The following is a 144,179-nucleotide window of genomic DNA, read 5'->3' as shown; positions in this document are numbered from 1 at the left end:
TGATAGATAGACAGACAGATAGATAAAGATATAGATGTAGATATAGATATAGATATAGATATAGATATAGATATAGATATAGATAGATGGATGGATAAATGGATAGAATGAATGATAAGACAACTCTGACAAAATATTAAAATTGATAGTTGTGGGTATCTGAGAGCAAAGGGGTATGTTGGAGTTCTATGAGGTTTGTATTATTTTTATAACTACTCATTAAGTTTGAAAGTATTTCAAAATAATGTTTTTAAGTTAACTTAAAATATCAAACATACCTGTGCAGGTTGGAGTCTGGATTTTCATGAGGGGTGGGCAGGAGGGATGGAAAGAATGGCAAATGTCATGTACCCTCATTGTCCATTGTTGTGGTCTCTGTGGTTGCAGCTGCCTCTCTGGCAAACACTGATTGGCCCAGTTGTCCTCTGCCGTGGGCTCAGGTGAGAGGTTTTCTGAGAATTCCAAGATGGAAGACTTAGCTCTGGCTCAGCGTCCTCTATCCCAAGCGTGCTCTGCTGCTGAGCAACTGGGTCCAGGTGAGGTGCCAATAGGGCATGTCCACTTGACTCATTCCACCATGGGCTTTGGTGTTTGCCTTTGACAATTTCCGCACTCTTTAGACCCCTCCCCAGGCTTTCGGGGGTTGTTTATGGGGGCAGCAGGTTGGGCTCCCTAAGTTAGCACCCTCATTCTAACAGTGCCTATTGTTTTCAGTCATGGGCACTAGTACCTGGATCACAGGAAAAATCCCACTTAGCCTCTTAGAAGCAGTGGTGAGAGGTGGAAAGAGAGCTGGATGGACTCAGAGCTGTAAGAGATGAATTTTAGACCAAGGCCAGGTCTCAAGGGACTGATAATTCAAGCTAAGTAATTTGGACTGAAACAAGAGCCCAGCAGACTTCCCATGGGATGGTAAGCAAGGACACACAGTGCTGAAAAGCCAGAACCTGGAGAGAGAGTCCTGAGAAGGTAAGAGGAGAAATCTAGATTTGCCTTCCAGCCAACAGAGGAATCTCAGACACCTTTCTTCGGAGTCAAGGTATTTTTCTCTAGACACCTTAGTTTGGACAATTTTATGGCCTTGGAACTGTAAACTAGTAACTTAATTAATCGCCTTTATAAAAGCTGACCCATTTCTGGTATATTGCATTCCAGCAGCTTTAGCAAACTAAAATAGTCTGTTTATTAGGGATCAACACTTCTGAAAGGAAGAGGGAGAAAGCAGGTTTTGGCCAACGACCACATTGAACTGTGACCCAGTCCTTACAAAAACTTGGGGAATCTGGTGGAGAGCTCTTGAGTGAGGATTGCTAGCCACTGTCTCATAGTGGACCCTGAAATCCAGGGCTTCATATGCCCACTTCACTCAGTCACTGGATACAGGTTGCCTTGGGAAGGGTGTGAACATAGAAGGGCCACTGTCTGCAGCCAACTCAAAGTCTGGAACAGCTGACCACTGGAGGCTGTCTGCTGTCCCCACCACAGTCCCTGCAGCTGAGCTGTGAGTCTTCCTTGCATTGGTCTCTGAATAAAACGCTTCTCCACAGCTACCATAGCCACCCACCCCTCACTCTAGTCAGGGCTTGGTGGGGATGCCTGATCTTTCCAGCTGGCCTCACCCTTCCAGCTGGCCTCACAGTCCAGGGAGAGTTGCCAGCAGAGCAGCCAGCAGGGTTTTGGGGAAGGAAGCAGGAAGAACTTCAGATTTCTGAAATGCAACTTATCTGTAATTGTAGCCCCAAGCATCCATAATTAAGGTGAATCTACTTCTAAAGAAATTGTTTAACATCTTCCTTGGAAGAGACATTTGGGTACTTTCTGCTCTCCTGGATTGTGTCTGACTTCAACCTCCAATAAAAGGAAATCAAGGCTGCTGCCCATCAAGAATGTGGGGGCTTCCTGGGCCTTAGACATGTTCTAGCTCACCGAAACTGAAAACTAACACTAATCAGCCTACCTTTGCCCAAGAAATTCAGCAATTTCACTTGAATCCAGCTGGAGGCGGAGTTTGAGAAGTCATATGGCTATCTGCACGTCTCCTTGAGGTTCATCTTAGAATCCAGATTCTAGCACATTGTCACCTTCCCAGCGGGAGCTCCATGAAACTTCTGCACAGATCTGATTCCATTATGAAATTTATCTGAGATGATCACAATCTCAGTTATCGTCCCACCCCATTATATTTCTGTAAATAGGGGAAAGCAGATTTTGTTTTCAGATAGGTAGATAGGCAGGAAGTTAGAGACAAGAGACATAAAAATGGAGGGGTAGAGGTACTGCTACCCTCTGCCCTCATTTAATCATAGAAATCCCCATGTAAAGAACCTGAGGCTATCCAGCCTCTCCAAGAACATCAACTAGTTCCATCCCCCATCACATATTATCAACAGCCCTTTCCAACATGAAAATGTTAGAATGTGCATAGCTCAAATACCCCTAAACAGCAGGAGAAAGATCAAAGGAGAAGAAGGAGTTATAACAGAGAAGGTAGGATTTAACAAATGAGTATGACTGCTAAAGTATTATATTGATATTTCTTTTAGTCTACAGTGTCTTAGAGCACCTAGAAGGAAAAACCTAAAATTGTGGAATTGTAACACATACCAAACTCTAAAACCTGTTCTATAACTACTTGTTACAATATATTTTGAAATTTATTGCTTTTTTGTATATATGTTATATTTCATAATAAAAAAAGTTTAAGAAAAAGAGATTATGATAAAAAAACAAAAAAACCTGAAGCTGCTGCTTGATTGTTAATAACCCCAAGCTGGTTATTTGACATTTTTAAAACAAGCACATTTTGAATACCTAAAATCACAAGGTGTTGGAAGGATTAAGGAGATAAATCAGGTGCCCAGCAGGACACCTGGCACTTGGGGTTTGGTCACTACAAATGAACAATAGTTCATTGTCATAAATGGAGGTGTGCGCTCCACTTCTCAGGGGTGAATAGCAGGGGCAATGAAGCCCGGTGCAGACGGCTTATTTCCTTAGGCACACCAGAAAGGTACATAGTCAACAGTCATTCATTTGGTCATTCATTCATTGAACAGATACTCATTGAATGCCTCCTATGTGCCAGGCATGATGCTAGGTGCTTGGGATTCATCTGTGAACACAACAGGCAAAGATTCCTGCCCTTGTGGAGCTTACATTCTAGAGGAGAAGACAGGCAATAAAAATATACAGTATATCAGAAGGTGATGAGTGCCACGGAAAAATAACAAAAAAGTAAGACAGTAAGGGGGATAAAGATTGAGTGAGAGAGGTGGGGTGGGAAAAGGGCAGTGGTGAGAGGTTGCAAACATAAGTATAATGCTTAAAATGGGAGGAAAAAAAGAAAGATTTATTGAGAGACTCAAATGTTTCTTTATTTTCATCTTATTAAAGTTCTAAATAGGCATTACATGCATGGGATATGTTTCAAAAGGTACAAAAGAATGGAAGCTGTGATTACCCTCTTATCAGTTCACTGATCTAGCAGTTCCCTGCCCACAGAAGCATCCACAGTCACCACTGGTTGTATCACCTTCAGGAGATATAAATCACACTAATACAAAATGCTAAAAATAGGGGTAGGCATATGAGAACTCTATTTTCTGCATAATCCTTCTGTAAACCTACAACTTCTCCAATAAGAATAAATAAATAAAAATATACCTCAGATCATAATGTATAGATTTAAAGATGGTAAACACTTTAAGTAAGCATATAGGACACTTTATTGTCTTCAAGCATATAAAGTATCCTTAGTCCCACTTTGCAAATGAGGCAATTAGCACAAGAAAAATAAAGTGGCTTGGAAAGATTTTTTTAAAGACAACTATCAAATGGGTAAATTATATGACATGTGAACTATGTTTCAATAAAGATAGCTGAATTGCAGTACTGTGTTCCAATAAGACCACTAAAGAAGGAAACAGCACCAGACAGAAGAGAATCAACAGACACATTCCAACAAAGCAAGAAAAATCAAGTTAGTGACATTTCTACCACTGATTCTGGCAATGGGTTTCTCCAACCTTTAAGCAATAGGAGGTGGAGATTAAAATTAGTATTTGTGTTTGCTAATGCTGCCAGAATGCAATATACTAGAAATAGATTCACCTTTACAAAAGGGATTTATTAGGTTACAAATTTACAGTTCTAAGGACATGAAAATGTCCAAATTAAGACATCCAGAGAGAGATACTATAACTCTGAACAAAGGCCGATGGCATCTGCTATTCCTCTGTCACATGGGAAGGCACATGGCAATATCTATTGGCCTTTCTCTTCAAAAATGTCTCTGTGGATGTTTTCTTTCTCTCTCAGCTTCTCTCCACTCTGAGTTCTCTCCAGAAATGTCTCTCCCTTAAAGGACTCCAGCAAGCAGATTAAGACCTACCTTGAATGGGTGGGGTCACATCACCATGGAAACAACCCAATCAAAAGTTCCCACGCTCAACAGGTCTGTCCCCACAAGAATGGATTAAAAGAATGTGGCATTTCATTTCCTAATAAAACTTATGTAAATAGTTTGATTGAACACCATAAGTACTTGGAATCTCAGGTAGGACATGAGATTTTGTTGGTTTGTCCAGAGTGATGCCCCGATGAATCCCACAGTAATTCGATCAGTGAGTGGAAAAGTATTTTCAAAGCCCCCTTCAAGGAATGGTGAGAATGGGGAGAAATTCAACTTCCCCAAGTTGAATTCTTGATATTCTCACAAGCAGTGTGGACAACCAAAGCTATAGGCTGAGCCCCCAGTCTTGGGGTTTGTTCATATGAAACTTAACCCCACAAAGGATAGGTCAAGTTTACTTAAAATCTAGGCCTAAGAGTCACCCCCAAGAGAGCCTCTTTTGTTGCTCAGATGTGGCCTCTCTCTCCAGACAACATGATGAGCAGTCTCACCACCCTCCCCTTCTCTGCGTGGGACATGACTCCCAGGGGTGTGGACCTTCCTGGCAATGTGGGACAGAGATCTTAGAATGAGCTGAGACTCGGCATCAAGGGATTGAGAAAAACTCTAGAATGAGCTGAGACTTAACATCAAGGAATTGAGAGAACCTTCTTGACCAAAAGGGGGAACAGGGAAATGAGACAAAGTGTCAATGGCTGAAAGATTCCAAACAGAGTCGAGAGGTTATCCTGGAGGTTATTCTTATGCATCATGTAGATATCACCTTGTTGTTCAAGATGTAGTAGAGAGGTTGGAGGGAACTGCCTAAAAATGGAGAGCTGTGTTCCAGTAGCCATGTTTCTTGATGATGATTGAACAATGTTATAGCTTTCACAATGTGACTCTGTGATTGTGAAAACCTTGTGTCTGATGCTCCTTTTGTCTACCATATCAACAGATGAGTAGAACATATAGAATAAAAATAAATAATAGGGGAACAAATGTTAAAATAAATTTAGTTTGAAATGCTAGTGATCAATGAAAGCGAGGGGTAAGGGGCATGGTATGTATAATCTTTGTTTTTCTGTTATCGTTTTATTTCCTTTTCTGTTGTCTTTTTATTTCTTTTTCTGAATTGATGCAAATGTTCTAAGAAATGATGAATATGCAACTATGTAATGATATTAAGAATCACTGATTATATATTTAGAATGGAATGATATGTTAATGTTTTTGTTTGTTGTTAATTTTTTTAATTAATAAAAAAAAGAATATGGCATTTTCTAGGGAACATAACAGATTCAAACCAGCACAGTGTTTATAGTGTTTGCACACACATTTTGTTTGTACATAATTGCATACGGGTATGCATGCTTAAGCTAACCATTTAAAAAAATTTACACCTGGGAAAGTCATTCTCAGACTTCAGTGTGCATCAAAATCAACTGGAGCATGAATAAAGAAGTATTTGCAAAGTCCCCTTGGGGGACTGGGGAGAAAGGTGGAAATATTCATTTCCCCACTTGCAGAATTTCTGATATTCCTGCAAGTAGTGGGGCCAACCAAATCAATAGGCCGAACCCTCAATCTTGGGGTCCACCCCTATGAAACTTATTCTTGCAAAGAATAGGCTAACCTACTTAAAATTAGGCCTAAAAGCCACCCCCAGAGAACCCTTTTGTTCCTCAGATGTGGCCCCTCTCTTTAAGCCAACTCAGCAGCTGAACTCACTGCCCTTCCCCCTACGTGGGACATGACTCTCAGGGGTGTAAATCTCCCTGGCAACGTGGGACAGAAACCCCGGGATGAGCTGATGCCCAGCATCATGGGGGATTAAGAAAGCCTTCTTGACCAAAAAGGGGAAGAGAGAAATGAGACAATATTAACCTTTCAGTGGGAGACCTGGGTTCATTTCCTGGATCATGCAAAAAAAAAAAAAGCTTTAGTGGCTGAGAGATTTCAGAGTCAAGAGGTTATCCTGAATACTATTATTTTGCATTATATAGAAATCCGTTTCTAGTTTATAGTGTATTGAAGTGGCTGGAGGGAAGTACCTGAAACTATTGAGCTGTGTTCCAGTAGCTTTGATTCTTGAGGATGATTGTATAAAGATATAACTTTTACAATGTGACTGTGATTGTGAAAACCTTGTGTCTGATGCTTCTTTTATCTAAGGTATGGGCAGATGAGTAAAAATACAGATAAAAATAAATAATAGGATGGGGTAACATAAATCAGTTAGGGTAAATACTAGTGGTTAAAAAGAGGGAGGGCTAAAAGTTTTTCTCTTTATTTCTTTTTCTGGAGTGATGCAAATGTTCTAAAAATAAATGATCATAGTGATGAATACACAACTATGTGTTGATATTGTGAACCATTGATTGTACACCATGTATGGAATGAATGTGTATGAAGATTTGTCAATAAAAATGTTTTTAAAGAAATCAACTGGAGAGCTTGTTAAAACATTTATTTCTGGGTTCCATCCCTGGAATTTCTGATTCAATAGGTTAGAATGGGGCCCCAAAACTTTCATTTCTGCAAAGATCCAAGGTGATGCTACAGGCCTGGGAACCACACTTTGAGAACCACTGATCCAGGTTTTTCAGGGTGTGGGGCCTGTAATTCTCAGCTCATATTTTTGTTAAATTACAAAAATCCTTCAAATGTTGGTAAACTCAAGAACTTGCATCAGATCAGCCTTGCTAAAAATAAGCCAAGACTCCGACACTCAAAGAGGACAAACCAGATGCAGTAGGGCCTCTTCTGTTTGATAAACTATGTCTTCTACATCATAACTTTCTCTTACAACCGTGCCCCTTGCAATTTTGCTCATACTGCCTCATATTGCAGTCACTTGCAACTTTGCACATACTGGTTCAGATTTACCTCCTGAGAGTAGGGGGAAATAGTGTAAACTATTACACTAATAGTTCTGAGGTCTCATGGAATTCTTCTCAGCAGGACTTCCTTCAAAAAAAAAACCCAGGGGCTTTATCATCACCTAGAAGTTCACCTCTTCAGTCTTACATAACTCATAATTGCAAATCATTTTGTCTCCCACTGTAGTTATTCTTCCTCTTCAGATTTCCAGGATGTTGATCTTCTATATTCTACCAGTCTGTCTACCCTGTGGCAGCCTCTATGGCTGTGCCCCATGGTTAATTACCTGAGCTACTTTCAAAGCATCCTAGAGTCAAGTACCTTATCTGTCCATCAAAATCTTAATGCTAAATCACTACTATAATCACTACTTTTCCTACATCCAAGAAGTTGAGCACAGATTGGAAAAGAAACGCCAAACTTATGAGCACTATATAGTCATGATTTCTAACCTCCAAGTGGCCCTTAGCAACCCTCTGTTAATTCTTTCATCATTTTTAGTCCATACTTCTACTGCTTTAACAAAGTTACAAGTGTCTATCTTTTCCCACTAGTCTCCTTCTAATCTTCAGAATACTTTTACATCCTGATCTATCGTGAAAATTGAGACTGTTGGTAATAAACGTTATCAATATCCTGCCCCTTCATGTAAACGTATTTTACATTCACACAGATCCTTGCTTCCTTTCTCCAGTAGGAGTGATGAGGTAATACTCTCAGAGCCCAAAACCTACATTGTTCCCTCCCACCTCTTCCGAGGCTTTTAACTTTAACTTCTCTCTATCACTTTTCCACTTTTTCCTATTTGTGGTGTCACCAATTCCTGAACCCTTTGGGTGTTTTTGGAGCGTATGTTGAAATGCTTCCTTGCTTCCCCATTGACAGCTTGAGTTAAATTTTTTAATCTGCTGAAACTATCACTTCTCTATGCTTTCCAGATTTTATTGTTCATGTCTATTCTCCTAGTCTCTTTGTCTTTGTATAAACGAGTATGCCTTCTAAAAATGTTTTACTTTTGTTTACGTGAAATTTGGAGAAAGAACAAAGTTAAATACGTGTGTTCATTCCACTACCTTTAATCAAAAGTCTTGCATGTTTTCTTCTGGAACTTTCTTATTTTATTTATTTATTTCTTCATCTATGTATTTTTTCAATCTACCTACCTATTTATTACTTAATACAGTTATGAGATTCATCAGGCTGATTCTGGTGGTTTTATGTCATTAAATATCACTGTTTTATAGTACTCTATTGTTTGACTATTCAAGACCTTATTTATCCATTCTTTTTGATGATCATTGATTGCTTCCAAGTTTTGCTGTTATAAAACAATATGCTGCAGTGGCTGGGAGAGCTCAAATAGAGTTGAGAGGCTACTCTGGAGGCCACTCTTACACACGCTTCGGTTAGACTTTGCTACCTATCATAACTTGCCAAATTCCAACCAAAGCCATTCCAGCCAATTCTAAAGAACACCTAGGGCAATATATAAGATTCTACAAAGATTCCATGTTCTAGGGTTACTTTCCAGAAACCTACAACCTCCAGATAGGTCCCTGGACCAGATATATCCTAAAACCTGAAGGCCCAGCTTCTCCAGAACATCAGCTAGTTCCATCTCCCTACCCCATATTAGTGACAGCTCCTTCCAACATGAAAAAGTTAGAATGAACATAGCCCAAATACCACTGAAGAGGGGGACAGAAAGATCAAAGGTGATAGTGGAGTTGTACAGAGAAGGTAGGATGTAACAAATGAATATGATTCTGAATCATTAAATTGGTATTTCTTTTATTGTTCAGTATCTTAGAGCTTCTAGGAGTAAAAACCTAAAATTGTGGAATTGTAACCCGTACCAAACTCAGAAATCTGTTCTACAACTAATTGTGCTGTGCTTTGAAATTTATTGCTTTTTTGTATATATCTTATTTTTCACAAAAAAGAAAAAAAAGTCACTTGTGACGATAAAAAATATTTATTCCTTCTCTCCTCCTATATTCTGGAGCAGCTAGTAGGAAAAATCCGAGACGAATGTGTGGTAGTCCATGATGAACTCTGGAATCTGTTCTGTAACTACCTGTTGAAGAGTGCTTCAAAAATGATTACTTTTTTCTTTCTTTACTTTGTATGTATGTTATATTATACAACAAAAAAGTAAAAAACAAACCAATATACTACTACGAGAATTCTTGCAAATGTCTCCTTATACACCTGTGTGAAAGCTGAGAGTGAGAGAGAGAAGAGAATGATTACAATGTATAAACCTTTTCAGCTTTACCAGGTAATGCAAAATTGCTTAACAAAATGGATGAATCAACTTAAACTCTCATCAGCAATGCTTATTTTCATTCCCTTAAACGGCATCTTTTGATGCCAGACATATTTAATTTTGATGAAATCCAATTTATCAAAATCTTTTCTTTATGTTTAGGGCTTTTTTGTCTGGATTTGAAATGCTGTCCATCTCAAGGGTGCAAAACTTTTCTTCTATGTTTTCTTTTAAAAGTTTTATAGTTTTAAATTTTGCATGTCAGTGTCTGATCTACCCTGAAATAACTTTTGCATATGGTATGAGGTATGGGCAATGTTCATTTTTTTTCCATATGCATTTCCAATTGTTCCAGCACTATTTTTTTAAAAGACTTTTCATTCTCCATTGGATAGTCTTGGTGGCTTCGTTAAAAATTAATTGGCCATATGTGTGTAGTTCTTATTCTGGATTTATTATTCTGACCTACATGGCCATCCCTCTGCCAATGCATATCATACTGTTTTGATTTCTACAGCCATATACTAAATCTTGAAATCACATAGCATAAGTCTTCCAGCTTTGTTCTTTCTTTCCAAGATTGTTTTGGCTATTCTAGGTCGTTTGTATTTATAAATAAATTTTAGAGTCAGCTTGTCAAATTCTACAAAAGCCTGCATTGAATCTATAGATCAATTTGAAAAGAACTGCCATCTCAACAATACTGAACCTTTCAATCCAGTCACATACAAATACAGGAACATTTATATGTCACTATACTGAGATTTGGTAACAATTCTTATCAAAATGTTTTGTAGTTTTAAATGTAGAGGTTTAACGTATTTTGCGTTATTTTTTATTTTATTTTTTTAAATGGTATCTCATTGCAGTTTTTATTTCAATTTACTGGATTACTAATGAGAATAACCATCTGTTCTAGTTTGCTAGTTTCCAGAATGCAACACAACCAGAGACAGATTGGCTTTTAATAAAAGGGGATTTATTTCGTTAGTTCTTCAGAGGAAAGGCAGCTAACTTTCATCTGAGGTTCTTTCTTACGTGGGAAGGCTCAGGGTGATCTCTGCTGGCCTTCTCCCTGGGCCTCTGGGTTCCAACAACTTTCCCCAGGGTGATTTCTTTCTGCATCTCCAAAGGCCTGGGCTGAGCTGCGAGTGCTGAGATGAGGTATGCTGAGCTACTTGGGCTGTGCTACATTGAGCTCTCTCATTTAAGCACCAGCCAATTAAATCAAATATCATTCGTTGCAGCAGGCACGCCTCCTTGCTGACTGCAGATGTAATGAGCAACAGATGAGGTTCATGTACCATTGGCTCATGTCCACAGCAATAGAACTAAGCACCTTCACCTGGCCAAATTGACAACTGACTCTACCTACCACATGTCCATCTTTTCATATGTTAACAGATCATCATGTTTCCTTTCATATTCTTTTTTTTCCCTGCAAGGCAACACAGGTTTTTGTTTGGGAATCACAATTTGAGGAGCACAGTTTCAGGTAGCACCCCAAATCATGTCCCTTCTTGGCATTTCCCAGCAAGGATTCTTACAGGAAAAGATTACTGTATTGGTTTGTTAAGATGCCAGAATGTAATATACCAGAAATGGAACAGCTTTTATAAAGGGAATTTATTAAGTTGCAAGTTTGCAGTTCTAAGGCCTTGAAAATGTCCAAATTAAGGCACAAACAAGAGGTTACCTTCACTCAATAAAAGCTGATGCCATCCAGAAAACCTCTATCAACTGCAATTATGGCTGGCATCTGCTGGTCCTTGTTTCTGGTTCATTGCTTCCAGCTTCTGATGCCAGTAGTTTCCTCTATAACCATCTTTGGACCTTCATTTAGCTCCTCCAGGACACAACTCTGGGTTCTGGCTTGCTTAGCATCTCATAGGAAGGCACATAGTGATGTCTGCTGGGCTCTGCCCATGTCTAGCACTCTAAGCATCTCCAAACATCTGTGTCTCTGTCAGCTCTGAACCAACTGTTCTCCATTGGCTCTGAGGTTTCTTCAAAATGTTTTCCCTTTTAAAGAACTCCAGTAAGCTAATAAAGACCCACCCTGAATGAGTAAAGTCACATCTCCATGTGTCACAACTGGGCGTGCCACACCTCCATGGAGATGATCTCATCAAAGGTTTATGCCTGCCCTATTGGATCAAGACTAAAAGTAAATAGGATTGCTATATATACATATATAAAGGCTGCCCCCACAAGACAGATCAAGATTAAAACATGGCTTTTCCGGAGTACATAATAGTCTCAAACTAGCACAATCATATACTTTTTTTTAAAAAAAAACATAACAAATATTCTTACCATATGATCCTTCCATTCTTGGTATATAATCAATAACTCAAATATCATCACATAGTTGTATATTCATCACCATAGTCATTTCCTGGAACATTTGCATCAATTCAGAAAAAGAAATAAAAGGAAAAAAATGCATGCATATCATACCCCTTACCCCTCCCTCTCATTGACTGTTTGTATTTCCATCTACCCAATATATTTTAGCCTTTGTTTCCCCTATTTTTTCTATATCCTGTACCACTCCCTTTCATTGATCACTAGCATTTCAATCTATTAAGTTTATTTTAACATTTGTTCCCCCTAATATTTATTTATTTTTAATCCATATGTTTTACTTATCTGTCCATAAGGTAGATAAAAGAAGCATCAGACACAAGGTTTTCACAATCACACAGTCACATTGCAAAAGCCATATCATTATACCATATCTTCAAGAAACATGACTACCGGAACACAGCTTTACATTTTCAGGCACTTCCCTCTAGGGAATATACCTATATACCTTAACTAAAAAGATGCTATCTATATAATGCATAAGAATAACTTCCAGGATAACTTCTTGACTCTGTTTAGAACCTCTCAGCCATTGACACTCTATTTTGTCTCATTTCTCTCTCCCACTTTTTGGTCAAGAAGGTTTTCACAATCCTTCCCATGATTTCACAATCCTTCAATACTGAGTCCCAGTTCATTCTAGGATTTCTGTCTCACATTGCCGGGAAGGTTTACACCCTTGGAAGTCATGTCCCATGTAGAGAAGGGGAGGGCAGTGAGTTTGCTTGTCATGTTGGCTGAGAGAAAGAGGTCACATCTGAGCAACCAAAGAGGTTCTGAGGGGGTGACTCTTAGGCCTAATTTTAAGTAGGCTTAGCTTATCCTTTGCTGGGATAAGTTTCTTATGAACAAACTCCAAGATTGAGGGCTTGGCCTATTGCTTTGGTTGTCCCCACTGCTTGTGAGAATATCAGGAATTCTCCACATGGGGAAGTTGAATTTTCCCCCTTTCTTGCCCTTCTCCCAAGGGGACTTTGCAAATACTTTTTAATTCACTGTTCAAATTACTCTGGGATTTATTGGGGCATCGCTCTGGACAAACCTACAAAATCTCACGCCCTACTCAAGGTTTCATGTACTTATGGTGTTCAATTAAACTGTCCACATAAGTTTTTTAGGAAATACACTAGTCAAAATATAAATTCTGTACCAAATAAGCATTTTTTGCTTTAGTCTCACACAAAAGTTAAAGTTTTAAAATATGAATTACCATCTATTTTCAACACCCTCCAATATTGACATTCCTTTGTTCTTCCTCATGCAAAAACATTTTTTAATTTGTGCATTTAGTCACTATCATTGTACACTCTAGGCATTCCTAGATTATACCATCTCAGTCTTTATCATTTATCTTTCCTTCTGTCCTTTCATACTCTTGCTCAAGTTTTATTAGATTATATTTTTGGTGTTCCTTATATTTTTTGCATATTACTTTTTTATCAAAGAGATGTGGTGCAAATAATGTCTTCAAATTTGCAGCTTGTTCTGTGGAATATTTTAACAGCTGTTCTTAATGTCAGTGTAATAAAATCTATAATCTTTGTTGTTCATGTCTCTTGTGTCTTGCTTAAAAACCCTTTCTCATCTTCATATTTTCTTCTAACATTTTAAACTTTTCCCTTTCATGTTTAAAATTTAAATTTCTTAAAATTAAGAATTATTTTATGTGTACAGTATAAGGAAAGGATCCAATTTCAAGGAAAAGATTTTATAAATCTATATAACCAATTATCTCAGCATCATTTATTGAATTTTCCATTCTTTTCCTATTGATCAATACTTCCACCTTCATTATGAATAAAAGTCTCATACATGCATGGGTTCATATCTGATTCTGTTGAGTTATTTGTCTGTCCCTGTATTAAACCACATTGTCTTCGTTACTATTGCTTTCTAGAGTCAAATTCTCCAAATGTGTTCTTCTTTCAAAGGATGTTGGCTTTTCTGAGCCCTTTGCTCTTCCATATAAATGTTAGAATCCGGCTGCCACATTCCATAAAATCTTACTGGGATTTGTTTGGAATAGCATTCACTCTATAAATCAATTTGGGAAAAACTGTCTTCTTTATAATATTGAGTCTTGCTATCCATGAATCATGCTTTATCTTCTATCTAGGTTTTTATCAGGCAGCCCAGTGTCTGGACCAGAGGAGAAACTCAGCATATTTCATAGAATGAATTAATTTATGTGTCCAGATAAATCTATCTAAGTTGTCTAGAAATTCTTTGCCATTGCATTACAACCAGACAATCTTGTCTCCAGAAGATATTTCCAGATTTACTAAAAAGGATATAGTTGCTCAGAAAACATTGAAGAAAGGAAGAAAGGCAAAAGGGCTAAGGGTTTCCAGATAATATTCGTAGAAGGTTTTTGCGACACAGATTTATGTTGCCTACCTCAAGCCAGGCTTTTGTGTATTCCTGAATGGCATTGCCCATCCCTGCAAGTATAATCAGTTCAACTACTGTGCATTGAATGTGATGGAGGGGCAGATGATTGGGCGTCTTTCAAAACCAACTTAAACAAAGCAAAGGTTTTCTACTGTGTTAATTATTCAGGAAAAGCACCAGAATCAATCTTATGTCTATTGCTATAAAAAGGTGAACAAGGGAAGTGTTCATGTTAACCCCACGACAGCTTGAGATTTTAAAGATTTTGAAAACTTTAAGAAAAGTTTCATAGGTTTAGTGCTTAATTTTGTACATCAGCTAATACAGTTTGAATAATATAATGCATTATCAGTTTTCCCACTGAACACTGATCTATAGCATGTAACAATTTGAATAGTGTAGCAAAAATGTTCAAAAAAAAACTACCTTTTTTTTTTTTTTTTTTTTTTTGTCTCCAACCTTGTTGCAGTGGAAGAGTTGTGCAGCCTCAGGCAAAACTACCTTTTTATCATCATAATCAACCGTTTTTTTCTCTTCTGTGGAAAAATAACATATATACAAAAAAGCAGTACATTTCAAAGCAAAAGCATCAAAATTAGTTGTAGAACATATTTCAGAGTTTGACATGAGTAACCATTCCAAAATTTTAGGTTTTTACTTCCAGCTGCTCTAAGATACTGAAGACTAAAAGAGATATCAATTTAATAATTCAGCAATCATATTAATTTTTTAAATCCCATCTTCTCTGTATAACTCCACCATGACTTTTGATCTTTTTCCCACTCCTTAGGGGTATTTGGGCTATGCTCATTCTAACTATTTCATGTTGGAAGGGGTAGTCAATACATGAGATGGGGGATAGAACTAATTGATGCTGTGGATAGGCTGGCCCCTCTGCATTTCAGGATCTATCTGGTCTGGCGACTGATCGGGAGGTTGTAGGTTTCTGGAAAGTTACCCTAGTGTATGGAATTTGTAGAATCTTATATAATGCCCTAGGTGTTCTTTAGGATTGGCAGGGGTGGTTTTCTTGTGGTTTGGTAAGTTATGATAGGTAGCAAGGTCTAACTAAGGGATGCATAAGAGTGACTCCAGAGTAGCCTCTTGACTCTATTTGAACTCTCAGCCACTAATGCTTTATTAGTTACACTACTATTCCGCCTTTTAGTCAGCATGGAATTGTTGATCTCACGGTGCCAGGGCCGGATTCATACCTGGGAGTCATCTCCTACATCTCCAGGGAAATTTTCATCCCTGGATGCAAAAGACTACCTTTTAAATCAGAAAAAATAAGCTATCAAATTTATGATCAGTAGAAAAAGACTTTTTCCTAATAAAATTGTCAGTGGCTCAGGAGAAGTTACCACAAAATAAAGGAGGTCACAGAAATGTCACGGAAGCATATATTCTTCCAGCTTGGAGAGAAGCACTATATTAATTAGAAGCCGCCTGACATTCTTAAATGAAAAACATTTATTTCTAATCTTAATCCTTTTTCCATTTGAGAAGAGGGGCTTAAAATGTCATTTTCCCACAGGGCAGTAAGAAGAACTTTTAAAGAAAGCTTTTTGCCCCTCAGTGTCTCCTGGGGAGGCAATGGCGAGGAGACTAAAAGGGCCAGGGCCGGGAGGGCATTCCACCCTCTTCTAATTCTTCGACTTCTCACATTCCCGACAAATTCTAGGATTTCCAATTCCCTTGCCATGAGCTAGCCTTTCCAATTTCTCCTACCTGGTTTCATGTTGATCACAGGGAGATTTTTCTCAGAAACAGGAAAGCATTTAGGAAAGTGCTGACTTCAAAAAACAAACCGCCTAAGAAAAGGATGTTTACCCAAAGTTTGAGGAGGAAGCCAGGCTCAGCGATAAACTGACAAAGGGGAGCCGTGACGGATTAATCTGGCCACTAACTCTGTTATCAAAACTTCCTGCCTCTTTTGAGAAATAATAATTGACCTGCAAATTTACTTGGACAGACTTAAAAGTGAATCAAAGTGCCGCAACACCCGCTCCCGCCGCCGGCGGGGTGGGAGGGGCTCGCGGGGGCCTGTGGGGACCCTCTTCCCCAACTCTCCAGGTGGTGAGATGCGGTGAACGCTCGTCTGCCACCAGCCCCCAGAATGGACCGCACTGGCCTCCTGCCCTCCCCTCTATGGTGCTCCCGACCCTTTGGCACCCACTCTCAGGGCCTGCCACATCCACTTTCCACAGCTCTCGAGCTGTCAGCCCGCCCTGAGTTGGGCGCCGGACTAGCTGAGCCGTGGGCCTGCCCACTGGGAGAACTCACCCCCCACACCCAGTTTGGCCCTGTGGCCCCGCCTCCCAGCTGGCCAGCTCCTCTCCACAGCCGCTGCTGGGGACCAGGGCCGAGTCCTGCTGGATATGTGGACACGGGAACACAAAGGAGAAGGTGGCCTTCTTTGTGATCCATAGGCATAGTGGGGCAGCCAGGACAGCTCCTTGAAGGTCAAGGGGCACTGGGACAGCGAGAGCTGCAAGGCCACTTGGCAGAGGCACTGCCTTGAGACCACCAAGGCTCTGCTGGACCCAGCGAGCCCCAGTCTCAGCCACCGAGGATGTGGACCTGCCTTCTGTGGCCGAGATCGTGGCCCTGGGAGAGCAGCGGGCGCCCTGGTCCTACAGAACTACCACACCCCTGCGCCCCTGCACCTATGGTCCCCGCGTTGCCCGGCCAAGGGGCTGCGACCTGAACCGCCGGTGGGCAGCGGGGATTGCAGTGGCTGAGGCGGTGGCGCACTTCGAGGCCAGGCAGGACAAAGTTCTGGCCAAGGGCTTTCGCAAGGAGAAGTGGCCTGGGCCGGGCCCGGAGAGGTAAGCACCGCCTTCCGCACCTCCTTCGGCGAGGAGCTCCGGGCGCCGGGCGCCAGGTGCCGGGTGGCAGCCTGCTGGGTTGGGGCGGGGGCCGGCCCGGCTGGGCCTCTTCTGACAGCCCAGGCCCCGGGGCCCAAGGCAAGGACAACATCAACTGCGAACTGCACCAGCTCACAGCTCCACGCCGGACGCCCTCCCCAGCAACGTGGAGTTCTTGCTGGAGAGGGTGAGACCCCAGCCCCCCCCCCCCAGACCTGAGGTCACTCCCCTAGGACCCTCATCGGTACCCACTCATCCGCACCCCTCGCACTCCAGGGACTACGGAGCCTCTGGCTTTCAAGTGGACCGGGCGGTGGCAGGCGTGCTGGGCTGGGGGACGGGTGCATCTTCCTTAGGCTAGAGCGGCACCAAGAACGCGAAGGATCCTCAAGCTACCTGAGCCACTCCCAGTCGCTACTCCGGCCGCCACGCCAGGGCCCGGAGGGTGTGGCGGGCCACTTCCAGTGCTGCCCTTATCAGTACGTACTGAATGACTTCCTGGAGATCCGCTTCAAGATTCAGTGTCTGCTGGAGCCTCGGTAGCATAAGCTCTGGTTGCCCGAGCACGTGCTGGTCAAAATCCTCAGCTCCCTGCCGTGCGGGCCCTGGCGGCCCTCAGATGCATGTGCCACCACTTCCAGGGCACCACGGAGACGTTCGGCGTGCAGGCCACCGACTCACGCTGGAGCTGAGACCCACTCTACCGCGAGGACCCCAGCAAGCAGTACCCCAAAAGGTACGAGAAGGCTGACGTGTCGCTCTGCCACTGGCATCCCAAGCCCTATCACCATGACTTGCCTTAACGACGCTCTTACTGGATGTGCTGCCACCGAGATGACCGCGAGACACCTGGCTGCCTCCTGGGCCTGTGCGATAACAACTGGGCGCTGCACTGCGATAGGCCGGGAAGAGAGAGGGAGATGAAGCTGGCGAAGGGGCGGCGGCCCGTGGTGCTCACCCCTTCACCCCGGGGGCCAAGCTCACCAGCTCATATGCCCCGTCCAGGGAGCTCTGATTCCCCTACCAGCTGAGACGGGGTTCAGGGGATGACCCAAGACATCAGGCACTCTGATTGACTGACCCCTACTGTTTTTCTACTCTTCAGAGCCGGGACCAGGGACCCTCCAGTAGGGTGCTTGTTTTGCTTTTTGGTCCTTTTTTTTAAAGAAATCAGAAGCTCAATTTCTTCTCCATTGAGTCACAACACCTTCCCTGCTGCTATCTACACCCCAGGGACCCACCCGCAAGGAACAGATGGCAGCTAATTTTGGTTGCACTTAAGTTTCCTCCATTCTGGTCCTTTCTGCTCCCTCCATCCAAGTCTTTGTCTCTGGGGCTGTAATCTACCAACAGGATGCAGCAGTCAAAATTAGGACCTCTCCTTACTTCCCACCCCAGGGCTCGCTTCATCTGTGGGCCATCAGATCATAGGTCAGATTTGGCACTTTTCATGGCAACCTGCCATTTCTAGATGTTTTCCCCATTAAAAAAAATAGAAAACACTGTTTCCCTATTAATCTCAAGCTACCAGTCTCTCCCTTTCTAGAGAAGAAGGAAGGAGGGAGGAAAAAAAGTTGATATATAAAAACTTCTTCCTCCTTTCACTATTTAAGCTATTGCTATCATATACCCTTCCCCATATTAAAAAAAAAAAAAAAGTGAATCAGAAATGTCACCATAATTGGAGCACCAGGAATTTATTGGTTGGCATTAACTGATAAAAGCTCTTCACCCATAAGCACCTACCAGCCTCAGAGGAAACTTTTTTAAGGCTCATACTTCTATTAAATTCTAAATATCTCACCCCCTGGTACTATAACATCATCCCTCAACATATAGATAGCCCAGAATTGGGATAACTCAGATTACAATATGGAAATCTAAGAGACAAAGTAAGTGCATTAAAAGGCAAGAAATCTCAGTACAGAACTAATATCCAAAGATTTTCTTTAATGAAATGGACTTCTTGGAGGAAATGGCCTTCCTGTAACTTTAAGTGTCCAAATGTTAGGCAGGTCACAGAGGATTTTCCTGAATGAACCGATAAACACATCACTTTTCCAAGAGCTCAGCCTTAGCTGATAGGATCCAAATGTGTACCAACCCCCCTGTGTGTTTATTCTATGAGTCAGACCCCCACCTAATACACACTCATACTTCTCCCTTCACCTGGCTCATGCCACAACTCTAATTTGAATCAAACAGTAAAATTTTGTCTATAATTGTATTTTAACTCTGTTATGCTAACATAGAAATATCTCTCTAGAACTGTGTATTTCCTATTCAACTGAATTACCATTGCTTTTGTCTTAGCTCACTGGAGCCAAAAACAAATAGCCTCTAAATATGGTCTTTCAATATCAGTAATTCCAAGTGACTTTAATACAATTGTTGGTCTCTGTTAACTTCCTGCTTAAAAAAACTTGGCTGTCTCTCTCCAGCCAACATAACAAGTAAACTCACCTTCCTACCCCTCTCTACATGGGACATGACTCCCAGGGTGTGGACCTTCCTGGCAACATGGGACAGAAATCCTAGAATGAGCTGGGACTCAGCATCAAGGGATTGAGAGAATCTTCTCGACCAAAAGGGGGAAGAGTGAAATGAGACAAAATAAAGTGTCAATGGCTGAGAGATTCCAAACAGAGTCAAGAGGTTATCCTGTAGGTTATTCTTACGCATTAAATAGATATCACCTTGTTAGTCAAGAGGCAATGGAGAGGCTGGAGGGAACAGCCTGAAAATGTAGAACTGTGTTCCAGTAGCCATGTTTCTTGAGGATGATTGTATAATGATATAGCCTTCACAATGTGACTGTGCGATTGTGAAAACCTTGTGTCTGATGCTCCTTTTATCTACCTTATCAACAGATGAATAAAATATATGGAATAAAAATAAGTAATGGGGGAACAAATGTTAAAATAAATTTAGTAAATTGAAATGCTAGTGATCAGTGAAAGGGAGCGGTAAGGGGTATGGTATGTATGAATTTTTTTCTGTTGTCTTTTTATTTTCTTTTTCTGAAGTGATGCAAATGTTCTAAGACATGATCATGATGATGAATATGCAACTATGTGGTGATATTGTGAATTACTGATTATATATGTAGGCCGGAAAAAAAGAAAAAACTTGGGTGGCTCCCATCTACCAAAGGGTGGAGTGCCAGCCCTTATGTCCTATAAGTCCCTTTTTCGTCTGGCTCTTGCCTTACCCAACCTAATCTCTGGCCTTTTTCTCTCTCTGGCTACACTGAACTTCTCACTTTGCCTTATGCCTTTTTGACTTTGCTTCTGCTCTTCACCAGAATGCCCTTTCTTGCTCCTTCTCAGTTTAGCAAATTCCTTCTCATCTATTAAAGACCTATTTTAAATGTCATTCTCAATGCAATGACTTCTTGAATTCTCTCTCATCCTCTAACATACCCTCCCCTCTTAACTCCTGTGCCATATTTTATAAATATTTGTGGACTCATTTGTTATGTTAAAGGGAAGTTATGAGATTATATGTCTCTCTTCCTTCTAGACAAGTACTGACCAGTAGAAATATCTGGATGATGGAAATGTTCTGCACTGTCCAATAAGGTAGGCACTAGCCATATGTGGCTAGAGTGCTTGAAATGTGGTTAGTGTGACTGAGGAAATGAATTTATAATTTAACTTAATTTATGTTAATTAAATTTAAACATTTACTTGTTGCTAGTGGCTAGTACATTGGCTAGTACAATTGTACTCCATATCAACTAGTACCTGGCTAATAGTAGGCATACAGTACTGTTTTTGTTGAATGAATAAATGAAAGAATAAAAGCAATATAGCTATTTTACATTTCAAGTGTATCTAGTTTTTAAGCTTGTCCTCTATTCCTGGGAACAATGTGTATCTAGGAGGCCCCTGTAAGTCATAGTACTATTTTCAGAGCACAATGAAATAGACATATTTAATTTCATTATATAAATCAAGAATCAGAAAATGTGATCATATTATTTACAATAAATCCAGTATGTTGAACACCACTTTTAAGCAGAATAAATCCACTTACCAAATTTATAAGAAAGTTAAAACTGACAGTTTGAATAAAAGAACTTGATATTAGATATATTCTTTGACAATTGAATGCTTATTTCCACAATTCCAATCAAGATTTTGCTGTGCCTTGTCTTGAGGAAACGCAGATGGAATATTGAGTTCCCCCAAGAGTGTCATTGGCAGTAAGAAGTTAGGTTCCAAAGGATCTGTAATGTTATCAGCTTTAATAAACAACCCCAAAATGTCACAATACATTAAAACATAAGAAAATAAAGGTTATTGCTTGCTCTTGTTATAATCTGATGTAGTTTGGGGAGGTCTCCAGGGAGACCCTCCACCAATTAATCCATCATCAGCAGTTGACCTCCACTCCCACTATGGAAGAAGACAATATATTGGAAGGCACATGGACACTTAATTACTTCAGCTTGGAAGTGGCTCCCATCATTCTGCTCACATCCCCTTGGCCAGATCTGGTCATACGGCCAAACTGACTGCAAGGAAGGCTGGGACCCATAGAGAAGCATGTAAATATCAGTGAGCTCTGCTTGTCTCTGTCACGACACTTAAGGCAGCAGTCAAGTCAGTTAAAATTATCCTTGACAATCCTTTTAAGAGTTTTGAGTATATACAAAGTAGTTGGCTTGCACAGGGAGCTATAACGAATGAAAAGTATTATCTTTATTTAATGTTTAAAACTCAGCCTTATGAGTAGCTCATATCCAAGAGAGATAAATAGAGAACAACAAAGGAAACAGCAGATTCACATCCCAGTTTTCATGTTCACTGCAAGGGTTGTTATTACCTACACCTTTAAACAGATCTCTCAATAAATGTCCAAATTAAGGCACTAACAAGAGGATACCTTCTCTCAAGAAAGGCTGATCGTGTCTGGGGTTTCTCTGTCACATGGGAAGGCATATGGCAACATCTGGTGTCCTGCTTTCCTGGCTTTGGGGTTCAAATGGCTCTCTCAGCTCCTTCTGCATCTCCAGACATCTGTCCCTTGGTTTCAGCTTTCTCCTGTCTGTGTCAGCTTTCCAAGCATCTGTCTGCTCTCTTCAAAATTTCTCCCTCTTAAAGGACTCTAGTAAGTAGATTAAGACCCACTTTGAATGGGCAGAGCCACATCTCCATCTAATCAAAAGATTTTACCAATAGTGGGATAGGTCACATCTCCATGGAAACAACATAATCAAAAGGCCCCATCCAACAACAGCTCTGCCCCCACAAGATTGGATTAGAAGAACATGGCTTTTCTGGGGTACATAACAGTTTCAAACCAGTCCAGTGCCACTCAGTACTCCTCTATTACTGAAGACAGAGGATGTGCTATTGCCTAGACTGTGTCACAATTTCCAGTTTCCAGAAAAAAACACATGGAAATTAGTCTGTCATGTATACATTTGCAGCATTATACTGTTCCTCACAGAATCATCAATCATGAAATTATTCTGAGGGAAAGTTTTCCAGGGTGGGAAAGCAACTCAAATGAACTTTTTCTTCATTTGAATAACAGAACTCTTTTTTCTTTTCTTTTCTTTTTTTTTTTTTTTTGTGGCTGTGATTTTGTCGTAAATAAGGAAGATAGAAAGATCTTTGTCTTTAAGGCTCAGATTTAATGAATTCATATTTACTAGAATAACCATGTCTTTCAAGTAAGGGAGACAATAAATTGCTGCCAATAAGTCAAAAGGAATGTGTGAATCTGAGAAAGAGCTACTACAACTCTTAACAAAATACTGACTAGCCTTTTGCCAGACCTCAGCAAATCAACAGCTGTGTGTGTGCAGAGCAGTATATTAAAAAAGTTTATTAGAAAAAAGCTTACTACATGTTCAAATTGTAGGAAGCAGTTAAGCTTTTATAGACTTCTGTTATAGTCTATGAATAATATAATTCAAACACAGCTGAGGATCTGTTTCATCTCCATTTTCCAGTTATGATTAAGACTGAGTCAGCAGGAGATTTCTATTTTAGTTAAGCTCTGACAGCAATTTCAAAAATAGATAGACTTTTGCACCATCTATACACACATCTGTCAATGAGTTTCATTTTTTGGTGTAAACATTATCCAAATAAATCACTGTGACATCTGTATGACGGAATATTATGCATCCATATAAAAATCACATTTGTAGGGTGCACGGGTGGTTCAGTGGTAGAATTCTCATCTTCCATGCGGGAGACATGGGTTCGATTCCCAGACCATGCATCTCCCTCCCCCCAAAAAAATCACATTTGTAAGTTATGTATTATGACACAGAGAAACTTTCAAATTATTTGAAAGGACAGGGCAAATACTGTTCAGTATGATCTCAATTTTTTTAAACATTTTTATTGTATAATGTATCCAAAGCAAAGAAATAAAAAAGCAATAGTTTTCAAAGCACTCTTCAAAAAGTGGTTACAGGACAGATCCCAGAGATTGTCATGGGCTACCATATGATCCTCTCATATTTTTCCTTCTAGCTGCTCTAGAATATAGGAGGCTAGAGGGCTTAAATACTTTTTTATCATCACAATAAACTTTTTTTGTTCTTTTTCTGTGAACAATAGCATATATACAAAAAAGCTATAAATTTCAAAGCACAGTAACGCAATCAGTTGTAGAACATATTTCAGACTTTGACATGGGTTACAATTTCACAATTTTAGGTTTTTACTTCTGACTGCTCTAAAATACTGGAGACTAAAAGAGATATCAATTTAATGATTCAGCATTCATGTTCATTTGTTAAGTCCTATCTTCTATGTAATAATTTCACCATCACCATTGTTCTTTCTATACCTCTCTTTGGGGTTGTTTGGGCTATGGAAATTCAAAATTTTTTATATTGGAAGGGCCTGTCACTAATATGGGGTAGGGAGATGGAACAATCTGATGTTCTGGAGAAGCTGGGCTACGTTTCAGGACTTATTTGGACCAGGGACTCATCTGGAGGTTGTAGCTTTCTGAAAGTTACTCTAGTGCCTGGAACCTTGTGGAATCTTTTTTTTTTTTTTAATTTTTTTTATTAATCAAAAAAAAGAAAAGAAATTAACACAACATTTAGAAATCATTCCATTCTACACATGCACTCAGTAATTCTTAGTATCATCACATAGATGTATGATCATCATTTCTTAGTACATTTGCATCGATTTAGGAAAAGAACTAGCAAAACAGCAGAAAAAGATATAGAATATTAATATAGAGAAGAGAATTAAAATAATAATACTAATAAAAAATATATATATAAAAAGGAAAAAGAAAAAAACAAAAACAAAAGACACAAACAAACAAACAAAAAACCATATTTCAGGTGCAGCTTCATTCAGTGTTCCAACCTAGTTACATTACACTTAGGTATTATTGTGCTGTTCATTTTTGAGTTTTTGTATCTAGTCCTGTTGCACAGTCTGTATCCCTTCAGCTCCAATTACCCATTATCTTACCCTGTTTCTAACTCCTGCTGGTCTCTGTTACCAATGATATATTCCAAGCTGATTCTCGAATGTCGGTTCACATCAGTGGGACCATACAGTATTTGTCCTTTAGTTTTTGGCTAGACTCACTCAGCATAATGTTCTCTAGGTCCATCCATGTTATTACATGCTTCATAAGTTTAGTCTGTCTTAAAGCTGCATAATATTCCATTGTAGGTATACGCCACAGTTTGTTTAGCCACTCGTCTGTTGATGGACATTTTGGCTGTTTCCATCTCTTTGCAATTGCAGATAATGCTGCTATAAACACTGGTGTGCAAATGTCCGTTTGTGTCTTTGCCCTTAAGTCCTTTGAGTAGATACCTAGCAGTGGTATTGCTGGGTCGTAATTCATTCTGCCATTCTATGTCTTTTGATTGGGAAATTCAGTCCATTAACTTTTAGTGTTATTACTGTTTGGATAATATTTTCCTCTACCATTTTGGCTTTTGTATTATATATATCATATCTGATTTTCCTTCTTTCTACACTTTACTCCATACCTCTCTCTTCTGTCTTTTCGTATCTGACTCTAGTGCTCCCTTTAGTATTTCTTGCAGAGCTGGTCTCTTGGTCACAAATTCTCTCAGTGACTTTTTGTCTATAAATGTTTTAATTTCTCCTTCATTTTTGAAGGACAATTTTGCTGGATATAGGAGTCTTGGTTGGCAGTTTTTCTCTTTTAGCAATTTAAATATATCATCCCACTGTCTTCTAGCTTCCATGGTTTCTGCTGAGAAATCTACACGTAGTCTTATTGGGTTTCCTTTGTATGTGACAGCTTGTTTTTCTTTTGCTGCTTTCAAGATCCTCTCTTTCTCTTTGACCTCTGACATTCTAACTAGTAAGTGTCTTGGAGAACGCCTATTTGGGTCTATTCTCTTTGGGGTGCACTGCACTTCTTGGATCTGTAAATTTAAGTCTTTCATAAGAGTTGGGAAATTTTCAGTGATAATTTCTTCCATTAGTTTTTCTCCTCCTTTTCCCTTCTCTTCTCCTTCTGGGACACCCACAACACGTATATTTGTGTGCTTCATATTGTCATTCAGTTCCCTGATCCCCTGCTCAAGTTTTTCCATTCTTTTCCCTATAGTTTCTGTTTCTTTTTGGAATTCAGATGTTCCATCCTCCAGTTCACTAATTGTAGCTTCTGTCTCTTTAGATCTACCATTGTAGGTATCCATTGTTTTTTCCATTTTTTCTTCTTTGTCCTTCACTCCCACAAGTTCTGTGATTTGTTTTTTCAGATTTTCTATTTCTTCTTTTTGTTCAGCCCATGTCTTCTTCATGTCCTCCCTCAATTTATTGATTTGGTTTTTGAAGAGTTTTTCCATTTCTGTTCATATATTCAGCATTAGTTGTCTCAGCTCCTGTATCTCATTTGAACTATTGGTTTGTTCCTTTGACTGGGCCATATCTTCTATTTTCCGAGCGTGATCCGTTATTTTCTGCTGGTGTCTGGGCATTTGATCAGATTTCCCTGGGTGTGAGACCCAGCTGGTTGAAAGGTTTTTCTGTGAAATCTCTGGGCTCTCTTTTTCTTTTCCTGCCCAGTAGGTGGCGCTCATGGCGCTCGTCTGTCTGCGGGGCAGTCGGCCCGGGAAACCGCGCGTGGAGGCGGGGGTCGCTGGCCGCTGCGGCTTGGGGGAGTGCCGGTCCAAATTGCCCAGCTGGCCCAAGACGCCAAGCGTGACAGGAGGGCCCCGCTATCCAACGTTCCCAGTCAGACCGGGGAGCCACGTGCGTGGAGGGGACCCCAGTCACCAGCCGCCCCGGCCAGGAAAACACGCACCCCTTGGGTATCTCACCGCAGCGGATTCTCCCTGCCCATTCAGCCGTTCCAGAATGGGGTACGCTGTCTTTTTGGTCTCTGTCGTGACTCCGGGAGCTGTTTCGTATTGTTTCTGTTTCTTTAGTTGCTTTTCTGGAGGAGGAACTAAGACCTGTGGTCTTGCTAAGCCGCCATCTTCTCCGGAAGTCCCCTTGTGGAATCTTATATATTGCCCTAGGTGTTCTTTAGGATTGGCTGGAGTGGTCCTGGTTGGGGGTTGGCAGGTTATGATAAGTAGCAAGGTCTACCTGAAACTTGCATAAGAGCAACCTCCAGAACAGCCTTTCGACTCTATTTTAACTCTTTCTGCCACTGATACTTTATTAATTACACTTCTTTCCCCCCTTTTGGTCAGGATGGAATTGTTGTTCCCTCAATGCCAGTTCTGGATTCATCCCTGGGAGTCCTCTCCCACATGACCAGGGAGACTTTCACCCCTGGATATCATGTCCCACTTAGGGAGGAGGGCAATGATTTCACTTGCAGAGTTGGGCTTAGAGAGACTGAGGCCACATCTGAGTAACAACAGAGGTCCTCCAGAAGTAACTTTTAGGCATGCCTATAGGTAGTTCAATCTTCTATGCTACCTACATAAGCTTCACAAGAGTAAGCCTCATGATTGAGGGCATGGCCTATTGATTTGGGTATCCCCAAGATTTGACACAGTATCAGGGGATTCCCTGATGGTAAGGTTTAATAGTTCCATAGCCTGTCCCCCCTCCCTCAAGGGACTTTGCCAATACTATTTGATTATCTGGGTTAATACACTCTAAGATATTTCCAGGCATTATAATAATCTATACAGGATTAAAGGACCTCTTTCTTATTCTGTGCTTCCTGTGTTTCAGTTGTTCAAATCAGCTATATAGATAGGTTGAATTAGATTATGTACTACAGAAAATTTCAGTTCCAGATCAAATAAACTTTTCTTCCATTGGTCTCAAAGAGTATGTGTGGTTCTAAAATTTAGACCCTGTCTTCCTTACCCCTATGTTCTGAATTACCTTAACTCCAACCTGTTCAGCTTCATTTTTATCTCTAAATAGCAGGTTATATATATAAAACAGCCTCTCAAAATCCAGAAATAATAATCACCACTCTGGACTTGATGTGTCTGCTCTAAAAGCTTACAATCTAGGCCTCTGTTTTCTTATAAGCACTTTCTAAGGGTGACCCTACCATTGTTGTTCTTTTTGTTTCTGGCTTATTTTGTCTCGCCAAATGTCCCCAACATTCATTCACATTGTTGCATGCTTCACGATATTGTTCCTTTCTGTAGCAGCACAACCTTTGTTCATAAGTATACACCATCGTATGCCAATCTACTTCTCCATCAGTGCATCCTTCAGCTGCCTGCATTCATCGGGCATCATGTAGAAGGCCCAAAGTCCACAGTCCATCAACATTCTCCATTTTAGATAATTTCATTGTTCCCAAAAGACAGAAAACTAATAAACACACCCTCACCAAATAGGAAATCTAAACCTCCTTTTACTTTTGTCCCTCTCTCCATTATTTTCTCTGCTGTGGCTGTGGTAGTGCTCATGGTTTCCCTTTAAACATAGCTCATAGCGTGCAATAGCAGTTTTCCTCTTGTACCCTGGACTTAAATATTCTTAGTATGATCTCAATTTTTAAACAAATATATTGTGTAACCCAAGTTTCCTGTCCCTCCCATCCTCTTTAAGTGGTTTGTTTTATGTAGGGAAAATAACTGGCAAGCAGGGCATCTGTTTTAGGTTACTCCAGGTGGCTCTCCTGGGAGTGGAGCGGATCTGCAGCCTCTTCCAGCTCTGCCATGGGGTCCTATTTCTCTGCCAGTCGCTCCTGAACCCAGGCTCCACGATCTACTGCTTCTTCTTCATGAGCACTAAAGACTGATGCAGGTTTGCTCTCTACACTTGGCTTTCCTGGTAACTTTCTTATTCAAGACACAAAAGACTGTACGAAAGACTTTGTTTTGTCTTCATATTTGAAAGCTATTCTCTTTTGGTATATAATTCTAAATTGATAGTTATTTTCTCTCAACATGTTACAAGTATCATTCTGTCGTCTTCTGCAACTTCTAATGAGAAGTATGATGTTATTCTTAGTTTTTATTTTCTGTATAAAATATTCCATCTTCTGGATGCTCTTAAGGTTTTGCTTTTATCAAGGGATTTCAGCAATTTGATTATGATAATGGGTCTTGCAATGATTTTATTAAGATCTGCTCTGCTTGGCATTTATTAGGAGTATTAGATCTGTAGGGATATAGTTTTTATTTCTTCAAATATTCTTTTCTGCCCTCACTATTTCTCACTCTTCCTGGGGCTCCAGAGGTTACAAATTCTGTTAATTGCTTTTTTATTAGAGATATTGTAGGTTTACAGAAAAACCACGCAGAAAGTACAGAGTTCCCATATACCCTCACCCTTATTATTAATACCTTGCATTGGTATGGTACATTTGTTACAGTTGATTAAAGAATATATTATAATTGTACTATTAACTGTAATCGGTGGTTTACATTAGGGCTTACATGTTGTCAATGCCTATTTTTAAAAAAAAGCTTTATTCTAGTAGCATTTATACAGCCTAAAATATTTAATTCAGTGCTGTTAATTGCTTTCACACAATGTTTATTAACATCACCACCAATCATTACCAAAATTTTTCCATTACCCTATATAGAAACTTTGTACCAATTAATAATTAACCTTCCATTCCCTACCCTCAATATGGACCCTGGTAAGCTATGTTCTAATTTTGTGCCTTATGAATTTCCTAATTTATTTATTTCCAAATAGTGAGATAATGCAATATTTGTCCATTTGTGTCTGGCTCATTGCTTTCAACATGATGTCTTCAAGGTTTATCCATATGGTCGCAGGTGTCAGAACTTCATTCATTTTATGGTTGAATACTATTCTATTATATGCAGTTACCACCTTTTGTTTATCCATTCACTGTTTATCCATTCAACACTTAGTTGCCTCTGTCTTTTGGGAATTGTAAATAACTTGCTCTAAACATCGATCTACAAATGTCTGTTTGAGTCCCTGCTTCAGTTCTTTAGGGTATCTACCTAGAAGTGGAATTGCCAGGTCATATGGTAATTCTATACTTAACTTTCTAAGGAACTGCCAGACCATCTTCCACAGTGACAGCAACATTTCACATTCCCACCAAAAATAAATGAGTGTTTCTATTTCTTCACATACTCTCCAACACTTGTAATTTTCCACTTTTTAATAGCTACCATTCTTCTGGGGGTGAAATGCATCTCATGGTTTTGATTTGCATTTCCCTAATGGCTAATGATTTTGAGCATCTTTTCATATGCTTTGTGGTCACTGATGTATCTTGAATGTCTATTCAAGTTTTTGCTTATTTATTAATTGGGTTGTTTTTTGTTGTTGAATTCTAGGATTTCTTTATATATTCTGGATACTAAACCCTTATCAGGTATGTAGATTCCAAATATTTTCTCCCTTTCTATAGTTATCATTTTACCATCATGATAAAGACCTTTTATGAACAAAAGTTTTTGACTTTGATGATGTCTTATTTATTTATTTTTCTTTTATTGCTCATGATTTGACTGTAAAATCTAAGAAGCTGTTACCTACCACAACATCTTGAAGATGTTTCCCTGTGTTTTTTTCTAGGATTTCTGTAGTTCTTGTTTTTATAGTTAGATCTTTGATCTGTTCAAAATAATTTTTCAAACTATTTTGTGTGGTAGGGGTCCATTTTCATTATTTTGTTTATGGATATCCAGTTTTCTCAGCAAAATTTTTTTAAGAGACTATTCTTTTCCCATTGAGTGGGCTTCAAACCCTTGTCAAAAATCTGTTGGCCTTAGTTAGGAGAATTTATTTCTGAAGTCTCAATTAGATTCTATTGGTCTAAATATCTGTCCTGTGTTAGGGTCATGCTGTTTTGATTGCTTTAGCTTTGTAATAAGTTTAAAGATCAAGAACTGTGAGTCCTCTAAAATTATTCTTCATTTTCAAAATGACATTTACTATTAGCTTAATCTTCCATATAAATTTCATGATTGGCTTTTTCATTTTTACAAAGAAGGCTGTTGGAATTTTTATTTTTATTAAAGCAGTTGTGGATTTACAGACCAATCATGCATAAAATACAGGATTCCCACACACCACAGCACCACCAACACCCTGAATTGGTATGGATTATTTATTACAATTGATGACAGCACATTTTTACAACTGTACTATTAATTAAAATTCATGGTTTAACTTAAGGCTCATAGTTTGTTTACTGTCATTCCATGGATTTTTTTAAAAAATTTATTCTGGTACCATATATATTTCCCCTTTTAATCATATTCAGATATATATTTCAGTGCTATTAATTGCATTCACAGTATTGTGCTACAATCACTACCATTCATCACAAAAAGATTTCCATCATTCCAAACAGGAACCCTGTATATTCTAAGCTTTAACTTCTCATTCCCTATTGTGCAGTTTGAAAGGATGTATGTACCCTAGAAAAGCCATGTTTTAATCCTAATCCCATTTTGTAAAGGCAGCCACTTCTTCGAATCCCTATTCAGTACTGTATGTCTGAAACTGTAATTAGATCATCTTCCTGGAGATGTGACTCAATCAAGAGTGGTTGTTAAGATGGATTAGGTGGAGCTGTGTCTCCACCCATTTGGGTGGGTCTTGATTAGTTTACTGGATACCTATAAAAGAGGAAATATTTTGGAGAATGGGGGAAAATCTGAGAAAGCAGAGAATGCCACAACACCTTGAAGCAGAGAGTCTACCAGCCAGCCACTTTTGGAAATGAAGAAGGAAAATACCTCCCTGGGAGCTGGAGAGGAAGCTAACAGATGATGCCATGTTTGCCATGTATCCTTCCAGCTGAGAGAGAAACCCTGACTGTGTTCACCATGTGCCTTTCCAGATGAGAAAGAAACTCTGACCATGTTCACCATGTGCCTTTTCACTTGAGAGAGAAATCCTGAACTTCGTCGGCCTTCTTGAACCAAGGTATCTATCCCTGGATGCCTTAGATTGGATTTTTCTGTAGACTTGATTTTTTTTTTTACTAATTAAAGAAAAAAAAAAGAAATTAACCCAACATTTAGAAATCATTCCATTCTACATATGCAATCAATAATTCTTAACATCATCACATAGATGCATGATCATCATTTCTTAGTACATTTGCATTGATTTAGGAAAAGAACTAGCAAAGCAACAGAAAAGATATAGAATGTTAATATAGAGAAAAAATTAAAATAATAATAATAGTAAAAAAAAGAATGGAAAAAGAAAAAAAAAGACAAACCAACAAACAGACAGACAAAAAAACTATAGCTCAGATGCAGCTTCATTCAGTGTTTTAACATGATTACTTTACAATTAGGTATTATTGTGCTGTCCATTTTTGAGTTTTTGTATCTAGTCCTGTTGCACAGTCTGTATCCCTTCAGCTTCTATTACCCATTATCTTACCCTGTTTCTAACTCCTGCTGGACTCTGTTACCAATGACATATTCCAAGTTTATTCTCGAATGTCGGTTCACATCAGTGGGACCATACAGTATTTGTCCTTTAGTTTTTGGCTAGACTCACTCAGCATAATGTTCTCTAGGTCCATCCATGTTATTACATGCTTCATAAGTTTATTCTGTCTTAAAGCTGCATAATATTCCATCGTATGTATATACCACAGTTTGTTTAGCCACTCGTCTGTTGATGGACATTTTGGCTGTTTCCATCTCTTTGCAACTGTAAATAATGCTGCTATAAACATTGGTGTGCAAATGTCCGTTTGTGTCTTTGCCCTTAAGTCCTTTGAGTAGATACCTAGCAATGGTATTGCTGGGTCATATGGCAATTCTATATTCAGCTTTTTGAGGAACCACCAAACTGCCTTCCACAGTGGTTGCACCCTTTGACATTCCAACCAACAGTGGATAAGTGTGCCTCTTTCTCCGCATCCTCTCCAGCACTTGTCATTTTTGTTTTGTTGATAATGGCCATTCTGTTGGGTGTGAGATGATATCTCATTGTGGTTTTGATTTGCATTTCTCTAATGGCCAGGGACATTGAGCATCTCTTCATGTGCCTTTTGGCCATTTGTATTTCCTCTTCTGATAGGTGTCTATTCAAGTCTTTTTCCCATTTTGTAATTGGGTTGGCTGTCTTTTTGTTGTTGAGTTGGACAATCTCTTTATAAATTCTGGATACTAGACCTTTATCTGATATGTCGTTTCCAAATATTGTCTCCCATTGTATAGGCTGTCTTTCTACTTTCTTGATGAAGTTCTTTGATGCACAAAAGTGTTTAATTTTGAGGAGCTCCCATTTATTTATTTCCTTCTTCAGTGCTCTTGCTTTAGGTTTAAGGTCCATAAAACCGCCTCCAATTGTAAGATTCATAAGATATCTCCCTACATTTTCCTCTAACTGTTTTATGGTTTTAGACCTAATGTTTAGATCTTTGATCCATTTTGAGTTAACTTTTGTATAGAGTGTGAGATACAGGTCTTCTTTCATTCTTTTGCATATGGATATCCAGTTCTCTAGGCACCATTTATTGAAGAGACTGTTCTGTCCCAGGTGAGTTGGCTTGACTGTCTTATCAAAGATCAAATGTCCGTAGATGACAGGGTCTAAATCTGAGCACTCTGTTCGATTCAATTGGTCGATATATCTATCTTTATGCCAATACCATGCTGTTTTGACCACTGTGGCTTCATAATATGCCTTGAAGTCAGGCAGCGTGAGACCTCCAGCTTCGTTTTTTTTCCTCAAGATGTTTTTAACAATTTGGGGCACCCTGCCCTTCCAGATAAATTTGCTTATTGGTTTTTCTATTTCTGAAAAATAAGTTGTTGGGATTTTGATTGGTATTGCATTGAATCTGTAAATCAATTTAGGTAGGATTGACATCTTAACTATATTTAGTCTTCCAATCCATGAACACGGTATGCCCTTCCATCTATTTAGGTCTTCTGTGATTTCTTTTAACAGTTTTTTGTAGTTTTCTTTGTATAGGTTTTTTGTCTCTTTAGTTAAATTTATTCCTAGGTATTTTATTCTTTTAGTTGCAATTGTAAATGGGATTCGTTTCTTGATTTCTCCCTCAGCTTGTTCATTACTAGTGTATAGAAATGCTACAGATTTTTGAATGTTGATCTTGTAACCTGCTACTTTGCTGTACTCATTTATTAGCTCTAGTAGTTTTGTTGTGGATTTTTCCAGGTTTTCGACGTATAATATCATATCGTCTGCAAACAGTGATAGTTTTACTTCTTCCTTTCCTATTTTGATGCCTTGTATTTCTTTTTCTTGTCTAATTGCTCTGGCTAGAACCTCCAACACAATGTTGAATAATAGTGGTGATAATGGACATCTTTGTCTTTTTCCTGATCTTAGGGGGAAGGTTTTCAATTTTTCCCCATTGAGGATGATATTAGCTGTGGGTTTTTCATATATTCCCTCTATCATTTTAAGGAAGTTCCCTTGTATTCCTATCTTTTGAAGTGTTTTCAACAGGAAAGGATGTTGAATCTTGTCAAATGACTTCTCTGCATCAATTGAGATGACTTTTTTGCTTTGATTTGTTGATATGGTGTATTACATTAATTTATTTTCTTATGTTGAACCATCCTTGCATACCTGGGATGAATCCTACTTGGTCATGATGTATAATTCTTTTAATGTGTTGTTGGATATGATTTGCTAGAATTTTATTGAGGATTTTTGCATCTATATTCATTAGAGAGATTGATCTGTAGTTTTCTTTTTTTGTAATATCTTTACCTGGTTTTGGTATGAGGGTGATGTTGGTTTCATAGAATGAATTAGGTAGTTTTCCCTCCACTTCGATTTTTTTGAAGAGTTTGAGGAGAGTTGGTACTAATTCTTTCTGGAATGTTTGATAGAATTCACATGTGAAGCCGTCTGGTCCTGGACTTTTCTTTTTAGGAAGCTTTTGAATGACTGATTCAATTTCTTTACTTGTGATTGGTTTGTTGAGGTCATCTATTTCTTCTTGAGTCAAGGTTGGTTGTTCATGTCTTTCCAGGAACCCGTCCATTTCATCTAAATTGTTGTATTTATTAGCGTAAAGTTGCTCATAGTATCCTGTTATTACCTCCTTTATTTCTGTGAGGTCAGTAGTTATGTCACCTCTTCCATTTCTGATCTTATTTATTTGCATCCTCTCTCTTCTTCTTTTTGTCAGTCTTGCTAAGGGCCCATCAATCTTATTGATTTTCTCATAGAACCAACTTCTGGTCTTATTGATTTTCTCTATTGTTTTCATGTTTTCAATTTCATTTATTTCTGCTCTAATCTTTGTTATTTCTTTCCTTTTGCTTGCTTTGGGATTAGTTTGCTGTTCTTTCTCCAGTTCTTCCAAGTGGACAGTTAATTCCTGCATTTTTGCCTTTTCTTCTTTTTTGATATAGGCATTTAGGGCAATAAATTTCCCTCTTAGCACTGCCTTTGCTGCGTCTCATAAGTTTTGATATGTTGTGTTTTCGTTTTCATTCGCCTCGAGGTATTTACTAATTTCTCTTGCAATTTCTTCTTTGGCCCACTCGTTGTTTAAGAGTGTGTTGTTGAGCCTCCACGTATTTGTGAACTTTCTGGCACTCCGCCTATTATTGATTTCCAACTTCATTCCTTTATGATCCGAGAAAATGTTGTGTATGATTTCAATCTTTTTAAATTTGTTAAGACTTGCTTTGTGACTCAGTATATGGTCTATCTTTGAGAATGATCCATGAGCACTTGAGAAAAAGGTGTATCCTGCTGTTGTGGGGTGTAATGTCCTATAAATGTCTGTTAAGTCTAGCTCATTTATTGTAATATTCAGATTTTCTATTTCTTTATTGATCCTCTGTCTAGATGTTCTGTCCATTGATGAGGGTGGTGAATTGAAGTCTCCAACTATTATGGTATATGTGTCTATTTCTCTTTTCAGTGTTTGCAGTGTATTCCTCACATATTTAGGGGCATTTCGGTTCAGTGCATAAATATTTATGATTGTTAAGTCTTCTTGTTTAATTGTTCCTTTTATTAGTAGATAGTGTCCTTCTTTGTCTCTTTTAACTGTTTTACATTTGAAGTCTAATTTGTTGGATATTAGTATAGCTACTCCTGCTCTTTTCTGGTTGTTATTTGCATGAAATATCTTTTCCCAACCTTTCACTTTCAACCTATGTTTATCTTTGGGTCTAAGATGTGTTTCCTGTAGACAGCATATAGAAGGATCCTGTTTTTTAATCCATTCTGCCAGTCTATGTCTTTTGATTGGGGAATTCAGTCCATTAACATTTAGTGTTATTACTGTTTGGATAATATTTTCCTCTACCATTTTGTCTTTTGTATTATGTACATCATATCTGATTTTCCTTCTTTCTACACTCTTCTCCATACCTCTCTCTTCTGTCTTTTCGTATCTGACTCTAGTGCTCCCTTTAGTATTTCTTGCAGAGCTGGTCTCTTGGTCACAAATTCTCTCAGTGACTTTTTGTCTGGGAATGTTTTAATTTCTCCCTCATTTTTGAAGGACAATTTTGCTGTATATAGAAGTCTTGTTTGGCAGTTTTTCTCTTTTAGTAATTTAAATATATCGTTCCACTGTCTTCTCTCCTCCATGGTTTCTGCTGAGAAATCTACACATAGTCTTATTGGATTTCCTTTGTATGTGATGGATTGTTTTTCTCTTGCTGCTTTCAAGATCCTCTCTTTCTCTTTGACCTCTGACATTCTAACTAGTAAGTGTCTTGGAGAATGCCTATTTGGGTCTATTCTCTTTGGGGTGTGCTGCACTTCTTGCATCTGTAATTTTAGGTCTTTCATAAGAGTTGGGAAATTTTCAGTGATAATTTCTTCCATTAGTTTTTCTCCTCCTTTTCCCTTCTCTTCTCCTTCTGGGACACCCACAACATGTATATTTGTGCGCTTCATATTGTCATTGAGTTTCCTGATCCCCTGTTCAAATTTTTCCATTCTTTTCCCTGTAGTTTCTGTTTCCTTTTGGAATTCAGGTGTTCCATCCTCCAAATCACTAATTCTATCTTCTGTCTCTTTAAATCTATCATTGTAGGTATCCATTGTTTTTCCATCTTTTCTGCTTTATCCTTCACTTCCATAAGTTCTGTGATTTGTTTTTTCAGTTTTTCTATTTCTTCTTTTTGTTCATCCCATGTCTTCTTCATGTCCTCCCTCAATTTATCGATTTCATTTTTGAAGAGGTTTTCCATTTCTGTCGTATATTCAGCATTAATTGTCTCAACTCCTGTATCTCATTTGAACTATTGGTTTGTTCCTTTGACTGGGCCATATTTTCAATTTCCTGAGCGTGATCTGTTATCTTCTGCTGGCGTCTGGGCATTTAGTCAGATTTCCCTGGGTGTTGGGCCCAACAGGTTGAAAGATTTTTCTGTGAAATCTCTGGGTTCTGTTTTTCTTATCCTGCCCAGTAGGTGGCGCTCGTGGCACTAGTTTGTCTGCGGGTCCCACCAGTAAAAGGTGCTGTGGGTCCTTTAACTTTGGAAAACTCTCACCCTGGGGGAGGTTCACCAGCCGAAGTGGCTTGGAAGAGTGTCAGCCGGCCCGGGGATCCGAACGCGGGGAGGGTTGCCGGCCGCCACAGCCCAGGAGAGCGCCCGTCTGAATCTCCTAGCCGGCCCGGGGTGCCAAGTGTGGCGGGAGGGCACCAGCCGCTGCGGCCCGGGAGAGTGCACCGTTCCCAGCCGGACCAGGAAGCCACGTGTTTGGAAGGGACCCTGGTCACCGTTCTCTGCAGCCTGGGGATCTCCGATCCAATTCTCCCAGTTGGTCCAGGAGGCCGCAAGTGGGGGGGCGCCAGCCGCCGTGGCTTGAGGGGACCGCCTGTCCAATTCTCCCAGCTGGCCCGGGAAGGAGGAAGGGAGGGACTCCGGCCACTTGCCACCCCGGCCCGGGGAAGCCCGCGCCCCTCGGCAATCTCACCGGAGCGGGTTCTCCCAGCCAGTCAGCCGTTCCAGAATGGGGTACACTGTCTTCTTGATCTCTGTCATGGTTCTGGGAGCTGTTCTGTATCATTTCTACTCCCCTAGTAGCTGTTCTGGAGGAGGAACTAAGACCCGCGCATCTTACTAAGCCGCCATCTTCTCCGGAAGTCCTGGGTCTGTAGACTTGTTTTAATTGGGGCATTTTCTCAGCCTTAGAACTGGAAACTAGCAACTTATTAAATTCCCCTTTTTAAAAGCCATTTCATTTCTGGTATATTGCATTCTGGCAGCTAGCAGACTAGAACACCTAGCCTCATCCCATCCCCTGTTAACCTATATTCTAAATTCTGACTCCATAAGGTTGCTTATTCTGATAATTTCATATCAGTGAGATCATGCAATATTTGTCATTTTGTATCTGGCTTATTTCACTCAACATGCATGTGTTCAAGGTTCATCCATGTTATTGCATGTCTCCGGACTTCATTCCTTTCTAAAGCTGAATGTTATTTCTTTGTATATATGTACCACATTTTGTTTATCCGTTCATCAGTTGTTGGACACTTGGGTTGTTTCCATCTTTTAGTAATAATGAGTAATGCCATTATGAACATCAGTGTGCAAATATCTGTTTGAGTACCTGATTTCAAATCTTTGGGTATATACATAGTAGTGGTATTGCCAAGTCATGGGTAGTTCTATACTTTTTCAGAGGAACCAACAGACTGTCTTCCACAGCGGTTGCACCATTTTATATCACCACCAGCAACAAATGAGTGTTCCTATTTCTCTAATTCTCTCTGAATATATGTTCTTTTCCATTTTTTAAATAGTAGCCATTCTAATGGGTGTGAAATAGTATCTCATTGTGGTTTTGATTTGCACTTCCCTGATGGCTAATGCTCTTTTCATGTTCTTTCTGGCCATTTGTGTATTTTCATTGGAGAGATCTCTGTTCAAGTCTGTGGCACTTTTTTTTTTTGGCATGGCAGGATCCAGGAATCAAATCTGGGTCTCTTGGTAAGGCAGGTGAGAATTCTGCCACTGAGCCACCATAGCCTGCCCTGACACATTTTTCAATTGGGCTGTTATATTTTATTGTTAAGCTGAAGGATTTCTTTATACAATCTAGATAGTAATCCTTTATTGGATAGTGATTTCCAAATGTTTTCTCCCATTATGTAGATTGTCTTTTTACTTTCATAATAAAGACTTTTGAGGAACAAAAGTTTTTAATTTTATCTATTTTTGTTGTTGATGTTTGGGCTTTGGGTATAAAATCTAAGAAACCATTGCCTAACAAGGCTCTTAAAGATAGTTCCATATGTTTTCTTCTAGGAGTTTGATAATTCCAGCTCTTACATTGAAGTTTTGATCCATTTTGAGTTGATTTTTTTTCACTTTGAGTTGATTTTTGTATATGATATGATATACGGGTCCTCCATCTTTTTTTTTTTTTTTCCGCAAATAGAGGTCCAATTTTCCAAGCACCATTTGTAGAAGAGACTGTTTTTTGTTTGTTTGTTTGTTTTTTGTTTTCTTAAATTGATTTTTAAATTTCTTAAATTGTGAAATATATATACAAAAAAACAACAAATTTCCAAGTACATTTTAACAAGTAGATTTTAAAAATTTTAAAGTTTGATATGGGTTACAGTTCCATGATTTTTTGTTTTTTCTTCTAGCTGCTCCAAGATACTGGAGACCTGTTATATTCCTCCTGCTCTTTAAATAACATATATACATAAAAGCAATAAATGTCAAAGTACATCACAAAATAGACTGTAGAACAGATTTCAGAGTCTGACATGGGTTACACTTCCACAGTTTTAGGTTTCAGTTTCTAGCTGCTCTAAGGTACTAGAGGCTAAAAGAAATATCAGTATAATGATTCAGCAATCAGACTCCTTTGTTAAAACCTACTTCTTTGTATAACTCCACCATCACCTTTCATCTTTCTCCCACTCTTTAGGAGTATTTGGGCTTTGCCCATGCTAACTTTTTCCTGTTGGAAGGGGCTATTCATAATATAGGATAGGGGAATAGAACTAGTTGATCTTCTGGAAGGGCTGGCCCCTCTGCATTTCAGGTCATATATGCTTCAGGGACCATCTGGAGGTATAGATATTGAAAAGGTACCCTAGTGCATGGAACCTTTGTAAAATTTTATATAATGCCCTAGGTATTCTTTAGGATTCACAGGAATGGTTTTGGTTGGGGTTTAACAAATTATAATAGGTAGCAATGTCTAACTGAAGCATGCGTAAGAGCGATATCCAATGTAGCCTCTTGACTCTATTTGAACTCTTTCAGCCACTAATACCTTATTTGTTACACTTCTTTTCCCCCTTTTGGTCAGGATGGCATTGTTGATCTCATGGCACCAGGGCCAGGCTCATCCCTGGGAGTCATTTCCCACACTGCAAGAGAGACTTTCATCCCTGGATGTCATGTCCCATGTAGAGGGAAGGGCAATGGTTTCACTTGCAGAGTTGGACTTGGAGAGAGAAAGTCTACATCTGAGCAACAAAAAGGTCCTCTCAAGGTGACTCTTAGGCATGCCCATAGGTAGGCTAAGCTTCTTCCTTACATACATAAGCCTCACATAAGCAAGCCTCAAGATCAAGGGCTTGGCCTATTGATTTAGGTGCCCGTGATGTTTGACAGAGTATCCAGAGTTTCCCTGGTAGTAAAGTTTAATAGTTCCATAATTTTTTTCCCATCCCTCAAGGGACTTTGCCAATACTTTTTGATTATCTGTTTAATATACTCTGGGATGTATCTAGTCATTAAATACGGCTATACAGGATCATAAGATCTCATCTTATTCTGGCATCCCTGTGTTTGGATTGTTTAAATGATCTATCCAGGCAGGTTGAGTTAGATTAGGTGCTACAGAAAATTTAGGTTCTGGAAAAAATAAACCTTTCTTCTTTGGTCTCAAAGAGTAGGTGAAGTCCTAAAATGCAAGCAATGTCTTCTTTGCCCGTGTATTCTGAATTATCTTAATCCCAACCCCATAGGCTTCATTCTTTTTTCTAAATACCAGGTTATACATACATTAAAAAGCCCCTCAAAATCCAGAAGAACAAATTATCACTCAGGACTAAATGTGACTGCTGTAAGAGCTTACAATCTAGACCTCAGTTTTCTTATAAGTATTTTCCAAATGAGATCTTTACAATATTTGCTCTTTTGTTTCTGTCTTATTTTCCCTCACCAAATGCCCCAAAGGTTCATTCACATCATTGCATGCCTCCCAACTTCATTCCTTTTTGTAGCAATACCATGTTCAATTCATATGTCTACACCATCATTCACCAATCTATGAAGAGACTATTTTTTTCTAATTGAGTGGTCATTACCACCTTGTCAAAAATCAGTTCACTATAATTGTGAGGGTTGATTTCTGAGCTCTCAGTTCACTTCCTTTGGTCTATATGACTCTCTTTGTGCCCATACCATGCAGTTTTGATTACAGGGATAAGTTTTAAGATCAGGAAGTGTGAGTCTTCCAACTTCATTCATCTTTTGCAAGATGGCTTTAGCTATTCAGGGTCTCTTGCCTTTCCATATAAATTTCATGGTTGACTTTTCTATTTCTTCAAAGAATATTATTGGAATTTTGGTTGGGAATACATTGAATTTATAAATTACTTTGGGTGGTATTGACATCTTACTGACATTTAGTCTTCCAATTCGTAAACACGGAATGTACTTCCATTTATTTAGGTCTTCCTTGATTTCTTTTAAAAATGTTTTATAGTTTTCTGTATACAGGACCTTTATATTCTTAGTCAGATTTCTTCCTAGATATTTGATTCTTTTAGTTGCTAATGTGAATGTAATTTTTCTTTTTTTTTTTTTGGTTTCTTCTGCCAATTTTTCGTTGCTTGTATAGAGAAAGGCTATTCATTTTTGGGTGTTGATCTTGTATACTGCCACTTTGCTGAATCTATTTATTACCTCTAGGAACTGTGTTATAGCTTTTTCAGAATTTTCTGTATATAAGATCATATCATCTGCAAATAGAGAAAGTTTCACTTTCTTCTTTCCAACTTGGATGACTTTTATTTCTTTTCCTCATCAAATTGTTCTGGCAAGAACTTCCAGTACAATGTTGAAGAACATTGGTGATGGTGAAAATCCTTGTCTGGTTCTTGCTCTTAGAGGGAAAGCTTAAGTCTGTCACCACTAAGTAGGATGTTAGTTATGGGCTTTTCATATATGCCCTTTGTCATGGTAAGGAAGTTTCCTTCTATTCTTTTTTTTAAAATTTATTTATTAATTTAAAAATGAACAAAATAAAGCAACATATATAATCAGTAATTCACAATATCATCACTTAGTTGCATACTCATCATTTCTTAGAACATTTGCATTAATTCAGAAAAAGAAATAAAAAGACAATAGAAAAAGAAATAAACACAGGAAAGAAAAAAAAAAAAGATTATACCTACCATACCCCTTACCCCTCGCTTTCATTGATCACTAGCTGAATTTATTTTAGCATTTGTTCCCCCTATTATTTATTTTTATTCCATATGCTCTACTCCTTTGTTGACAAGGTAGATAAAAAGAGCATCAGACACAAGGTTTTCACAATCACACAGTCACATTGTGACAGCTGTATCATTATTCAATCATCCTCAAGAAACATGGCTACTGGAACACAGCTCTACATTTTCAGGCAGTTCCCTTCAGCCTCTCCATTACATCTTGAATAACAAGATGATATCTACATGATGCATAAGAATAACCTCCAGGATAACCTCTCAACTCTGTTTGGAATCTCTCAGCCATTGACACTTTGTCTCATTTCCCTCTTCCCTCTTTTGGTCGAGAAGGTTTTCTCAATCCCTTGATGTTAAGTCTCAGCTCATTCTAGGGTTTTTCTCAATCCCCTGATGTTGAATCTCAGCTCATTCCAAGATCTCTGTCCCACGTTGCCAGGAAGGTCCCCACCCCTGGGTGTCATGGCCCTTCTAGAGAGGGGGAGGGTGGTGAGACTGCTCATTGTGTTGGCTGGAGAGAGGGGCCACATCTAAGCAACAAAAGAGGCTCTCTTGGGGGTGACTCTTAGGCCTAAATTTTAAGTAGCCTTGACCTATCCTTTGCGGGGTTAAGCTTCATATGAACAAACCCCAAGACTGGGGGCTCAGCCTCTAGCCTTGGCCATCCACACTGTTTGTGAGAATATCAAGAATTCAACTTGGAGAAGTTGAATTTCTCCCCATTCTCACCACTCCCCGAAGGGGGCTTTGCAGATACTTTTCCACTCACTGATCGAATCACTCTGGGATTCATTGGGGCATCACTCTGGATAAACCAGCAAAATCTCATGTCCTACCTGAGATTACAAGTACTTATGGCATTCAATCGAACTATCTACATAAGTTATATTAGGAAATGCACTAGTCAAAATATAAATTTTGTAACAAATAAACATTTTTGCTTTAGTCTCACACAGAAGGTGACATAATAAAATATTAATTACCATCTATTTTCAGTACCCTGCAATAATGACATTCCTTTGTTCTTCCTCATGCAAAAACATTTTTAAAATTAACCTTGTGCATTTCACTATTATTATACACTCTAGGCATTCCTAGATTATACCATCTCAATCTTTATCATCTATCTTTCTTTCTGATTTCATTTTTGTCTCCAGCCCTCCTCCCTCTACCATTCTCACATTCAGCTTCATTCAGTGTTTTAACATAATTGTATTACAGTTTTGTAGTATTGTGCTGTCCATTTCTGAGTTTTTGTATCCAGTCCTGTTGCAACAGTCTGTATCCCTTCAGCTCCAGTTACCCAATATCTTACCCTATTTCTATCTCCTGATGGTCTCTGTTACCAATGAAATATTCCAAGTTTATTCACCAATGTCAGTTCATATCAATGAGACCATACAGTATTTGTCCTTTAGTTTTTGGCTAGCCTCACTCAGCATAATGTTCTCAAAGTCCATCCATGTTGTTACATTCTTCATAAGTTTATTCTGTCTTAAAGCTGCATAATATTCCATCATACGTATATACCACAGTTTGTTTAGCCACTTGTCTGTTGATGGACATTTTGGTTGTTTCTGTCTCCTTGCAATTGTAAATAATGCTGCTATAAACATTGGTGTGCAAATGGCCATTTATGTCTTTGCCCTTATGTCCTCTGAGTAGATACCTAGCAATCCTACTATTCTTAACTTCTAAGTGTTTTTATCAAGAAAGGGTACTGTATTTTGTCAAATGCCCTTTCTGCATCAATTGAGATGATCATGTGGTTTCTACTTAATTCTGTTAATGTGGTGTATTGCATTAATTGCATCCTTTATGTTGAAACAACCTTACATACCAGAGATAAATTCCACTTGATCATGGTATATAATTATTTTAATATACTGTTGGATTCAATTTCTTAGTATTTTATAGAGGATTTTTGCATCTATATTCATGGAGATATTGGTCTGTAGTTTTCTTTTCTTGTGTATCTTTCAATGGCTTTGGCAAAAGGGTGGTGTTGAGCTCAAAGACTGAGTTAGGGAGTATTCCCTGCTCTTTACTTTTTGGGAAGAGGTTAATCTTGGAATGTTGGTTAGAATTCCCCCGTAAAACCATCTGGTCCCAGAATCTTCTTTGTTAGAGTATATTGAGTTACTGAGTCAATCTTATTAATAGTATTGGTTTGCTGAGATCTTCTATTTCTTCTTGAGTCAATGTAGGTGGTTGGTGTGTTTCTAAAAATTTGTCCATTTCATCTAGTGTGCCTACTCTATTGATATACAGTTTTTTGTCCTCTTATAGTCTTTTGTATTTCAGCAGGGTCCTTAATAATGTCCTCCTTTTTTATTTCTGAATTTCATTATTTGTATCTTCTCTCTTTTTCCCTTTGTTAATGTAGATAAAGGTTTGTTGATTTTATTGATCTTTTCAAAGAAACAATTTTTTAGTTTTGTTGATTCTATCCATTTTTTTTTCCTTTTTCATTTATCTCCACTCTGACCTTGTTTCCTTCTTTCTGTTCACTTTGGGTTAGTTTGCTCTACTTTTTCTAGTTCTTCCAGTTTTGAGGATAAGTCTCTGAGTTGAAGTCTTTCTTCTTTTCTAATTTAGACCTATAATTTTTTCTAATTTAGAGCACTGCCTTCACTGCATCAAAACTTTTCATTTTCTTCACCTCAAGATATTTCCTATTTGCTTCTGATTTCCTCTTTAACCTATTGTTTTTTTAAGAGTATAATAACTTTCCACATATTTGTGAATTTTCCAATTCTTCCTGTTGTTGATGTCTGCCTTCATTCCACTGAAGTTGGAGAATATACATTATATGATGTCAATGTTGAGACTTGTTTTGTGACCCAGCATATGGTCTATCCTGGAAAATGATCCAGTACATTTGAGAAGAATATGTATTCTGTTTTCTTTGGATGCAGTGTTCGATATATGTCTTTTAGGTCTAGTTGGTTTAGTGTGTTGTTCAAATCCTGTATTTCCTTATTAATCTTCTGACTAGATGTTCTATCTATTACTGAGAGTGGTGTGTTAAAGTCTCCCACTATTAATGCAGAACTGTCCATTTCTCCCTTCAAATCTTACAGTATTTGCTTCATATATTTGGGAGCTCTGCTGTTATGTGCATATATATTTATAATTGTTATAACTGTTAGTTGAATTGTCATATATATATAACCATGTTTGTCACTTGTAACTGTTCTTTACTTAAAGTCTATTTAACAGAACATTAGTATAGCCACCCCAGGTATCTTTTAGTTACCTATATCTTCTGAATGCTATAGTTTTTCTATCCTTTCACCCTGAATCTACTTGTATCTTTGACTTTAAAGTGAGTCTCTTGCAGACAGCATAGGGTTGGGTTATGCTTTTTAATCTATTCTGTCAATTTCTGCCTTTTTACTGGAGAGTTTAATCCATTTACATTTAAAGTCACTACTGATAATTCAGGAATTTCTTCTTTCATTTTGCTATTTAGTCTTTGTAAGTTTTACACATTTTAGTCCCTTACTTCCATTAAAACCTACTTTCATAACTATTTGCTTTTCTGTGTTACACCATATTAAGTACCTTCTCATTTCTATCTGGATTTTCTTAGAAGTTAAAATTTAACCTCCTTAAAAAAATTAACATCCTTTTGAGGACTTTATGCTGAGTGAAATTAGCCAGAAACAAAAGGACAAATACTGTATGGTCTCACTGATATGAGCTAGCATTAATGAGTGAACTTGGAGAATTAAAAAGAAAATTTGACATCCTACATATATAGCAATCATATTTGGTTTGTTACCAACATAAATTCAATAGCATGCTTTTCCTATACCCCACTGTCTCTGCCATTTTTTGCACTGGTTACCACTTATATTTTTCCATATTGGATGCTCAAAAACCTGGATTCATATTACTTTTTATGCATTTGCATTTTAGCACCTGTAGGAAGTAAGATGTGGAATTACATACCTAACAGTATAATAATAAATAACACTGACATTTATAATTACTCAAATGGTTACCTTTACTGCAGGTCATTATTTCTTTAGGCTGCTTTGAACCACTGCCTAGTGGGTCCTTTCTTTTCAGTCTGAAGAACTTCCTTTACTATTGTTTGTAAGGCAAGTCCAGAGGTATATATTTTGTCAACTTTTATGTATCTAAGAGTGTCTTAAATTTTCTCTCACTTTTGAAAATGAGTTTAGCTGAATATACCATTTTTGGCTGACAGTTGTTTTCCTTTAGCACTTTATGTATTTCAACCCACTGCCTTCTTACCTCTATGGTTTCTGATGAGCAGTTGGCACTCAATCAATTGAGTCCCCCTTGTAAAAACACGCTGCTTCTCTCTCTTTTTTTTTGTACCAAATAAACATTTTTTCTTTAGTCTCACACATGAGTTGAAATTTCAAAATATTAATTACCATCTATTTTCAGCACCCTGCAGTAATGACATTCCTTTGTTCTTTCTCATGCACAAACATTTTTTAAATTTGCACATTTAGTCACTATCATTATACACTCTAGGCATTCCTAGATTATACCATCTCAATCTTTATCATCTATCTTTCTTTCTGATTTCATTTGCCCCCAGCCCTCCTCCCTCTATCATTCTCACATTCAGCTTCATTCAGTGTTTTAACATAATTGTATTACAGTTAGATAGTATTGTGCTGTCCATTTCTGAGTTTTTACGTTCAGTCCTGTTGCACAATCTGTATCCCTTCAGCTCCAATTACCCAATATCTTACCCTATTTCTATCTTCTGATGGTCTCTGTTGCCAACGAAATATTCCAAATGTATTCACTAATGTCACTTCATATCAGTGAGACCGTACAGTATTTGTCCTTTTGTTTCTGGCTAATCTCACTCAGCATAATGTCCTTAAGTTCCATCCATGTTGTTACGTACTTCATAACTTTATTCTGTCTTACAGCTGCATAATATTGCATCGTATGTATATACCACAGTTTGTTTAGCCACCTGTCTGTTGATGGACATTTTGGCTGTTTCCATCTCTTGGTAATTGTAAATAATGCTGCTATAAGCATTGGTGTGCAAATGTCAGTTTCTGTCCTTGCCCTCATGTCCTTTGAGTAGAGACAGCATATAGATGGGTCCTGTTCCCTAATCCATTCTGCCAGTTCATGTCCCCTGATTGGGAAGCTTAATCCATCAACATCAGTGTTATTACTGCCCAGGCAGTACCCTCCTCTACCATTTTGCCTTTTGGCTTTTATATGTCCTTCTAATTTTCCTTCTTTTTACCTTCACTCATGGTCTTCCTTTCTACACTCTTCTCCACACCTCTCTCTTCTGCCTTTGTATTTGTCTCTAGTGCTCTCTTTAGTATTTCTTGAAGAGTTGGTCTCTTGGTCACGAATCCTCTCAGTGATTTTTTGTCTGAAAATGTTTTAATTTCTCCCTCATTTTTGAAGGACAATTTTGCTGGACATAGAATTCTTGGTTGACAGTTTTTCTCTTTTAATAATTTAGATATATCATCCCACTGTCTTCTTGCCTCCATGGTTTCTGCTGAGAAATCTATGCATAGTCTTATTGGGCTTCCCTTGTATGTGATGGATTTCTTTTCTCTTGCTGCTTTCAAAATTTTCTATTTCTCTTTGACCTCTGACATTCTGATTAGTAAATGTCTTAGAGTATGTCTATTTGGATCTATTCTCTTTGGGGTACGCTGCACTTCTTGGATCTGTAATTTTAAGTCTTGCATAAGAGTTGAGAAATTTTCAGTGATTATTTCCTCCATTAGTTTTTCTCCTCCTTTTCCTTCTCTTCTCCTTCTGGGACACCCACAACACGTATATTTGTGTGCTTCATATTGTCCTTCAATTCCCTGAGTCTCTGCTCATATTTTTCCATTTTTTCCCTATATTTCTTTTTCTTGTCAGATTTCAGATGTTCTGTCCTCCAGTTCACTAATCCTACATTCTGCCTCTCAAAATTTACCATTGTAGGTTTCCATTGTTTTTTTCATCTCTTCTACCATGCCTTTCATTCCCACAAGTTCTGTGAGTTGTTTTTTTAGACTTTCCATTTCTTCTTTTTGTTCATTCCTTGCCTTCTTTATATCTTCCCCCAATTCATTGGTTTGGTTTTTGATGAGGTTTTCCATGTCTGTTCGTATATTCTGAATTAATTGTTTCAGCTCCTGTATCTCATTTGGATTGTTGGTTTGTTCCTTTGACTGGGCCATAACTTCAGTTTTCCTGGTGTGATTTGTTATTTTTTGCTGGCATCTAGGCATTTAATTACCTTAATTAGTTTATCCTGGAGATTGCTTTCACTTCTTTTACCTAGGGTTTTCTTGCTGGATGAATTTCTTGTCTCTCTGTTCTTTGACATTCAGTTCAACTTTTTCTGGACCTCTAGCTTAGGTTTTGTTTAACAGAGGAGAATTTTTCAGTTCTTGTTTTCTTGTTTCTTGCCCTGCTTGTATGGTGCCTTTTTCCCCCTACCCTTAGGAGGGTCTACTTAGGTATTAGAGACCCCAGCCAGATTTTCCCAGACCAAACTCGCCTCCTATCAGGAGGAAAGAGTCACCTGTGTCAGTTTTCCCTGAGGGTGAAACCCAGCTGGTTGACAGACTTTCCTGTAAAGTCTCTGGGCTCTGTTTTTCTTATCCAGCCCAGTATGTGGTGCTTGTCTGCCTGTAGGTCCCACCAGCATAAGATGATTCAGTACCTTTAACTTTGGGTAGGGTTGTGGTGGAAACAGAGGAGAGGTTGTAGGCTGGTTTTAATGGCTTCAAATTATGAAGCCCTGGTGTCTGAATTCCTTGAAGGAGGGATTCTACCTGAGTTGGGCTTCACCCCTTCCCTGGGGAAGGCACAGGTTCCAGACAAGCCCTCAAAACGAGTTTGTTTCTGCCTATGCCTGGGGCAGTTACAGTCTGAGGAGCCCTGCTGCTGAATCCAAAGGCACTCAAGCCTTTGTAGAAACACAGCCACAAATACCTCTGTTTCCCTCTTTTTTTTTTCCTTTTTCCATCAGCCCTGCCCCCTTGGCACTGGAACAAAAATGAGTGACCTCTGCTTTGACCAGGTTCACCTGAGCTGGGGGTCTATTTTTAGCAGTCAGAATTTGTTAATTAATGCCACAATTGGTGTTTGGTTGGGCTCAGCCCCTACTGCTGGTAAAGTGTCTTTCCTTTCCCCTCTGGGAAGCAGCCATGGGGGAGGGGTGAAGCCCCGGCCGCTGCGGCTTGGGGAACTCATGGTTCTGGGGGGCTCGCAGCCAGTCCAGCTAGTCCAGACTGTGGAACGCTGTATGTCCGCTCACTGGCATGGCCCCAGGATCTGTTCTGTATTGTTTCTGGTTATTTACTAGTTGTTCTGGAGAAGGAACTAAAACACACACATTGCTAAGCCACCATGTTGGCCCCTTCCCCCTTTTGGATCACTGCTTCTCTCTTGCAGCTTTCAGAACTTGCTCCTTATCATTTCACCTGATAGTGTAAGCAATATATGATGGGATGTGTTTTTATTCAGGTTTTTCCTGTTTTCTTCAGCTTCTTAAATGTGCATATTCACATCTTATGCTAAGTTTGGGAAGTTCTCTGTCATTATTATTATTATATATATATTTTTATTATTCCTTCTGCCCCTTTCTCTATTTCTTCTCCTTCTGGAATTCCCATAATGCCTATGTTGTGTGTGTTTGATTGTGTCTCAATATGGTCTGAGGCTATTTTCACTTTTAGTACTTCTTTTTTCTTTCTACTTCTCAGCCTAACTCATTTTAAGTGTCTTGACTTCAAGATCACTGATTCCCTCATGTGCCAGCTCCATCCTGCTCTTGAAACCTTCCTGGACATTTTTCATTTCATTTATTCTGGTCTTCCACTCCAATAGTTGTATTTGGCTCCTTTTAAAATTTCTGTCTTTATCAAGTTTCTCACATTGCTCTTTCATTGCTTTCCTGATATCCTTTGGTTCTTTCTATATAGTTCCCTTCTTCTCCTTGAGGACTTTTTGTTTGTTTGTTTTTATGTGTGTGTGTATGGTTTTTGTTTTGTTTTGTTTTGTTTTTAAATGGGCAGGCACCTCCCTTGAGCATTTTTAAAGATCATTTTTTAAAAGACTTTTTTTTTTGGTATATCCAAATTCTCATCCTCTTTGTTGCTGTTTTCTGTATCTTTATCCTTTTCCTTTAGATGGACAGCCATTTCCTATTTCTTTATTTCTCTTGTACTCTTTTGTTGCACACTGTACCATTTAATATTTTAAAATGTTAACTGTGGGATTTAGTCCTTGAGATGTCTATTTCTTGGTTTTGTAACCAGCTGGTTTTAGACAGAGATTTTCTTGAGCTTCAGCCCTCCTCTCAGGAAGATGTGCCCAACGCATATGTAGTGTGTAAGGTGTCCATCTTTCTGGGCCTCTGTCTTGTCCTAGGTTTTTGCTCATTAGTTGTCTTAGAGTTCCCCTGTTTACAAGAGTTTGGTAGTCTCTTCTGTGTTGCAGGAGACAGTCTTCCCTCTGAGGTATTTAAAGCTGGCAGGCCTCTGTCCCAGACTGATGCCTCTATAGTATATTACATTCCTCTTGTTGTCTCACTATTGCTTTTGGCTGGAGGGCAAATTCTAGAAGAGTTACCCTGGAGAGGACTTCCCCAAGTTGGTCTTTCCCAGCCAACACAGGGCCAGGCACCCATGAAGAGTGTGTAGACTCGAATATATCCTTGTCTTATTTCTGATCCAAGAGGAAAAACTTTCAGCCTTTCACCTTTGAGTGTGATGTTAGTGACAGGTTTTTCATATTTCCAAAGTTTCCTGGGAATGGGATTATAAGGTTGTCAGAATTTTTTTCCATTTGCTCTCCAAAGCTAAGCTTTCCTGGCCTACACAGCAAATGTAGCCCTTCAACTAATTGCCCCTTGAAACTTTGAGGAAAAGCTATGTCTTTAACTCTCCATAACCTCTGCCTCTGTCTGGAAAGGACTGAAGCAATGGCTGCTGCCATCTTTGTCTGAGGTGTGTTGAAACAATAGTTTCCTTCAGAGCTGGGACACAGCAATCAAATTTGTTAATCAAAAGCTGTGATTAGCGATCAGCTGTGCCCACCCATGTTTTGTGGAAAGAGGACTTTTATGCACCTTTCTGTCACCAGCAACTAGTCAGGTACTGGACTTGGCTGCAGCCTGCTTTCAGGGTGGGGGATGGGCACGGGTAGCCACCACATAGAGAGAGCAACTTACAGTTCTTTCCCGTAATTTATCAATCTCTTCCTCCCACTCTTCCCTGGATGCTGTACAGTGTTTTTCTGGCCACTAGGGTCTCAAAATAATTGTTTCAGATATTTCCTGACTGTTTAACAGTTGTTTTGATGGAGGGATCTGGGTCCTAGAGCTCACTACTCTGCCAACTTCCATGGAAGTCCACAGTGGTTAGAATTTTGATTGAGATTGTGTTGAAGCTATTAATTTGTTTGGATAGAATGCACATCTTAATAATATATAGCCTTCCAGTCCATGAACCTGGAATGTCTTTCCATCTCTTTATGTCATCTATAATTTCTCTTAACAATGTTTTGTAATTTTCTGTGTATAGGTCCTTCACTTCATTGGTTAGATTTATTGTTGGATGTTTAATATTTTAGTAACTATTATAAATGGATTTTTTCCTTGATGTCTTCTTCGGAGTGTTCATTACTTGTGTATAGAAAACTCCTGACTTTGGTTTATTGATCTTGAACCCCTCCATTCTGATTATCTCATTTATTAGTCTTGAAGCTTTATTGTGGATTTTTCAAGACTTTCTGCATGTAGGATCCTGTTATCTGCAAATAGGGAAAGTTTTACATCTTACTTTCTCATTTGAATGCATTTTATTTCTTTCTCTTGACTAATTGCTCTGGACAATGTTGAATAATAGTGGGGATGGTGGACACACTTGTCTTTTTCCTGATCATAGAGGGAAAGCTTTCAGTCCTTCACCATTAAGTGTAAGTTAGTGATGGGTTTTTCATATATGCCCTTTGTCATTTTGAAAACATTTCCTTCTATTTCTACTTTTTAAAGTGTTTTTATCAAGAACATGTGCTGGGTTTTGCAAATGCCTTCTTTCCATCAATTGAGATGATCATGTGTGCTTTTTTCCTTTGTTCTGTTAATGTAGTGTATTACATTAATTAACTTTCTAATGTTGAACAACACTTGCTTATAGGAGTAAATCCCACTTGATCATGGTGTATAATTCTTTTTTTTTTGATTTATGAAACACAACCACATACAAATACAAACATTCTAATCATATGATCATTCCATTCTTGTTATATAATCAATAAGTCACAATATCATCACATAGTTGTATATTTATCATAACGATCATGGTGTATAAATTTTTTCATTTTTGAAGAATTAAATTTATTAAAGAAATCTCAGTCTTTAAAAATGTGAAAGTTATATAATTCAAATTTCTTTTTAAAATTTATTTATTAATTTAAAAAATTAACAAACAAAAACATTAACATATGATCATTCTGTTCTACATATGTAATCAGTAATTCTCAATATCATCACATAGTTGCATATTCATCATTTCTTATAACATTTGCATCTATTCAGAAAAAGAAATAAAAAGACAACAGAAAAAGAAATAAAACAAAAACAGAAAAAAAAGATTATACATACCATACCCCTTACCCCTCGCTTTCATTGATCACTAGCATTTCAAACTAAATTTATTTTAACATTTGTTCCCCCTATTATTTATTTTTATTCCATATGTTCTACTTGTCTGTTGACAAGGTAGATAAAAAGAGCATCAGACACAAGGTTTTCACAATCACACAGTTACGTTGTGAAAGCTATATCATTATTCAATCATCATCAAGAAACATGGCTACTGGAACACAGCTTTACATTTTCAGGCAGTTCCCTCCAGCCTCTCATTACATCTTGAATAACAAGGTGATATCTACTTAATGCATAAGAATAACCTCCAGGATAACCTCTCGACTCTGTTTGGAATCCCTCATCCATTGACACTTTATTTTGTCTCATTTCACTCTTCCCTCTTTTGGTCGAGAAGGTTTTCTCAATCCCTTGATGCTGAGTCTCAGCTCATTCTAGGGTTTTTCTCAATCCTTTGATGCTGAGTCTGAGCTCATTCCAGGATTTCTATCCCACGTTGCCAGGAAGGTCCACACACCAGGGAGTCATGTCCCACATACACAAGGGGAGGGTGGTGAGTCTGCTGTTGTGTTGGCTGGAGAGAGAGGCCACATCTGAGCAACAAAAGAGGCTCTCCTGGGGGTGACTCTTAGGCTAAATTTTAAGTAGACTTGGACCTATCCTTTGTGGGGTTAAGTTTCATCTGAACAAACCCCAAGACTGGGGACTCAGCCTGTAGCCTTGGCTGTCCACACTGCTTGTTAGAATATCAAGAATTCAACTTGGGGAAGTTGAATTTCTCCCTATTCTCACCATTCTCTGAAGGGGACTTTGCAAATACTATTTTATTCACTGTTCAAATCACTCTGGGATTCATTGGGGCATCACTCTGGGATTCATTGGGGCATCACTCTGGAAAAACCAACAAAATCTCATGGCCTACCCAAGATTCCAAGTACTTATGGTGTTCAATCAAGCTATCTACATAAGTTATATTAGGAAATGCACTAGTCAAATATAAATTTTGTACCAAATAAACATTTTTTGCTTTAGTCTCACACATAAGGTGGAATTTTAAAATATTAATTGCCATCTATTTTCAGCATCCTGCAATAATGACATTCCTTTGTTCTTCCTCATGCAAAAACATTTTTAAAATTTGTACATTTAGTCACTATTATTATACACTCAAGGCATTCCTGGATTACACCATCTCAATCTTTATCATCTATCTTTCTTTCTGATTTCATTTGTGCCCCCAACCCTCCTCCCTCTATCATTCTCACATTCAACTTCATTCAGTGTTTTAACATAACTGTATTACAGTTATGTAGTATTGTGCTATCCATTTCTGAGATTTTATATTCAGTCCTGTTGCACAATCTGTACCCCTTCAGCTCCAGTTACCCAGTATCTTACCCTATTTCTATCTCCTGATGGTCTCTGTTGCCAACAAAATATTCCAAGCTTATTCACTAATGTCAGCTCTTATCAGTGAGACCATACAGTATTTGTCCTTTGTTTTTGGCTAATCTCACTCAGCATAATGTTCTTAAGGTCCATCCATGTTGTTACATACTTCACAACTTTATTCTGTCTTACAGCTGCATAATATTCCATCATATGTATATACCATGGTTTGTTTAGCCACCAGTCTGTTGATGGACATTTTGGCTGTTTCTGTCTCTTGGTAATTGTAAATAATGCTGCTATAAGCATTGGTGTGCAAATGTCAGTTTGTGTCTTTGCCCTTAGGTCCTTTGAGTAGATACCTAGCAATGGCATTGCCGGATCATATGGCAATTCTATATTCAGCTTTTTGAGGAACCGCCAAACTGCCTTCCACAGCAGTTGCACCATTTGACATTCCCACCAACAGTGAATAAGTGTGCCTCTTTCTCCACATCCTCTCCAGCACTTGTCATTTTCTGTTTTATTGATAATGGCCATTCTGGTGGGTGTGAGATGATATCTCATTGTGGTTTTGATTTGCATTTCCCTAATACCAGGGAAGTTGCGCATCTCTTCCTGTGCCTTTTGGCCATTTGTATTTCCTCTTCTGAGAGGTGTCTGTTCAAGTCTTTTTCCCATTTTGTAATTGGATTGGCTGTCTTTTTGTTGCTGAGTTGAATAATCTCTTTATAAATTCTGGATACCAGGCCTTTATCTGTTATGTCGTTTCCAAATATTGTCTCCCATTTTGTAGGCTGTCTTTTTACTTTCTTGATGAAGTTCTTTGATATGCAAAAGTGTTTAATTTTGAGGAGTTCCCATTTATTTCTTTCTTCAGTGCTCTCTTGCTTTGGGTGTAAAGTCTATAAAACCACCTCCAAGTATAAGATTTATAAGATATTTCCCTACATTTTCCTCTAACTGTTTTATGCTCTTAGACCTAATGTTTAAATCTTTGATCCATTTTGAGTTAACTTTTGTATAGGGTGTGAGATATGGGTCCTCTTTCATTCTTTTGCATATGGATGTCCAATTCTCTAGGCACCATTTATTGAAGAGACTGCTCTGTTCCAGGTGAGTTGGCTTGAGTGCCTTATCAAAGATCAATTGTCCATAGATGAGAGGGTCTATATCTGAACACTCTATTAGATTCCATTGATCAATATATCTATGTTTATGCCAGTACCATGCTGTTTTGACCACTGTGGCTTCATAATATGCCTTAAAGTCAGGCACCATGAGACCTCTGACTTCATTTTTTTTCCTCAGGATACTTTTAGCTATTCAGGGCACCCTTCCCTTCCAGATAAATTTGATTATTGGTTTTTCTATTTCTGAAAAGTAACTTTTTGGGATTTTAATTGGTATTGTATTGAATCTGTGTATTAGTTAGGGTTCTCTAGAGAAACAGAACCAACAGGGAACACTTTCAAATATAAAATTTATGAAAGTGTCTCACGTGACCATAGGAACGCAGAGTCCAAAATCCACAGGGCAGGCTGCGAAGCCGATGACTCCAATGGATGGCCTGGACGAACTCCACAGGAGAGGCTCACCAGCCAAAGCAGGAATGGAACCTGTCTCCTCTGAGTCCTCCTTAAAAGGCTTCCCATGATTGGATTTAGCATCACTAATTGCAGAAGACACTCCCCTTTGGCTGATTACAAATGAAATCAGCTGTGGATGTAGCTGACGTGATCATGACCTAATCCTATGAAATGTCCTCATTGCAACAGACAGGCCAGCGCTTGCCCAATCAGATGAACAGGTACCACAACTTGGCCAAGTTGACACCTGTCCCTAACCATAACAGTCCACCCCTTGTCAACTTGGCACATATATATATATATATATATCACATTAGACCATACTTAATTTCCAAATGAAAACAAATAAGCACACATTTTTTCTTTTACCTGACAATACTCAACTGTCCTGCATATAACTGGAAACACATTAAATCTCTCCAGAATAGCGTGCAAATCCTTGGGCAACATTCATTCTTAAACTTGATATCTTACAACTTAAATAGTATAACACAAACAGAACAGCATTACAGTCCTCGTTTCTGTAACTGATCACGTGGCCGAAGTTCATATTTATCACTACCTTCTTCCACTACCCATTCCATGTTCCCTTTCCCCTCAGCAAGCACTTCAGCTGGCCGTGGTTCTTTGCCTGGTGGGGTGACCCAAACTTTCATTCCTGAAGTCTCAGAGCCATTAGTGGTCCTGCCTGGATTGTGTTGTTGCAGTTTTCCATTGATTTTAATCACAGGGCATGGTAGTACTAATAGACGCCCCAGGGGATTTCCTATATTCCAAGAAAACTCTTCTTTACTTCCATTATGTAGTTGCAGTCCTACTTCCTTCTGAGAGTCAGGGTCAATTACCCCAGAAAATAATGTAATCCCCTTCTTGGTGTGTTGATCCAGAGGCATAAGTAGCCCAAAGTGGCCAGGTGGCAATCTTAACTTCCAGTTCAGTGGTATCACTGTTGTTTCTCCTGGAGAAAGCACACCCCGTTTTGGAACTAAAACCTGTAGACCAGCAGAACTCAGGGTAGCAGGGACAGGAAGCAAAAATTTTCCTAGTGGATCACTAGGAGTAATAGTGAGTGGCACCACACCCATTTCCACCCCTTGGTTCCTGGACCCATGGATCCTGGCTATGGGAGAAACAGCACCATACAGTGGATGCTGATTCAGAGCATACACAGCTTCCTGGAGAACATTACCCCAGCCTTTCAAGTTTTTGCCACTTAGTTGGCACCGTAATTGAGTTTTCAAAAGGCCATTCCACCGTTCTATCAATCCAGCAGCTTCTGGATGATGGGGAACATGGTAAGACCAGAGAATTCCATGAGCATGTGCCCATTCCCGCACTTCATTTGCTGTGAAGTGTGTTCCTTGATCCGAAGCAATGCTATGTGGAATACCATGACGATGGATAAGGCATTCTATAAGCCCATGAATAGTAGTTTTGGCAGAAGCATTGCGTGCAGGGAAAGCAAACCCATATCCAGAGTATGTGTCTATTCCAGTTAGAACAAATTGCTGCCCCTTCCATGAAGGGAGGGGTCCAATGTAATCAACCTGCCACCATGTAGCTGGCTGGTCACCTCGGGGAATGGTGCCATATCGGGGGCTGAGTGTGGGTCTCTGCTGCTGGCAGATTGGGCACTCAGCAGTGGCTGTAGCCAGGTCAGCCTTGGTGAGTGGAAGTCCATGTTGCTGAGCCCATGCATAACCTCCATCCCTACCACCATGACCACTTTGTTCATGAGCCCATTGGGCAATAACAGGAGTTGCTGGGGAAAGAGGCTGACTGGTATCCATAGAACGGGTCATCTTATCCACTTGATTATTAAAATCTTCCTCTGCTGAAGTCACCCTCTGGTGTGCATTCACATGGGACACAAATATCTTCATGTTTTTTTTTTTTTTTTTTTTTTTTTAAAGGAAAGACAGAGAGAAGGAAGGAAGGATAGAAGGAAGGAAGGAAGGAAGAAAGGGAAACATCTTTTAAACATTTTCTTGTTTTATTGTATTTTGTTTCTCTTTGTTTTTGTTACATGGGCTGGGGCCGGGAATCGAACCGAGGTCCTCCGGCATAGCAGGCAAGCACTTTGCCCGCTGAGCCACCGCGACCCGCCCTATCTTCATGTTTTTAGCCCACTCAGAAAGGTCTATCCACATACTTCTTCCCCAGACCTCTTTGTCACCAATTTTCCAATTATGGTCTTTCCAAGTTCCTGACCATCCAGCCAAACCATTAGCAACAGCCCATGAGTCAGTATACAAACGCACCTCTGGCCAGTTTTCCTTCCAAGCAAAATGAACAACCAGGTGCACTGCTCGAAGTTCTGCCCACTGGGAGTATTTCCCCTCACCACTGTCCTTCAAGGACACCCCAGAAAGTGGTTGTAATGGTGCAGTTGTCCACTTTCGGGTGGTACCTGCATATCGTGCTGAACCGTCTGTAAACCAGGCCCGAGTTTTCTCTTCCTCAGTCAATTCACTGTAAGGAACTCCCCAAGAGGCCATAGCTCTGGTCTGGGAAAAAGAAGGTAATGTGGCAGCGGAGTGGAAACCATGGGCATTTGTGCCACTTCTTCATGTAACTTACTTGTGCCTTCAGGACCTGCTCTGGCTCTATCTCGTATATACCATTTCCACTTTACAATAGAGTGCTGCTGTGCACGCCCAACTTTATGGCTTGGTGGGTCAGACAACACCCAACTCATGATAGGCAACTCAGGTTTCATGGTAACTTGGTGGCCCATGGTTAAGCGTTCAATCTCTACTAAGACCCAGTAGCAGGCCAAAAGCTGTTTCTCAAAAGGAGAGTAGTTATCTGCAGCAGATGGTAAGGCTTTGCTCCAAAATCCTAAGGGTCTGCGTTGTGATTCTCCTATAGGGGCCTGCCAAAGGCTCCAGACAGCATCTCTACTTGCCACTGACACTTCCAGCACCATTGGATCTGCTGGATCATATGGCCCAAGTGGCAGAGCAGCTTGCACAGCAGCCTGGACCTGTCGCAGAGCCTCCTCTTGTTCAGGTCCCCACTCAAAATTAGCAGCTTTTCTGGTCACTCGATAAATGGGCCAGAGTAGCACACCCAAATGAGGAATATGCTGTCGCCAAAATCCAAAAAGACCCACTAGGCGTTGTGCCTCTTTTTTGGTTGTGGGAGGGGCCAGATGCAGCAATTTATCCTTCACCTTAGAAGGGATATCTCGACATGCCCCACACCACTGGACACCTAGAAATTTTACTGAGGTAGAAGGCCCCTGTATTTTTGTTGGATTTATCTCCCATCCTCTGACACGCAAATGCCTTACCAGTAAATCTAGAGTAGTTGCTACTTCTTGCTTACTAGGTCCAATCAACATGATATCATCAATATAATGGACCAGTGTGATGTCTTGTGGGAGGGAGAAACGATCAAGGTCTCTGCAAACAAGATTATGACATAGGGCTGGAGAGTTGATATACCCCTGAGGTAGGACAGTGAAAGTATATTGCTGACCTTGCCAGCTGAAAGCAAACTGTTTCTGGTGGTCCTTACTAATAGCTATTGAGAAAAAAGCATTTGCCAGATCAATAGCTGCATACCAGGTACCAGGGGATATATTGATTTGCTCAAGCAATGATACTACATCTGGAACAGCAGCTGCAATTGGAGTTAACACCTGGTTGAGTTTACGATAATCCACTGTCATTCTCCAAGACCCATCTGTTTTCTGCACAGGCCAAATAGGAGAGTTGAATGGGGATGTGGTGGGAATCACCACCCCTGCATCTTCCAAGTCCTTAAGAGTGGCAGTAATCTCTGCAATCCCTCCAGGAATACGGTATTGCTTTTGATTTACTATTTTGCTTGGTAGGGGCAGTTCTAGTGGCTTCCACTTGGCCTTTCCCACCATAATAGCCCTCACTGCACGAGTTAGAGAACCAACATGGGGATTCTGCCAGTTGCTCAGTATGTCTATGCCAATTATACATTCCGGAACTGGGGAAATAACTACAGGATGGGTCCGGGGGCCCACTGGACCCACTGTGAGACGGACCTGAGCTAAAACTCCATTGATCACCTGGCCTCCATAAGCCCCCACTCTGACTGGTGGTCCAGAGTGACGTTTTGGGTCCCCTGGAATTAATGTTACTTCTGAACCAGTGTCTAATAATCCCCGAAATATTTGATCATTTCCTTTTCCCCAATGCACAGTTACCCTGGTAAAAGGCCGTCGGTCTCCTTGGGGAAGACTTAGAGGAAGGTTAACAGTATAAATTTGTGGCAGTGTAACAGGTTTCTTCCCCATAGGGACCTGGCCTCCCCTTCATTCAAGGGGCTCAGGGTCTGTAAACTGTTTCAAGTCTGGAAATTGGTTAAGGGGCCGTGACTCTGTGTTTTTGTAATTCAGGTTAGACTTCTGTTCCCTTGACCTAGAACTCTTTTGTTTATACAGCTCCAACAAGAATTTAGTAGGCTGCCCTTCTATTGTATTTCTAGGCACGCCATGATTTACTAGCCAATGCCACAAATCTCTGCGTGTCATATAATTTTGATGCCTCCTTTGAGTTTGTTGTCTACTATAATACCCACGTCTACCCTGTCTTTGGTGATTAAGTGCTGCCACCTGGCTTCTGCCAACTCGGGATCCTGTCATCCCCATTGTGTTTAAGGATTCCAGCTCAGTGACAGCAGTTCCTACAGTAATATCTGACCTACAGAGAAGTGCAACCACAGAGCTCTTGAGAGATGATGGTGCTAGTCTCACCATCATCTCTCAAAAATTTATTCTCACTGTTCTGGTAAAAGGTGCATCCTCTGGACATTCCTGGGGTGTAAGAGCAGGCTTTGCATGATAAATCCACTCTAACATCCCAATCTCTCTAAGCCTCTGGATCCCCTCATCTACATTATACCAGGGCAGTTCTGGCATTTCAACCTCAGGTAATGTTGGCCACCTTTTGATCCATGTTTCAACCAACCACTCAAACAAGCTGTTAACACCTTTTATAACTGCTCGAGCTATAACATTGAATGCAGAATCTCTGCTTAGTGGGCCCATATCAATAAATTCAGCCTGATCCAGCCTTATATTCCTCCCACCATTATCCCACACTCTTAAAATCCATTGCCACACATACTCCCCTGATTTCTGTCTATATAAATTGGAAAACTCACACAGTTCTTTTGGAGTATAACGTACCTCCTCATGTGTGATACTTTGTACCTCACCTTTAGGGGCCTGTTGGGACTTTAGTCTAGTTATAGGTCTAGAAGAAATGAGGGGTGGTGGGGGTGGGTCATGAAAAGAATTAGAAATATCTTCCAAGCCATTTGCTTCAGGGCTTTCATTTGCAGTTTCATCTGGTGAAACAGGATTAATAACTCTAGGGCTAATCCCTTCAGGAGGAGGTTGGGTGGCCAATTCCTCAAGGCAGGCTGGAGGTGGGGCGGCTATGTCCTCAGGGCAGACTATTACAGGGTTATCTAAAGAAGGCTCAGCATGGTCTAGGGTTTCAACCTCACCCCCAACATCATTATCAATCCATATGTCACCATCCCATTTTTCAGGGTCCCACTCCTTTCCAATCAATGCCCTCACTTTAACGGCAGACACCATGCAAGACTGAAATTTCAGTTTACGTTGTAAAGTTGCTACTCTAACAATAAGATTCTGAGTCTGATTTCAGAGATCTCAAGTCTACGGCTACAGGAAATAAAATTTTCCTTCAGGATACTCATAGAAACCTCTACATCTTTCAGACGGCACTTAAGCTTCTTGTTTGAAGCCTTAAGCCCATCCCTTTCACCCTTTAATGTAGACAGTGTATCTAACAACAACCAACCAACATCTCTATAACTCTTATTTCTACAAAACTCTGTAAAGGTGTCAAAAACATTATCCCCCAGAGTCTGGCTTCGTACAAGCGAAGCATTAGGAGAATCGAATGATGATATTTTGACTATCTCCTTTGCCAACCCAGTCCATGGATTGGGAGTGTCATTCTGATTACGGGAATCAGAGTCCTTAGTGTCTCTGAGCCCAGTCAGAGTAGAAAACCATTCATAAAAACCCATTTTTAAGATTCTGTTCCTTAAGAACCACTCCCGGTACCAAGATGTATTAGTTAGGGTTCTCTAGAGAAACAGAACCAACAGGGAACACTTGCAAATATAAAATTTATGAAAGTGTCTCACATGACCGTAGGAATGCAGAGTCCAAAATCCACAGGGCAGGCTGTGAAGCCGATGACACCAATGGATGGCCTGGACGAACTCCACAGGAGAGACTCACCAACCAAAGCAGGAATGGAACCTGTCTCCTGAGTCCTCCTTAAAAGGCTTCCCATGATTGGATTTAGCATCACTAATTGCAGAAGACACTCCCCTTTGGCTGATTACAAATGGAATCAGCTGTGGATGTAGCTGACGTGATCATGACCTAATCCTATGAAATGTCCTCATTGCAACAGACAGGCCAGCGCTTGCCCAATCAGATGAACAGGTACCACAACTTGGCCAAGTTGACACCTGTCCCTAACCATGACAATCTGTAAATCAATTTTGGTAGAATTGACATCTTAACTATATTTAATCTTCTAGTCTATGAACATGGTATCCCCTTCCATCTATTTAGGTCTTCTGTGATTTCTTTTAACAATTTCTTGTAGTTTTCTTTCTATAGGTCTTTTGTCTCTTTAGTTACATTTATTTCTAAATATTTTATTCTTTTGGTTGCAATTGTACATGGAATTTGTTTCCTGATTTCCCCCTCAAATTCTTCATTGCTAGTGTATAGAAACACTACAGATTTTTGAGTGTTGATCTTGTAACCTGACACTTTGCTGTAGTCATTTATTAGCTCTAGTAGTTTTGCTGTGGATTTTTCGGGGCTTTCAACATATAGTATCATATCATCTGCAAACAGTGAGAGTTTTACATCTTCCTTTCCAATTCTGATGCCTTGTATTTCTTTTTCTTGTTGAATTTCTCTGGCTAGAACTTCCAACACAATGTTGAATAGCAGTGGTGATAGTGGACATCCTTCTTTTGTTCCTGATCTGAGGAGGAAAGTTTTCAGTTTTTCCCCATTGAGGATGATATTAGCTGTGGGTTTTTCATATATTCCCTTTATCATGCTGAGGAAGTTCCCTTTTATTCCTATCCTTTGAAGTGTTTTCAACAGGAAAGGATGTTGAATTTTGTCAAATACCTTTTCTGCATCAATCGAGATGATCATGTGGTTTTTCTGCTTTGATTTGTTGGAATGGTGTATTACATTAATTAATTTTCTTATGCTGAACCACCCCTGCATACTTGGAATGATTCCTACCTGGTTATGATGTTTAATTCTTTTAATGTGTTGCTGGATTCGATTTGCTAGAATTTTGCTGAGGATTTTTGCATCTATATTCATTACAGAGATTGGTCTGTAGTTTTCTTCTTTTGTAATGTCTTTGTCTGACTTTGGTATGAGGGTGATGTTGGCTTCATAGAATGAATTACGTAGCTTTCCGTCCTCTTAAATTTTTTTGAAGAGTTTGAGCAGGATTGGTACTAATTCTTTCTGGAATGTTTGCTAGAATTCACATGTGAAGCCATCTGGTCCTGGATTTTTCTTTTTGGGGAGCTTCTTAATGACTGATTCAATTTCGTTAATTGTGATTGGTTTGTTGAGGTCGTCTATTTCTTCTCAAGTCAAAGATGGTTGTTTGTGCTTTCTAGGAAGTTGTCCATTTCATCTATATTGTCTAGTATATTAGCATAAAGTTGTTCATAGTATCCTGTCATTACTTCCTTTATTTCTGTGGGATCAGTGGTTATGTCTTCTCTTCCATTTCTGATCTTATTTATTTGCATCCTCTCTCTTCTTCTTTTTGTCAGTCTTGCTAAGGGTCCATCAGTCTTATTGATTTTCTTATAGAACCAGCTTCTGGTTTTATTGATTTTCTCAATTGTTTTCATGTTCTCAATTTCATTTATTTCTGCTCTAATCCTTATTATTTCTTTCCTTTTCCTTGCTTTGGGGTTGTTTGCTGTTCTTTCTCTAGTTCTTCCAAGTGTACAGTTAATTCCTCGATTTTTGCCCTTTCTTCTTTTTTGATATAGGCATTTAGGGCAATAAATTTCCCTCTTAGCACTGCCTTTGCTGCATCCCATAAGTTTTGATATGTTGTGTTTTCATTTTCATTTGCCTTGAGATATTTACTGATTTCTCTTGTAATTTCTTCCTTGACCCACTGGTTGTTTAAGAGTGTGTTGTTGAGCATCCACATATTTGTGAATTTTCTGGCCCTCTGCCTATTATTGATTTCCAACTTCATTCTTTTATGATCTGAGAAAGTGTTTTGTATGATTTCAATCTTTTTAAATGTATTGAGACTTGCTTTGTGACCCAGCATGTGGTCTATCTTTAAGAATGATCCATGAGCACTTGAGAAAAGGTGTATCCTGCTGTTGTGGGGGGTAATGTTCTATAAATGTCTATTAAGTCTGGCTCATTTCTTGAATTATTGGAATTCTCTGTTTCTTTATTGATTGTCTGTCTAGATGTTCTGTCCACTGATGAGAATGGGGAACTGAAGTCTTCAGCTATTATGGTAGATGTGTCTATTTCTCTTTTCAGTGTTTGCCACATGTATTTTGGAGCATTCTGGTTCAGTGCATAAATATTTATGATTGTTATGTCTTCATGCTGAATTGTTCCTTTTATCAGTACATAGTATCCTTCTTTGTCTCTTTTAACTGTTTTACATTTAAAGTCTAATTTGTTAGATATTAGTATAGCCACTCCTGCTCTTTTCTGATTGTTATTTGCATGAAATATCTTTTCCCAACCTTTTGCTTTCAATCTTTGTTTATCTGTTGGTCTAAGATGTGTTTCCTATAGAGAGCATATAGATGGGTCCTGTTTTTTAATCCATTTTGCCAGTCTATGTCTTTTGATTGGGGAGTTCAATCTATTAACATTTAGTGTTATTACTGTTTGGGTAGTACTTTCTTCTACCATTTTGCCTTTTGGATTTTATATGTCATATCTAATTTTCCTTCTTTTTGAAGGAAAGACTACTCATAGTCTTCCTTTCTACACTCTTCTCCACACCTCTCTCTTTTGTCTTTTTGTTTCTGTCTCTAGTGCTCCCTTTAGTATTTATTGCAGAGCTGGTCTCTTGGTCACAAATTCTCTCAGTGAATTTTTGTCTGAAAATGTTTTAATTTCTCCCTGATTTTTGAAGGACAATTTTACTGGACATAGAATTCTTGGTTGGCTGTTTTTCTCTTTTAGTAATTTAAATATATCATCCCACTGTCTTCTCACCTCCATGGTTTCTGCTGAGAAATCTACACATAGTCTTATTGGGTTTCCCTTGTATGTGATGGATTTCTTTTCTCTTGCTGCTTTCAAGATTCTTCTCTTTCTCTTTGACCTCTGACATTCTGATTAGTAAGTGTCTTGGAGTACGTCTATTTGGATCTATTCTCTTTGGTGTATACTGCACTTCTTGGATCTGTAATTTTAAGTCTTGCATAAGAGTTGGGAAATTTTCAGTGATTATTTCCTCCATTAGTTTTTCTCCTCCTTTTCCCTTCTCTTCTCCTTCTGGGACACCCACAACACGTATATTTGTGCACTTCATATTGTCCTTCAATTCCTTGAGTCTCTGCTCATATTTTTCCATTTTTTCCCTATATTTCTTTTTCTTGTCAGATTTCAGATGTTCCATCCTCCAGTTCACTAATCTTACATTCTGCCTCTCAAAATTTACCATTGTAGGTTTCCATTGTTTTTTTCATCTCTTCTACTGTGCCTTTCATTCCCATAAGTTCTGTGAGTTGTTTTTTCAGACTTTCCATTTCTTCTTTTTGTTCATTCCTTGCCTTCTTTATATCCTCCCCCAATTCATTGGTTTGGTTTTTGATGAGGTTTTCCATGTCTGTTCGTATATTCTGAATTAATTGTTTCAGCTCCTGTATCTTATTTGAATTGTTGGTTTGTTCCTTTGGCTGGGCCATATCCTCAGTTTTCCTGGTGTGATTTGTTATTTTTTGCTGGCATCTAGGCATTTAATTACCTTAATTAGTTTATCCTGGAGATTGCTTTCACTTCTTTTACCTAGGGTTTTCTTGCTGGATGAATTTCTTGTCTCTCTGTTCTTTGACATTCAGTTCAGCTTTTTCTGGACCTCTAGCTTTTGTTTAACAGAGGAGAATTTTTCAGTTCTTGTTTTCTTGTTTCTTGCCCTGCTTGTATGGTGCCTTTTTCTCCCCACCCTTAGGAGGGTCTACTTAGGTGTTAGAGACCCCAGCCGCATTTTCCCAGACCAAAATGGCCCCTATCAAGAGGGAAGAGTCACCTGTGTCAGTTTTCCGTGAGGGTGAGACCCAACAGGTTGAAAGACTTTCCTGTGAAATATCTGGACTATGTTTTTTTTATCCTGCCCAGTATGTGGTGCTTGCCTGCCTACCCACCAGCATAAGATGATGCAGTACCTTTAACTTTGGCAGAATCACCCTGCTGGGGGCATGTCAGAGTCAGAGGAGAGGTTGTGGGTTGGTTTTAATGGCTTCAAATTACCAAGCCCTGGTGTCTGAATTCCTTGAGGGAGGGATTCCACCTGAGTTGGGCTTCACCCCTCCCCTGGGGAAGGCACAGGCTCCAGACAAGCCCTTGAATGAGCTTGTTTCTGCCTTTGCCTGGGGCAGTTGCAGCCTAACAAGTCCTGACACTGTATCCAAAAGCAGCATGTGGGGTAGGGCCGCCAGCCACCATGGCTTTGGGAACTCAACGTTCTGGGGAGGCTCACAACCTATCCAGCTGGTCCAGACTGGGATACGCTGTGTGTCTGGTCACTGATGTGGCCCCAGGAGCTATTCTGTACTGTTTCTGTTTATTTAGTAGTTGTTCTGGAGGATGAACTAAAACATGCACATTGCTAAGCCGCCATCTTGGCCGCGTCTCCATGGTGTATAATTTTTAATGTGCTGCTGGATTCAGTTTCCTAGTATTTTGTTGAGGATTTTTAAAAAGTATTTTTATTGAGCTACCTTCACACACCACACAGTCAATCCAAAGAATACAATCAACGGATCAGAGTATCATCACATAGTTATTTATTTATCACTGTGATCATTTTCAGAACATTTGCTCCACTCCAGAAAAATAAAGAAAAAGAAAAAGAAAAAAATCCATATATTACATCCCTCTTACACCTTCCTGTCATTGACCATTAGTATTGCAATCTACCCCAATTTTTTATCCCTTATGCTTCCTATTATTTCTTTTTTGTCCATAACTTCTCTTTTTGACTCTGATATTTGGCTATCTGATTAGTAAGTATCTTGGATTAGCTCTCTTTGGATCTATTCTGTTTGCAGTGTGCTGCACTTCTTGGATCTGTAATTTTATGTCTTTCATAAGAGATGAGAAATTTTCAATGATCGTTTCCTCCATTATTCTTTCTGTCCCTTTTTTTTTCCTATTCTCCTTCTAAGATGCCCATAACATGTATATTTGTGCATTTCATGTTGTCATTCAATTCTCTGGGATTCTGTTCATATCTTTTCATTTTTCCCTATCTGTTTTTTCTGTGTAGGAATCAGATGTCCTGTCCTCTAGTTCACTAATTCTTTCTCTTGCCTCTTCATATATGCTGTTTTAGGTTTCCATTGTTCTCCTAATCTCTTCTATTGTACCTTTCATTTCCATAAGTTCTGTCATTTCTTTTTTCAAACTTTCAAGTTCTTCTTTATGTTTGTCCAATATTTTCTTTATATACTTCATCTCTTTTGCCATATCTTCCCCTAAACCATTTGTTTGATTTTTTTGTGTGTGTATGCTGTACGGCGGGGGTCACATTTCATTCTTTTTCCATGTGCATATCCCCTTATTGCAGCAATATTTGTTGAATTTTTTGTGTGGTAGGTTTTTCATTTGTTTGTTTGCTTGTTTCTTTGGGAAGTGCATGGGCCAGGAATCAAATCCAGGTCTCCTGCATGGTAGACAAGAGTTCTACCACTGAACTACCCTTGCACCCCTCTGATTTGATTTTTGCATGTCTATTCAAACATCCTTAATTAGTTGCTTCAAATCCTATATCTCATTTGAAATTCTGATTTATTCCTTTGACTGGGCCATAGCTTTGATTTTCCTAGTATAACTCATTTTTTGCTGGTGTCTAGGCATATGATTCCCTTAATTAGTTTATTCTGGAGTTATTTTCACTCTTTTACCTAGGATTTTCTTCTTGGCTGGCTTTGTTCTCTATCTGTTCTTTGGCATTCAGTTCAACTTATTCTAGACCTCTAGCATAGCTTCTGTTTAAATGATCAGAATTTTTCTGCTTTTGCATTTCTGGTTCTTATCCTACATATATGGAACCTTTTCTTCAAGGGGTCTTCTCCAAATATTATCAACTCCAGCCAGATTTTCCCAGACCAGACAGGCCCACATCTCAGGAGGAGGGTATAACCAGTAGCAAGCTTCCCTGAAGATGAGACCCAGCAGGTTGCCAGACTTCCCTGTGCAGCCTCTGTACTCTGATTTTCCTATCCAGATCAGCATGAGGTGCTTGTCAGGCTGCAGCTTCCCACTAGTGTAAAATGATGTGGTGTCTGTAATTCTCAGCAGCCTCTCCCTGCCACTGGTGTGATTGAGACAGAGGTTGAGGTAGAAGGTGGGCTTAGCTTGCTTCTGTTCCTGGCTATTTACTAGCTGTCCTGGAGGATGGATAAATTCCACACTTACTATACCACCATTTTCCTGTTGAGGATTTTTGCATCCATATTCATAAGGGATATTGGTCTGTAATTTTCTTTTCTTATGGTATCTTTCTCATTCCCTTTGGTATGAGGGTGATATTATCCTAGTATAATGAATTAGGAAGTGTTCCTTCCTCTTCAATTTTTTAGAAGAGTTTGAGCAGATTTGTGTAATACTTCTTGGAATTTTTGCTAAAATTCAACTGTGAAGCCATCTGGTCTAGGCTTTCCTTTGTTGGAAAGTTTAAGATTACTCATTCAATTTCATTACTAGTTTTTGAGCTGTTGAGGTCTTCTGTTTCTTCTTGGGTCTGTGTATGTTGTTTGTTTGTTTCTATGAGTTTGTCTGTTTCATCTAGGTTATCTAACTTGTTGGCATACAGATGTTCATGGTATTCATTTGCAGTCTTTTTTATTTCTGTGAGGTTGGTAGTAACATAACCCTTTTCATTTTTTATTTTAATTATTTTTAGACTCTCTTTTTCCCTTTGTCAGTCTAGCTAAAGCTTTTTCAATACTATTTATCCTTCCAAAGAGCTAACTATTGATTTTATTGTTTTTTATTCTCTATTTCATTTATCCCCACTCTAATCTTTGTTATTTCCTTCTGCTTGCTTTGGTTTAGTTTGCTCTCCCTTTTCTAGACCCTCTAGTTGTCAGGTTAGGTGGGTTATTTAAGATCTTTTTTCTTTTTTAATATAAGCATTTAGAGCTATACATTTCTCATTCAACACTTCCTTTGCTGCATTCCATAAGATTTGGTATGTTATATTTTTTGTTTTCATGCACCTCAAAATACTTCCTAATTTATCTTTTGATTTCTTCTTTGACTCATTGGTTGTTTAAGAGTATGTTGCTTAATTTCCACATATTTGTGAAATTTTCTGTTCTTCTGCTATTTATTTCTAACTTTGTTCCATTGTGGTTGCAGAAGGTACATTGTATGTTTCCAGTTGTTGTTTTTTTATTTATTGGACTTACTTGTGACTGAATTTACAATTTTTTCTGGAGAATGATCTATATGCACTAGAAAAGATTGTGCATTTTGATGATGTTTGTGAACTATTCTACTTATGTATTTTCAGTCTAGTTGGTTTATAATATCATTCATGTCTTTTCTTTCCTTACTGATCTTCTCACCAGATTTTCTATCCGTCATTGATGGTGATGTATTAAAGTCTCCTATTATTAATAAAGAACCATCTATTTCTTCCTTCAAAACTGTCAATATTTTCTCCATTTATTTTGGGACTCTGCCATTAAATGCATATAAATATTTATAATTATTATGTCTTCTCATTGAGCTTACCCCTTTATCAGTATATAGTGGCCTACTTTGTCCCTTATAACTGTATTTTTACCTAAAGTCTAATTTATTTGAGATTAGTCTAGTTATCCTAGCTCTCTTTTTCTTACTATTTGCATGGTATAGTTTTCCATACTTTTACTTTCAACCTACTTGGGTCTTTGAACTTAAGGTGAATCTCTTGTAAACAGTATATGGTTGGGTCATGCTTTGGTTTTTCCATTCTGTCAATCTCTGCCTTTTGACTGGAAAGTTTAATCCATTTATATTTAAAGTAAATACTGATAATATAGGACCTTCTTCTGCTATTTTACTATTTTGTCTTTGCATATCTTATACCTTTTTTGACCCTCAATTCTTCCATTTATGCCTATTTTCATATTTATTTGATTTTTGTATGTGCCTTTCTGAGTCCCTTCTCCTTTCCTTCTAAATATATTTTCATATATTTTCTTTTTATTATGATAGAGTTAAAGTGTAGCATCCTAAATCTATAAAAATCATGTTTGATTTGATGCCAAATTAACTTCAATAACATGTATATACACTTTTCCTAAACCCTTCTCTACCACCCCCACCTTTTTGTTGTACTTACTATAAACTATACCTTTATACATTGTGTGTTCAAAGCCAAGATTTATCATTACTTTTTATGCACTTGCACTTGAGAAACTGTAATAAGTAAGAAGTGGAGTTACATACCCCCAAAATATCATATAATCACACTGGCACTTATTATTACCCATATTGTTACTTTTATCCTAGGTCTTTGTGCCACTGTGAGCCACTGTCTAGTGTCGTTTCCTTTCAGACTGAAGAACTCCCTTTAACATTGCTTGTGAATGAACAACTTCATCATCTTTAAAAAATATGGGCATGTCATGTCTTAATCTTCCCTAGTTTTTGAAAGAAAGCTTCATGGATATAAAATCCTTTGTTGATTAGTGTTTTCTTTCAGCATTTTAATATTTCATCCCACTGCCTTCTTGCCTTCATGGTATCTATGTCAGTTTGAATCTATTATGTACCCCAGAAAAGCTGTATTTTAATCCTGATCCAATCTTGTGGGGGGCAGCCATTTCTTTTCACTCTGATTCAATTTTGTAGGGTGGAAAATTCTTATTAGATTATCTCCATGAAGATGTGACATGCCTAATTGTGGCTGTGACCTTTTGATTAGATGGAGATGTGACTCCACTCATTCCAGATGGGTCTTGATTAGCTTACTTGAGTCCTTTAAAGGAGGAAACATTTTGGAGAGAGCTCAGAGGAGAGCTGATGTAAATGTTTCGAGATTGAGACAGAAATAGCCCAGGTGCTAAGCAAGGACTCACAGAAATTGACAGAACCTGAAGAGAAGAAATCTCTGGCCCTGGCAGATACTAAGCTAAGAGATGAAACCCAGAGTTTTGTCCCAGAACAGCTAAGTGAATGCCCACAGGTGCTTAGAGAGGAAACCACTGGCATCAGAATCTGGAAGCAACAGAACCAAGAACAAGGACCAGCAAATGCCAGCCACATGTCTTCCCAGACCACCCTTCCTTAAGCCAAGTCATCTTCCTCAGGAAACCTTAGTTAGGACCTATTTATGGTCTCAGAACTGTACACTTGTAACTTACTGAATTCCCTTTTTAAAAGTCATCCATTTCTAGCCTATTACATTCCAGCAACTTAACAAATTACACAGTATCTGATGAGAAATCAGTATTTAATCATGTTGGGATCTTGTTGTACCCAACTTATTTCTCTTCTCTTGCATCTTTCAGAAATCTCTCCTTGTGTTTGGCATTGGATAGGTTGATTACTATGTTTCTGGCCATGGTTCTCTTTGAGTTTATCCTGTGTAGGGTTTGTTGGGTTTCACGAATCTGTGTATTAACGGGGTTTTTTGTTAAATTTAGGAAATTTTCTGCCTTTTAAAAAAATATTCTTTCCACTCTTGTCTGTCTTTATTCTCCTCTGGGGCTCTTATAATATGTATATTAGTATGCATGATGGTGTCCCACAGGTCTCCTGGGCTTTTTTCACTTTTTAAAATTCTTTTTTTCATTCTTCTTTCAGCCTGAATTATTTGAATTTTCTTGTCTTTGAGATCGCCAATTCTTTCTTCTGCTGGCTCCAATCGATCAGCTGTGAAAGAAACCCTCTTTCATTTCAGCTATTGTGTTCTTCAACTCCAGTATTTCTGTGTTGTTCCTATTGGGAATCTCAAAGAGATTTTCATTTGTTCATTCATTGTTTTCCTCTTATCCTTTAGTTCTTTCTCAGTGTTTCCTGCTGGGCATGAGGTCGCTGAAGGATTCCGCATGAGACAGCAAGTTAAAGCTTAAGGAGTTTGTTGCTAGAGAGAAATAGATTGACAGCAAAGGAAGAGCAGGCAGGTGGGAGCCAGTGAAACTGCTAGAAAAAGAGAAAGGAAAAATGGCTCCAACTCTTTTTTTGACAGATTGTGGTTTTAAAGGAAAAACTGCAAATGCCCCCTCTACTCCCTTTAAAATACCCTTTCATTTCCTCCTGAGTACTCTATTGTATGACAATGCAGGTAGTCCTTTGCCATGGGCCACTTTGACTTAATTGTTTCTCAAACTACTTTATTTATTTGCAAGCTGTTTCTCTGCCTTCAGGACAAATTCTTGGAGGACAAGCCTGAAATAAGTTTTCTGGATCCGTTTTTCAGACTTCCCCCAGATAGATTCACACTGATATACAGGCATCCCAGCATGTGCATGGGTGTTACTCTGCTCCCTCTGGAACAGGCGTATGATTAGGACATAGACTGGTGCCACACTGTGCAGGAGAGAGGGTGTGGAAGGGCCAGCAAACACACAAGAGCTTCTCCTATGGCTTTTGAAGTTGTGATTTTTGATTCAGCCTTCACCCAGTTACCACAGCCCTTTAGTTTCCACAGTTTTGAGGAAGGGTAATGTTTCAACACAACTTAGTTGCAAAACCAAAGACACACCTGGCACAGAGTTACCCATGAGTTTAATTAGGGACTTACAATTAGGAGAAGATTCTTCCTGATAGGTGGGCTGTTCAGGAAATGGCAGAGTTCTATGCAAGAGAGAGAGCAGTGCCACAGGAGTGACTTGTAAAGGTTTAGGTTCACAGGATGTGACAACACAGCTTCAGCCGGGTCTCGTGAGATTTGATTAGGAGAGGGGAGCTTGAAAGACATTCTTTCTCCCCTGAGGGGGTCTGTTGACCTTTATTGTCTGCCCTGGTCATGTAGCTGGCTGCATGCAATGACTTGTTCTCATGATGGAGGAGGGGACAGGACTCAGGACCGGGGTCCTCACAATCCACCCAAACACAGCAGATTACACTGACCGTAGGACCATTTGCCGTCCTATGGTGCATCCACACACAGAGAAAACAACCTTTCAAAGTGATGAAAACCTGTGATTTCAATATTAAATGAGATTTTTTCCAGATTATTGTGTATATTTAACAATAGCATAAAAGATAACAGAACACTAGGAGTCCCCCACACAGAGAAAACAACCCTTCATGTGATGAAAACCTGTGATTTCAGACTTAAATTAGATTTTTTCCAGATTTTCCAATGTGCTGAATTCTGCCAGGCCAGCAGGGTATTCTACAGAGTCCAATTCACATGGGCAGAGTGGTGGCACCCAACAATGACAGTTCAGTGCACATTCAGCACTGAGATCTATTGTGCACATAGGTTACTGCAGAAGCCCATTGTAGAAAGGTGTTTGCTACAATGCTAAGAGCAAAAAGAAAGATATTTATAGGGAACTATGAGAGGCAAATCTTGTTGAGCTGATTGACTTCAAGCTAGGCTTCTATTGGTAGACAGAAGTGTTAGAGAAAAGGTGCTATGGGGAGTTTTAGAAACCACATTTTGCCCTGCAATTCAAGGGAGCCTTCTGGAGTCAAATCCACAGTTAGCTTGGGGATATATGTGTCCACAGAGTCATTTATACTGTGCCTTGAGGTATGCAGTATCCCACATTGGTAACATATACAACTTTTGGCATTTTGTGGATCAACTGCAGTCTAATACTTAAATTTTGGGGGACCCTGATACCCCAAGGGCTTAGGATTCCCAATCAGTGCAGCTGCATTGGCCAAGACCATGGCCAATCAACCTTATTTCCCACAAGTTATGTTCATTATCCCTTGTGGCTGTAGCATTACCAGTTCTTTACCTGAATTCACAGAACCTGCATGGGCCCCACTGTTATCAGTTCCGCAGTTGCAGAAGCAGCTGTTCAGGGCCATGAATTGAGGCTGGTGAGGGTCAGATGGAATTGTCACATCCATCACTGTAGAGATTGTCATCTTTTAACTGCTCTTTTAAAAGCCCATTCATCCTTTCAATTAACCCTGCTGCTACGGGGTTGTAAGGCAAATGAAATGTCCATATGACAAACATGTTCAGTAGCCCAGGCTTGAGTTAGTTATCTGGTAAAGGGGGTTCTCTTGTCCCTGTCCACATGTGTGGGGGGCCCCAAAGAATACACTGAACTTTTCTAAGCTACATATTATAGCTCTTTGGTTAGATTTCTGTACTGCGAAGGCCAGTAACAGTCCAGAAGCCCTATCTATGGCTGTTAAGGCACATTTTTCATCTTTAGGGATAAGAGAAGGGACCCAATATAATCTACGTGACACTTGGTGATTGGAATCTGCTTGTGGCCAACGTGACCTAACTGATGAGGATGTATCCTTGGGCATCACAGCAAATAGGCAGGGCAGGGAGGTGGCCACAACATCCTTTAACTGTTGTCTGTTGATGGGCTGCTGAAGTTGCTGTGTTAGTTTCCAAAGTTTGGTACCCTTGGAGTCCTATTTCCTATGCAACTATTCAGCAGCCTCATACAATGTTGGCTCTACAATATAAATTCTTACTGAAGTATGCACTTCAATAGTGCCAGGTAAAGAATCAGTGTCATGGGAGACACATGAAACATGGTTACTTTTCACTTGTGACTGACAGTCTAAATGTCTTTCCACATTTATTTCCTTATAAGGGGTGGTATCCATTGTTCTTGCTTCCACATGGCCACCCACACTGTCAGGCTCCAGTACACTGCCAATTGTCAGTAAAATAATTAATACATCTCCTGATTCATGGACAATGACCATCCATGCAGGCCTTACTTCAGTCCATTGACTTCTTTGTATGGTCCCAGTTTCCCACCATATAGTGCTGGTACTAGGTAGCATGCTTATTGTTGACCAGGTGGCAGGCTGCCTGTGTGCTGATCCATCAGTATACCAGGCAGACACAGGTGTATTGTCATATCCATCAATGGTGGGTACAGAAACAGACAACTTGAGAGGATTAGCAAGGAAGGGAAAGCGTTGTTCTTCCAGATAGGAAACTGGTCCTAATATATCATGCATCTCTGCACTTAAAGGACTATTCTTAAAAATGCTGCACCGTAGCAGATCAGCTTTCTATGTTGTTAATATGCTCAATTGTGCACTGCCAGAGTGCTTAGTGGCAGTGTTCTATTTGCACCCCTGTAGGCTGTTCTTAATTTCACAGGCCATTTCTGAGTTAGCCCAGAGTTAGCATTATAGGCAGCACACAGCTGTTTTTCTAAGGGACTGCATCAGAGTTTGAATCTTTTCCAGAGCTAAGACCAAAACCAGCGAGAACTCACTTTGCTGTTGTCTTTGCCACAAGCCTTACCCAAAGCCAATATCAGTATTGGCCATGTCTAATTTGCAAGGCATATCTGGGTCTGCCTGTGTGATTGCCCATTTAGCTTTTTCAAAAGCAGCCTTCTATGCAATATTCCATCCACATGTTTTTCCTTTTCTAACTAAGGCATACAATGGTTTTAGAATCTGCACTAAAGGAGGTATAAATGATCTCCAATAAACCAACAAATCAAGGAAAGCCATGAGCTATTTAGGAGTATGTGAGGTGAGGCAATTTTGCACTTTATCAACAACAGCAGAGGGAATAATCTTAGTCTTACCTGACCAAACAACACCCAAGAGTTTGACAGCTCATGTGGGCCCTTGTAATTTGTCCCAATTTAGTGCCCATCCTTAGCTCTCAAGGTGGCCACTATGGTCTTAGCAGCAGTTTCCAATTCTGCAAGAGAGTTACTGGTTAACATATTATCATCAATATAATGAAAAAGAGTGATCTTTGTGGAAAGTTTCCACATGTTTAAATCTTGGGCTACCAAACCATGGCAGATAGTGGAACTAAGAAGATATCCTTGTAGTAGCACAGTAAATGTCCACTGTTGTCCTTCCCACATGAAAGCAAATGCAGGCTGTCTGGAGGGATCTCAAGAAATACTAAAGAAGGCATTAGCAAGATCCAAAACAAAATGAAATTGACTTAAGTGAGTACTTATGTCCTGTAACAAAGTAACTATGTTTGATACAGCTGCAAACAAAGGAGGAGTTACTTTGTTAAGTTTTCTATAATCAGTAGTCATCCATCACTCACCATCAGTCTTCTTTACTGGCCATACTGGGCTATAAATGGGCTGTCAATGAGAATTATAATGCCCACCCTGTCTGATTCCTTAATGGTGGCAGTAAGTTCTTGATGGCTCCCTGATAACATATTTACACATCACCCCCACTTATCTAGGGGAGGATACCTTGACTGGTGATGACCTAGCATATCCTCTTCATAAGATTTTGACCATCCAGCTCCAGAGCCAGAATACATATACAGTAGTTTGCAAAGTGAAATTTTGCAAACTATCAATTCCCAATACATATTCTGGAATAGGAGATATGTACACTATATTTTTGAGGGTGTAACCAGCCAATCTGCATGAGTGGTTGTTGCTGTGTTGCCTCAATACTTTGCCCACCCCACCCCCATACCTAGAAATGGCTAATGTAGGCTCATCAGGTCTACATTTTCCATAAATAAGCTGCATTCTGCTCCAGTGTCCACAAGTGCCAAAACCCTATGCTCATTAGTATGGAACCAAAATATTGTTAATTCAATATGCTGACTCCAATCCCCAGTGTTCCCATATATAGCCCTTATTTGGGGATCTTGGCCAGTCCCTTATGTGAGGGGAAAAGGATCTTGCCAGGCCTCCTAAGCAGGAAGTGTGGAGAGACCCATAGATTGTAAGGGTCAGGTCTTTCAGCCAGAGTTTCTCTCTCTACCTGTGGGTCTGGTCTCAAATTTAGTAAATCTTTATTCTTTGGGTAATTTCTCCGGATCCTGACAAGTACTGCATTTGACTGCCCATTAATATCTTCAATTTAGTGTTGGTGGCTATTAGGTCAGCCCATATCTGCCTGCATGATACATGGCTTGGACTGTCATGCCCCCTTGGGGCATGACCTGTAGCTCTTACTCTGGCCCCTCTGCACCTTAGGCATTCTGGATCTCCTAAATCAGCCACAATTTGAGCAGCTTTTGAAATGGGTTTCCCTAATATTGAGCTAAGAATGGGTATAAGAGTCCCATACCACTGACTGGGGGCATTATGCAGGATAGCATCCTTTATGCCTGTTATGAAGGTTTCATTATCTGGTACAACATAATTAGCAGCATAAATGGCATGCTTCATTCCTAGTCCCCTAAGTATAACTTGTAGTTCACCTAGTGTATTCCAGTGGAGAGCAGCATGTGGTACATCTCCCACATCGGGTCAAGTTTCTCTCCATTGAGTTATAAGCCAGTTAACAGTGAATTGGATTCTGGCCTGGAAACCAGAGTATATATACATTGATGGAAAGAGGGTTGTATAGTAATTGAGGCTAGTTATGCTTATTTCTTTTCCTGAAAGTAATACTCCCTCTGCAACCATGTCCCAAAGATGTAGTAGCCAATTTGACAGGACTTCTTTAGGCTTTTGTCTGAACTGATTCCCAATTTCACATAATTCAGCAGCAATATAATCCTGCATGGTAACTGAGATCTTTTGGTCAGGAGGAGGTGCAGAGACAGCCACAGCAGCAGTGGCACCCTCAGTATCACCCTCCCCTGCTGGGTGTTGAGGATGCTGAATACGTTCTGATTTAATTTTTTGTTGGACCAGAGGACAAGCAAGCTTCCATTCCTCATTTTCAATACCCCAGTCAGACTAGGGCTCATCATCTGAAGAGAAAACAAGATCCCATATTTTAGGGTCCCAGTCAGATGAAATCGGGATATGCCTCACTTTCTCCTTGGGTAGTCTATGCCCTCTGACTCTAGCATACCTACATGCCAATATTTCTAAACTCTCATCTACATCATATAGCTTCTAATTCAATGCACCCTTCAAATCTGCTTCAACTATATGCAAGTCCCTCTCTAACTTAAGTTCTTCTTTTAAGTGATGAACTGTAACTTTAGCAGCCAGAACCACTTCCATGGCTGAACACACAGCTCCTAACAGGGACCATGTGATGGGTGCAGCAGCCTGATGGCTCTCCTTTTCTTTATGAAGTCCCAACTGCCCTGCAGCCTGCTACAGGAGTACTTACAACCAGAGACTGCTGGGTGTCCCCATGCTCTTTTGACAGTTCCAACTCATCTAGAAGGATAGACACCCCTTCCCACAAAGATGTTACAGGCCATCCTGGGATTCTTCCTGGAGAGTCTCCCTTCCCAGTATTGACGTATTTTTTGACTGATGGCTCTTTGGTCTCCTGGCTGGCTCGCCAGATATTCCAATTCAACTCAGCCCCAAGACCAAAGAGCATGCCTGGCACAGAGTTACCCATGAGTTTAATTAGGGACTTATGATTAGGAGAAGATTCTTCCAGATGGTGGCTGGTCAGGAAATGGCAATATTCCATGCAAAAGAGAGAGAGGGAGTGCCACGGGAGTGGCTTATAAAGGTTTAGGTTCACAGGATGTGACAACATAGTTTCAGCAGAGTAATGAGAAATTTGATTAGAAGAGGGGAGCTTTAGTGACACTCTTTCTCCCCTGAGGGAGTGTGTTGGCTTTTAATGTCTTTTTGTCCCAGTCACATAGATGGCTGCCTGCAGTGACTTCTTCTCATAATGGAGGAGGTGGTGGGGCCTGAGCCCTGGGTCCTCACAGGTAATATCCTTAAGATTTCTCTGCCCATTTTGTCTTAGAGTTTTTGGAAAAATGGCTGCTCTCAAAGTCAGCACCCAGTGACCTGAAGTAGCTGATCAAGAACACTGAGCAGCAATCAGCCCACACATGCTTGTACCTTATAGTTCCCCCACCCCCCACCCCCCAGAACCAACAAGCTGCACCAGGAACCCAAACTACAGTCTCCACTCTTGCATGCCATGAGTCTGGAGGATGGCAGATGGTAGCTGGGAAGGTGAACTTCATAGGCTTTTACTGCTATTTACCCACTTCTTTCTCCAGTTCTTCCTTAGAGCTGTACGGTGTTCTGCTAGACTCTGGAGTTTCAAGATAGTTGATTCAGTTAGTTCTTGCCAGTTCAATACTTGTTTTCATAGAGGGACTCATTCTTGGAGCTTCCTACTCTGCCATCTTCTCCAAATCTCCCCCTTTGTTAATATTTTCCAGGTATTTTTCCTCTCCACATTGTAGTTTTGGTAATTTCTATTGCTGTGTCTGCACGTTCACTATCTTTTCTTCTGTAGTGTCTAATTTGCTATTAGTGGTGCAAAATTTATATTTTTGGTAGAACACTATCTAATTTAACCTGTGTGGTCAGCTTATTTGAACAACGTAATTACATGGAAACTTGAATAGGGAGTGAGAACACCCCAGAATAATCAGGGAAGAAGACTAGAAAGTGTTTGAAAGGACTGGAGAAAGTTGGAAAAATTGAACTTCCCCACCTGTGGAATTGTTGATATTCTCACAAGCATTGAGGACTACAAGTTTGGCAAGCCAGGCCCTCAATCTTGGGGCTTGCCATTATGAAATTTATTTCTGAAGAGGAGAAGTCAAGCCTACTTATTATTATGACTGAAAGCCACCCCCCAGAGAACTTCTTTCATGGCACAGATGTAGCCTCTCTCTAAGCCAACTCTGCAGACGAATTCATTGCCCTACTACAAGCAGCCACCTATGTGAATGGGACAGACATTAAAAGCCAACACACTCCCTCAGGGGAGAAAGAGTGTCACTAAAACTCCCCTCTTCTAATCAAATTTCTCGTTACTCTGCTGAAACTATGTTGTCACATCCTGTGAACCTAAATCTTTATAAGCCACTCCCGTGGCACTCCCTCTCTCTCTTTTGCATGGAATATTGCCATTTCCTGACCAGCCACCATCTAGAAGAATCTTCTCCTAATCATAAGTCCCTAATTAAACTCGTAGGTAACTCTGTGCCAGGCATGCTCTTTGGTCTTGGGGCTGAGTTGAATTGGAATATCTGGCAAGCCAGCCAGGAGACCAAAGAGCCATCAGTCAAAAAATACATCAATACTGGGAAAGGAGACTCTCCAGGAAGAATCCCAGGATGGCCTGTAACATCCTCCTACATAGGACATGACTCCCAAGGGTGTAAATCTCCCTGGCAATGTGAGACATGACCACCAGGGATGAACCTGGCCCTGGCATCGTGGGATAGAGAAAACCTTCTTGACCAAAAGGGAGAAGAGAAATGAAACAAAATAAGGTGTCAGTGCCTGAGAGATTTCAAACAGAGTTGAGATGTAATTCTGGAGGTTATTCTTATGCAGATATAGATACCCCTTTTCAGGTTTTGGTGTATTGAAGTAGATTGAGGGAAATACCTGAAACAGTTGAACTGTAAGCCAATAGCATCAATTCTTGAAGACAATTGAATAACTATAGAAGTTTTAAGGTGTGGCCATGTGATTGTGAGAACCTTGTGACTAACACTCCTTTTATCCAGTATATGGACAAATAAGAAAAAAAAGACAAAAAAAATTTTTAATTAGTAATTTGCTATTAGTCCCATGCAGTGAAATTATCACTTCCTCTATTTATCTTCACCTCCACATGTTCATTTGCTTTTCAGAAAACACCTTAAGAAAATGAAAAGGCAAGCCAAAAACTGGGAGAAAAGATTTATAATGTATGTATCTAATAAGTGACTTGTATTCATAATATATTAAGAACTTCCACAACTCAATAAGACAAATGACACGATTTAAAAATATGTAAAAAGTTTAAACAAGCATCTTACAAATGATTATATTCAAATGACCTGTCAGTATAGACCTCATAATCATCAAGGAAATTAAGTTAAAACCAAGATGAGATCCCACTCAAGTGCACTAAAATAGCTAAAAGTAAAAAGACTGACAATAAGAAGTGTTAGCAAGGATGTGGAGGAACTGTAAATCTCACACACTGCTGGTGGAAATGTAAAATGGTGAAAAGGCATTTGGCCTCTTCTTAAAAGTTACACTTTCCCTTACCATTCATTCTAGAAATTCTACTTCTAGATATTGACTCAAAAGAAAAGGTAACATATGTCCATGCAAAATGCTCTACACAATGCTCACAGTAGCTTTATTTGTAATAGCCAGATACTGGAAATATCCTAAATGCCCATTAACAGATGGTGTGCTTAAAAATCAAGTTTGTTTTTATCAGTTTATATGCTTGTTACAGGAAATTTTTGTTGTTGCTGCTGTTTTCTGAAAATCCTTCTTTCCCCACATACTGGAATCACTCTTTCCTATGGGGCCCTCATTACAAGAGAATCAGGTGTGTCTTACTGAGCACACATATTCTTTTTCGCCCCCTTATTATTAACACTAGAGGTGGTATGTGCCCATTCATCCAGTAGTGGACATGTGACCCATACAGGGCCAATCAGACTACAGCGGAGTCTAATATACAGATACCAGAGGAGCAATGATTTCTTTAGTTTTGGGATGGGTTAACTGTAAGAATTATAGAAGCTAAAATCTTTTTGCAGTCATATCTCCAGTCTCATGACAGAAACCATCTACACAAAAGGAACATTTTTCATCAATACACTAACATGAGCAGGGATAAGATGAAATGAGAGGGCAGGTAGACTCATGACCATATCATTTGAGTTCCTGGATCTAGACTGCTTGCTCTATTCCTAAACTTTTTGTTGCTTGAGCCAATAAATTCCTATTTTTGCTCAAGCTGTCTTGAATTGTACCACAAAATGACAACTATTTAGTATTTTTGTAGGGTCATTTCTTCCAATCTTTCTCTTTGTATACTCAATACATGGTTATAATCATGCACCACAATTTTGCATCTGTTTTTACTTAAAATAATTATGCAAGAATTTTTCATATAACTAAAAATTCTTAAAAGGTTTTAGTCTTCACAGATGTAAAATATTTCATCATGTAGCCATTTTTTAATTTTAGTTAACCATCTCTTCATTTGCTGAATATTTAGCTAGTTTCCAATTTTTCTTCATCATTAATGATAATGTGATAAGTATCTTTACACCCAAAGATATTTTTCTGCATGTAGGATTAATTCCTTCATAGGTAACCTCAAGAATTTAATTACTGGGTCAAAATGCATAAACAATTTTAAAGTCCATGATAAAGTTTGACAAAGTTTTTTTTACAAGGAGTTATGCAATAATCTAAGCAAAAGTGTATAAAGATGCTTAATTGTGTCCCCACATCCACATTAAGTAGTACCACTTTAAAAATATTTTATTAATTATATAGTTGAAAATAACACAGCATCTCTTTGTTTAAGTTTGTGGTTGTTTATTTGAGAGAAAATGTACTTTGCCAAAAATTATAATTCATTTATTTCTCTTTCTTGCAACTTACCTCTTCATGTACTCTCCCATGTGTTTATTGGATTGTGTTTTTCTTATCAATTTGACCTCTTTATATAATGAGGTATTGACTTGCTTCTTTTATTGCAAATAACTTCAGGTTTGTTGATTATTGTTCAAGTTTGCTAGCTGCCTGAATGCAATATACCAGAAATGGAATGGCTTTTAAAAGGGGGAATTTAATAAGTTGCTAGTTTACAGTTCTAAGGTCAAAATGTCCCAATCAAAACAAGTCTATAGAAATGTCCAATTTAAGGCATTCAGAGAAAGATATCTTGGTTCAAGAAGGCCAGTGGAGCTCAATGTTTCTCTCTCAGCTGGAAGGGCACATGGTGAACATGGTGGCATCTGCTGGCTTTCTCGTGGCTCTACAAAAGGGACTCTCTCCAAAATGTTTCCTCTTTTGAAGGATTCCAGTAAGCAACTCCACCTTCAATGGGTGGAGATACACCTCCATGAAAATAATCTAATCAAAAGTAACCACCCACAATTGGGTGGGTCACATCTCCATGGAAACAATAAAAATGCTCCCACCCAGCAATGTTGAATGAGGATTAAAGGACATGACTCTTCTAGAGTCCACCACAGATTCAAACTGGCACAAGTATCCTATAATTTTGACCATTTAAAAAAAATCACTGTTTTAAAGTTTTATGAAATCACATCTATTTGTCTTTTCCTCTATAGCTTCTTATTTCAAACTTAGGAGGTTTCTTTTTGAAGAGATTTAATAATCGCTTCTGTTTTCTTCAGAGTGTATTTTCAATAGTTTTTATGTTTTACTTTTAATTAGTTTAACTGTTTGATATATTTAAAATCTTTTTCAATCATACATGAGGAAAGGGTCAAGAGTATTTATTTTTCTTAACTTATTGAAATTTAAGAAAAATAAGGTGATAAAGCTGCTTTATCACATTTAAACTTCCAAGTATCTTATGGTCTAATTCTAAGTAATCTCTTATCTTCCATTAGTCTATCTATTCTTATACTGTTTTAGTATAAGAATAGATGCTGTTTTAATTGCTATGATTTTGTAATGTATTTCAATATTTAGTAAAGCTAGCTGCCTATTCCACCCCAAAATTACTCTCTTTTAAAAAAAAAATTCTGATTTTCTCACTTGTTTGCCCTTTCAGATGACCATCACACTAAATCCACGGAATTCACCAGCAGCAATAGGTTAATAAAAGGGATATAACTACAAGACAGAAACTTCAAAATGTAGCTATTAAGGAAAATCAACAAAAGATCTGTCAGATCATGGCACAGCCTCCCACCCACAAGAACAGTGCCGAGGAAACAAAGAGATTGGACAAATTCCTGACTGTCCTCACTAAAACTGCCCAGTGGGGGAAAAGCAGGCTTGAGGGACAAATAAGCAGCCCAAAGAAAGGTCCAGAAAAAATTATTCAGAATAGAGGCCCCTACCTCAAAATCTCTGTAAACATAGGGAAAACCTCCGGGAACCATCAGATATCCAGAGGTATTTCACCATGGGAACAGGATACCTGCCCAAAAAGATAGATTAATTCCTGGTATGAGCTACTTAAGATCATTTCAGAAGAAAGAGTAAAACTCAAGTCACCTAACACACAGCCCCAGTAAAGGTCTGCTTCTGCTCTCTCTGCCTTCAGTCTCAGAAAAGTGGATAGAAAGCAAGATTTTAGCTTTCACCTTGTAGCTTGAAGGTGAGGCATGGAAGCAGAGGGGAGGGTCATGAAGATTTTATCTTCACTGTATCAGAGCAAACCTAAGGTCTGGAAAGACCTGCCCATGTTCAACACAAACAAGCTAGAAACAGCCAGATATACAACAGAAAAATAAACAGGGACACAAAAACAATATGCAAAAGAGGAGCCAAGAACCCAGTCTGGGAGAAAAGATATAAACCAAGCAAAATTAAAAACATAAAACAAAAAAACTTCCATGAATGCCTGCTCTATGGCAGACTGTGATAAGAACATGAATAAAATAAAACACAAGTTCAAAGATAAGGAGATAAAACATCAGAACTTCCAGAACATTGTTAAATAAGAGTGATGAAAGCAGGCATTCTTGTTTTGTACCCAAGTTTTGATGGAAATGCATTGGATATTGTTTAGAATTCATGATTCTTTATCATATTAAAGAAATTGCATCCTATTTCTAATCCATAAAATGTTTTAAATAGCGAATTGTTGAACATTGACTCAACCATTTCAGTTGGCATAAACAAGCCATTTCGCAAGACTTTTTTTACTTGTATCACACTACAAAGAGCCTCAGTGCAAATATGGAGAATCTGTCCACATGAATGATGAGTGAGACATTTCATCATATTTCTTTTCAACAACCAGATTTTCTGTTATATAGCAGTCTCATAACTCTATTATATAATGACTCATGTACAAAGGTAATTTTTTCCATTACTAGTATTTATAGGATTTCTGGTATTGGGGCTACTGATTATGTGAACATCTTATCCCTCAAATGTTTTGAAACTCAAAAGGAAACAAGGTTGATGAGATTGAGGTTGGTTCTTTCCACAAGCATGGACTTTTGGAATCTAGGTATGAATGTCATGGACAGAAATCCTTGCTCTGCAACTAATTAGCTGTGGCTTTGGGCCTGTTAATGAACTTCTTTGAGCTCCAGTTTTCTTTCCTAACAATTGGGCCAATAATATTTCAGTTGTAAAGTATCATAAAGATTAAATAAAATAATGTAGTTCAAGCAGGTACTTCAAAATGTTAATTTATATTATTATTAATAATATTATTTTTAAATTATGTGCATGACTCACATAGACACTCAAAACCAATATTTACTAAATGAGTGAATGATCGTTGTAAAGAATTCAAAGATGAAATAGAAAGTCTTTGTCTATGAAGGATTTCAAAGCTAGGAAAGTATAAAATAAATATCAATGAAGATAAGATTTTAGGTATGATCTCATGTGGGCTTAAATGACTAAACTCTATTACCCCATTGTGAGTATTCTCCCTAACTGCATTTCATCTTGGTCCCTGAGCACAGCCACAGGCTAATAACTGATCCTGTATACTCTCTGGATGCAAATAACTGAAATTAACTCAAAATAGCTTAGGTTTAAAGAAGAAATTGTACAAAAATTTGCTTCTTACGAGATCCAGGGCTTGCATATGTGCACTCCCTCCCTCTCTCTCTCTCTCTCTCTCTCTCTCTCGAATCTTAACTCTGCTTCTCTCTGAGCCTACTTCTTTCTTTGAAGTTGGGCCCCTTCTCTCTCCAGTCTGCAGGACAAAAGGTGGCTGCCATCTACATATTTTTAGAGGTTTTTTAATTGTTAAATAGAACATATATACAAAGAAGTACAACATATATACATATATATAAAGAAAAGAAAGAAAAAGCAATTGTTCTAGTTTGCTAGCTGCCAGAACGCAATATACCAGAAACAGAATGGCTTTTAAAAGGGGGAATTTAATAAGTTGCTAGTTTACAGTTCTAAGGCCAAGAAAATGTCCCAATTAAAGCAAGTCTAAAGAAATGTCCAATCTAAGGCATTCAGGGAAAGATACCTTGGTTCAAGGAGGCCGATGAAGTTCAGCCTTCAGGCTTCTCTCTCATCTGAGAAGGCACATGATGAACACAGTCATGGTTTCTCCCTTGGCTGGAAGGGCACCTGGCAAGCACAGCATCATCTACTACTTTCTCTCCTGGCTTCCTATTTCATGAAGCAGCTTGGGAGGTATTTTCCTTCTTCATTTCCAAAGGTCACTGGCTGGTGGATTCTGCTTCTCATGGCTATGTCATTCTGCTCTGGCTGTCTCTGAATCTCTCTCATTCTCCAAAGTATTTCCTCTTTACTGGAGTAGGACTCCAGTAAACCAATGAAGACCCACCCAAATGGGTGGAGACATGTCATCACCTAATCCAGTTTAACAACCGCTCTTGATTAAATCACATCTCCAGGGAGATGCTCTGATTACAGTTTCAAACATACAGTATTGAATAGGGATTATTCTGCCTTTATGAAATGGGATTTAGATTATAACATGGCTTTTCTAGGGGACATACATCCTTTCAAACCAGCACAGCAATGATTTTCAAAATACTTGTACACTTCAACAAGTAGATACAGAACCGATTTCAGAGTTTCTTATGGGTTACAATTCCACAATTTTAGGTTTTAACTTCTAGCTGCTCTAAAATACTGGAGACTAAAAGAAATATTAATATAATGATTCCACAATCATACTCATTTGTTAAACCAGACCTTCTCTGTATAAATATCGCCTTTGATCCATCTCCTACTCTTTAGGGGTATTTGGGTTATGCCCATTCTAACTTTTTCAATTTGGACAAGGATGGTAATAATATGCAGTATGGGGAGTGTACTGGTTTGAAAGGGTGTATGTACCCTAGAAAAGCCATGATTTAATGCTAATCCCATTTTGTAAAGGCAGCCATTTTTCTTCTAATCCCTATTCAGTATTGTATGCTTGAAACTGTAATTAGATTATCTCTATGGAGACGTGATTTAATCAAGAGTGGTTGTTAAACTGGATTAGGTGGAGGTGTGTCTCCACCCATTTGGGTGGGTCTTGATTAGTTTACTGAAATCCTATAAAAGAGGAAACATTTTGGAGAGAGATTCAGAGAGAACAGAGCAGAACAACATAGCCATGAGAAACAGAGTCCACCAGCCAGGGGCCTTTGGAGATGAAGAAGGAAAATGCCTCCTGGGGAGCTTCATGAAACAAGCCAGGAAAGGAAGTTAGCAGATGATGCCATGTTCAACATGTGCCCTTCCACTTGAGAGGGAAACCCTGACCATGTTCACTAGTACCTCTCCAGATGAGAGGGAAACTCTGACTGTGTTCACCATGTGCCCTTCCACTTGAGAGAGAAACCCTGAAATTCATTGGCCTTCTTGAACCAAGGTATTTCCCTGGATGCCTTTGATTGGACATTTCTATAGATCTGTTTTAATTGGGACATTTTCTCATCCCTAGAACTGTAAACTAGCAACTTATTAAATTCCCCTTTTTAAAAGCCATTCCATTTCTGGTATATTGCATTCTGGAAGGCAGCAAACTAGAACAGGGATGGAACTAGTTGAAGTTCTGGATCAATGCAGAGGCCAGTCCCTCTGCATTTCAGGACTTATCTCTTCCAGGGATCCATCTGGGCATTATAGGTTTCTGGAAAGTTACCCTAGTACATGGATCCTTTGTAGAATCTTATATATTGCCCTTGGTATTCTTTGGGATTGATAGGAATGATTGATAGTTGGGGTTTGGCAAGTTATGGTAGGTAGCAATGTCTAACTGAAGTTTGCATAAGAGGGACCTTCAGAGTATCCTCTCAAGTCTATTTGAACTCTCTCAGCCCCTGATACCTTATTTGTTACACTTATTTCCTCCCTTCTGGTCAGGATGGCATTGTGGATCCCACAGTGCCAGAGCCAGACTCATCCCTGGGGGTCATCTCCCATGCAACCAGGGAGACTTTCACCCCTGGCCCACATAGGAGGGAGGGCAATGATTTCACTTATAGAGTTGGGCTTAGAGAGAGAGAGACCACATCTGAGCAATGAAAGAGGTCCTCCAGAAGTACCCCTTAGGCATACCTATAGGTAGTCTAAGCTTCTCTGCTACATATGAAAGCTTCACAGGAGCAAGCCTCAAGATCAAAGGCTTGGCCTATTGTTTAAGGTGTCCCTAATGTTTGACACAGTATCTGAGGTTTCCCCAGGGGGTAAAGTTTAATAGTTCCATATTTTTTCTACCATCCCTCAAGGGACATTGCCAATACTTTTTTTTTTTTTAACTCTTTCATCCATTTTAGCTTTATTCTTTTTTGTTGTTGTTGATCTTAGTTTTTGTTGTTTTTTTTTCTTTTTTACTTTTTTTATTACCATCTGCATATTTTGTACCCATCTTAATTCAAATATCTTCCCTGGTCTAATCAATGGCCTCTGGGAGAAAGGGATCATAGTAAACTACACCACTACCTGTAAGGCATGACCTAAGTGGGGGGAGGGGAACCACAGAGGGTGGAGAGAGCAGTCTTGAGAAGAGGAAACAGCGGACCATCAAGAAGTGTTCACAACACCCCACAGATGGATGCTTACCCCATTCACAGCCCTAACTCTGACCACTAACTGCTACTGCAGAATAAACCTCAATCTCATAACTAATAAAGAAGTCTCCACATGTTCATTGTTTCACTTACTTTTAAAAAAAATGTACTGAATTTAGTTCAAAATCATGTTCATTTGCTGTAAAATACCTGAGTGAAAAAATCTAATGATCAGGGGGGAGGGAGGGAATCTAGTTACTTCCAAACATTCCTAAAAACCTGGATATTTCCAAACATTCTTAAGTAAAACACTACGTAGATAAAATCTCTGATTGAGGCTAAATATTTCTGCTTTGATCCCTGTGTTTGAGGTCATGTTGACAGCTTCAGTCTCCAGCACAATGCATGAATTATTCTCATCTGTCCTCCACGTACAGGAAAACCCAGAGCCCAGTGACAGTCAAGATAATGCCTGGCCTTGGTCTCCTTTAGTCAGGGAATTGTGGATACCCACAACATTGCCTCTCAATATGCTCTGTCTCAAGGCTGGACTTACTTTCTTTGATGTCCATGCACTTCAGAGTAAGTTATATGCCTTCCTGGGGTTCCAGTCACAAACACACACCCTTTCTCTTTTTCCTTTCTTTTTAGGAGTTACAATGGGATATGGGATGTCTGGTGCCAGCCACTATGGAGTAAGCCAACTGCAGTCTATCTCTCCCACTGATTACAGCTAAAAACTATCGTAAAAATGAGAAAAAAAGACTACTTTGAGGATTCCAAAAGGAAAACAGCAAGCAGATTGAGGACTACAGTTAAAACTTGAATAACTATCCAAAGGCAATCTATAGCCAGGGTGAGTTTTTTTTTTTTCTATTTTGTTTACTGAATTTAATCTGAGGGCAGACTGATGCTTGGAATTGTGTAGTAGGCAGTGTCAGCAAAAAGTCCAGAAGTTAAAGGACCCCTGCATGACAGATGTTTGCAGGAGTAATGCCTCATCTTTTTCTATGTGCTTTTTCCCTCTTTTCTCTCCCAGGCCTGCTCTACAGCCTCTCCAGGTCCTAGGCTGCACTGCCACCATAGCAGCAGCAATATGGGCAAGGAAATCTCCAAGGGAGATCTCATTTCTCTATGAACAGAGGAGCCAGGAAAGGGGGTCATGCTGTTTAAAGGCTGTGGAATAATCCCTATTATTTTTATCCTTTTCTCTCACTGCTTCACCTCAAGGCAGCTCCACTAATACAGAACTACTCAACAGAGCAGGAAACTACATTGAGAGAACCTAGTTTTCTGGCCAGAATAACCAGAGAAAGGGGGTCCACTAGGTCTTGAAGAGTATAGGGGAAATACCAGATAGGAAAGAGCTGGAAAAGGGCATCTCCTAATTCTAACATGAGTCCCAGGTTCAAATTTTAGTTGCACACATACAGAACAGACCCAAAGAAGCATAGCAGAGCTTTCAATAACTGAACTCCCAACCTACAGACTAAACTCTAAGTGGCACATATGACAGACAGACTCAAGCAACATCCTTGATGACTTCAAAAAAATGATCTGACAATGGTATCATCACCCACAGAAGGTGAAACAGAACTTGTAGTCTGAACCCAAACCAATTAATTGCCTACTAAAACAAACACCAACATTTTCTAGAGGATTTTAACAGGACCCAGAATCTCACAACATAATATTCAAAATATCCTGGATGCAATCCAAAATTACTCAATATACAAAGAATCAAGAAAATCTAACCACTACTCAGGAGGAAAGATAATCAACAGATGTCAATCCCAATATGATCCCAATTGGAATGAGCAGACATAGACTTTAAAGCATCTATTATAACCATGAGCTCAGGGTAAAATTCCTTAAAGTAAATGAAAAGATAGAAGCTCTCAGCAGAGAAAGAGAAATTATTTTAAAAACCTGAAAAGTTCAGAACTGGAAAATATATATATTAAATAAATAAATAATATATTAAATTAAATAACTGATGGACTCAATAGCAGAATGGAGATGGTAGAGGCTAAAATTAGTGAAATTGAAGAAAAAGCAATAGAAATTACATAATAAAAAGAATAAGGGAGGCAACATCATCAACATGATGACATGTGACAGCCTCTGAAAAAGCCTCCCCAAAGAATTAAGACAAATACTACTTGCTTAGAACTCTGGAGGATGGTAGAGAATCGAGAACTCCACAAACATTGAATCAAAGAAAAATAGCAGGTAGGAAATTTCCATCTTGGGCCCTCCAGTCCATTCCCCTCCCCCTCACTCAGTTTTTTTGGATCTGGGAGTTGCACAGAGGCAGTGACCCAGAACCCTCCCACCATGAACACAGACTATCAAACCACTCAACAGTGAGTTAGAACCCATGCAAAACCAGGAACAGGGACCCAAGTCTTCAGAGACCTAGGGCACAACACAAGCCTCTAAGTTGTGCTGCATACTGCATGCTGCATGCTGCAGATAACATATAAATGGGCCCCCAGGGGTAAAACTGTTGGTAGGAGGTGCATTTACTTGATCTAGTTTCTGTTTTGCTGGACCCCCACTTTTTTGGAGTGACCCACCTTTTTTTATTGACCCCATCTGGCTCCCCATCTTGGGATACCTTAATGGGGAAGAAAAAGAGGCAGAAACACCTTACAAAATAAAAGAGGGGTGGTTACACTGAACCACTGAAAGACAAGACAGATCTCAGAACTGAAAGGTGTTAAGAAAAAGGAGTTGCTGAATGATGGAGAGAATTTAGACAAATCGTAGATGCTAGGGAGAAAATTCTGCACAAAAGTAAACAGAACAGATCAAGATTCCTAAGAAGGAACAGAGGAAAGGAAGTTTTCTTCTAGATGTGTAACAACTGCACAAAAAGTGCAATCTTAAAAATTGTACCATATATCCAGGGCAAGAATCTGATGAAGAAAAGCTGATAAAATCTGAACAATTAAACATCAGCTATTTAAAAAGTCTAGAATAAGTTGAAACAAGCATCAAAGAAGAGCTTTAACACAAAGCCAGTTTTAAACCAAAAGTTGGTTCTTTGAAAAGATCAATAAAATTGACAAACCTTTAGATAGACTGACAAAGAGAAAAGAGACAAGACACAAACAGATAAAATCAGAAATTAGAGTGGGGACATTACTAATGGATACAAAAAATATATAAAGGATCATAAGAGGATACCATGAACAACAAATTGTCAACAAATTAGACAACCTAGATGAAGTAGACAAATTCCTAGAAACACACAAAAACCAACACTGATTCAAGGTGAAATAGAAGATCTTACCAAACCAATTACAAATAAAGCTATTGAATCAGTTTTGAAAAACCTCCCCAAAAAGAAAAGCCCAGGATCAGATGGCTTCACAAGTGAACTCTACCGATCATTCCAGGAAGAATTAATACCAATCCTGCTCAAACTCCTCCCAAAAATTGAAAAGGAAGGAACACTACCTAACACATTCTACAAGGCTATTCTAGTTTGCTAGCTGCCAGAATGCAAATTACCAGCAAGTGGAATGGCTTTAAAAAGGAAAATTTAATAAGTTGCAAGCTTATAGTCCTAAGGCCGTGAAATTGTCCCAATCAAAGCCAGTCTCTAAAAATGTCCAAATTAAGGCACCAACAAGAGGTTACCTTCACTCAAGAAAAGCCAATGACATTCAGGGTTTCTCTCAACTGAAAAGGCCCATAAACATGATGGCATCTGCTAGACTTCTCCCCCCAGCTGCTTGCTTCATGAAGCTTTCCTGGGGCATATTCCTTCTTCATCTCCAAGGTTCTCTGTTTGCATGGGCTCTGGATCTTGTCATTCTCAAGCTTTCTCCAAAATGCTTCCTCTTTTGAAAGATTCCAGTAAACTAAGAAAGATCCATCTGGAATGGGTAGAGTCACATCATCCTCTAATCCAAGGTTAATACCCACAGTTGGGTGAGTCATATCTCTGTGGAGATCATCTAATCAAGTTTGCAACATACAGTAATGATTAGGGATTAAAAGAAATCATTGCTCCCACAAGATTGAATCAGGATTAAAATATGGCTTTTCTAGGGTACAAAAATCCTTTCAAACCAGCACAAAGGCTGACATCACCCTAATACCAAAACCAGACATATATGCTACAAGAAAAGAAATTTTCAGAACAATTTCCCTTATGAATGTAGATACAAAAATCCTCAACAAAATTGTTGCAAATTGAATCCAACCATATATTTAACAAATTGTACATCATGATCAAAGTGGGTTTCATCCCAGTATACAAAGTGGTTCAACACAAGAAAATCAATTAATGTAATATGCCACATTAACAAAAAGAAAGAAAAAAAACATGATCATCTCAACTAACACAGAAAAGTCATTTGACAAAATCTAGCATCTTTTGATGATAAAAACACTAGAATACTAGGAGTAGAAGGAATATCTCTCAACATGATGAAGCACATATATGAAAACCCACAGCTAACATCACACTCAATGGTGAATGACTAAAGGACATCCAGGACAAGACAAGGATGCCCATTGTCACCACTATTATTCAACATTGTACTGGAAGCTCTAGCCAGGGCAGATAGGCAAGAAAAAGAAATAAAAGGTATCCAAATTAGAAAGAATAGGGTAGAACTTTCACCACTTGCAGATGACATGAGCCTATATAAAGTCCAAAAAAATCTACAACTAAGCTTTCAGAAGGTGGCAGAGTACAAAATCAACATGCAAAAATCAGTAATGTTTCTATACACTAGTAATGAGCAATCTGAGGAGGAAATTGAGAAGTAATCCCATTTTGGCAACTAAAAGAATCAAATATCTAGGAATAAATTTAAGCAAGAATGTAAAGGACTTGTACACAGAGAACTACAAAGCATTGCTAAAAGAAATTTTAAAAGGCCTAAGGAAATGGAAGGACATGAATTGGGAAGACTAAATAACATTAAGATGTCAATTCAATCTACAGTGATTTACAAAGTCAATGCAATCTCCCCCAAATTCCAAGAGCCTCTGTTGCAGAAATAGAAAATACACTTATCAAATTAATTTGGAATGATAAGGGCCCCTGAATAGCCAAAAACATCTTGAAAAAAAAATGAACTCACACTTCCTGACTTTAAAGTATATTACAAAGCTACAGTGGTCAAAAAACATGAACTGGCACAAGAATAGACATATTCACCAATGGAATAGAGTTGAAAATTCAGAAATAGACCCTCACATTCATGTCCATTTGATTTTTTTCACAAGGTTTCTAAGTCCTCTCAATGGGAAAAGAATAGTTTCTTCAATAAATGGTGCAGAGAGAACTGGATATCCATAGGAAAAAGAATCAGAGAGGACACCATATAAAAAAAATTAACTCAAAATGGATCAAATATTTAAACATGGAGGTCTGATAAAAATGGTGGCTTAGTGAGGTGTGGGATTTAGTTCATCCTCCAGAGCAGCTAGTAAATAGCCAAGAACAGTACAGAACAACTGTTGGGGCCACATCAGTGACTGGACACACAGTGTACCCCAGTCTGGACCAGCTGGACCAGCTGCGAGCTGACCCAGAACCATGAGTTCCCTAAGCTGTGGTGGCTGGTGCCCCTCCCCCACAGACTACTTCCTAGTGAGGAAAGGAAAGAGACCTTACTAGCAGCAGGGGCTGAGCACAATCAAATACCAATTGTGGAATTAATTAACAAATTCTGACTACTAAAAATAGGCCCCAAGCACAGGTGGACCTTAAGTAAAAGCGGCGGTCACAGGTTTTTGCCCTGGTGCAGAGGGGGCAGGGATGAAGGAAAAAGAAAAAAGAAAAAAAAAACAGGTGTGTTTTGGATATGAAAAGGTCTGGGCCCTGCAGGAAAGAAGGGTGCACATAGGACCTGGAGATACACAGAGCAACATACCAATTTAAGCTCTTGATTGGCAAACCCAAGGAACGGGGTCCTGCTCTGAAAAGGATTTTTCTTTTTCTCTTTTGTGGCTGTGTTTCTATGGATTGATTACTCTTTGGATACAGCTGCAAGGCTTCTCAGGCTCCACTTCCCCAGGCATAGGCAGAAAGAGGCTTGTTTTAGAGCTTCTCTGAGGTGGGGCCCAGCTCAGATGGAATCACTCCCTGAAGGAATTCAGACCCCAGGGTCTAGAAAAGGGAAGCAATTAAAGCCAGCCTACAACATCTCCTCTGTCTCCACCATGCCTCCAGTAGGGAGAGTCTGCTGAAGTTAAAGGTACTGTATCACCTTATGCTAGTGGGACCTGCAGGCAGAAAAATGCCACATACTGGGCAGGATAGGAAAAATGCAGAGTCCAGAGACTTCATAGGAAAGCCTTTTAATCTACTGGGTCTCACCCTCAGGGAAAACTGATGCAGATGATTCTTTCTTTCCTCTTAAGAGGTGACCAGTTTTGTCTGGGAAAATCTGCTAGGCACTCCTAAGTAGGCCCTCCTAAGGGGTGGGGGAAAGGCACCATACAGGAAGAGCAAAAAAAAAAAAACAAGGACTGAAAAATTCTGATCTATTAAGCAAAACCTAAGCTAGAGGACCAGAATAAACTGAACTGAATGTCAAAGAACAGAAAGACAACAAAATCATCCAGAGAGAAATTCCTAGGAAAAAAAAAGTGAACACAATCTCCAGGATAAACTAATTAAGTAATTAAATGTCTAGATGCCAGCAAAAAATAACGAATCATAATAGGAAAATTGAAGATATGGCCCAGTCAAAGAAACAAACCAACAATTCAAATGAGATACAGGAGTTGAAATAATTAATTTAGAATGTTTGAACAGACATGGAAAACCTCATCAAAAATCAAATGAATTGAGGGAGGATATAAAGAAGACAAGGAATGAACTAAAAGAAATTGAAAATCTGAAAAAACAAATCATAGAACTTATGGGAATGAAAGACACAGTAGAAGAGATGAAAAAAACAGTGGAAACCTACAATGTCAGATTTCAAGAGACAGAAGGTAAGATTAGTGAACTGGAGGACAGGACATCTGAAATCTGACAAGCAAAAGAAAATATAGGAAAAGGAATGGAAAAATATTAGCAGGGACTCAGGGAATTGACAACATGAAGTGCATGAATATACATGTCGTGGGTGTCCCAAAAGGAGAAGAGAAGGGAAAGGGAGGAGAAAAACTAATCAAGGAAATTATCACTGAAAATTTCCCAACTCTTATGAAAGACTTAAAACTACAGATCCAAAGTACAGCATACTCCAAGAGAATTGATTCAAATAGACATACTCCAAGACAATTACTAATCAGAATGTCAGATGTCAAAGAGAAAGAGAGAATCTTGAAAGCAGCAAGCAAGAAACAATCCATCACATACAATGGAAGCCCAATAAGACTATGTGTAGATTTCTCAGCAGAAATCATGGAGGCAAGAAGACAGTGGGATGATATATTTAAGATACTAAAAGAAAAAAACTGCCAACCAAAAATTCTATATCCAGAAAAATTGTCCTTCAAAAATGAGGGAGAAATTAAAACATTTGCAGACAAAAATTCACTGGGAGAATTTGTGACCAAGAGACCAGCTCTGCAATAAATACTAAAAGGAGCACTAGAGACAGATAAGAAAAGACAAAAGAGAGAGGTGTAGAGAAGAGTATAGAAGTGAAGACTATCAGTAAAGGTAAAAAGAAAAAAAATTAGATATCCGATACAAAACCCAAAAGGCAAAATGGTAGAAGAAAGTACTGCCCATGCAGTAATAACACTAAATGTTAATGGATTAAACTCCCCAATCAAAAGACATACACTGGCAGAATGTATTAAAAAAACAGGACCCATCTACATGTTGTCTACAGGAAACACATCTTAGACCCACGGATAAACATAGGTTGAAAGTGAAAGGTTGGGAAAAGATATTCCATGCAAATAACAATCAGAAAAGAGCAGGGACGGGCCAAGATGGTGGCTTAGCACTGTGCGTGTTTTAGTTCATCCTCCAGAACAACTACTAAATAACCAGAAACAGTACAGAACAGCTCCCTGAGCCACGTCAGTGACTGGACACGCAGTGTACCCCAGTCTGGACCAGCTGGACCAGCTGTGAGCCTCCCCAAAACCAGGAGTTCCCCAAGCCGAGGTGGCCAGCACCCAGCCCTCCTCCCCCACAGGTGGCTTCCAGAGGGAAAGGAAAGAGACTCTAAACCTAGTCAAGGCAGAGGTCGCTCACTGGGCTCATGGAAAAAGAGGAAAAGGGAGGAAACGGAGGTTTTAGTGGTGGTGTTTCTATGGAGATTTGGCAGCCTCTGGGTTCAGCAGTGGGACTTCTTGGGCTTCAACTGCCCCAGGCATAGGCAGAAACGGGCTGCTTTCAGGGCTGTCTCCCACCTGTGCCTTCCCTAGGGGAGGGGTGAAGCCCAACACAGGTGGAATCCCTCCCTCAAGGAATTTAGACCCCAGGGCTTGGCAATTTGAAGCCATTAAAACCAGCCTACAACCTCTCCTCTGTCTCCACCATGTCCCCAGCAGGGAGAGTCTTCCAAAGTTAAAGGAGCCATAACATCTTTTGCTGGTGCGACCTGCAGGCAGACAAGCGCCATGTACTGGGCAGGATAAGAAGAACAGAGCCTATAGACTTCACAGGAAAGTCTTTTAACCTGCTGGGTCTCACCCTCAGGGAAAACTGACTCAGGTGACTCCTTCTCCCTGATAGGTGGCCAGTTTAGTTGGGAAAACCCGGCTAGAGGCTGTAATACCTACGTAGACCACCCTAAGGGTGGGGAGGGAAAAGGCAGCATACAAGCAGGGCAAGAAACAAGAAAACAAGAACTGAAAAATTATCCTCTGTTAAACAAAACCTAAGCTAGAGGTCCAGAAAAAGCTGAACTGAAGGTCAAAGAACAGATAGACAAAAAACTCATCTAGCAAGAAAACCTTAGGTAAGAGAAGTGAAAGCAATCCACAGATAAACTAATTAAGGTAATGAAATGTCTAGACACCAGCAAAAAATAACAAATCACACTAGGAAAATTGAAGATATGGCCCAGTCAAAGGAACAAATCAATAGTTCAAATGAGATACAAGAACTGAAACAATTAATTCAGAATATATGAACAGACATGGAAAACCTCATCAAAAACCAAATCAATGAATTGAGGGAGGATATGAAGAAGGCAAGGAATGAACAAAAAGAAGAAATGGAAAGTCTGAAAAAACAAATTACAGAGCTTATGGGAATGAAACGTACAGTAGAAGAGATGAAAAAAACAATGGAAACCTACAGTGGTGGATTTCAAGAGACAGAGGTTAGGATTAGTGAACTGGAGGATGGAACATCTGAAATCCGACAAGAAACAGAAACTATAGGGAAAAAATGGAAAAATATGAGCAGGGACTCAGGGAACTGAATGATAACATGAAGTGCACAAATATACGTGTTGTGGGTGTCCCAGAAGGAGAAGAGAAAGGAAAAGGAGGAGAAAAACTAATGGAAGAAATTATCACTGAAAATTTCCCAACACTTATGAAAGACTTAAAATTACAGATCCAAGAAGTGCAGCATACCCCAAAGAGAATATATCCAAATAGACATTCTCGAAGACACTTACTAGTCAGAATGTCAGAGGTCAAAGAGAAAGAGAGGATCTTGAAAGCAGCAAGAGAAAAGCAATCCATCACACACAAGGGAAACCCAGTAAGGCTATGTGTAGATTTCTCAGCAGAAACCATGGAGGAGAGAAGACAGTGGGATGATATATTTAAATTACTAAAAGAGAAAAACTGCCAACCAATAATTCTATACCCAGCAAAACTGTCCTTCAAAACTGAGGGAGAAATTAAAACATTTTCAGACAAAAAATCACTGAGAGAATTTGTGACCAAGAGACCAGCTCTGCAAGAAATACTAAAGGGAGCACTAGAGACAGATATGAAAAGACAAAAGAGAGAGGTGTGGAGAAGAGTGTAGAAAGAAGGAAAATTAGATATGACATATAAAATCCCAAAGGCAAAATGGTAGAAGAAAGTACTACCCATACAATAATAACACTAAATGTTAATCGATTGCACTTCCCAATCAAAACACATAGACTGGCAGAATGGATTAAAAAACGGGATCCTTCTATATGCTGTCTACAGGAAGCACATCTTAGACCCAAAGATAAACATAGGTTGAAAGTGAAAGGTTGGGAAAATATATTTCATGCAAATAACAAACAGAAAAGAACAGGAGTAGCTATACTAATATCCAACAAATTAGACTTCAAATGTAAAACAGTTAAAATAGACAAAGAAGGATACTGTGTACTAATAAAAGGAACAATTCAACATGAAGACACAACAATCATAAATATTTATGCACTGAACCAGAATGCCCCAAAATACACGAGGCAAACACTGCAAACACTGAAAAGGGAAATAGACACATTTACCATAATAGTTTGAGACTTCAATTCCCCACTCTCATCAATGGACAGAACATCTAGACAGAGAATCAATAAAGAAACAGAGAATTTGAATATTACAATAAATGAGCTAGACTTAACAGACATGTATAGGACATTACACCCCACAACAGCAGGATACACCTTTTTCTCAAGTGCTCATGGATCATTCTCAAAGATAGATCATATGCTGGGTCACAAAGCAAGTCTCAACAAATTTAAAAAGATTGAAATCATACACAACACTTTCTGGGATCATAAAGGAATGAAGTTGGAAATCAATAATAGGCGGAGTGCCAGAAAATTCACAAATACATGGAGGCTCAACAACACACTCTTAAACAACGAGTGGGTCAAGGAAGAAATTGCAAGAGAAATTAGTAAATATCTCGAGGCGAATGAAAACGAAAACACAACATATCAAAACCTATGGGACGCAGCAAAGGCAGTGCTAAGAGGGAAATTTATTGCCCTAAATGCCTATATCAGAAATGAAGAAAAGGCAAAAATTCAGGAATTAACTATCCACTTGGAAGAACTGGAGAAAGAGCAGCAAACTAACCCCAAAGCAAGCAAAAGGAAAGAAATAACAAAGATTAGAGCAGAAATAAATGAAATTGAGAACATGAAAACAATAGAGAAAATCAATAAGACCAGAAGTTGGTTCTATGAGAAAATCAATAAGATTGATGGGCCCTTAGCAAGATTGACAAAAAGAAGAAGAGAGGGGACACAAATAAATAAGATCAGAAATGGAAGAGGAGACATAACCACTGACCTCACAGAAATAAAGGAGGTAATAACAGGATACTATGAACAACTCTATGCTAATAAATACAACAATGTAGTTGAAATGGACAAGTTCCTACAAAGGCATGAACAACCAACTTTGACTCAAGAAGAAATAGACGACCTCAACAAACAAATCACAAGTAAAGAAACTGAATCAGTCATTCAAAAGCTTCCCAAAAAGAAAAGTCCAGGACCAGACGGCTTCACATGTGAATTCTACCAAACATTCCAGAAAGAATTAGTACCAACCCTGCTCAAACTCTTCAAAAAAACTGTAGTGGAGGGAAAGCTACCTAATTCATTCTATGAAGCCAACATCACCCTCATACCAAAACCAGGCAAAGATATTACAAAAAAAGAAAACTACAGACCAATCTCTCTAATGAATATAGATGCAAAAATCCTCAACAAAATTCTAGCAAAGCGCATCCAGCAACACATTAAAAGAATTATACATCATGACCAAGTAGGATTCATCCCAGGTATGCAAGGATGGTTCAACATAAGAAAATCAATTAATGTAATACACCATATCAACAAATCAAAGCAGAAAAACTACATGATCGTCTCGATTGATACAGAAAAGGCATTTGACAAAATTCAACATCCTTTCCTGTTGAAAACACTTCACAGGATAGGAATAAAAAGGAACTTCCTCAGCATGATAAAGGGAATATATGAAAAACCCACAGCTAATATCATCCTCAATGGGGAAAAACTGAAAACTTTCCCCCTAAGATCAGGAACAAGACAAGGATGTCCACTATCACCACTGTTATTCAACATTGTGTTGGAAGTTCTAGCCAGAGCAATTAGACAAGAAAAAGAAATACAAGGCATCAAAATTGGAAAGGAAGAGTAAAACTATCACTCTTTGCAGATGATATGATACCATATGTCGAAAACCCTGAAAAATCCACTGCAAAAGTACTAGAGCTAATAAACGAGTACAGCAAAGTGCCAGGTTACAAGATCAACATTCAAAAATCTGTACTGTTTCTATACATTAGTAATGAACAACATGAGGGGGAAATCAAGAAACGAATTCCATTTACAATTGCAACTAAAAGAATAAAATACTTAGGAATAAATTTAACTAAAGAGACAAAAGACCTATACAAAGAAAACTACAAGAAACTTAAAAGAAATCACAGAAGACCTAAAAAGATGGAAGGGCATACCGTGTTCATGGTTTGGAAGACTAAATACAGTTAAGATGTCAATTCTACCTAAATTGATTTACAGATTAATGTAATACCAATCAAAATCCCAACAACTTACTTTTCAGAAATAGAAAAACCAATAAGCAAACTTATCTTGAGGGGCAGGGTGCACTGAATAGCTAAAAGTATCCTGAGGAGGCCTCACGCTACCTGACTTTAAGGTGTATTTTGATACCTAGAACTGCACTGTGTGTAGCCTGAGGGTGAAGCCTATACTGTGGAATACAGAGACGAAGGAGTGACAGAAAAGAGTCCTTAAAGACAGAATAACTCTGGTATTTTCCATAATTCAAATGAACATTTTCCTTTTCTTAAGTTAGAGTTGGGTTTTCTGTCATTTGCAACATAGAATATTGATTAGCAAAATGTTTACTCTGACTTCTTCATCCCTTTCTACACACCATGACTTTCTCCTTCAAAAATGAAAAAAAAAAACAAACAGAAGATGTGCTTTTACTTTTAATGCTGGATAGTATCTTTATTAGCATAAAATAATGACATGCAAGCATTTTAAAAGATAAAGCTTTATATGTCTGAATAATCATCATTTAATGAGTAGCAATGCATATACAAAAGAGAATCATCCAGAAATAAAACTGTGAGCAAAAGTAGGTTTTCCATTTCTGTATTTATATTTAATGCTTAACTCTGCTTTCACTAAAACCTTTGAAAAGGATCATCCCTCAAGCGATTGTCTCCTGAGAGGATGTTTGCCACCATCAACCAACTGTAATTCTTAATAAATTCAGGTCTTCCTAGACTCTGCTGGAACTCAGGGAATTCCCTCTTGGATTTTCCATTTCAGGCTCTTGCTACCTCCTTGAGGGAAAATTCTTCAAGTGCTCTGGAAAGCATAATCATCCCTAACCTCAGTGGAAAAGAGGATTATGTGTTTAAAGCCCTGGGGTTCCTAAAATAAAAATATTTCTGCAGGTAGGGATAAGTTATATGGAGAGCAGGGCAAGGAATGTTGAGTAGTCCTGCTGGGTGGGACCTAGTCATAAAACACCTTCTTTGGAGGAGACTCTACTGGGAAGAAAACAACTCCTGATGAAAGCAAATTCAGAGGCCCTCAGGCAAGTGGACAAAAACCTCTAACCAATGCCCCCCAAAAGGCCATGTACTTCTAAAAAAGTCCAAGGCCCTAGGTTTACTTTCCAGCTCTGCTATTTAGTGTCATTATGACATTAGCCATTCACTTAATTCTTTCAGTTTCAGAACCTCAACTATAAAAGGAAGGAGAATAATATGTGCCTTGCCTACCTCAGAGAGTTGGCATGAACTTCAAGAGAAACAATGGAAACATTGTCAAATACATTCTTGAGGTCAGCTATCTGGTCATGTATGTGAAGCTGCCCAGAAAATGTCACTATTATCTTATTATTGACACTACATAATGAGATTCTTGAAGCCAGGGAACATGTCTCCTTCAGGACTGGGAACTTTGTATATGATTAGAAAAAAAAAGTATTTGATGGATGAATGAATAAATGAACAGTAAATGAATGAATAGTTTAGAGCCCTCCAGCTAGATAAATAGAATCAGTCTCCTGCTTATGCTTAAACCTGCCAGCTGTACTTTGATTGACTTTCAGGCTATTTGGCCTGGTGGAGGCTCTGAATTATCATGATCAATCTATGTCATGGTAGAGAAGAAAGCCTGTGAAGGTAGAGTCGTGGACATTATCTGCATAGAGCCCATTATGCTCTCCATTCCCATACACCTGGAGCCAGACTTGGTCCCCTATCTCCAGATGGAGAAGCACAGAGCCAGAGGCCTGGTCGATATTCTTATCCTGGTACTGATCAAAGGTGAAGAGCACAGCCTTGTCCTTCTTGAAGAGGCTGACCTTCACATCCTTCAGGTAGACAGTGATGTGGTAGGTAAAGTAGTATAGACCAGGAATGTTGCAATGGAATTTGCCAGTGGTGCCATCATAGTGGTTTTGCTGGTTGTAGAAGATCTTGGTAAAGCGAATGGGAACATTGGAGACGGTGACCCGGCCCTCCAGTCCCACACTGAATGCTGAGCGGTATACATAGGCACTTTCTCCCGGTTCTCCTTTCCTGCCTGGGATTCCTGGAAAACCTCGGGGGCCTTCAACCCCAGTCACTCCAGTATCACCCGTGTCACCCTTGGGACCAAGAAGACCTAGAGTATAAGAAGACCTCAGTGACCATAGGAAACAGAGCCCCTGCCAAAAATTGGTTCTTATATCCTGAAGCACTTTTTCCGGTCATCACCACCCACAACCTGCTCTACTTACAGAGTAAGGGACCAATGGCAGCTTCCAAATGGAAAGAAATGTCACCTCTGCCTTCTATATCCCCCATAGCATAACCCAGCAGACTCCATAAGCTCATCTCCAGTCATCTCCTATAAGTCCCCATCATGGACCCTTCACCTTGTTGGCTCAATCCATCCTATTCTTGCTCTTCTACTCCCTCTGTCTAGGATACCTTCTTTCTTCTATCTGGCCTAGCTTAATCCCTGTCTCCTCCTTGAAGCCTTCATTGTTAACCCAGGTCAGAGCTGAATGTGTTCTCTGTTTCATACTTTGGGCATTTGTTCATATTCAGTTTGGCATATCTGAAGTGGACTCTAACAGTTTGATGCATTAGACATATCTTCTTAACTAGGCCAAGGGTTCTCCAAGAGAAAATCTGTGTCCTGCAAGATGTATGCAGTAAGTGCAGTTGAATGTCATCAAATGGAATGGGAAGCAAATAGAAAGGAAGGGGAATAGCAATATGAACATATGGGGAATAGGGATGAGAGTGGAAATAGGAAAGGGGATGTGGAAGAGGATGCTGATAGAGCAGAGTCAATGGGTATTTGGTTACAGAGGTACCACCTATGCTCACCACTGGATGACCAACCCAGAACCTACTTCAGGTTGCTTATGGGTCACATTAAAAAAAGCTTCACTTCTTCCCTGTGTGTTGGCCAATAGCAATGCCCACTTAAAGCCCTGGAAATCCTCTATCCAGGAGAGTGGTCTGTGGTGGGAGAAGCCAAAGATCTTGATCTTACCTGGATCTCCTTTCTCACCCTTCTCTCCTGGGGCACCATCTCTGCCATCACGGCCTGGAGTCCCATTGTGGCCAGGATGCCCTGGGATGCCCGCTATCCAACCTGTACAGGCCCCCTTGGGTGGGGGAAGCAGAACTCCAGGCTCCTGTTCTGTGGGATCCTGGCCACGACTGGGCAGAACCAACAGTAGTAGAACAGCTTGCAGCAACAGCATCCTGAGTCCTGGAATGCACATCTGCACTGTCAGTCATGGGAGAGGAAGAAAAACCCCATGCAGTACACTCAATTAGGATCTAAGCAGGGTTCTATCCATCTCAACAGAATCCATTTCTAGGAATTGCTCTCTCAATACTCACCTCTTGCAGAAAACTTCCCTGACTATTTCAGCCCAATCTCTATCTTCTTTGAAATTTGCAATATTTGGCATTATGGCCTGTGCATAGTCTCTCCTCAGCAGTATTGTGAGTTCAATGGGGGTAAGGACAGCACTCCTCCCGCTCCCCCACATTGTATCTATGCATGGAACCAAGAACAAGCAAAGCTCAAGAGTCACATGCCAAGAATTCATCCTTTGAGTTTTCTAAGAATGATGCAGATCATGCCATTTCAACTCTAATCAACTTCTCTCTCTCAGGCTCCTCACGTTTTCTTTTCTCCTTCCTTTCTCTTGTTTTCTGTCTCAGTTCTTCCTCCTTTCTCTCCCATTCACTTTCAATATCCCCCTCTTTTGGGTCATGTGTTTGACTATTTTGGCATATTACACATACACACACATGCACGCATTGCACACACACGCGCGCACACACACACACACACACTTGCAGAACCTCACCTTAAGTTAAAAAGACAACCAGAGAAATCCACTAGCCCTTTGCCTGGGACACCCTTAGTTACCTCCTCATTTGTCCAATTCCTACACAGCCTTCAGAGGACTGTATGAATATTGCCTCTTACATGAAACCTCGCTCTCCTCCAACCCCAACTGGCTTCATTGTTCCTCCTCTGTGTTCCCCCAGTTTAGCTCTATTATTGCACTTCTTGTACCCTGCTTTAATTCTTGACCTGTTTGCCCATCACCCTTATTAAATTGCAGGCACCTAGGGGTCAGTGCCTCACACACTACCAGCACAGAGAAAGGGCTAAGTAAACATTTGTATAATGAAAAACAGAAAGCACAAGAGAGGCCCAGAGGGAAGAAGAAAAAAAGAGGATGTATAAAGAATGAAAAAGGAAGAAAGGAAGAGGAGAAGAGGGAGGGAGAGTAGGGTGTATATGAACTCTGTAAGCTGGAAGCCTTAGCAAGGGGCTTGAGTGGTGCAGGTGATTCAGGGACTCTGTCTCAGAATCTTCCCTCCACAACTCCCTCTGGTCCCTTCCCAGAGACTGCCTCTGATAGACTGAGCAATTTTAGGTCCCACATTTTCCCATTCCTCTCTCAGCAGGGTGTTCAGAAAAAGCACCAAAACAGGGAAACGGGACTTAGGATCTGGGTCAGAGGCACCACTAAGACTCTCTGAGAGGGTTGAAAGGTGGTTTATCCCAAGAATCTGATTCCAAAACAAATTGGGATAAACCACCTAAACAGTCACTATTTTTTCATGAGTTTGCCTGTCTTTCTTTAGATTACACAAGGTCTCCGGAAGTGTGTTTGGCTTCAGAAGACAGATACCTCTGCGAAGGGTGCAGGAAAGTTCCCAATTGGCAATCTTACCCCCAAACATGTGCCTGATGCCGGGATCCCCTCCTATGTCCCACGACCAGGAGTTCAGTACTACCTTCTCCAGGTGACATTACCAAAACATATATATATAATATATTGGTGTGGAGTAATTATAAGTAGTAATATAAGCATGTTGAAACTACATAAGACAATTGCCAATTCCAAGCTTTTCCCAAAATTGGAGATTATTCTTTCACAACATATTCCCAGAAATGAAATTACTGGGTCAAAAGGAATGAACATTTTTAAGGTTCATGATCAACTTTTGTGAAATTGCAATGATATATTGACCCCAATAAGTATGTTAGCATGGGTATAAGGGGGTCTGTCTTAACTACCCTCACCAGCTTTGGATATTATTAACAAAAATTTTTGTTAGTTTAAGTGAGCAAAAGAAATGCTATCTTGCTGCTTTAGTTCACATTATTTAATCATGAGTGAGATGGACATTTTACTAAAGGAAAACCTCTTTCCTAATTTTATTTCCTTGTTCATGAGTTATCTGTTAGTGCTCTTTGTCACTTTGATGTTAGGGATTAAGGTGTTTTTTAATCAATTTGCATGAGCTTTTTGTAGTAATACGTTTCATACATACTGTGACTATTTTCTCTAGTTTGCAAATTATACTTTTGTGTTTCCTGATTTTTAGAAATACAAAAGTTTTTGTTTTTATATAGTCAACTCTGTTGATAGTTTTTTTTTCTTTTTTCTAACTGGTAAACAATCCTCATCCATGCTAGGAGTTGGTAAATATTGCTTGATTTTTTTTTCTATGCTTTATATTGCTTGATATATTTTAAAATTCATTCTTTAATCCATTCTTGCCTTGTTTTTGTTTTTGTTTTGGTGTAAACTGTGATCTAAGGTACTCAAATAATTGGATGTTCCTATATTTGCAAACTAGCTATTTAAGTACTTTTGATTACTTTTTCCCTCCCTATTGATTTAATGCATCATTTAGCAAATATAGAGTTTTAATATGATCTTATGTATTAAGTAGTGATTGAGAACGAGACTGACAGAAAGAGGAGAGATAGCACAAACAGCGGCAGACATATGTGCTGTCCCCTTAGTAGTCTTCAGTCTCCATTCAAAACCCACACTTACCACCTATGTGTACCTCTGCCACCTTGACTGGATTTGGAGGGCTCAAGAGTATGGTCTCAAAGGGGACTGGAAATAAAATGAGACCTTACACTTGGCTTGCCCCAAGATAAGAAGGAAGAGGTGAGTTAGCTGAGAAGACAAAGAGAAGCTGCCAGCAAAACCCTTTTTGTATTTAGGGAGAATGCTTGTTCTGAGACTTTTAAGACTTTCATATATCTTTAAACGTTCCTACTACTTGTCACTTCTGCCCTTTCTCCTTGTAGATTTAGTAATACGAATCCTGAGAATAATTCTGGGAATTTCTGTGTCTCTTCTCCAGGGACCAAGAGGGAAGAAGTTATGAGGCAATCTTCCTCTCCACAGAGACTGGAGGGGAGACTATAGCATATGTGAACTGGTGGAGGCAGCTAAAGAGGGCACCAAAGTTAAAGTGTGATTGGGGTTTACTCTCAGCTCTTTGGAGACAGCACAGAGTCAAAAAGACTCTATAATTCTCTTGTTGTTCCTCCTTTTTTAAATATTAAGGTCCTGTTCTCCCATACCCAATACTTTCAGTATTGTGGACAGATTTCTCCACTAACAGGAACAACCAGTCTGGGCTCCAAAACAGTGGGTGCAGATGGAGGTTCTACAAAGGGGACAGAGATGAGTACATGGTCCTAGAAGTTTCTGATGCTAAGAATGGGTTATAGTTGAAGAAAGTTGTCTTATAACCTAATTCTGGACAGAAAACCAGCAATAGATAACAATTAAAAGTCAATGCAGGGGAGCTGAATTTCAAAATATTTCATCCCAAACTTGTGTATGTTCTTTGATTACACAAAGCAATTGTAACACTTTAATTTTGAAAGACTTTTATTTAGGTAAGGGAGATAATCATTCAATAAAATTGAGGACTATAATCTAACTCAATGTTGACTACAAAGAAACTTTTTATATGCACCATGAAGCTAAATCCAAAGTACCTCATAATTTTTTGCCTTTTGCAAAGTCTTGACTTCATTTAATATCTCATTCATTCCTCTCAACCATTTCGAGAGACATACTGGGTAGAGAAAGAGGCACAGTTTCTACATCCATTAGGACCTGGATGCAAACAATTTGTTCTTACCTGTAACATGGTTCTGTCTTATATGTTTGTTGGTGGATTGAACAATATAATCCATGCAAAATGCTTCAAGCTAGGCCTGGCATATGTGAATGCTCAATAGATGTTAGCTGCGGCTAGTAGCCATTTTAGAGAGGAGGGAAATGGGTTGTACAGAAATTAAGCATCTTGTCTAAGATCCCAGAGCTAAATGCAGAGAAGCTGGAAATCAAATTCTAGTCTTCCAGAGCTCAATAAAGGATACGCTGGCATAGATTTTATAGGAGGAAATATCCACCATGGTCACACATGCTGCCTTTTGATATTCTGCTCCATCTGGAGGGGAAATGAGAGTTTCCTTATTTAAATCCCTATTTAAATAGGGTGAAAAGAGCTCCTGGATATGATACAAGTGAACTTATTTCTAGTCTAAGCTCCACCACTAGATGCTGAATGATTCATCTGCCCCTACCTGGATCTCATTCTCTTTGCCTATAAATTTTTATATTAATCCTTACCTAGCCTTTTCCACAATATTGTTGTGACAACCAAATGATATAAAATATTATTTTGTAAAGTACAAAGTGTTTCACACATTTAAGTGAAAGGAAAAGATATAGACCACATACTTTGAGCCACACACTGAATGTCCTTCTCCCTTTTAATTTTATTTCATCCCCACAGCTCCAAGAGGTGGAACTCAATTTTCACAAAAGAAATCCAAGGGCCAGAAAATTTCAATAACTACTGTCCATGGATAAAAGTAAATAAAAGGAAAGAGGTGTGATTTGAAATCTAATGTCTGAGTTCTTTCTATTACACTTTGCTTTCATAGTAACCTCGCTCAAGCATGAATATACTAGCTATTAAAGTTATATAAGGGGATGACCATGATGTTCTCCTGATACTAAAGAGCCATGTTATGGTCTCTCATTTTCATATATTAAAATGTATGAGAAATTCCACTTCGACCTGTTGAAATTCCACTGGCAACAACAGAATATTGCAAAATCCAAGAACAGGGTCTCCTTTGAGACTGGAAGGAAACAAAGCAATATGGGATAAGAGGTCACCAAACCTGGTGCCAACTTCCCCAGCAGCAAAGGGCATTAAAGCAGAGTTCACAAAATCCTCGAGAGTCAGAGTCAAAAGGGAACCCAAAGATCATCTCTCTCAGCCCTGCTTTTACAAATAGAGAGGTGAGGGGAAGGAAGAGGGCTGTGTTTACTAGAAACCATAGAAGCCAGCTCCAATGCTGAGCGTTTACACATTATTTGTTTTCATCTTTACAAGAGATCCATGCACCTAGAAAAATGACCCCAATCTTAGAGATGAGGAAATGAAAAGACTAAGGAGACAATCCTGAGCAATTCCAGTTTTTCTGACTTCCAAACCAGTGAGCATTCCGTCACAATGCACTACCTCTGAAAAGCACTGCATGGAGTTTCTAAAAAAGACTCAACTTCCAAATCTGCTAAATGGGCTCATATGAGATCAGAAACATGAGAACACTTTAAATTAGCAGGGACACTTTAAAGTATAATTGCATAAGGCACTTTGAAAACCTTTTACTTCATTTATCATCCCCATTACCTGATTTTGACTTCACTGTCTAGAATAATCTGAGACTTGTCAAAGCTAAGATGCTTGTGTAAGATGTTAGAACTATTTGGTTTAAGTGAATAACATTACCATCTTAAAGGTAAAAAAACGGTTAGACATTGGCAATTTCACATGGTGCGATCTAACAATAAATGGAAGAACCAGGAATCAACTTAGCTCTGTTTGGTTCCCAGGAAGATTGCCCAACACAAAAACACAGATACACGTACACACATACCCAAACATTCATAGCAGTTTCAAACAACTGCTAAAATGGAACATTCCTCCACTTCATTTTGGATCATTCTTGCTCCACATAAACGGAATTCCTGGCCCTCCAGCTTGAGATGGAAGTAGATGTAAATTTTGTCCCTGCAACCACCTTAGAGAGAACAAAGAGCAAATCCTGCATCCCTGATTAAGAAAGTCCTCAGACTGAAGGGAGGGAGGCAACAAGCACTGGCAATTAAACTACAGGGTTCTACTTTCTGCTAATCTGCTTCAAGAACAAAGAGGGGGAGGGGAAGGTAGAGGAAGGGAGGGCAGAGAAGAGGAGGGGAGGGGAGGGAGGAAAGAAAGGAAGGAAGGAGGGAGGGAGGGAAGGAGGGAACAAAGGAAGCAAGGAAGGAAGGAAGATAAAGAAAGAAAGAAGAAAAGAAAGAAAGAAGGAAGGAAGGAAAGAAAGAGAAAGAAAGAAAGAAAGAAAGAAAGAAAGAAAGAAAGAAAGAAAGAAAGAAAGAAAGAAAGAAAGAAAGAGAAAGAAAAAGAAAGGAAGGAAGGAAGGAAGGAAAGGAGGAAGAAGGAAAGAAAGAAAGAAAGAGATCAATGATAGATAAATAGATATAAAATGATATGGCAAATGGTGAAATGTTAAAAGGTCATGGATCTGGGTATCCATTTGTGGTGGGTTTTATGTTAGCTTTCTCTGTATGGAGTTCGTATTTTCCAACTGCTTGTAAGTTTTAAATTAATTCAAAATAGAAAGTTTAAAAAACAAAAGAACAAAGCTGATACCTTCAGGCTCCTTTGGGCATATTCTGCTATCACAAAGGGCCCCCACCCCAACACCCCAACCTCGTCAGGAAGACCTGGCCTATCCCTGATGCGTTTGCTAAGAGTGAGATGGCTGTACCCCCTGTGAAGCTGGATCCAAAACCAGAACCCTCCAGACTGGGAACCCGCATCCTCTGACCCACAAGAGACCAGTCTGACCCCTAAAATCCCTCCCACTCTGATTTTCAGAGTTCATGGCAGAAAAAGACCAGTCTGTCTCAAAGGCAGTGCTCACTGGGGCATGCAGCATTGGCTTGGCAAACTCCAGGCAGATCTGATTGCTTCTGTCAGAAAATATCTTTTCAGAATAAGATTTTCCATATGTTTCCGCTGTATACCAACTTATTTGAACCTTTCAGCCACCCTGTGAGATAGCTCTGAATCTGTATAAATGCTCTCATACCTACATACCACTTGTCTTTATACATCATGATACAATGTCTGGTGCAGACAATCTGCTGAATAATTATTTGCTGGATAGAATCAAGTGGTAGAGCTGGGATCCAAACTCCAGACTGTTGGAGGTCAGAGCTTTCCCCAAGCTGACTCTCTTCATCTGCTTCTTCCTTTATTTCCTTGGTCAAGCTCAAGTGATTTATCCCCTTTTCTTCTTTTCTCTAATCTCACTCCATCCCTGAAGGAATTCTCCCACTTCATTTCACTTCTCCCAACCTTTTTCCCTAGTAGGCACACTGCTAGAAAGTGAAATGGACATAATTTAGGATGGTCCCAGACATTTTGACCAGGAGGAACAACCCTGTTCTCTCCTGGACCTGTGGGAAAACTGAGGAAGAAGATCAAGTCCTCTCTGCCTTTGCTAGAGCTTCACTGACCACAGTTGTGTTGAATGCTTTCCTGACTTGCTGTAAGCCCGGGCACATCCCAGCTAGAGGCTCTATCACAGGGCATACCTCCCCCAGCCCGCAACTTTAGTAGAATTGCTCTTACCCTCCAGTGTAGACTCAGATCTGCAGATGGCAGTCAGGATGGAAGGAAGAGGCCATGGCCCAGCCTCAGCAGCCTGGTACTCAAGGGTCCTGCTGGCCCCACCTCACAGCCAGCCTTTCCTATTGGCCATACGATGAGGGCCAGAGACCAATGGATGGGTGCAATGGCCCTGGAAGCTGCCTCAGGCCTCCACCCTAGGGAGCCTAGTGCAACTCAGCTTGGGTTTGGGAAGCCAAGTGGAGCTTCAGTCAAAACGCTTCCATTTCCAGGCCTTGGCCCTTATTTTTGCCTCCTACAACAGTAACAGAAGACGGGACAAGGGTCAAGACCACAAGCAAAAACACAAGATATTTCTGTGTCCAGGGAAGAAACTTCTTCATATAACTGAAATGCCCTCCTACACTCCATAGATTTGCCCTAAAAAGCCAGGTCACCAATTATCAGCATCACTGCTGCGTATTCTGCATGATTAAGTGTGAGAACGTGTGGTTCAGACATGGATGACAAATAGAACTCATTCTCCACTTGCCATCTCTGGGCCCCAGTTTTGGGAAAGACTGTCTTATTAATTCTGAGGATTCAGGAAAGAGGAGGTTTCTGGGGGTGATATGGGGCATGGTCAGATTAAGATCTTTAAAGGCCCTAAAGTCTAAAAGATTATGGCGACCCAACCCATGTGTAATTCAAATTCAGTATAACAGAAGATTTTCATAAATGTGTCATTGGAATGCCATCTTTCAAGATTTACTGGTTCTAAAATTCAGGATAAGGTTTTTACTTTTTAATAATTAACAGACTTTACTTTTAGTACAGTTTTAGAGATACAGAATAATTGAGAAGATAATATATGGAATTCCATCTATTCACCCCACCTCTACCTCCCTGAGCCCCCACACAGTTTCTATTATTATTATTATTATTATTATTATTATTATTATTATTTTATCCCATGTTGAAATGTCTTTGGGTATCTAGCCAATGTTCCTGCTATTTCAGTTAAGAAAGAAGCAGCTGTCATGCAAATTGAAGGAACAAGCTATAAAGACTATGCTGTTTCTCAACCTTGGGTGCATCTTATAATCACCCGGAAATTTTTTTTAAATCCCAATACCTAAAAGCTATATACTATATAATTCAATTTACATACATTCTGGAAATGGGGTGAAATTATAGGGACAGAGACCAGATCAGTGTTTGCCAGGAAACATCTGACCTCAAATGATCAGCACTATAGATTTATTTGAGATGTTGAAATTGTTCCTTATCATGTTTGTGGTGGGAGTTACAATATGAGTTAAAACTCACAGAAATGTACACTTTAACAAAAAAAGGAATTCTACCGTATGTATTTCATTTTAAGACCCAATGCCCAAGTCCTATCAAGACTAATTAATTCAGAATTTCTGGGGTGGGAACCAGGCACCCATATTTTTTAAAGCACACCAGGGCATTTGAGTATATGGTCAAGGTAAAAATCGCTAGCCTATGTGAGTAACATTTATTTATTTATTTTTTTAATACTGAGAACATTTTACTTGAACAATCTTCAGATTATTACTGGCAATTATCCTTTAATGTGCAAACATAGGCATATGTCAGCCATGCCTGTTTGCCACCCCAATATATCCCACCTTAAATGATTTTTGAAATGAGGCAAGGATATAAATAAAAATTCCAATTCAAATGTATATAACCACATGAGGAAATCTGCTTGAGAGAACCAAGACTTCATAAGATCAGATCCTATTTCTCACTAACTGGTAAACAGAAACCCAAATAAGCCCTTTTTTAGAGCAATTTCAAAAACATAAATGATTTTTTAATGAAAGATAGGGAATATCTTATCTCTTTTTTTTCTTTCATAGCTTGTGCTTTGGGTGTAAAGTTCAAGAAGCTACCTCCTATCACAAGGTCTTGAAGATGTCTCCCTATATTTTCTTCTAGGAGTTTTATGGTACTGGCTCTTATAATTTAGGTCTTTGATCCATTTTGAGTGAATTTTTGTATAGGGTGTAAGATAGCAGTCCTCTTTCATTCTTTTGGCTATTGATGTCCAGTTCTCTAAAGACCATTTATTGAAAAGAATATTTTGTCCCAATTGAGTGGATTTGGGGGCCTTGTTGAAGATTAATTGACCATAGATTTGATGGTCAATATCTGTCCTCTCGATTCAGTTCCATTAGTCAATATTTTTATCTTTGTGCCAGTACCCTGCTGTTTTGGCCACTGTGGCTTTTAATAAGCTTTAAAGTTGGGAAGTGTTAGTTTTCCCATTTTGCTCTTCTTTTTAGGATAACTTTAGCTGTTCAAGGTTTCTTTCCCTTCCAAACCAATTTGATAACTAGCTTTTCTAAGTCTTCAAAATAGATTGTTGGAATTTTAATTGGTATTGCATTGAATTTGTAGATCAATTTGGGTAAAATTGACATCTTACCAACATTCAACCTCTCTATCCATAAACACGGAATATCTTTAAGATCTTCTTTGGTTTCTTTTAGCAGTGTTTTCTGTGTACATGTCCTTTACAACCCTGGTTAAGTTTATTCCTAAATATTTGACTTTTTTAGCAGCTATTTTGAATGGAATTTTTTCCTTAATTGTTTCCTCAGTGAGGTCATTACTTGTATATAGAATCATTACTGATTTTTGTTATTTATCTCGTATCCACCACTTTCTTTATTAGCTCAAGTAGCTTTGTCATAGATTTCTCAAGATTTTCTAAGTATAGGATCATGCCATCTACAAAAATGACAGTTTTGCTTCTTCCTTTCCTGTTTAGATGCTTTTATTCCTTTCTATACTTTATCACTCTAGCTAGGACTTCTTGTACAATATTAAATAATAGTGGTGACAATGGGCATCCTTGACTTGTTCCCAATCTTAGGAGGAATGTTTTCAATTTCTCACCATTGGGAATACATATATGGGGTTTTTTATATATGCTTTTTGTGATATCAAAGAAGTTTCCTTTGATTCCTACCTTTTTAAGTGTTTTATTAGACAAGGATGCTGAATTTGTCGAATGCTTTTTCAGCCTCAATTGATACCATCATGTGATTTTTCCTTTTCGATTTGTTAATATGCTATATTACATTAATTGATTTTTCTTATGTTGAACTCTTGTATTCCTGGTATAAATTCCACTTGGTCATGATATATAATTCTTTTTATATATTGTTGGATTTGATTTGCTAAAATTTTGTTGAGAATTTTTGCATCTATATTCAATAGGGAAATTGATCTGTAATTTTTCTTTCTTGTAGCATCTTTACCTGGTTTAGTATTAGGGTGATGTTAGCTTCATGAAATGAGCTATTTACTTAATTTTGGGGAAGAGTTTGAGCAGAATTGGCATTAGTTCTTTCTGGAACATTTGATAAAATTCCCTTGTGAAGCTGTCTGGCCCTGGGCTTTTTTCTTTGTAGGAAGATTTTTGATAACTAATTGAATCTCTTTACTTGTGAGTGGTTTGTTGAAATCTTCTATTTCTTCTAGAGCCAGTGTCAGTAGTTCATATGTTTCTAGAAATTTGTCCATATCATCTAAATAATCTAGTTCTTTCGTAAATAGTTGTTCATAACCTCTTATGATTTTTAAAATTTCTTCCAAATCCATTGTAACAACCCCTCCTTCATTTCTAATTTTGTTTATTTGCACCCTCTCTTTTTTTACTTTGTCAGTCTAGCTAGGGGTCCATCAATCTTACTGATTTTCTCAAAGAACCAACTTTTGTTGATTCTTTCTATTGTTTTTTTTTTTGTTGTTGTTGTTATCCAGTTCATTTATTTTTGTTTTAATCTTAGTTATTTCTCTTCTACTATTTGCTTTGGGACTAGTTTGTTGTTCTTTCCTTAATTCTTCCATGTGAGCAGATAGGGCATCATCAATTTTTGCTCATTCTTCTTTTTTTTAGTATAGGTATTTAAGGTGATATATTTCCCTCTCAGTGGTGTCTTTACCATATCCCATAAGTTCTGATATGTTGTATTTTCATTTTCCTTTGTCTCCTGGTATTTACAAATTTCTTCTTTGACCCAGTCATTGTTTAAGAGTGTGCTATTTAATCTCCATACAGTTGTGAAAATTCTGGTTCTTTGGTGATTATTAATTTCCAGCTTAATTCTGTCATGATCAGAGAAAATGCTTTGAATAATTTCAATTTTATTAAATTTATAAAGACTTGATTTGTGTCCCAGCATATGATTTATCCTGGAGAATGTTCCACAAGCATTAGAGAAGAATGCATATCCTAATATTCGGGGGTGTGACAATCTCTATATATATCAATTAGTTCTAATTCACTTATCATATTATTTAAATTTTCTATATGCTTACTGATCCTCTGTCTAGTTTTTCTACCTATAGAGGAGAGTGGTGTATTGAAGTCTCCCACTATTAGTGTTGAAATACCTATTGCTTCCTTCAGTTTTGCCAATATTTGCCTCACGTACTTTGGAGCTCCTTGCTTGGGGGCATAAACATATATGAATTGACAAATTGTCCCTTTTATTAATATATATTGTCCTTCTATGTCTCTTATGACATCTTTACATTTAAAGTCTATTTTATCTGATATCAGTATGGCTACTCATGCTTTCTTTTGGTTACAACTTGCATAGAACATCTTGTTCCATCTTTTCACTTTCAATCTATTTGTATACTTAGGTCTAAGATGAGTTTCTTGTAAGCAGCATATAGACGAGTCATAATTTTTAATCCATTCTGCTAATCTGTGTCTTTTAATTGGTGAGTTTAGTCCATTGACATGCAGAGTTATTACTGTAAGGGCAATTCTTGAATCTATGATCTTATCTTTTAGTTTTTGTTTGTCAGATCTATATTCCACCCACCCCCCTTTCTTTTCATCCTTTAAGTACCCTTACTGATAGTCTTTCAATTCTATACCTTCCTCCAGACCGCCCTCTCCTGCCTTTTTTCTCAGCTGTCAGAATTCTATTTAGGATTTCTTGTAGGGCAGGTCCCTTGTTGGCAAATTCTCTCAGCCTTTGTCTGTGAAGATTTTAATCTCTCCTTCATGTACTTTCGTAACAACTTGACAGGATGAAGAATTCTTAGCTGAATGTCAACCTCATCAGTATCTTAAATATATCATTCCACTGCTTTTCACCTCCATGGTGCCTGGTGAGGAGTCCAAGCTCAATCTTATGTAGTTTCCCTTGTATATGGTGAATCTCTTTTCTCTTGCTGCGTTCATGACTTTTTCCTTCTCTTCAAGGTCTGACATTGTGATTAGTATGTCTTGGGGTAAGCCTATTTGGATTTATTCTATTTGGAAATTGTTGGGCTTGTTTGATTTGCATATTTATGTCTTTTATATGGGTTGGGAAGTTTTGCCCCATAATTTCTTCAACTAGACTTCCTATCCCTCTTCTCCTTCTAGGATACTGATAATTCCTATATTTGTGTATTTCATATTGCCCAAGATTTTCCTGAGATTTAGTTCCATTTTATCCATCTTGCCATTTGTTCTTTTGTGCATTCAAGTTCAATTGTCCTATCTTTTAATTCACTTATTCTTTATTCCACCTCTTCAAATCTCCTGTTTTGTGTCTCTAGTATACTTTTAATTTGGTCTACAGTATATTTCATCTCTGTGAGATCTGCTATTTTTCTATTTATTCTTTCAAATTCTACTTTAAGCTCTTCCAGTGTCTTCTTGATATCCTTTATGTTGTTATGAACATCCTTGATTAGTTGTTCCAAGTTTGTATCACCTCTGACGATTTAATTTGGTCATTGGGCTGGGCCATATCTGCTGAATCTTCACATGCTTAGTGATCTTCTGTTGCAAATGGGGGCATGTGATTGTCTTGATAAGGTTATTTTGCAAGTTGATTTCCTTCACTTGTCAAAGGTTTTGTACCTACTTGTGTTTGCACTGAAATTCCCCTTTTGGATTTGGAATTGGGTCCTTCCTTGCCAAACCAAGTCCCAGACTTCATAGGGAGGTTGTAATTCTACTTGAGGTTCTATTGAAAGCTATGTAGATAGGCAATTTGCCAGACTATACTTGCCTCCTGTCAGATGACACCTTTGAGCCATCTCTTCTTCTCAGGCCCACTTCTCCCTGACTGCAGGTGCTAGCTGAGCTGAATGGAGACCCAGTGTGATTCTAGCTAGGGCTGCTGGTCTAGCTGCACATCGAAAGCTGCCAACTGTGGGGCTGGGGGATGGACAGTGTACACTCTCAGCATAGACCCTGCTTATGTGCCTGATAGTTCTGGTGGTCCCTGACTCCCACCTGGGGTGATCTTAGGTTGTGGGACTGGGTATTTCAGCTTCCCTTGCCCATAGCCAATCCAGAAATGTCTGTGGCTTGTTTCAGCATTCAGTTCAGCCAGCTTCCTCAGCCTTGCCTTTCTATTTGCACATGCCTGAAGTCTATGGACCTCCATGGGAGAAGGGGAGAAATATCAAGACCCAAACAAGTCTCTTGGTGGCTGACTGTTGGACCAGCATCACCTTGCAAATCCCTGTCTCTGGGGGAGGGTTCCCAGTCTCCACCAAAAAAGACCATAGCAGGGGTTGGAAGCAAGCACTTTACCCTAACCAGATGGTATTTGTGCACAGGGAGAGCAAGTTTTCTGGCTTCAGAATTCCCCATAAGAATTCCTGGCTGCTGAGGTGCAAGGGAAGATCTCCCAAGCCAGCTGTGAGGGTAGGCTGGAATCATGACAGAGCACACTCACCCAGTTCTCTCCATCCCAATTTCTCTACTTTTTCATTCAGGGACTCCCTATACAGGGTAGAGAACCTTCTCTGATCACTCACTCTGGAGTCACTGTCCTGGTTATTTTTTCTATACTATCTCTCATTGTTGCACGGAGCTGGGGTGAACTCAGCCTCTCCTATTCTGCCATCCTCCCGGAAGTCAGTCACTTTCTCCTATTACTAATATCTTGTATTAGTGTGATACTTTGTTGCCATTAGTGAACTAATATTGTGCTCTGTAGTCCATAATTTATATGAATTTCTGTTCTTTGTGATTTGTAATTTTATAGGTTTTGACAAATGCATAATAAACATCCACCATTAGAATTTCATACAGAATAGTTTCACCATCCTAAAAATCCTTCACATATTCTTCCTTGTCCTCTCTTACCCCAAGGCCCTGGAAACCACTGACTGATCTTTTCACTGTCTCCATAGTTTTGCCTTTTTGTAGTTGGAATTGTACATTCTGTAGTCTTCTCAGACTGGATTCTTTCACTTAGCAATATGCATTTACAGTTCCTCCATATCATTTTGTGACTGAAAGCTTATTTACTTTTTGTTGCTGAATAACATTCCATTGGATGGATATATTTTACAGTTTTTTAGTCCATTCACTGATGGAAGGGCATCTTGATTGCTTCCAAGTTTTGACAATTATGAATAAAGCTGCTATAAACTTTTGTTACAGTTTTCTGTGTAGATATAAGCTTTCAACTCAATTAGATAAATACCTAAAAGCACAGTTGCTGGATCATATGGTAAGACAATGTTTAGCTTTTTAAGAAACTGTCAAACTGTCCTCCAAAGTGGTTGTACCATTTTGCATTTCCACCAGCAATGGATGAGTGTTTCTGTTGCTCTGCATCCTTGTCAACATTTGATATTGTCCATTTTTGGATTTTAGCCAGTCTAACAGGTATATAATGGTATCTCATTAGTTCCTGATGACATATGATATTGAAAAACTTTCCATATACTTATCTGTCATCTGCCTACCTTCTTCAGGATAATGTTTTGAAAGATAACTCTGTATTTGTGTGAAGTCTTCTTTTGTCTGCATCTTAAATATATGCCTAATCTGTCTCTTAAGGAACCCAGCTGTGAGCTGAGGGCAGCCTGTAGGACTGATGGCTGCCACTCACTTAGATATTCCTACAAGGCTTAGTCTTGTAATAGCAACTTTCATTGCCATGGATTCTTTCTTGGTAAACCCATGTTCTGTTTTTGAAGGTCAAGATTAGAGCCAGCTTTTGGAAAGCCACAAATTCTGATAAATTAAATCATGACCCTAGCAAGGGCTCAGGGTTCCCAGCAACAATTTCTACAAGAAATTCTGAAACAGGATGTTCTTGGGCAAAGTCTGAGATTAAAGACATAAGGCCCTTTCAAAGGCCCATTGGGAATTCCTCCATTTACATGATTTTGAATGTCCCCTCTTCCTTAGGAAACAATTTCCTTATGGTTCTGGGCATTGCATTGTATGGCCTATAGCTAGCAACTCTTACTCTAGGCATTCACTTGAATTGGCTTAGATATGGAGCCTGTGAAAATGAGGCTCTATGTAGTTAATAGGTAGTTTGGACCAAAGAGAAACTGCAGCAACTCTTAGTTATATCTCTCTATTTTATGTTCATTGTAGCAGTTTCTTGTCTATTTTATTTTTGGTTTGTGTTATTGTCTGTCTCTCCTTGCTTGTGAAAACAAGGGCTTTGCTTGCTCAATTGTTGTATCTCCTAACTCCCTAGAATAGAGCCTGGCATAAGGTAGGCAATAATAAATGTTGAATGAATGAATGAATGAACATCTTTAATTTTCCCTTGGAGATAGCAATGATTGTCTCCATTTTACAAATGAAGAATCTGGAATTCGATGACGTTAAATGAGTTGCTCAAGGTATGGGTCCAAGATTTGAACCTAGACTTGTCTGGCAGCAAAACCCATATTCTTTTATGACCTTCACTCTTTCTGATAAACTACGAGACCCAAAGATTCAGGGAAGTACTTTAGGACAGCTTTGAGGTTGGCATAATGAGTATTTTTCTTGTGATCTTCTGGGAATACACTGGTTACAGCAGAATCTGACTATTGCACAAGGCGGAATGACTTTAGTCCCAAAGTCATACCAAGACTGTGCTCTGTCTGGCTGCTAACCAGGGACATTGAGAAAGCCTATCATTTTAAGAGGGAACAGAGCAACCTTTGTGCATATACTGGGCACCTGAAGGTGGTGACCTGAAGGGTTCTCTGTCCCAGAACTTGACATGAATGTAAAAGGCAGCTCACAGAGCTGTAGGATAGCAGTCAAGTGAATGCCTAGAGTAAGAGTTGCTAGCTATAGGCCATACAATGCAATGCCCAGAACCATAAGGAAATTGTTTCCTAAGGAAGAGGGGACATTCAAAATCATGTAAATGGAGGAATTCCCAGGGCTGCAAGCTCACACTGAAGATAACACTCATGCACAGAAAGGTATGGGAAGGCCCCTACAATTTAGCGCAGAGATATCCTCTGAAGAAATTGTGTGGATAAGCTCTGAAGGAGAACTCTTCCACCAGTCAATCTGAAAAGACTTTTTCTGTTATCTGCTGGCATTCAAGGAATGCCTTACATTAACACTATCTGGATATAAACTTAAAGAACAGACACTTCAGAGTCTAAATATCAAAATGACAAGTTTCAACAAAATATTATAAGCATTCAAAGAAACAGGAAGTGATGGACCAGGCAAAGAAGAAAATTAAAACATTAGAAACCATAAATGAAAGAGGATCAGATCTGACCCATTCTAGAAAACTTCCTTTTTTAAAAAAAATGGAATAAATGTGCTCAAAGAAATAAAGGAAAATATGGACAAAGAATTAAAGGAAAACAGGAAAATAACAAATGAACTGAAAGAGAATATTAATAGAAAGATGGAAATTATGAAAAGGAGCCCAAGAGGAGTGAAGACCACAGTAACAGAAGTTGAAAATTCCCTAGATGAATTCAACAGTAGATTGGAGCTGGCAGAAGAAAGCATCAATGAGCTTGAAAATAAAACAACAGAAATCATCCAGCCTGAGAAGTAGAAAGAAGAAAGAATAAAGAAAAGTGAGCAGAGCCTGAGGAAACTGCGTTGTGAGACTCCCATAAGGAGAAGAAAGAGAGAAAAGGGGCAAAGGAATAGTCAAAGAAATAAATATTGAAAGCATCCCAAATTTAATGAAAGACAGGAATATATGCATTTAAGACATTTAGCAAATTTGAAACAGGATTAACCCAAATATGTGAACCCTGCAGCATATTATAATCAAATTATCAAATGCCAGTGATAAAGAGGGAATTAGGAAAGCTGCAAGAGAAAAGCAGGTTGTAACATACAAGTGAGCCTCAATAAAATTAAGTGCTGATTTGTTATTAGAAATCACAGAGGCAGGAATGAAGTGGGAAGACATATTTAAATTACTGAGAGCAAAAAATTGCCAGACAGAAGGTGTTCTAGTTTGCTAGTTGCTGGAATGCAATACACCAGAGATGGATTGGCTTTCAATAAAAGGGGATTTATTTAGTTAATTTAGTATAATTCTTCAGAGGAAAGGCAGCTAACTTTCAACTGAGGTTCTTTCTTACATGGAAGACACAGGGTGATCTCTGTTGGCCTTCTCTCCAGGCCTCTGGGTTCCAACATCTTTCCCTGGGGTGATTCCTTTCTGCATTTCCAAAGGCCTGGTCTTAGCTGTGAGTGCTGAGATGAGGTATTCTGAGCTGCTTGGGCTGTGCTACGATGGGCTCTCTCATTTAAGCACCAACCAATTAAATCAAACATCATTCATTGTAGCAAGCACACCTCCTAGCCGGCTGCAGATGTAATTAGCAACAGATGAGGTTCAACCATGGGCTCATGTCCACAGCAATAGAACTAGGCACCTTCACCTGACCAAGTTGAAACCTGAATCTAACTACTACAGGAGGTCTATATGTGGTAAAAATGTCCCTCAAAAATGGAGAAAGAATGAAGACATTCCCAGAGAAACCAAAGCTAAGGAACTTTGTTATTACTAGACTGGCCCTACAAGAAGTGCTAAAGGAAGTTCTGCAAGTTGAAAGAAAGAGCATTAGATAAATGACTGAAGCCACATGAAAAAAATAAAGATCTCCCATAAAGATAACAACATGGGTAAATACAAATACCAGTACTATTGTATTTTTTTATTCATAACTCCACTTTTTACTTCCTACAGAATTTAAAAGGTAAATGTATAAAATAGTAGTGACAGTGGGGCACATAGATCAAAGGTGATGATGGAGTTATTCAGAGAAGGTAAGGTTTAACAAATGAATATGATTGCTGAATTATTAAATTGATATTTCTTTTAGTCTCCAGTATCTTAGAGCAGCTAGAAGTAAAAACCTAAAATTGTGGAATGGTAACCCATACCAAACTCTGAAATCTGTTCTACAACTAATTGCTGTGCTGTGCTGTGCTTTGAAATTTATTGCTTTTTTGTATGTGTATTACTTTTCACACAAAAAAAGAAAAAAGTCAATTGTGATGATAAAAAATTATTTATTCCTTCTAGCCTTCTATATTCTGGAGCAGCTAGAAGGCAAAATCTGAGATGATGGTATGGTAGCCCATGACAAACTTTGGGATCTGTCCTGTAACTACTTGTTGAAGAGTGCTTTGAAAACTATTGCTTTTTTCTATCTTTGCTTTGTGTATATGTTATACTATACAATAAAAAAAAGTTAAAAAATGTAATGACAAATCAATGGCTTTGGACTCATAATGCATATATGTACAATTTGTGACAAAGCTATGTAACAGTGAGAGGACAGTGGGGTTTACAAACATAGTTACATATACTGTTGAAGTTAAGTTTGTAGCAAAGCAAAAGAGATTATTATAGATTTAAGATGTTAATCTTAAGCCCCATGATAGGCACAAAGAAAATATCAGAGAATATACAAATTCAGAGACAGAAAGTTGAATATAGATTACTAGGGGTGGGAGCAGGGACAAAGGGGAGTTAATGCAAAATGAATTTAGGGGTTTCTTTTGAGGGAGAAGGGAAAGTAACAGATATAGATGGTGGTGAGGGTAATGTAGTATTGTGAATGTGATTAATCCCACTGAAAGGTATGCTAAGAAGGGGTTGGGATGGGAAAATTTATGCTGTATAGATGTTTCCACAATTAAAAGTAAGAAAGATAAAGTGATAATGGCAATCAAACATGATATGTGACACTCAATGGGATCAAAGAATTAAGGAGAAAAGGCTGAAAGGGATATTGTTGGGACATAAGAAAAAATGGAATATAGAATATAAGCTTTATATCAATGTTAAATTTCTTGCACTTGATAACTACACTTAAAATGATTACATAAGTGAATATCATTTCCTGTTTTATAGGAAATGTACACAGAAGCATCAGAGGCAGAACTTAAGGAAATCTTGGGCCAGGAGAGCAGACCCATCCATACACACGGAGAGAGTGAGTTTGCCCTGGAAGCAGAGGCAGACATTCTTCTTCATTGCATAGGAAGAGTTGTGCCTCCCCAGGCCTTGGAGAGGTTAGGGTGCATAAACCAGTGATTGGGGAGAGCCTGGTTGCCACCCCATTGTTCTAGAGGGGTTGAGTATATGCCCTGGAGATGGCAGAGATCCCAGGTGCTTCCCTGAAGCTTGGAGAGAGCGGAGCTGAGAAAAAGGTAGTCCCCCCAAGGCGCTCCAGTTCACAACTCACCAGCATTTGGAGAGAGAGCAAGGCCAATGCATAGGCCCTTGGAAAGGATGGGGCTGCTGCTTTCTAAAGCCTCAAGGATAAATGACTCTTAGGCTTTGAAATCTAGTGGAGTTTCCCCTGCAGATTTTCAGAACTGTTTGGGTCTGGCAATCCCTGTTTACTTTGCAATTTCTCCCTATGGCAATGGAAACATGTATCCTATGACTGTGCCTCCTTTGTATATTGGCAGCAGATCATTTGTTCTGAGATTCACTGGTCCAGAGCCAGAGGAGAATTTTTTGCCTTTAGAAGAGACCTTACCTGTAACTAACTATGATGAGATATTGTATTGTTTTTTACTTTGTATATTATGATATTTATATAGTTACTGAAATAGTTTAAGGCTTCTGTGATATTGTGATGGAGTGAATGTATTTTATTTATGGAAGAAACATGTCTTTTGGGGGGTCCAGAGAATGGAATGTGCCAATTTGAATGTGCCAGTTTTCTGTAGTATTCTGTACTGCAGAAAAACCATATTTTAATCCTAATTCAATCTTGTGGGGGCAGTTGTTTCTTTCAATCCTGATTCAATAGCGTAGGGTGGAAATTTTTTATTAGATTATCTCCATAAAGGTGCTATGTGTCTGATTATGGGTGTGACCCTTTAATTAGATGAGATGTGACTCCACCCATTCCAGGTAGGTCTTGATTAGTTTACTGGAGTCCTTTAAGAGGAAACACTTTAGAGAGAGCAGAGCAAAGCCAATGAAGACATTTGTAGGTTGAGACAGAAATAGCCCAGGTTCTAAGCAAGGACTCAGAAATGGCCAGAACCTGAAGAAAAGAAATTTTCAGTTCTGGCAGATGCTAAGTTAAGAGAGGAAACCCAGAGTTTTGTCTCAGAGCAGCTAAGTGAATGTCCACAGATGCTTAAAGAGGAAATCACAGAACTGGGAACAAGGACCAGCAGACTCCAGTCATGTAACTTCCCAAATGATAGAGATGATCCGGACAGCATCAACCTTTCTTGAGTGAAGATAACCTCTTATTGGTGCCTTAATGTGGACATTTTCAGAGCCTTAGAACTGTAAACTTGTAACTTATTAAATTCCCTTTTTAAAAGCTATTCCATTTCTGGTATATTGCATTCCAGCAGCTTAATAAACTAACACAGACATTCATAGGCATAAATAAATAAATAAACAAACAAACAAATAAACCTTGCCCTAAACCTCTCATCTTATACATAAATTAATTTTAAATGGATCATAGATTTAAATGCAAGACATAGAACCACAAAAGTTATTAGAAAACACAGGGACAAAGTCTTCGGGACCTAGGGTTATACAAAGAGTTCTTAGTGTGACACCAAAAGTATTATCTATAAAAGAAAAATTTGATAAGTTGAAGCTCATCAAAATTAAAATTTTGTTTTATGAAGAGGATGAGAAGACAAGCTACAGACAGAAAGAAAATATTCTCAAACCATAGATCAGACAGATTTGTATTACAATTAAAGGCATCTTAAAACAGTAAACAACAACCAAAAAGAAAACACAATCTATTTAGAAAATGGGCAAGAGGCTTGAACAAATATTTTTCAAACAGTATATATGGATGGCAAGTAGACACATGAAAAGATGTTCAATATTATTAACCATTAGGGAAATGCAAATTTTTAAAAATGAGATAACACTACACAAATGTTAGAATGGCTAAAATGAAAAATAGAGATAGTGATAATATCAAATTTTGACAAGGATGGGAAGAAAATGGACAACTCAGACATTGCTGGTGGGAACAGAAAATATCACCAGTCCAGAAAATAGTTTTATATATCCTAAAAGCTGAACACCAAAGACAGAGAGAGGAAGATGGTGAGTAAGTACTACCCGTAGGACTTCCATGGAGATAAACCCTAGCATGGAAGAACAAGCAAATTGCAATGGAAGAAAAGGGAATGACAGCTAAGTAGTTTGAACATTTAAAAGAAGATAGTAATCCCTTATTAAACTCATTTGTGAACTGAATTTCCTGCTCGATAAGTAAAGAGAAATCAAGGTTTAAAAAAAAAACTGATCAGCAGTCACACTCTTAGGAATTTATCCTGAAGAAATGAAAACCTATATCCAAACAAAAATAAAAAGCCTGAACATCCTTGTACATATATCTCTCCTATTACTGGAGTCTTTTATAAACAGAATCAATATGGGGAGAAAAAAGGCCATAAGAAGCAAAAATCTGAAATGGAACCCAGAACAGAAGGAGGAGACCAGAAGATGCAACCACGTGCCTTGCCATTTGGCAGAGGAGCCAAAGCTCAGCAGCAGTCAGTCTTCCAGAAGAAAGCATAAAAGTCATAATGATGTCTTGATTTGGACATTTTCATGAGCTCAAAACTGTAAGCTAATAAATTCCCATTGTTTAAGCCAACCCATTTCATGGTATTTTCTTGGAGCAGCCTAGGAATCCAAAACACATTCCTAGCCCTCCATGAAGCCAGAAGTGGCCATGCAATTATGTTTTCACCATTGGAAAGTATGAGGAGGTAATGCATGACACTTCTAGGCTGTTGCACATGTGATCCTTCAGTCTCCACTCTCTACCTATGAACTGGAACATGGACATGACTGGGACTCCATTTTGACCATATGGACGAGGACAATACTCTAGAGGGTGGGGGGGAAATCAGATGTAAGAAGCATGGGAATCCCGAATAACTGTGGCACACAGCAATCATCCTATCAGCTCTGTACCTGAGGTAGAATAACCTTTATTCTTTAGGTCACCATCCTGATGGGTTTCTTTGTTATAGCTGTTTATAATATGCATGGAATGTGATATTTCACAAAGAAAAGAGCTTTGTGGTCAAAGAAGTTTGGAAAATTATGTGTGTAACAAAAGTATATAAATTTCCTTCCTGTGGGATTTCTCTTAACCTGGATAGATGTTTGTGTTTTGTTTGTTTGTTTTTACAGAACACCTTAAGGGAAGAAATTCCTGATCTCTTATATACTCTCGCCTGTTCTGAAAAACAGCCTTTAGAAACTGCTGATTTGGATTATTTCTATTTTTTCTAAATATTGCATAATGAACAGCTAGTATTTAGTATGCATTTAGAACACCACCAAATTCTACAGATTCAGGGCTGCCTTTAGCCCAGCTACTTCAGCCAGAGCCCCATTAGGGGGAAAATAGGCATAGGATAAAAACAGACGGGATTTGAACAATTCTTCCTAGAGTTTAAGGAGATTTTCATCTATTGTTTGGTATTCTTTCTTATCTAAACAAATGTTATAAGATAACGAATGTTTTACCACACGTAAGAGTCCTCCTTTATTGTTTTCCTACTCTCAGAGAGCTTACAATGCACTGCAACCACAATTCATTCAACAACTATTTCCTGAGTGACTGGCCCTGGAGAGGAGAACAGTGTCTTCTGGAGTGGACTGGTATTAAAATGGCTCCTCTGGTCAACCACCTATGCTGTGAGGTTTTTGCAGAGTTTCTTCACGTGAGGTCTCTGGGTTTGGATAGTTTGCATTCTGTCAGCATGATCACGTGTGGCCATTTTCATAGATTCAGAAAGCATTGAGGGTTAAAATATTGAAAAAACTTTGAGCTGTGTTTCTGTAGTGAGTATCTGGCCTGCAATGGTCAAAAATGTTTATCAAATGATGTGTCTCTTGAGGCTAATAGAATCCTGAAACTCCTTCCATCCATCTAAGACATGAATCTATTGTATACATAGGTACATTGTGATTGGTAAGATAACCAAAGATGCAAAGACACCAAATTCTGATGAGAAAATGTTTAATGTACTCAGTGGGTTAAATTAATATACATATACATACATGTATGTATATAAAGTCAAAACTGAATTATGGACTTATAAAGTGTGAAAACATTCTATCACAGATTGTGTGCAACTGTTCTTTCTTTTGACTAGATAGTCCTGTCCAATTCTATTAATGCAGCAACTCAGCCTCCCCCATGTGCCTCTCTCCTTCAGGCCTCCACACCATCTCACATGTTATTCTCTCAGTCTAGGATTCTCTTCTCCTTCTGCACCTGGAAAACCTTTACTCCCCAAGACCCATATCAGATGTCACCCCTTCCCTAGCCACATCAGGAAGAGTCAGTGACAGCGTTCTGTGATCCCAATAGTATTTGTCAAGCCATGTTGTTATGATTTGTTTCCATGTGTCTTCCCCAACTGGGCTGAAAGCTTCTCACTCATCTACCTATCTCCCTGGTCTCTCCTGGAAAAAGCACTTTCCTCAGGATGTGGCAGCTCAGGAAACAGGTATAGAATAAAATGAGTGACTCTGCATACATGAATAAAAAAATGTTCTTATGTTCAAATTGGAACAAGGTGGGTCAAAAAAACAGTGCAGGCAGAATATATGATTTCCTATAGATTTGAGAAGAACTTGATTTTATTGTACAAAGAGTAATGATTGTAGTCCACAAATTTGAAACATATTCTGTATCTATAAGGAAAGATAACTTTTGTAGTTAGGAAAGGGTAGGAGAGGGTAGCCCCACAACAACATAGCTTACTTTTCTGAAAAATGTCAAAGAACATCTCTCTGAATGATTGAGGTGAGTAGCCCTTCTCTGATGTTAGCCATTAGCCTTTGCCCCATTTTAGCTGCTCAAAGGGCTTCTTTATGAATAAAATGAGATGCACTAGTTTTGTTTTCCTGAATTCTGAAGTGACTTTCTTTTGAGTTCCATGGGAGAGATTTCTTTCAGATATTGTTTGTTGATCCACTCCACTCCAGAAACAAATCCTGAGGACTAAAGACTCAGCCAGATGCCAGGTTCAGTTAAAAGTTAAATCAAATCAACCCTAACAATTCAAGGCTAACTAAATCCTAAACTAGGCCTAAAACTCATTTTAAATCTGGAACCCTCCAAAGCTCAGTGTCCTGGTTGTTAAGCCTTTATTTCTCAGCTTCAAACACAACCTTCCATCCCCTGCTGGAGCTGGGAGACTGCACACTACCTGCCCCTTCCTCAGCGGCTCCCTGGCAGGCTCTGCCAATAAGGACAAGTAACTGACCCATGGGAAGGCTGGAGGGCTCCCCTTCCTGTTTGCTTTTGCCAAGCCTCTGAGCACCTGCACCAGCCTGGCGGCACCCCCTCCTCAGAGGACTGGCTTCCAGCCACGTGGGGCTGTTGATAAGCTTCTGAGTTTTGATAATTCCAACTTCTTCTCTTTGTTCCCTCAGTATTTAGAGTGGTATCCACGTCCTACAATTAAAATTTCCATGATACTTTATTATCTTTCGTTTTTCAAGTCTCTATTAGCTGAATAACAATTTCCTCATATTAAATTCTCTCTGTGAAAATAACTGGTATGATACGATGAAATATTAGGCAGCTGCAAGATAGAATAAAGTTGTGAAGTATGTAATAACATGGATGGACCTTAAGGATATTATGCTCAGTGAGATTAGCCAGAAACTAAAGGACAAATACTGTGTGGTCTCATTGATATGAACTGACAATAGTGAATGAACTTGGAAAATTTCAGATGGGAATAGAGACCATCAGGAGATAGAAATAGGGTAGATATTGGGTAATTGGAGCTAAAGGGATACAGATTGTGCAATAGGACTGATTGTAAAAATTCAGAAATGGATAGCACAATATTACCTAACTGTAATACAATAATGTTAGAACACTGAATGAAGCTGAATATGAGAATGATAGAGGGAAGCACAAATGAAATCAGAAGGAAAGCTAGATGATAAAGACTGAGATGGTATAATCTAAGAATGCCTAGAGTGTTTAATGATAGTGACTAAATATGCAAGTTTAAAAATATTTTTCCATGAGGTAGAACAAAGGAATGTCAATACCACAGGGTGTTGAAAATAGATGGTAATTAATATTTTAAAACTTTAAGTTATGTGTGAGACTAAAGCAAAAAATGATTATTTGGTACAAAATTTTTATTTTGACTAGTTCATTTCCTAATATAACTTATGTGGACAGCTTAACTGAACACCATAAGTACATGGATCCTTAAGTAGGGCATGAGAGTTTTTGTAGGTTTGTCCAAAGTGATGCCCTGATAAATCCCAGAGTGATTTGAACAATGATTTAAAAAGTATTTGAAAAGTTCCCTTGGGGAAATGGCGAGAAAGGGGGAAAATTCAACTTCCCCAAGTGGAGAATTCTTGATATTCTCACAAACAGTGTGGACAACCAAAGCAATAGGCTAAGACCCCAATATTGGGGTTTATTCACATGAAACTTATCCCCACAAAGGCTAGGCTAAGCCTACTTAAAATTAGGCCTAAGAGTCACCCCCAGAGAACCTCTTTTGTTACTCAGATGTGGCCCCTCTCTCTCAGCCAATACAACAAGCAAACTCACTGCCCTCCCACTCTCTACATGGGAATGACTCCCAGGGGTGTGGATCTTCCTGGCAACGTGGGACAGAAATCCTAGAATGAGCTGAGACTCAGAATCAAGGGATTGAGAAAACCTTCTCAACCAAAAAGGGGAAAGAGCGAAATGAATCAAAACAAAGCATCAATGGCTAAGACATTCCAAACAGAGTTGAGGGGTTATCCTAGAGGTTATTCTTACGCATTATATAGATACCACCCTTTTGTTAAGATGTAATAGAGAGGCTGGAGGGAAGTGGCTGAAAATGTAGAGCTGTGTTCCAGTAGCCATGTTTCTTGAAGATGATTATGTAATGATATAGCTTTCACAATGTGACTGTGTGATTGTGAAAACCTTGTGTCTGATACTCCTTTTATCTACCTTATTGACAGATGAGTAAAACATATGGATTAAAAATAAATAAACAATAGAGGGAACAAATGTTAAAATAAATTGAATAGATTGAAATGCTAGTGATCAATGAAAGGGAGCGGTAAGTAGCATGGTATGTATGAATTTTCTTCTGTTGTCTTTTTATTTCTTTTTCTGAATTGATGCAAATGTTCTAAGAAATTATCATAATGATGAATATAAACTATGTGATGATATTGTGAGTTACTGATTGTATATCAAGAATGGAATGATCATATGGTAAGAATGTTTTTGTATGTTGTTATATTTAATAAATATATTAATTAATTAATTAAAAAAATAACTGGTATGTACTAGTGGATAATGAGAAGGAGGGGTAAGTGGTATAGGTTCTTTCTTTTTTCTTTTTATTTCTTTTTCTGGGGTGATGCAAATGTTCTAAAAGTGATCATGGTGATGAATACACAACTATGTGGTGATGTTGTGAGCCATTAATTGTATACTGTGGATGGGCTGCATATATATGAAGATTTCTCAATAAAAATATTTTTTAAAATAATAATAACTGGTATGATGTCTCTATCAGTGACTGGTCCCTGACAGACTAAGTAATTCTAATACTAAATAATTTTGAAAACAAATAAATCAGAAAACAGAAGTAAAACTTCAGGACAGAAAATAAATTTTAAATAGCAAAGGCATGACTGAAAAGAAATAAGTGAGAATAAGTAACTCCAAAATTAACTCAAAAACTCTGAAAATAAAAAATTCAGAAAACATAAAACTCAAAAACTGAAAATGAAATAATTAAAAACTAAATAACTCAATGTAAATAAATATAAAAATGAACAACCCAGAATTTTAAATAACTGAAAATAAACGTTGGTGGACATAAGTAAATCTAAACCCTAAATAACTAAAGAGAAAGCATCTGAAATCACTAAAACTATTTCACAGTAAAAATAACTAAAATTAAATAATTAAAAAACTTCCAAGGATTTTTTGATAGTCAAATAGGTAACTGTAAAAATAAATAACTCAGATTCAAATGTTCTAAGAAATGATCATAGTGATGAATACACACAACTATGTGGTGATACTGTGAGCCATTGATTGTACACCATGTATGGAATGTTTGCATGTTAAGAATGTTTGTATTTGTAAAAGTCGACTGTGATGATAAAAAAAAAAATTATTCCTTTTAGCCTCCTATATTCTGGAGCAGCAAAAAGGAAAAATCTGAGAGGATCATATGGTAGCCCCTAACAAAGTCTGGGATCTGTCCTGTAACTACTTGTTGAAGAGTGCTTTGAAAACCACTGCCTTTTCTTTCTTTTCTCTGTATATATATATATATATATATATATATATATATATATATTTTATTATACAATTTAAAAAGTTAAAAAAGATATATAAATAAATAAATTGGGTAGATGGAAATACGAGTGGTCAGTGAGAGGGAGGGGTAAGGGGTATGGTATATGTGAGTTTTTTTCTTTTTTCTTCTTCTGGAGTGATGCAAATGTTCAAAAAAATGATTACGGTGATGAATACACAAATATGTGATGATATTCTGAGCCATTGATTGTATACCATGTATGGAATATTTGTGTGTTAAGAATGTTTGCATGTTTTTATGTTGTTTAGTTTATAAAAATATTTTAGAAAGAACGTTTGTGTTTGTATATTGTTTTATCAATAGAAATATTAAATAAACAACTCAGAAACTCTAAATAAAAAGGCAGAACTATGAAAAATAACTCAGATATTAATAACTAAAAGTAAATAATTACAAATGCCTAAAGCTAATTAACTACAAATAAATAACTGAAGATGAATAGCTCAAAAACTAAATAACCTTGAAAATAAAATAACAGAATACAGGTAACTTCAAAGTTTTAAAATCAAATAACAAGAAAACGAATAAAAGTACATGGGAATTAACTTAAAAATAACTAATAAATCTAAACATTAAAAGCTAAATAAAATAACCCTAAAACTAATTTAAAAAGTAATAAATCTAAATGAAAGCATTTCATAAATTAACTTGGAAACCAACGAACCAACCCTGTCTGAAACTAGCCAACACTAGAATTAGGCAACACAAGCAGCACATGAGTAGTGCCGGGATTCTGGTAAAAAACAAAAACAAAGCCTGTGCCTCCTCTGGGTCTGAGTGGGCCACGGCTCGCCCAAGGCTAAGTGGCTCTCAACCGACTTTCGTCATCGTCCTCCCCACACCACCCCCACCCCTCGAGAAATCTGGCCATATCTTCAGATACTTTTGGTTGTCACAACTTCGGGGGTGGGTGTTGCTGACATCTACTGGTAGAGGCAAGGGATGCTTGCTAAACATCCTACCGTGCACACGGCAGCCCTCTACCGCAAAGAATTATATGGGCCAAAATGTCAAAAGGGCCAACTTTGCAAAGCCAGGGTCTCCGCTGGCCTCTGCAGGCGTTCAGGGCAGCTCAGAGGACTCCGTAGGCAGGAGGGGGCTCCGCGGGTGGGAGGTGGGCGGACACCCAGAGCGCTCTTTGACCTCCCCCAGGCGGCTCCGGGTGACCCCCGTCCAAGGGCGGCACATTCGCAGGCTCCGAGGCTCTTTGGGGCTTTCTGCTGCACGGTGGGCGGTGACGCTCAGCCCCCACTGCAACCTCCCCAGGGAACAGAGATCGAGTGGGGCTCCCGAGCCAAAGACTGAGTGCAGAGCAGCTCCGGGAGGTCGCAGGAACTAGCGTCAGTTCTCCGGGGAAGAGGCCCTCTGGAAGCCTTGGTTCTTGGGCACTGCTTTCTCCTGGAAACTAGTCGTGTCCCCTGCAGAGGCAACCGCTGGAGGCCCCACGGAGCTCCGCGGTTTTGTTTGTTGCCCTGACATTCCAAAACAAAAGTCAGAGAAACAGTGAATAACAAATTCGCTTATTCCTCCTTCTTTCACACTCACGTTTCCCCTTCATCGCATTCTTCTTTTCCTGACTGGACGTTTTCTCCCATCTCCAGGGGAACAGATTTGGAGCAACAGATTTCATAATTGTTGTCCAACTGGCAAAGTCCCGAGAGTTGGAAGAGGGGAAAATGGGACACCCTAGAGGGGGTGGAGGTTGTAGGGTATCCGCGTGGCCCACAAGGTGATCCCTTGACAGCTCCCAACTCGGGGTCCACAGCAGGAGCCTACTACTTCTGCCCAGCACCCAGCACATTGGGAAGGAAATGAGGGATCTGGGGCTGGGCTGGGAGGGTCTAAATGCTGTTTGAAGACCCATGACCTTCCTGGACTAGAAAGGTCCTTATGGGTGAGAATCATGAAAGGGAGGGAATGGGAGAGAGGAAGAAGCAGGAGGAGCTTATGAATAGGAGTGAGTGAGAATACGATGGAGATAAGGAAATAAATTACACTCAGAGCACTGCTCTCCTGTTCCATATCTTCTGCACCTTTGCCCTCTTCAAAGGCTTCTGAAAAGATGAACTCCCTGCTGGAGCAGACTTGGAGAAAGAAAGAAGAAATTGGGCCTCTGCAGGGTGGAAGGACTGGTCCCTCATGCCAAGGGCAGGCTGTCCTCAGGCCTGCTTCTGCCTGCCTCTGAGCTTACTTCCCCCAGGGCCTCAGCTGCTTCACCTGGATTATGAGCGGTGGATGGGTCTGTGAGCTCCACATTCTCTTTCCCAGCCCTGAAACTCTGCAACTGGATGTTCAAGATCTCATACCGCCCTGTTCCTCCAAGGAAATGTTTTTTGATGCTTTACCACTTTGCTGCCTCCTTTTCTTCCTTCCCACTCTCCCTCTTTCCTTCTCATCATCCTCCCTTCTTTGCCTGCTTTTTCCTCCTTACTCCTGTTTCCTGTCTCCTTGGCCGCCTTTAACAAATGTCATTGCTCTCCCCATGGAACAATTGGAGGTACAAGCAGGTATGCTCTGCCTCTCTCTCTCCAATGAATCAATTAATTAACCAATCAATTACATCTATTACACAGCGAGTCTATGCTGGTTTAGATACAATCAAATATTGAGCAACTGACAGTTTTGTGCTGGGTGTGATATTAGGCATTGGTCAAACTTAAAGCCTCACAGCTACCCTTTCAAGGTCTTACCCCACATAACAGAAGAGGAAACTGAGATAAGAGAGGTCTAATCACTCAGCCAAGATACCTTAGGCTGTAAGCACTGCAGCTGAATTCTACACCGTTCTGGCCCTAACCACCATACTCTAGAAAAGACCTGGCCTCTGCCTTCATACCACTCACAAATCATGTTGAGGAGATAAGCCATCTGCGAAAAAGGATCCAACATAAGGTGGCACCAGACAGAGGGTCAGCTGAGTACTTAATCTCGTAAGAGGATGAAGACATGGGTGAAGGCCTGTGAGTGAGCAACCGAGAGAGCCTCCTCCCTGACTAAAGCACAAGGGCCATGGCCTCAGTGTCGCTGACAGTGCCTGGGCTGCGGAACCCCAGGTTGTCGGAGGAAGGGGGAGGGAGGTTGTGCGGGCAGGGCTCTGAGACTTCCATCAGCCTGAGGTGGGCAGCGCTGGAGGGCAGAAAGGGCAAATGGCACCTTGGGTCAACGCTCTGCCCATATTCCTGTGCGGGAGAAGCATGGGCTGGGGGCTGGAGGCTTCAGGCAGTGCACAGATGGGGTGAGGGCTCTCAAATAGTTGGTGAGGGCTGATGGAGTTATTTTAGGAGTCATCTAGAACATTCTTTGTCTCCAGGTAAGTATTTGCCTGAGCTTGGATAGAGAAAACCCCTCCAAGCCCTGCCACAACCTGGAATCTGCTTCCTGATTGTTGGACTTTTCAGTGCGGCCTCTGACAGAGAAAGGGAAGAATCACCTCAGAGAGTCACAAGGCAGACACAGCGGTCTCCTCGGCTCACCGTGCCACAGGTCAGTGGGAGATGCCTGGGCACCACGGGGGCCACCTAGTTTAGCCTTGAGCAGGGTTTTCCTAAGGTTTTAAAATAAGATAAACATTTTACAGCTTGGAACTGTAGACAACCCATGCAGACACACATATTAAAACAATTTTATGCAGCAATGAATACCTTTACTATGAGAGATGTCCTTCAATATTTTCTATATTATTATTTAATTTTTTAAAAATTGTTGGTCCACTCCAAAGGACATATATTATAAGATTCCACTTACATGAAATATCTTGAATAAACAAATTCATAGAGACAGAAAGTTGTTTACTAGGGGCTAAGGAGAGGGGGAATGGGGAGTTATTGCTTAATGGGTATAGAATTTCCGTGTTGGGGTGATGAAAAAGTTTTGGATGGTGGTGATGGTCATACAATATTGTGAATTTATGTGATTGCATTGTACACGTAAAAATGGTTAAATGGCAAATTTCATGGTATATATATATTACCATGATAAAAATTTTTTTTAAATGCTAGTTCACTTCAGGGATAAAAGTCTCCCTGGCAGTGTGGGAGATGACTCTCAGGGATGAGTCTGGCTTTGGCACCACAGGATCAACAATTCCATCCTGACCAAAAGGGGAAAAAGAAGTGCAACAAATAAGGTATCAGCGGCTAAGAGAGTTCAATAGAGTCAAGAGGCTACTCTGGAGGTCACTCTTATGTTAGACATTGCTACTTACCGTAACTTGCCAAACCCCAACCAAAACCATTCCTGCCCATCCTAAAGAACACCTAATGCATTTTATAAGATTCTACAAAGGTTCCATGCAATAGGGTAACTTTCCAGAAACTACAACCTCCAGATGGGTCCCTGGACCAGATAAGTCCTGAACTGGAGAAGGGCCAGCCCTTCTAGAACATTAGCTAGTTTCACCCCTATCCTGTAATATCGACAGCCCTTTCTGACATGAAAAAGTTAGAGGTGATGGTGGAGTTATACAGAGAAAGTAGGGTTTAACAAATGAATATGATTGTTGAATCATGATATTGTATTTCTTTTGTCTCCAGTATCTTAGAGCAGCTAGAAGTAAAAACCTAAAATTGTGGAATTGTAACCCATACCAAACTCTAAAATCTGTTGTACAATTAATTGTTGCGATGTACTTTGAAATTTTTTTTTGTATATATGTTATTTTTTTACAAAAAAGTTGATTGTGATGATAAATGCATGGCTATATCATATTGTAAACCATTGATGGTACACTTTGGACAATTACATGACATGTGACTATTTAGTATATATCAATAAAAAGCAAATAACTTTTTATTTTTGTAAAAAACAATTTAAAAAATGTTCTTTCCTATCCTTAAAATGAATAATTTCTGATACAGAATCAGACAATAAATCCCAAATGCAAATATTTGGTTAGTATTATTCAAAAGTGTCAGTTTTACCTAGTTGAACCTAATAGATGGAATAGCCGATCTTTCCCACCAATTAGATCACATAAGTAAAATATAACATTGAATTATTTTGATAAAATGGAGCTCATAAAAAATGGCTGACACCTTCTTAATAGCTTATAACAGTTTTTTTTATTGTGATAAAAAGATAAATCTCATGGATCTGTTTATATCAGAGAACTTAAGATATTGTAATGATATATACATTGACTTTTATTTGAAATATTGGGCATTAGCAAGGCAGTGGAGTTATTAAATGCACAAGTTAGCATGTGATATATCAGTATCAAATGGGATTAGGAGATGGGATCCTCAGATTCTAGCCTCACTCCTACTCTGACCGTTTGATCTTAGGGAAGTTCTTTTGCCTCTGTTTCTTTGTGTTGTTTCGTTGTTGTTGTTGTTGTTTTTCATTTTAAAATGAGACAGGTCATGCCTTTCTAAGTGTTTCCTTCCCAATCTATGATTTAAATAAAAGTTTACAAAAAAAAAATGTTGGTTCGGATTTAATGAATTGACCTTATGACCTTCTAGTGGGTTAAAACCCACAGTTGGAAAACACCATTGTAGGGCAGGGCGGAGGGAGAGGGACCAAATGAAGAAAAGCGGAAGGGAAGTGATCGGACAAGGGAGAGAAAGGTTGAAAGAAGATGATCATGAGAGAGGATAGAAGAGATAAGGAGTTTTGTGGGAGGCCCTGGGCATAGTCAGGATTTGCTCATGGTGGGCCACAGGCATTAGTTTTTCATCTCTATAGTGGACATAATTTTATCTATTTTGTACTGTTAGCAAAATGTGTAGCAAAAAAGTGCCTATGGGGTTTGTTCATGTGAAACTGATCCCCACAAAGGATAGGCTAAGCCTGCTTAATATTAGGCCTAAGAGCCACCCCCAGAGAACCTCTTGTTGCTCAGATGTAGTCTCTTTCTCTCAGCCAACATGACAAGCAAACTCATTGCCCTCCCCTTCTCTACGTAGGACATGACTCCCGGGGGTGTGGACCTTCCTAACAATGTGGGACAGAAATCCTAGAAGGAGCTGGGACTCAGCATCAAGGGATTGAGAAAGCCTTCCCGACCAAAAGGGGGAAGAGTGAAATGAGACAAAATTAAGTGTCAATGGCTGAGAGATTTCAAATAGAATTGAGAGGTTATCCTGGAGGCTATTCTTATGCATTATATAGATATCACCTTTATAGTTAAGGTGTATTGGAGAGGCTGGAGGGGAGTGCCTGAAAATATAGAGCTGTGTTCCAGTAGCCATGTTTCTTTTTTAATTAATTTAAAAAAATTTTTTAAAATATAACAACGAACAAATGCAAACATTATTATTATTATTATTATTATTATTATTTTGCATGGGCAGGCACTGGGAATCGAACTCGGGTCTCCGGCATGGCAGGCAGGAACTCTGCCTGCTGAGCCACCATGGCCCACCCCAAATGCAAACATTCCTAACTTATGATCATTCCGTTCTACATATAATCAGTAATTCACAATATCATCACATAGTTACATATTCATCATCATGATCATTTTTTAGAACATTTGAAGAAAATGTTCTAAATTTCTTCAGAAAAAGAAATAAAAAGACAACAGAAAAAAATTCATACATACCATACCGCTTACCCCTCCCTGTTCCAGTAGCCATGTTTCTTGAAGATGATTGTATAATGATACAGCTTTCTCAATGTGACTGTGATTGTGAAAACCTTGTGTCTGATTCTCCTACTATCTACGGTATGGACAGATGAGTAAAACATATGGATTAAAAAAAAAATAGTGCCTGGGGGGGTGTGAGGGTAGTTCAAGGGTGGAATTCTCACCTACTATGCAGGAGACCCAGGTTCGATTCCTGGCCCATGTAGTTCCCCAAACAAACAAACAAGCAAAAAGCAAACAAAGAAACAAAACAAAACAAAACAATTCAACAAATGGTGCTGCAACAATGGGATATTCACATGGAAAAAGAATGAAATGTGACCCCACCATACAGCGTACAAAAAAATAAGAACAATGTTTGGCATAGCATAGAAGTTCAGTAAATAGCACCTGCCATTATTACTGTTAATAGTATTAATAGGAGCAAATAAAGGGTCTCAGAAAGGAACTGGCCAGTTCAGGTATGACTTTATACTAGACAAAGCAGAAATCTTTTTAGACAACTAATGGAATGACCTTAGGAACAGAAATAGGGAAACAAATGCAAATATATACCATGAGAAAACGAAATCAAGCACATAGGCTCTTGATAAATATTCATCTTGGCTACACCAACATTTAAAACTTGTATACTTTGTGAAAAGTAAATGGGGTGATTTTATTCCCCACTGATTTCCCCCTGTATTTTGAGAAAGACATAATCCTCAAGGGCTCTGGGACACTCCCCAACCAAATACCAAAATAAACAAAAGAAGTGATAGATAGAGATGATAATATAAATGGGAAAGGTTAGCCATAAAAATTCATGGTGCTAAGAACTCAGGAACATTATCTCTTACCTCTCTTACCTTCCTAGATCATAGTTTGTTAAATATGAATATTTTGGACTTCCGGGCCAAGATGGCAGCTTAACAATATGTGCATTTTAGTTCATCCTCCAGAAAAACTACTAAATAATCTGAAACAGTACAGAACAGCTCCTGGGCCACGTCACCGGACACACAGCGTACCCCAGTCTGGACCAGCTGGACCGGCTGCAAGCCCCCCCAAAACCGTGAGTTCCCCAAGCCCTGGTAGCTGGCGCCCCTCCCCCAGAGGCTGCTTCCCAGAGGGGAAAGGAAAGGATTTTACCAGCAGCAGGGCCTGAACCCAACTAAACACCAATTGTAGAATTAATTAACAAGTTCTGACTGTTGGAAATGGGCCCCCAGCTCAGGTGAACCTGGTCAAAGTGGAAGCTGCTCACTTTTGTCCCAGAGCCGAGGGGGCAGGGCTGATGGAGAAAGAAAAAAAAAAAAAGGGAAACAGAGGTTTTTCTGGCTGTGTTTCTACAAAGGCTTGACTGCCTCTGGATTCAGCGGCAGGACTTCTTGGGCTGTGGCTCCCTCAGACATAGGCAGAAACAAGGTTGAGAGCTTGTCTGGAGCCTTTGCCTTCCCCAGTGGAGGGGGGAAGCCCAGCTCAGGTGGAGTCCCTCCCTCGGGGAATTCAGACCCCAGGGCTTGGTAATTTGAAGCCATTAAAACCAGCCTGCAACCTCTCCTCCATCTCCACCATGCCACCAGCAGGGAGAGTCTGCCAAAGTTAAAAGTACCGTATCATCTTATGCTGGTGGGACCCGCAGGCAGACAAGTGCCACATACTGGGCAGGATAAGAAAAACAGAGTCCAGAGACTTCACAGGAAAGTCTTCCAACCTGCTGGGTCTCACCTTTGGGGAAAACCAACACAGATGACTCTTTCCTCCTGATAGGAGGCCAGTTTGGTCTGGGAAAATCTGGCTGGGCTCTATAATACTTAAGTAGACCCTCCTAAGTGTGGGGGTAAAAAGGCACCATACAAGCAGGGCAAGAAACAAGAAAACAAGAACTGAAAATTTATCCTCTGTTAAACAAAACCTAAGCTAGAGGTCCAGATAAAGCTGAACTGAATGTCAAAGAATAGATAGACAACAAATTCATCCAGCAAGAAAACTCTAGGTAAAAGAAGTAAAAACAATCTCCAGAATAAACTAATTAAGGTAATTAAATGCCTAGGCGCCAGCAAAAAATAACAAATCACACTAGGAAAATTGAAGATATGGCCCAGTCAAAGGAACAAACAAACAATTCAAATGAGATACAGGAGCTGAAACAATTAATTCAGAATATACGAACAGATGTGGAAAACCTCATCAAAAACCAAATCAATGAATTGAAGGAGGATATAAAGAAGGCAAGGAATGAACAAAAAGAAGAAATCGAAAGTCTGAAAAAACTAATCACAGAACTTATGGGAATGAAAGGCAATGTAGAAGAGATGAAAAAAACAATGGAAACCTACAATGGTAGATTTCAAGAGACAGAACATAGGATTGGTGAACTGGAGGATGGAACATCTGAAATCCAACAAGAAACAGAAACTATAGGGAAAAAAATGGGAAAATATGAGTAGGGACTCAGGGAATTGAAGGACAACATGAAGCACACAAATAAACATGTTGTGGGTGTCCCAGAAGGAGAAGAGAAGGGAAAGGAAGAGAAAAACTAATGGAGGAAATTATCACTGAAAATTTCCCAACTCTTATGAAAGACTTAAAATTACAGATCCAAGAAGTACAGCGTACCTCACAGAGAATAGATCCAAATAGAAGTACTCCAAGACATCTACTAACAGTATGTCAGAGGTCAAAGAGAAAGAGGAAATCTTGAAAGCAGCAAGAGAAAAGCAATCCATCACATACAAGGGAAGCCCAATAAGACTATGCGTAGATTTCTCAGCAGAAACCATGGAGGTAAGAAGACGGTGGAATGTATATTTAAATTATTAAAAGAGAAAAACTGCCAACCAAGAATTCTATAGCCAGCAAAATTGTCCTTCAAAAATGAGGGAGAAATTAAAACACTTTCAGACAAAAAATCACTGGGAGAATTTGTGACCAAGACACCAGCTCTGCAAGAAATACTAAAGGGAGCACTAGAGACAGACATAAAAAGACAGAAGAGAGAGGTGTGGAGAAGAGTGTAGAAAGGAAGACTATGAGTAAAGGTAAAAAGAAGGAAAATTAGATATGACATTGACATATAAAATCCAGAAGGCAAAATAGTAGAAGAAAGTACTACCCATGCAGTAATAACACTAAATGTTTATGGATTAAAACTCCCTAATCAAAAGACATAGACTGGCAGAATGGATTAAAAAACAGGACCTATCTATATGTTGCCTCTACTCAAAGGACATGAGGGCAAGGACACAAATGGACATTTGCACATCAATGTTTATAGCAGCATTATTTACAATTTCCAAGAGATGGAAACAGCTAAAATGTTTATCAATGAATGGGTGGCTAAACAAACTGTGGCATATACATACAACAGAATATTATGCAGCTGTAAGACAGAATACAGATATGAAGTATGTAACAACATGGATGGAACTTAAGGACCTTATGCTGAGTAAGATTTGCCAAAAACAAAAGGACAACTACTGTATGGTCTCATTGATATGAACTGACATTAGTGAACAAACTTGGAATATTTCGTTGGTGACAGAGATGATCAGGAGATAGAAATAGGGTAAGATACTGGGTAATTGGAGCTGAAGGGATACAGATTGTGCAACAGGACTGAATATAAAAACTCAGAAGTGGATAGCACAATACTACCTAACTGTAATACAATTATGTTAAAACACTGAATGAAGTTGAATGTGAGAATGGTAGAGGGAGGATGGCTGGAGGCATAAATGAAATCACAAAGAAAAATAGACAATAAAGATTGAGATGGTATAATCTAGGAATGCCTAGAGTGTATAATGATAGTGACTAAATGTACAAATTTAAAAAATGTTTTTGCATGAGGAAGAACAAAGGAATATCATTACTGCAGGGTGCTGAAAATTGATGGTAATTAATATTTTAAAATTTTAACTTATGTGTGAGACTAAAGCAAAAAATGTTTATTTGGTACAAAATTTGTATTTTGACTAGTGCATGTCCTAATATAACTTATGTAGATAGTTGGTTGAACAACATAAGTACATGGAACCTTGAGTAGGACATGAGATTTTGTTGGTTTGTCCAGAGTGATGCCGTGATGAATCCCAGAGTGATTTGATCAGTGAGTGGAAAAGTATTTGCAAAGTCCCCTTCAGATAATGGTGAGAATGGGGGAAAATTCAACCCCCCCCTAGTTGAATTCTTGATATTCTCACAAGCAGTGTGGACAACTAAAGCTATAGGCTGAGCCCCCAGTCTTGGGGTTTGTTCATATGAAACTTAACCCCACAAAGGATAGGTCAAGTCTACTTAAAACTAGGCCTAAGAGTCACCTCCAAGAGAGCCTCTTTTGTTGCTCAGATGTGGCCTCTCTCTCCAGCCAACACAACAAGCAGTCTCACCACCCTCCCCCTGTCTACGTAGAACATGACACCCAGGAGTGTGGACCTTCCTGGCAACGTGGGACAGAAATCCTAGAATGAGTGGAGACTCAGCATGAAGGGATTGAGAAAAATCCTAGAATGAGCTGAGACTCAGCATCAAGGGATTGAGAAAACCTCCTCAACCAAAAGGGGGAAGACTGAAAGGAGACCAAGTGTCAATGCCTCAGAGATTCCGAACAGAGTCGAGAGGCTATTCTGGAGGTTATTCTTATGCATTACGTAGATATCACCTTGTTATTCAAGATGTAATGGAGCGGCTGGAGGGAACTGCCTGAAAATGTAGAGCTGTTTTCCAGTAGCCATGTTTCTTGATGATGATTGTATAATGATATAGCTTTCACAGTGTGACTGTGTGATTGTGAAAACCTTGTATCTGATGCTCCTTTTATCTACCTTGTCAACAGATGAGTAGGACATATGGAATAAAAATAAATAATAGGGGGAACAAATGTTAAAATAAATTTAGTTTGAAATGCTAGTGATCAATGAAAGGGAGGGGTAAGGGGTATGGTATGTATAATTTTTTTTTCTGTTTTCATTTTATTTCTTTTTATGTTATCTTTTATTTCTTTTTCTGAATTGATGCAAATGTTCTGAGAAATGATCATGATGATGAATAAGCAACTATGTGATGATATTGTGAATTGCTGATTATATATGTAGAACGGAATGATCATAAAAAAAATATGAATGTTTTAGGGCTTAGTGTTTAGAATACTGTGTTATTTGGTTTATCAAGTTAAATTAATCTATTAAGAAGTTGACTCAATAAAGAGTCGAAATTATACTGATCAGAAAACACTTTTTTTGTTGTAAATATCAGACTGAAAACAAGATCCTGACAAGATAGTTTATTTTGCTCCAAATCTGTTTTTTCCCTTTTGGGCCACTAGATGGAGTAATGGGACCACCGTATATCCATCTACTTCAGCAGTAGATCTTTCCCTTTAGAATTTAAATAGTGAAACTGTATTTTAGTTTGGTTTCATTTTTCTCTCTCTCTTACTAGAAGAGAAAGGTAAATATTTGTTGTATAACTTAGGGATATTTATAACAGAAATGGAGTCATTTTCACTGGGGAAACTATAGATGCTTTAAAGAGCATCTCAAAATGGTTCAGCTGCTTTGGAAAACAGGCTGGCAGTTCCTCAAAGTATTTAACATAGAGTCACCATGTGACCCAGCAATTCCCCTCGTAGATATATACCCAAGAGAAATGAAAAT

General features: G+C 39.1%; 1 protein-coding gene, 1 long non-coding RNA gene and 1 pseudogene across 8 annotated transcripts; 2 read left to right on the top strand and 1 right to left on the bottom strand.

The window, feature by feature from the left end:
• Window positions 1-16,419: 16,419 nt before the first annotated feature.
• LOC143648905 (F-box only protein 46-like) lies at window positions 16,420-18,201 on the top strand (annotated as a pseudogene).
• A 10,003-nt stretch (window positions 18,202-28,204) lies between these two features.
• Window positions 28,205-143,215, top strand: LOC143648189 (uncharacterized). 7 transcript variants are annotated; one of them, XR_013158430.1, is made up of 7 exons: window positions 28,205-28,380; window positions 29,904-29,941; window positions 89,008-89,212; window positions 105,431-105,592; window positions 135,259-135,431; window positions 139,467-139,591; window positions 140,103-143,215. It is a non-coding gene; the product is annotated as an uncharacterized LOC143648189 (long non-coding RNA). The 7 variants fall into 7 exon arrangements; XR_013158429.1 differs by having other exon boundaries at window positions 139,467-143,215; XR_013158433.1 differs by lacking the exons at window positions 135,259-135,431; window positions 139,467-139,591; window positions 140,103-143,215 and adding exons at window positions 123,454-123,535; window positions 127,127-131,276.
• Window positions 101,245-111,459, bottom strand: ADIPOQ (adiponectin, C1Q and collagen domain containing). The gene is made up of 3 exons (XM_077117845.1): window positions 111,326-111,459; window positions 103,809-104,030; window positions 101,245-102,926 (listed from the first exon to the last, which is right to left on the bottom strand). The coding sequence occupies exons 2-3, from the start codon at window positions 104,020-104,022 to the stop codon at window positions 102,406-102,408; spliced, it is 735 nt and encodes a 244-aa protein (XP_076973960.1). The 5' UTR covers window positions 104,023-104,030; window positions 111,326-111,459; the 3' UTR covers window positions 101,245-102,405.
• Window positions 143,216-144,179: the final 964 nt, after the last annotated feature.

This window comes from Tamandua tetradactyla, chromosome 10 (genome assembly GCF_023851605.1).
Source record: "Tamandua tetradactyla isolate mTamTet1 chromosome 10, mTamTet1.pri, whole genome shotgun sequence".
Lineage (NCBI taxonomy): Eukaryota > Metazoa > Chordata > Mammalia > Pilosa > Myrmecophagidae > Tamandua > Tamandua tetradactyla.
Note: the sequence above shows the minus strand (reverse complement) of the source record. Positions and strands in the feature narration are given on the sequence as shown.

What these genes read in the sequence shown, in the direction of transcription:
- ADIPOQ (XM_077117845.1), bottom strand. Translation starts at nt 104,022, where the DNA reads ATGCTGTTGCTGCAAGCTGTTCTACTACTGTTGGTTCTGCCCAGTCGT. An exon ending in GGGTGAGAAAGGAGATCCAG is followed by an intron (nt 102,927 to 103,808) that starts GTAAGATCAAGA and finishes CTTATACTCTAG; the next exon opens with GTCTTCTTGGTCCCAAGGGT.